The sequence below is a fragment of the Ananas comosus genome, linkage group 9 (genome assembly GCF_001540865.1).
Source record: "Ananas comosus cultivar F153 linkage group 9, ASM154086v1, whole genome shotgun sequence".
In the NCBI taxonomy this organism is placed as follows: domain Eukaryota; kingdom Viridiplantae; phylum Streptophyta; class Magnoliopsida; order Poales; family Bromeliaceae; genus Ananas; species Ananas comosus.
The window spans coordinates 1751081-1862149 of record NC_033629.1 but is presented as its reverse complement, the minus strand read 5'-3'; the positions used below and the strand labels follow the sequence as shown (position 1 = coordinate 1862149).

General features: G+C 36.5%; 15 protein-coding genes across 23 annotated transcripts; 8 read left to right on the top strand and 7 right to left on the bottom strand.

The window, feature by feature from the left end:
* LOC109715383 (piriformospora indica-insensitive protein 2-like) lies at window positions 3543-5078 on the bottom strand. The gene has a single exon (XM_020240360.1). It carries the CDS (start codon window positions 5022-5024, stop codon window positions 3543-3545), a length of 1482 nt encoding a protein of 493 aa, XP_020095949.1. The 5' UTR covers window positions 5025-5078.
* Window positions 10825-12794, top strand: LOC109715505 (glutathione S-transferase U19-like). The gene is made up of 2 exons (XM_020240543.1): window positions 10825-11219; window positions 12219-12794. Exons 1-2 carry the CDS (start codon window positions 10890-10892, stop codon window positions 12564-12566), a joined length of 678 nt encoding a protein of 225 aa, XP_020096132.1. The 5' UTR covers window positions 10825-10889; the 3' UTR covers window positions 12567-12794.
* Window positions 12872-13722, bottom strand: LOC109715382 (probable glutathione S-transferase parC). Its single transcript, XM_020240359.1, has 2 exons — window positions 13399-13722; window positions 12872-13243 (listed from the first exon to the last, which is right to left on the bottom strand). Exons 1-2 carry the CDS (start codon window positions 13720-13722, stop codon window positions 12908-12910), a joined length of 660 nt encoding a protein of 219 aa, XP_020095948.1. The 3' UTR covers window positions 12872-12907.
* LOC109715502 (leucine-rich repeat receptor-like serine/threonine-protein kinase At1g17230) lies at window positions 20323-24875 on the top strand. 2 transcript variants are annotated; one of them, XM_020240538.1, is made up of 3 exons: window positions 20323-23329; window positions 23464-23853; window positions 24517-24875. In XM_020240538.1, exons 1-3 carry the CDS (start codon window positions 21202-21204, stop codon window positions 24531-24533), a joined length of 2535 nt encoding a protein of 844 aa, XP_020096127.1. In that variant the 5' UTR covers window positions 20323-21201; the 3' UTR covers window positions 24534-24875. The 2 variants fall into 2 exon arrangements, with proteins under 2 accessions (XP_020096127.1, XP_020096126.1); XM_020240537.1 differs by lacking the exon at window positions 24517-24875 and having other exon boundaries at window positions 20581-23329; window positions 23464-24140.
* Window positions 25304-28274, top strand: LOC109715504 (F-box protein At5g46170-like). Of its 2 annotated transcripts, XR_002217620.1 has the most exons (3): window positions 25304-26656; window positions 26754-26988; window positions 28104-28274. XR_002217620.1 is itself a non-coding variant. In XM_020240542.1 (2 exons), the coding sequence occupies exon 1, from the start codon at window positions 25519-25521 to the stop codon at window positions 26617-26619; it is 1101 nt and encodes a 366-aa protein (XP_020096131.1). In that variant the 5' UTR covers window positions 25305-25518; the 3' UTR covers window positions 26620-26656; window positions 28104-28274. The 2 variants fall into 2 exon arrangements, 1 of the variants encoding a protein (XP_020096131.1); XM_020240542.1 differs by lacking the exon at window positions 26754-26988 and having other exon boundaries at window positions 25305-26656.
* On the bottom strand, window positions 28824-34208 carry LOC109715503 (transcription factor PCF6-like). 5 transcript variants are annotated; one of them, XR_002217618.1, is made up of 3 exons: window positions 31988-34208; window positions 31510-31593; window positions 28824-29199 (listed from the first exon to the last, which is right to left on the bottom strand). XR_002217618.1 is itself a non-coding variant. In XM_020240540.1 (3 exons), exon 2 carries the CDS (start codon window positions 33223-33225, stop codon window positions 31999-32001), a length of 1227 nt encoding a protein of 408 aa, XP_020096129.1. In that variant the 5' UTR covers window positions 33226-33712; window positions 33941-34208; the 3' UTR covers window positions 28824-29194; window positions 31988-31998. The 5 variants fall into 5 exon arrangements, 3 of the variants coding, with proteins under 3 accessions (XP_020096129.1, XP_020096130.1, XP_020096128.1); XR_002217617.1 differs by having other exon boundaries at window positions 28824-29194; XM_020240540.1 differs by lacking the exon at window positions 31510-31593 and having other exon boundaries at window positions 28824-29194; window positions 31988-33712; window positions 33941-34208.
* On the top strand, window positions 43186-45987 carry LOC109715465 (50S ribosomal protein HLP, mitochondrial). Of its 2 annotated transcripts, none has more exons than XM_020240476.1 (4): window positions 43186-43323; window positions 43834-43916; window positions 44807-44907; window positions 45417-45987. In XM_020240476.1, the coding sequence occupies exons 2-4, from the start codon at window positions 43883-43885 to the stop codon at window positions 45789-45791; spliced, it is 510 nt and encodes a 169-aa protein (XP_020096065.1). In that variant the 5' UTR covers window positions 43186-43323; window positions 43834-43882; the 3' UTR covers window positions 45792-45987. The 2 variants fall into 2 exon arrangements, with proteins under 2 accessions (XP_020096065.1, XP_020096064.1); XM_020240475.1 differs by having other exon boundaries at window positions 44804-44907.
* LOC109715464 (transcription termination factor MTEF1, chloroplastic-like) lies at window positions 46240-47205 on the top strand. The gene has a single exon (XM_020240474.1). The coding sequence runs from the start codon at window positions 46278-46280 to the stop codon at window positions 47118-47120; it is 843 nt and encodes a 280-aa protein (XP_020096063.1). The 5' UTR covers window positions 46240-46277; the 3' UTR covers window positions 47121-47205.
* Window positions 48129-49844, top strand: LOC109715463. The gene is made up of 3 exons (XM_020240473.1): window positions 48129-48411; window positions 48651-49213; window positions 49310-49844. The coding sequence occupies exons 1-3, from the start codon at window positions 48330-48332 to the stop codon at window positions 49667-49669; spliced, it is 1005 nt and encodes a 334-aa protein (XP_020096062.1). The 5' UTR covers window positions 48129-48329; the 3' UTR covers window positions 49670-49844.
* Window positions 51091-51921, top strand: LOC109715904 (non-specific lipid-transfer protein A-like). Its single transcript, XM_020241133.1, has 2 exons — window positions 51091-51459; window positions 51899-51921. Exons 1-2 carry the CDS (start codon window positions 51113-51115, stop codon window positions 51906-51908), a joined length of 357 nt encoding a protein of 118 aa, XP_020096722.1. The 5' UTR covers window positions 51091-51112; the 3' UTR covers window positions 51909-51921.
* Window positions 58335-64190, top strand: LOC109715185 (CSC1-like protein ERD4). The gene is made up of 7 exons (XM_020240076.1): window positions 58335-58836; window positions 60806-60957; window positions 61154-61429; window positions 61799-62643; window positions 62901-63156; window positions 63353-63731; window positions 63827-64190. Coding segments are annotated over exons 1-7 (2184 nt in total). The 5' UTR covers window positions 58335-58562; the 3' UTR covers window positions 63829-64190.
* LOC109715381 (phospholipase A1-Igamma1, chloroplastic-like) lies at window positions 64405-65952 on the bottom strand. Its single transcript, XM_020240358.1, has one exon. It carries the CDS (start codon window positions 65950-65952, stop codon window positions 64447-64449), a length of 1506 nt encoding a protein of 501 aa, XP_020095947.1. The 3' UTR covers window positions 64405-64446.
* On the bottom strand, window positions 71250-73160 carry LOC109715745 (ferredoxin-3, chloroplastic-like). 2 transcript variants are annotated; one of them, XM_020240888.1, is made up of 2 exons: window positions 73096-73160; window positions 71250-71932 (listed from the first exon to the last, which is right to left on the bottom strand). In XM_020240888.1, the coding sequence occupies exon 2, from the start codon at window positions 71929-71931 to the stop codon at window positions 71473-71475; it is 459 nt and encodes a 152-aa protein (XP_020096477.1). In that variant the 5' UTR covers window position 71932; window positions 73096-73160; the 3' UTR covers window positions 71250-71472. The 2 variants fall into 2 exon arrangements, with proteins under 2 accessions (XP_020096477.1, XP_020096478.1); XM_020240889.1 differs by having other exon boundaries at window positions 71250-71779.
* On the bottom strand, window positions 77143-78971 carry LOC109715707 (tyrosine/DOPA decarboxylase 2-like). The gene has a single exon (XM_020240839.1). The coding sequence runs from the start codon at window positions 78912-78914 to the stop codon at window positions 77382-77384; it is 1533 nt and encodes a 510-aa protein (XP_020096428.1). The 5' UTR covers window positions 78915-78971; the 3' UTR covers window positions 77143-77381.
* LOC109715717 lies at window positions 104345-107822 on the bottom strand. Its single transcript, XM_020240849.1, has 6 exons — window positions 107751-107822; window positions 106777-106939; window positions 105718-106404; window positions 105197-105575; window positions 105017-105098; window positions 104345-104689 (listed from the first exon to the last, which is right to left on the bottom strand). Exons 1-6 carry the CDS (start codon window positions 107778-107780, stop codon window positions 104480-104482), a joined length of 1551 nt encoding a protein of 516 aa, XP_020096438.1. The 5' UTR covers window positions 107781-107822; the 3' UTR covers window positions 104345-104479.

Sequence of the window (111069 nt, the reverse complement as noted above, 5' to 3'; positions counted from 1 at the left end):
CGTTACAAAGTTATACTGTTAGGGCGCATCAGAGTAGTCTATTGTTGTTCCGGTTTTGGTTCTTGTGAAGGTTGACATCGATTCGTTCCAAATTTACACTCTCAGGGCAGAATGGAACAATATAATTAGCTTTTATTTTTTGTTCGATTGAATGAGAAAAAGTACTCGTGGAAAATTTATACTGTTAGGACGCAACAGAGTAGTCTAATATTGTTCCGGTTTTGGTTCTTGTGAACGTTGACATCGATTCGTTCCAAATTTACACTCTCGGGGCAGAATTGAACAGTATAATTAGATTTTACTATTAAGGTTCTGAAAATTGCGATGGCGATGAGGAGGAAGAAGCGGTGGGTGTGGAGGCGATGGGAAGAATGGGAATCGCCTCTCGGATCTCGGCAGCGTAATCAAAATGCGTATAAAGTAATAACTCTATACTGCTTCTTGCTACATTTGTACATATCTATTTTACATTTTCTATTTGTATTTAATAATATCCCCTGACAAATTTAAAATAATTAAAATTTTAATTTTGTCGATATTTTATTTTCTACAGCATTAGCTCGCCGCAATGCGCGACTAACTTCACTAGTTAGATATATAATTTAAGAGTTGGGTCACTTCAAAAGTCATGGGAATGATAGGTGTCCTACTCTCTTTACCTTCTCCACTTCAACAATATATATCGCATGCATCCGGTCTACTAAAATATCATATACACTAAATCTATTTTTTAACTATTAATATTTTAAAATCTATAAGATATATAATTTGATAATTTAGCTATTCTATCATATTACAAAAATCGTTAATACTGGTTATTAGATATTTCATTAATTATCTAATATACTTTTGCGGGTGTATAAAATATTAGTATACATCAGATGCAAGCAAAAAAATTTTCTCTTTTTTAGAAATTATTAGTGTACTCTCTTAAACATTCTCTACACTTAGGGCTTGTTTGGTTTAAGGGTGGAATTGAAATGGATAATGGAATGGGAATGAATTGGAATGGTAATTGGATTGGTTCACTCCCCCAAGACGTTTGGTTCATTTGTGGATTGAAAATTGGAATGAATTATTCACATTCCATTGTTTGATTCGTATAAACTAAAAAATTATAGAATGCCATAATACTAATTTTACTCTCAAATATAATTTTATATTATTTAAAATATAAGAAAAATATAATACTATTCTCTAATAATTTTTTCAAAAAAATATCAAATTTATTTTTAAAAACTTTTATTGACGTGGATTAGGGATAGGGTTTTGAGAGAGGATAGGTTTTTTTTTTTTTATGAGGGAGGCGTGCGTGAAGAGATCGTATGTATACAGGAGAGGAGAGTGAGATGGTTGCATGGGTCTCGGGAACTTAGTGGGCTTCGGGAATAAAATCTCAATCCGGGCTAGGAGACCGGATTCAAGTTGAAGGCTTATGAGCCATTCCCATTCCAGTCTGGAATATGAATCCCAAACCGATTCCTGCGAACCAAACAAAATTAACTGGATTTGATCAAACCGATTCTCATTCCATATCCAAAATGGATGAACCAAACAAGCCCTTAGTGTATATAAAAATATGCACAACATATTTTAAAGCTTGAATAGAGATTTTGAAATTTCATTGAGTGAATATATTTAATTTATTAAACTTTGTAACTAAGATATATTTAATTAAATGTTAAATATTAACTCTTTAATATAAGTTATGGTTGACAGTTTGTTAATATACATCGGGTATATATAATAATATTTTTCACCAGGTGTTAATATACACCAGATATATATAATAGTTTAGAATAAGTCCTTCAATTTGAACTTTTTAATTAAAAACTTTATATATAAAATAACTACTAAAGCTACTAAGTTTGATCAAAATTTTAAGTAAAATTTTTAGAATACTTTAACTAAATAAATATTGAAAGTTAAAAAATATTAATGAAAAAATACTTTTTATAATGCATAAAATACTATATGAATTTTTTTAATATTTTTTATTATAATTTTTAAATTTTAATAATTATATATCTTGATTGACTAGAATACTATTGATCTGTCGTGAAACGTCGGACCTCCACCACTATGCATTATTTTGGATACATTATTTATTATTTTAAAATTTTAATTTACATCAAAATTTAATTTATTTGGTTCGAATCGATTGATACTACTATGACTTTTTCAACTATAAATTTATTAAAACAATTAATTAACTTTAATTTTGAAGTCATAATATTAATTAGTGACTAATTTGAATCAAATAAATTAAAATATTAAATAACAAAATTAAAATTTTATTAAGTTGTATTGTCAAATTAAAATAATTTATAATTCAGATGCGTTCTATATTTTTTATTATTATGCTAAATTTTCATACTACTCTATGAAAAAAAAATAAAATTCCAGCAGTTAAGTTTTTATTACTTTTTATTTTTTCTCTTGTAATTTATTTAGTCACGGACCATCGAGTATAAAGTCAATTTTTAATGTATGAAAAATTACATAATAAAAATAGATATTTATGGTTTGACTATAATTTCAGTCTCCTCCACATTCCGTGAAAAAACCTTTAACCGTAAATAATTAATTATTATGATGTAAAAATATATAATAATTAATTAACGCGTAAGCATCGATCATGTTGTGTTCCATTATATAATGTAATTGTTTTGGAGTTCTAATTAAATGTTTTAATAAAGATTTTTTTAACCGCATTGCTTAAATATATTTTTTTTGTTAAAATGTGTAAAACTTACCTCAACTATCACCCTTTGGATCCAATTACCTAATCTTTCAAAAAAAATTTATTTTACTACCTGATCTTTTGATTTATTTGATTTGAGCCAATTAGTGACTTTTAATTTTTAAATTTGAATGTTTTGTCGATTTTTACGAATTTAGTTAGTATATTTTATATAATATTTATAGCTAATCGTTAAAATAAGTAATTATCTTAAATTTAATATTCAAGGAGTCATCAAATCTTAATCAACCATATTGAAAGGTTGGTTATACTAAAATCAAAATTTTAATAGTCAAATCAAAATATAACCCAGGTAAATTTTATATATCTTTATTTTTTATTTTCTTTTACTATAGTATCATGTTTTTTGTCTTATTTTGAGAATAGATGGATTTTTACATAAGGATTTTTTAAAAAATTATATTTTGTTTGGATTTTGTCTTATATATACGGATTTCTATTGGCGTGGGAAAGTAACTAAAGAGCCACACAAAAAAAAAAAAGAAAAAAAAAAGATTATTCTAAACAAGCCCTAATTTGTTATTTAAATGTAAATTTTACTCTACCTTAAACATTATATCACGTGAATCTTATTGAACCATGCAAAAGTACACATGTGGAGGATTTTTCTACATAAAAAATATTCGTATTATGTCCTACTTGTTCATGTGCACCTTGTATGAAATAAAAGGCACTTCATTGAGACAGGAACTAGAAGCAAAATGCTCAAAATAATACAACATAATTGCTCCATATACAGTAAATTTAACAGTTCCATATATATATATATATATAATCACTAAAACCCCCTCAAACTAAATAATACAAAAATACAAAAACCCAAAGTTAGAGAACTTAACATCCCAAACCCTAACAAGCAAAACTCTCCTCCCTTACTGCTACTAGAAAATGGCTTGGACTCCAAAACAGCAGGGCTCACTCCACCCTCTTCATCAACCCATGACCTGTTACTACTACTAGGCTTGTTATTAGAAGAAGAGTCCAATGCACAAGGTGGAGCTTCAAAATAGAAAGAAATGTTCTTCTTATACTTGTTCAAATCTATGCACAGATCCTTGTTATCCCTAACATCCAATCTTCTCCCAAGCTTGTTCACAAACTCACTAGAGAAGCTTATCTCCCCAGTAAGCTGGTTTTGGCTCAAGTTAAGTTGACCCAACTGTGGAAGTGCACCCAAACTTGTGGGGATTGACCCATTGAGTTTGTTTCTATCCAAAGATAGAGCAGTGAGGTTACACAAAGAGCCCAAGTTTGTGGGTATTGGCCCTAACAGGCCACACCCTGATAGACCCAACACAATCAACTTGTTTAAATCCCCAATAAACAAAGGCATGGTTGTGTTTATAGGGTTGTCCACCATTAGTAGGTACTCCAACTCCTTTAAACTCGACAAAGTCTCTGGGATTGGCCCTGTGAGCATGTTATGGCTCAAATCCAACAAAACCAACCTCTCCAACTTACCCAAATCAATGGGCATTGTCCCAGAGAGCTTGTTGAAGCTGAGATCAACTTTTTGAAGGGATTGGAGTTGACCCAAAGACCAAGGGATTTGACCTTCCAACTCATTCCAACTGAGGTCAAAGATGGTCAAACTTGTCAACCCACCAAACTCTAGAGGGATTTGACCTGTTAGGTGGTTGTAACTCAGCTCCAATTGCTCCAACCTCTTCAGTGCACCAAGCTCCTTTGGAATGGCCCCATGGAGGTTGTTTTGTGAGAGGCTAAGCACTCTCAAGTTTCTCACCATGGCTAAGCTTGGTGGGATGCTTCCACTCAAACCTGGGTTGGACTTGATAACCAACTGCTCCAAAATTGAAGTGTTGGTGAAGAGAAAGGGAGGGAGGGAAACCTCAGTGGGGGAGAGGAAGCAACTGAACAAAGAGAAGGTTTTGAGATAAGGGAGTTTGAGGAGTGAGGTGGAGAGCTTAGCAAAGGGTTTGCAAGGAGGGGAGGCAACATCAGGGCCAATGTGGAGCTTGGTCACATGGAGGAAATTACCATTTTGCACTTCTTCTTCTTCTCCTTCTTCTTCTTCTTCTTCTTCTTCTTGCTTTGGTTGGGTTAGTGGGGTTTGGCTCAACTCACACTGGATCCCAGGCCATGGAGTATCTGTGCAAGGGTGTGGGTGGAGCTCAGCCCATGTGGGGTCTTCTAAGAGGTCCCCCATAACTTCAAAAAGACCCATTAGCTCCTCACTCTCCATTGTAGCTCCTCCACCATCTCCTCCTCCTCCTTCTTCTTCTTTTTCTTCTTCTTTCATGGATGGGGACCCATGAACCAAAAGGAGGAGAAGGGAGAAGAGGACGAAGATAACTATGAGCTTTGAAGTAGGAGCCATGGAGAGAGAGAGAGAGAGAGAGAGAGAGAGAGAGAGAGAGAGAGAGAGAGAAAGGGGGAATGGAGAGATGAGTGTAGAGAGGAAGTGATGGGTCATCTTATACAACAATTAATCAATGAAGCTTTTCTAGATTTTTGCTTTACATACTAAATCTTTGCAGTTTGTACTAATTTATGTTACAGACACCTAAGAATGCACCCCATAAAATTTTTATTTTTTATAATTCATTCTTCAATACGTGATTGTTTGTAAATGATTTAGCTTGGTGGTATCTGAAATCGAATAAAACTAGTTTACTCAACTAATTATTACACGCAAATATTGGAATTCAAAAGATCGATCCAATAAAAAAAAAAAAGACTCTGAAATAGTTACTATCACTACTTAACAATGCATTATTGGACGGTATTCTCTATCTCCCACATTAGGTTTTGAGTTGGAGCTACTAAGAATTTAGGACTAATTCTAATAAAATATTAAATGGGATAATTAAAAATATGCAAACTTTAATTATATGAACTATAGATTATTTTAAGTTGGCTGTCCAACTTTTTAAAATTTTGATTTTACCATCCAACATTGTTCTTTATTTGATACCTTAATAAGACATTTTTTTTATAAATTTAGTTTGTATACTTCATAATAAAGTAAATAATTAGCTTAAATTTTAATATCAAAATATCGTCGACCGACTCTAATCAAATAAATTAATTAAGAGATTTAAAGTAAAATTTAAAATTTTAAAAAATTAGATAGTCAATTCAGACTAGTTGATAGTTCACATAAGTTTTGTATATTTTTATTTGATTAAATTGTTTAACTATATCTAACTTATAGAAAACAAGAAATTAATTAAGCTATATATGTGTTAGGTATGGATATATATATATATATATATATATATATAAAATTGCTCCTTTGTTTACTGGAGAGTTAGTGGGCATGCACTGGAAAGCTGATGAGGCACTGTTGTGAAGAAGTGTCGTGTTTCTCTCATGAGGGAGGAATTCTACACTGTCACACTTGCACCACGTCATCAATAACAAGCCAATCACATTCCTTCTTTTTAAACAAAAGTACAATAAAAATACTTTTTTACAATCATGATGGGACATATATTCTTAAAAGGATTAATTTGATTGGTTTGTTACGCCACGTCACTAATATACCCGTTGCATTCTAGAATTTTTCCTCATGAGGAGGCATTGACATGAAATGTCCTGAGTTGACGCAGTACAAATCTCTCTCTCACACACACAAACACACACACACACACATATATATATATATATATATATATATATATATATATATATATAGAGAGAGAGAGAGAGAGAGAGAGAGAGAGAGAGAGAGAGGTGGGCTATTGATAGCAAAAAATTTTTTTTGCTATCAAATTTTTAACTTTTGAATTAATTTTTTTCATCATTTTTAATTATTGGATTAAATATTATAACTCAGCGAGAACCACTCAACCCTAGGGAGACTACTCAACCCTAAGGGACAAATATCATTCTGACCCTATAATTTATTATCCAAAGGTTAAAAACTTGATAGCTAAAAGAGCATTTTGCTATCAATAGTATTCCAGCCTATCTCTCTCTCTCTATACATATATAGGTTAATTTTATACAGATCTCTACAAATATAGTGAATTATAAATATATTTTTATAAAACATGTCCTACTTTTAGGACTTTTTTTTCCCTCTTTAATTAATAGTTGATTTTTTTTAAGGACATATTTGTGATAACAAAAAAAATCATTTCACTGATAAAATAAACAACAGTTTAGCAGTAACAAATCAGATGAATATATTTGAAAATATTAAGACTTTTAAAGGGACAACATATGAAAATTAAGTTTTATAGAAATATATTTGTAATTCACTACATTTTTAATAAACTGTATGAAATTAACCCATATATATATATATATAGAGAGAGAGAGAGAGAGAGTTGAGCAGCTGGAAAGTTATCGGTAGCAAACGCGCTCCGTTACCACCCATTTGTTTTCGACGATGGAGCCTCCAAATCGACGATCGGTACCGTTGAACATGATCTATACCACTTGAAGCATTTAGAAATCAAATTTTATGCTTTTCCGATATTGTTCTCTTGTCCATCAAGTGGACACAAAATGAATGGCTGAAAATGAATATTCTTTAAAAAGTGATGATAGGAATTTTCTAATCAAGATCAAGAGTATAGATCTTGTTCTAAATAGTTTAAAAAATTTTCTAACCAAAATTCAATCGATTTTGATATCTTTACACCGTTAAACGAGAAAATGGTTCATATCGATCATTAAAATTGTAAATTTTAAAACTATTTGATCATTAGGTCAATGATGTCAAAAAGATTTAAAATTTGATTTCTAAATATTTCAAGTGGTATAGATCATGTTTAACCTGATCGTCGATTTGGAGGCTCCATCATCAAAAACAAATGGATAGCAGTCCGTTTGCTACCGATAGTATTCTAGCTCAACTCTCTCTCTCTCTCTCTCTCTCTCTCTCTCTATATATATATATATATGAGTAGAGCTAGAATACTTGTAAAAGTATCATCCAAGTGATACTTGTGTGTTTTTAGCCCTTGGATGGAGAGATGTGAGGTTGAGATGATGGTGGTAGGTGGTGGTAGGTGGTGGTAGGTGGAATAGTGTTTGATCCAAGGACTATTAGTAATCAAAAAGTAGATCCAATGGCTAAAACACACAAGTATCACTTGAGTGATACTTGTAAAAATATTCTAGCCCTACTCTATATATATATATATATAGAGAGTTGATCTAGGATACTTTTACAAGTATCATCCCCAAGTTGCTATCACCTTTTTAGCCATTGGATCTACTTTTTGATTACAAATAGCCCTTGGATCAAACACTATTCCACCTACCACCACCTACCACCATCTATCCCCATCATCTCAACCTCCCATCTCTCCATCCAAGGGCTAGAAACACACAAGTATCACTTAGGTGATACTTGTAAAAGTATTCTAGCCCTACTCTATATATATATATATATATATATATATATCCATCTTCTTGGGCACCGGGGCACTGTTTAAAAGCAATCACCATCACCTCTCTCAACCAATGTTGTGTAGCTTCGATACATATAGTTACCCCATTTAAACAATATATATTTCAAGGTTCCTAATTATATTGGACTATATATATATAGATATATATATATATATATATATATATATATATATATATTATTTTGTGTGTATTTATTTCATGGTTTGAGAATCAGAATAAGCCAAGTCGAAAGCTGCAACTGGAAACGTACCAACCCTCTTTATGGATCTCGACCGAATCTTTTCACTTTTGAGGTGGTCAAAGTGGCGTTCAAAAGCTGTGTGTAGGGGACTGGGCACGTAGTAGCGAAGGACAGAGCATTAATGTAATGTAATAGAGAGATAGACAATGCTATCGGTGCCTCAAAATGTAACTAAATTTACATAGGAGATATAGATTATTATTATTATTATTATTATTAATTCTAAAATATTTCTAATTCCTAATTAAATTCATATTTTGGATAAATAATTGAGTTCAATTTTCACATCCGGCCGTCATTTTACATGTATTTAACATTTTTTTCTAGAAAGATAGGTAGTACGCTACCAGCTTCGTTTATTTTATTTTAGAAATAAATTTAGCTGAAAATATAAATCAACTAAGATTCGAACTTGAGACCTCAAATATCAACTACCAAACTTTTTACAAGTTGAGATGGTCGGTACATGTATTTAACATTCATATTTATCATTCTGTTGCCTCTTTCCTTAATGCGATCTTAGCACATATCATGCATGCACATGAACGCGGATATTTAAGATCATTATAAAAAATAATAATATTTAAGGATGATTTTTCTCGTATTTACTGATGCTGAAAAGTGTTTCAAAATAGTATACTATCATATATGAAAGCGTCGATAAATAAAGTGTCAACACACGCACATATATACATAGAGAGAGAGAGAGAGAGAGCCCGACTATAATACTATTAATAGCACCAAGAACTTTGTACTATCAAATCTTTTGCCGTTAGATCTACTCTTTTAATTATTTTTACCCGTTAGATTATACTGTTCAACTAACTACCCATTCAAGCCTAAAAGATCACTCTCATCCTAATCGTACATCGCTTCATCTAAGGACTGAAAAACTTAATAGCATTAATGACTTTGTGCTATTAATAATATTCCACTGATGTTTATATCAAGCATTAGCAAAATAAATTTTGATTCTGAGGCTTTAAAGCATCGAAATATTAAAAATAATAATAAAATTTATAATTCAATAAATTTATTTGATACAATAGGCAGTTTATATGACAATCTAAGCGGAAAAAAAATTTCACCAAAACAAAATAAAATTTTATTTACAGATTCGAATTTAAAATACATGTTTTTAAAGTCCGGCTACTATGCTATCGGTAGCACGGGGCGCTCCGTGCTACCAAGTTGTTTTCAATGATGCGGCTTCCAAATCAATGATCGGCTGCGTTAGACTTGATCTACACTATTGAAAGTATTTGAAAACTAAATTTCAGATTTTTTCGATATCATTCAACTAGTGATCAAAAGATCTCAAAATTGACAGTTTTAACGGCCGATGTGGTGTGTTTGTGAGTTTAACGGTGTAAAACAATCCAAATGCGATGAAAATTTTATAGAAAATTTTTTTCACTATTTAGAGTAAGATCAGTATATCTGATCTTGAATTTAAATCTTTTATCATCATTTTTCATGAGTTTTTTATTTTCAGCCGTTCAATTTTAGACTACTTGTTTGATAGATAAATGATATCGAAAAATTATGAAATTTAGTTTCTAAATACTTTCAATAATGTAGATCAAGTCTAACGGAGCCGATCGTCGATTTGAAAACCGCATCATAAAAAACAACTTGGTAGCACGGAGCGCTCCGTGCTACCGATAGTATAGTAGCCTAGTTCCATGTTTTTATATATATATATATATAGTATAAATATAAGCTGATAATATGAATAGTGTGGTTCTAGTTACTTTGAATTAATGCTGACGACAAAGAAACGTAATTACACCAAATTAAACCAAATTATAGCATTTTAGTAACGTGAAGCTTAATTATATATATAATTAGGACTAAATTAAGCTGGGATTAATCGACTTACGCCTGTTCACACGTGCCGAGGTTTCATCCTGAACATTCCATTCTATTCCATTCTATTCTCCTCTGTTCCCTTCTACTCTGTTCGATTAATTTAGATATACTATAATATTATTGTTATCATTATTATTAATTTAATACGTAATCCACCACTCGTCTCATTTATCGACTCTCGACACCGATCCGACGGCCAGGGATGCGCCAATCGTCACCATCGATCAGATCTCGCCGTCCATCGTAAAATGAACGGTGGATAATGCGACCTTAAGCTTAGCGCCATGTGACGCAAAGATCCACGTGGTCCTGGAAATCTCCAGAATAAGTCAATTACACTACAATTTTATTATTATTTTTTTGTAACCAATATTATTTTACCCCTCCTAAAATATCATTAAAAAAAATATTATATCAAATTTTTTTTACTTCAACTTAATATTTAACGTGTACAACTATTAATTTATTTATACATTTTTATCAAATAAAAAGCCACATATATCCACTATACAAAGCCACCAACACTAATACTCTTAACAAAGCGCGAGAGAGAGAGAGAGCTGTAGAGAGAGAAACACCGGAGGGAGAGAGAGAGAGATAGAGAGAGAGAGAGAGCGTCGACCAATGGCGTGCGAGAAGGGGGAGGGTGACGTGGTGCTCCTGGACTTCTGGGCGAGCCCGTTCGGGCAACGTGTCAGGATCGCGTTGGCGGAGAAGGGGGTGGCGTACGAGTACCGGGAGGAGGACCTGGCGAACAAGAGCCGGATGCTGTTGGAGATGAACCCGGTGCACAAGAAGATCCCGGTGCTGGTCCACGGGGGCAAGCCCGTGTGCGAGTCCCTCATCATCGTGCAGTACATCGACGAGGTTTGGGCGCACCCCAACCCGCTGCTTCCGACCGAGCCATACCCTCGGGCTCGAGCCAGGTTCTGGGCCGACTTTATCGACAAGAAGGTCAATTTTGCATCTATGCCCTCTTATTCTCCGTTAATTGCATCCTTCCCAGTGTACGGTTCGGGTTTGAGACTCCTCAATTATATATAGACGTCCATTCCGAGTTGAGTTTTAAAAAAAAAAATTTATTGAATTTTAAGATTCATAATTTATTGACTAAAAGTGTTTAAATAAGCGAATTCTTAAGTTTAATTTGAGCGCATGGGATTTAAAAAAAATAAAAAAATTGAGTGAGGTCGTTTCAAATTAAATTCCTTGTAGTTGGGGAGTGTTCAGATATTTATCTAATTTGAGATTTGTTTACCAAATTTTTGCTTTTAAATTTTAAAGTTTAGATGTAAGGAGTTTTGTGGGGTTTAAACTCACAATTTTTAGTAAATAGTGTTTTTAATATGTATATTCAAAATAAGGCACCCGATAAGTGTACAACTATTTAAAAATTAGTGAGCGAACAAGTAAGTTATCTAAACAATATCTTTTTTAAAAAATAGTAAAATCAGACGGAAGTTATATAAACTATAAAATATTTTGAATTGGCTACTGAAATTTTCAAATTTTAGATTTTGCTATCTAATTTTTATTTGTTTGATTTGAGAGTGACTAATATTTTAACTTTAAAATTTAAACTAATTACTTATTTTAATACATTAATTGTTATAAAAAATTATATAAAATATGTTAATTAAAATTGTAAAGAGAAAGATTAATGCGTTCAAATTTTAAAGTGAAAGTACTATTCGCTAACTCAAATCAATCAAATTAAAAAAATAGATTTTAAAATTAAAATTTTACATAATTAGTAATCAATTCAAAATGATTAATATTTTAGATAAATTTTGTACGCTTAGTTTTTTGAAAATTTATAAAATTTAGGCAGCTATTTATAGAGTGCAAGAATTAATGTGAGAGGACATGAGCTTTTTTCTTTTTCTTTTTCTTTTTCTTTTGTTTGGTTTCGGGGAGTTTGACAATTTTTATTGCTTGGACCACGTGCACCAGATTTATGATTGTGGGACCCGACTGTGGAAGCTGAAGGGAGAAGCCCTACAAGAAGCAAAGAAGGAGATGATCTGCATACTGAAGCTTCTAGAAGGCGAGCTCGGCGACAAGAAGTACTTCGGCGGGGACGCCTTCGGGTTCGTCGACGTAGCTCTCGTGCCATTCACGTCGTGGTTTTATACGTACGAGACAAGCGCCGGCTTCAGCGTCGAGGAGGAGTGCCCTAAGCTGGCGGCCTGGGCCAAGCGATGCGCGGAGGAGCGAGAGAGCGTGCGTAAGACACTCTACGATCCCCAGAAGATCTACGAATTCGTCGGCCTCCTTAAGAAGAAGTTTGGTGTCGAGTAAGAACAACAGAGAAGAAAGAAGAAGAAGAAGAAGCAGAAGTGTCGTAATCTTGCGTTAGGGTTTCGGGTTTCTTGTCCGGTTGTTGTTTGCGTCCGATAATAAAAATTGCGTATCAATAAATAGAGTGTCTGTGTTTCGATAATAGATCTAGACTGAAATATTATCAATAGCATCAAATTATTGGTGTTATTAGATTTTCGGTTTCTGAATTAAAAAAATGTACGATTAGAATGATGTGGGCTCTCTAGAGTTGAGTGATTAGTTTAATAATATAATCTAACGGGTGAAGTAAACTTTATTCTTCACTTTTAACTCCTACTTACATCACTTTTAACTCCTAGTTACTCTATACCATACCACTTCTTGTGCAACTCATACATCTCTTTATGATTAGGGAGAGTTTTAGATACACTCTCTCTCTCCATGCACCTCTCCACCCATTTTACCAAGTTAGGGCAATGATCTTCAATTTTGAACCCCCCATGCTCTTCATATCCATTGAACATGCTAGAAACCGGAATAAGCGCAATGTCGAGGAAATTGAACTTGTCGCCGCCGAAGTACTTCCTCTCCCCTAACACTTCCTCAAGTCGCTTGAGATCTTCGATGAGATCGGCTTTCGCCGCTTCCTTATCCTCGCCTTTGCTCTTTAAGAATTTTGTTTGTGTACTAAATAACTGATCAAGCACGCAAGAAGGAAATGATTGTTGCTTAATTTACTTTTGTATGTTAAAAAACATAGAGATCTAAGTCATAATATTACAATAGTAGGAGAACGTAACTATCTATGCATTTTTACGTCAAATCAAGTGATAGAAAGAGATAATCATACCTTCTTATCGATGAAATCGGCCCAAAACCTAGCCTGAGCGCGACCGTAAGGATCCTGGGGAAGCAAAGAAGACCTGTCGACCCTCCACACCTCATCAATGTACTCGATGATGTTCACCGAGCCACATACGGGCCGACCGTGATGGATCAAAATCGGAACCGACCGGTAGATCGGGTTCATTTCTAACACCAATTGGCTCCTTTGCGTCACCCAAAGATCCTCCTCTTTGAACTCGAACTCGACCAGTTTCTCCCGCAATGCGATCCTCACCCGCATCCCGAATCCATTAGCCCAATAATCCACACACACTAGCTCCCCCAACATTTTTTTTTTTTGGTGTTTGTTGTTATTGTATGTTTTGGGTGTATTATAAGGTTGTGGGTGAATAATGGTTGAATATCATTGCTTACGTAATGTTTTGCTAATTTGAGTATTATATAAGGTTAGTAAGATAAAGGATAATTTGACTTAGATAAAGAGGTCAAAATTGGTGGGCTAATTAAAGAGTTGGACTTTTCAATTGGGTAGGGTTGTGATGAAATATAATAACTTACTTTTTATTTAATTACAAATAGGGGCGTTAAATCATTAACTAATTTTTCAATTTAAAATTAAATAAAATCCAGATTGATAGTAAAAAGTAAGAATTTTATCCTTAGCATATGTTTCTAGCACACATTTTTGATAATTCAATGACCTTCCTTTAAATTCATTCTCGAAAAATAAATTCACAACATTTTTTATTTTTATTTTTTTGGAGTCCTCTTATGGATTATGTCAAGTGGGAGCAATTAATTTACATTGTTTCCATTTCCGTTTCTCAAGAAGCAAAGTTCAAAAAAAATGATGGCCATTAATTATAAGACAATACTTGAAAAGAAATGTATTGAATCCTTGTTTTTGTTTTCTTAAAAAAACAAAATAATAGAAAGAAAAATGAAAAAAAAAGGTTTTCTCACGTTTGATTGTAAATTTAGTTTTGTATGTGATTGTCATGTTAGTTTAAAATTCAAGTAAAATTAAATATGAGTCTCTTTAGGTTCAAAAAATTCTTCCTTCTAGGAGCTATATTAATTAATTAAGATATATCCCAAAACAATTTTAGTATTTCATTTACTTGGATTTCATGTAACATAGTATAGGAATTAGTTAGAGGTAATATAACAATTTGATATTGTTTGGATGTTGTTATTCTAATACGAAATAATTATGATAGAGAAAGCTTTCTCCTTTCGCTCCACAAGTCACGATCTTTTGCAGAATTCGAATTTGAATAAAAAATTGTTATCTTGGGCCAATTTAACTCCTATTTTTTTAGCCCATAATTAATCCACATCCATATAAATTTGCAAGTACTAGGTTGAGTATTTCATATCTAAGAGTGTTTGGGAGGCCACTTTTTCTCACTATAATTCTCTTTTTCTTTTTGAGGAAATATTATAACTCTTTTTGTTCTTTTCGTTTTCATGTGAAAAATAGAATGTTATATGTAGATATAATAAATATTCTTACAAACTGCACTATAAGTGGAAGTTGAACATAACCAGCACTGAAGAAGTGAAGCAGCTTACTTTTGTGCCGAATTATGAGACATTATTGAAGCGCTTTACGCTGCACGATGATCACAAGCTAGTGGCTTCACTCTTGTCATGCGCACGAACTCACGAACCCTATTTTGTTCCGAGAACAAAGTCGAATCGATTGTATCCTTTGAACATCACCAAAGTGTAGAGATCAATGTTGGAGAAACGAGCATGACATGTGGTTTTCTCATACACTGTTTTCGCGTACGCAAAGAAAAGTTAAAGTAGTGGTGCATAAATGAACTAACATTCACTCCACACTACCAAAACCACTTAGGGCTTGACCAAAAGTAGGTCCACAACATTGCATGCAAGCTGTTGGGAGGGAGATGGTATTCAACTTGAAATGCATTTGAGGACCCCCCACATACATGTTTTTGAGAGATAAAGAGAGAGAGAGAGTGTGTGTGTGGCATTGATGCTTAAGCATTTTGGTGATGTAGATTTGAAAAGAGAATTCAACGGAGTCGCGCCATGAAGGATATCGATCGGGGAACTTTATGTCGCGAAATACGTGATGCGATTGGGGTAAGGATAGCACGCGAGACTTCAAAATTTTTCTTTTACTATTTTGCTTTGTGTTAAGCTTACAACCATGCTCTGAGGTTACGAGCGCGATTAGTTCGACTATCAGAATTGTAGATGAAAAAGTAATCATCATTATTATATAAACATTCGTAAAAATTATTGAGAAGCATCATTTAAGAATAGAAAAAGTGGGTCAATCAAATAATAATCATGTAAAAAGTGAATAGATAGAGATGGGTGTAAAAGATCCTGATATTAAGTTCAATCCCCATCAATCATGCAAGAAAACAACCTCTACTTATATGGGCTTCACTTTTTGAACAATAGAAACATATACATATGCAAATTCCATAGTTTTTTATATGAATTCTTGGAAAAGAAAAGGAAAGCTCAGAATTATCATACTAGGGGTGTAAATTCTCAAATTTTATGTGTAGTTATCATTAACCATATTGCATAATTTCTTGCAAAGTAATTCCTAAGTTGTTATTTTCTCAAAAAAAAAAAAATTTCCTAAGATGTTTCTTTTTTCTTTTTTGGAACATCGCATAATTTTTAATATCGTTTATACACAGAGTAAACTCATGCCTTCACACAATTTGTCAATTTGTAACGACTTAACCCGATGCAATAATAACTCAGCGGATCCAAACCACTTAAGCCAGTTATTATTATTAGGGTCTATGATCTTATATTTTCAATCACAATTTCGATATGGGACTATTGGGTGTCATAGACTCATCCTGTTTGTGCCCTGACGTCTTCGTCAGCCTAATCACACAGATAGTTCGAAATCACCAGGCGATGTTAGGCCTACTTCAACTTCCAATTTAAGACGTTAGTCCAATCACACACGGAGCTCAAGATCACCAGAAGATATAAGATCTATCTCACACTTCTGGCCAGTGAATCAACTCTTATACCAAATGTATCAATCCGACCCGCTAACAATAATAACTCGTTCGGTTCAAACCAACGGTCCAAAATACGTAAGCCCAATTATAATTTCTAAGAGTCTGTTGTCTTTTATATTTTCTATCACAATTTTATTTCCATCCGATATAAGGACTATTAGGGTGTTACACAATTAATATTCAGAAGGTCCGCAGCTAATTCAAATCAATGATAAGAATTAGATTGTGTGTTGTGCGGGGAAGAAGAGGAAACTGTTGATCACTTGTTCACTAAATGCGTTTTCGTTAGATTCATTTTAGTAATGGCCGTTGACGGTGTAATGTCAGGGGATTTGGGAGTCGATGTGCATTCAGTATGGGATAGGTGGATGGGTAGGAGGGGCCCGCAAGCTACGACGATTAGGCCTTCAGACCTAGCGGCCTGCTGGTGGATCATCTGGGAGAGCAGAAATGATATGATCTTTAGAACGATCTAGCTGAACCCTCTGAGGGTAGTTCGCAAGGTTAAACAGCTATCGAATTCCTAGGAACTTCTTATGTCGGCTAATCGATAACTGTTCTTTTTTGTTTTTGTTTTTTTCACCTTTGCCTATTGGCACCTTTGTCAAGGCCTGGTTGCCTCACTCATGTAGTCTAATTCATTTGTTCAACGAATGAAGCGGGTAACATGCTACCTTATTCTCAAAAAAAAAAGAAAAAGAATTAGATTATCAAAGATGAGATATTTTTTGGATAATTCTTTTTACTGCAAATCAAAAATCTTCTATGTGTGGTACTGTGCTTTAGTCAATATTGGACCAAGTTACATGGCCCAACATTATTCTACTCCATGATTTGGCAAAGCCAAATTTTGCGAGGGCTTGCCCTCACATGGGGCCCACTTGTCAAAAGTTAGGACTAGTACCAGCTTGATTGGATCTAAAATTAAAATTAGCTAATGCTAATGGCATAATAATACTTTATCAGATAACACTATATCGAAATATCGATCAAGCTATACGTATTTCTCCGTCAATAATGATTTATATCACTGTCCAATAATGAATAAAAAATAATAAGCACATAAATTTACTGAGTCGATCAGGTAAATAACACTGAGTTTCGAGTCCCAACAGGCTATATATATATATATATATATATATATATATATATATATATATATAGAGAGAGAGAGAGAGAGAGAGAGAGAGAGAGAGAGAGAGAGAGAGAGAGAGTTTTGCTAGAATACTATCAGTAGTAAACAAGCCGTTTTACTACCTATTTGTTTTCGATGATAGAGCTTCCAAATTGACGATCGGAGTCTGTTGAAGAACATGATGCTATACCACCTTGAATGTAGAACTCAAAATTCCCAAATTTTTCAGACATCATTTGCCTAATGATCAAAAGGGTTTCAACTTGTCAATTTTAATGGTCGATAAGACGGCATTTTCCCTCGTTTTAATCGGCGTAAAGATATCCAAATCAATTAAATTTTTGTTAGAAAATTCTTTAAACTATTTAAAACAAGATCTATACTCTTGATCTTGATTACCAGACTCCTATCATCATTTTTTAAAGAATATTTATTTTCAGCCATTCATTTTCTGTTCACTTGATAGATAAAAGAACAATATCTAAAGTGCGTGAAATTTGATTTCTAGGTAGTTTAAATAGTTTAGATCATATTTAACGGAGCCGATCGTCAATTTGGAAGCTCTCTCATCGAAAACAAATCTATAGTAAAACGGCTCGTTTACTATCGATAGTATTCTAGCTCAACTCTCTATATATATATATATATATATATATATATATATTGTTAGAACAAAAATTCCTATTATGCTCAATCCTGCTTTAAAATTCGCACCAAGTGTGATCCAGCAACTTCACTTTATGAATATTTTTCTTTAACTGGGGGAGATTTTTGCTGAATCTTTTGTTTGGGCAAGATGCACGAATGAAGGGAGAGGAGGTCAATGGAGTTGTGATGGCCTTTCTGAGTGGCCATCACATTTGAGACAATTCAAGTTTTGCATGTACAAGGCACATTCATCTTGTCCAATATTCCGTATGCAACTTGCTAACACTATTCTTACATTATTTAAATCGTACCAAGCTCAATCTTAAACAAAACATAAACTTAAATTTCAGACTGAATAGTCAAACATAAAAATACCTACCGACTGAACCATAGGTTGACAATGCGAAGGTCTTTCTTACTGAATTTTCTCGCGGTTGATAAAAACCTCTTAATTATAGCAACCCAAAGCAACTTAACTTATTGCAGTGATTGTAATGGGTGACGCATATTTTTGAGAGAAAGATACACACTATCGACTTTATTTATATTCATTTTTTTTATATAAATTAACCTAGCTGAAATGTGAAGTAATCAAGTTTTGAACTTAAGATCTCAGTTACCAACTAAATAATGACAAATCAACTACTTTGTATAGTATCGTCTGAGCTTAGGACGGCCGGCAGACATCTTTCTAAGTCGTGTATCGTGACTCAATAGCACTTGAAACAGTCCTTATGCTAATTATCGATCATCAAATTTTTTGCTATTTGTGATAGAAATGGTCGGTAAAAATAATCTAATATAAAATGTGCTGAATATTTCCACAAGTAAAGTTAGTTCAAAGGACACTTGTGGGGCCCCACATGTCATTCTCACAACCTGTGATATTATTATACAAGTGAAAACAAAGTCAAACATTCCACATGAAAATCATTAGATTCTTCCTCAAGTTTGAAACCTCTCTCTCTCTCTCTCTCTCTCTCTCTTTCCAGTGTTACTACTGTTTCTCTTTCTATGCCCACATGCAACCGAGGAGAAAGAAAGAAAGAAAGAAAGAAAGAAAGAAGAAGACCACTCTTATGGATCCATTACTCTCCTCCATACATCGTTGACTATACTCTCTCTCTCTCTCTCTCTCTCTCTCTCTGTGTACAGTGGTAATGGTGGTGGAGGTGGGTTGTGGGTTGTGCATGGTGTCCTCTGACACCCCACATCTCGTGACCCTCTTTAACCCACAGGTGCACTCACCACCCATATATTCCATCTCTCCTAATCTCTACTCCTCCCCCTTCATTATTGCTCTTCATGGTTATTTTCTTATCGTTTGTTTGTTTCTTATTGGATCCATCTTTTATAGATATTAATAAAATATTATTCTTTTCCATTTTGTTCAATCTTTTTTTTTTTTTAATATAGGTGGCATAAATTTCTGTATATTACCTAATTGTCTCTCTCATAATTTTTTAATTTTACAATTTATTCGATATCAATCATATCATGCACGCGACTGAGTACTAGTCCTAGTACCATACCAGCTCTTGTATTGTTGGTACCAAATAATCAACTTTTTTTCGGGTAATAGGTGCTGTCAAACAGTTCTTTGAAGACTAAATTTTTAATTATTAATTTAAAAAGATTAAATTATAAAAAAATCTCTATAAATACTCGTGTTTTTTTTTAACTCTTAAAAAACTATATTTTGTCTTCTTAAAATTTTAAAAATATTTTTAGAAAATACAATATAAACAAAGAATATAAAATGGACCAAATTATTTTTATTTCTTCTATAAAAAAAAATAAAATTTTAATATATTTTAATTATTTTAAAGAATATTTTTAATTAGTGATAAAACGCCGCAGGAGGAAGGCAAAATACAATAACGTAAAATATTAAAAAATAAAATATAAATTATTAAAAATTAAAAAATATTTATTGAAAATTTTTCTGTAATTTAGCCACTAAAGACAAATCCTCCTCTTCTTCTTCTTGGGAATCCAAATTTTCCTTGGGAGCTTCTCAAACAGAGAGATATAAAAGCTTCTTTCCTCATCTTTATTCCCCCCCTCTCTCTCTCTCTCTCTCTCTCTCTCACTGTCTCTTTCTGCATGTTCTTTGCACCCTCATTTATATACACCTCTTCTCTTCTTCCTCTTCTTCCTCTTCTTCATCAACCCATGAACCAAAACCCATGTTGAGATGTAGCATTTTGTCCCCTGTTAAGCTCACTACAATGAGACAACCCAAATGGCATCTGCTGCTGCTGCTTCATCTTCTTCTTCTTCTTCTTCGGTTCCCAGAGAGCAACTCCCAGGTTCATGTTCTCATGGAGCTGAAAAGGAGCCTCCTTGACCCCGAAAACCACCTCCGGAGCTGGAACTCCTCCGACCCAACCCCCTGCAACTGGAGCGGCATCACCTGCAACCCCGCCTCCGAGGTCGTCATCTCCATCAACCTCCACGGCCTCAATCTCCCCGCCTCCCCCGCCTCACCATCTTCAACCTCTCCAACAATGTCATCTCCGGGCCCATCCCTCCCGATCTCGCGAACTGCGCCCGCTTAGAGGTCCTTGATCTCGGCACCAATAGCTTCCATGGCGAGATCCCGATCGGGCTCTTCGGGTTGTCCTCGCTGAGGAAGCTCTTTCTCAGCGAGAACTACCTGTTCGGCGAATTGCCGCAGAGTATTGGTAACGCGACTGCTCTAGAAGAGCTCGTCATTTACAGCAACAACCTCACCGGCACGATTCCGCCGTCGATTCGGACGCTGCGGCGCCTCAGAATCATCCGCGCCGGGCTCAACGAGCTCTCGGGCCCGATACCGGTCGAGATCAGCGAATGCCGCAGCTTGGAGGTTCTCGGGCTCGCCCAGAACCGGCTCCAGGGGCCCCTCCCGAGAGAGCTCGCGAGGCTTCGGAGCTTGACCACTTTGATTCTGTGGCAAAACCGGTTGTCCGGGGAAATTCCCGCGGAGATCGGTGATTGTACTAGTTTGGAGATGATTGCTCTGAATGACAATGGATTCGTCGGCGGGGTTCCGAAGGAGCTCGGGAGGTTGTCGATGCTGAAGCGGCTTTACATCTATCGGAATCAGCTCGACGGAACGATACCCAAGGAGCTGGGCGATTGCCGGAGCGCAATCGAGATTGATTTCTCGGAGAATCGGTTGGCGGGAACCATTCCCGGCGAGCTCGGTCGGATTCAAACCCTGCGGTTGCTTCACCTGTTCGAGAACCGTTTGCAAGGTCGAATTCCTCCCGAGCTCGGCCGGTTGAGTCTCCTACGGAGAATTGATTTGTCCATCAATAACTTAACCGGCACCATCCCTTTAGAATTCGACAACCTCACCTCCTTAGAGTACCTTCAACTCTTCAACAACAATCTCTACGGCGCCATTCCTCCTATGCTAGGCGCCAATAGCAATCTCTCCGTTCTCGATCTGTCCGACAATAGGCTTAGCGGTAGCATACCTTCTCATCTCTGTGAGGACCAAAAGCTCATCTTTTTGAGCCTCGGATCGAACGAATTGGTCGGGAATATCCCTCGCGGAGTGAAAACTTGTAAGTCCCTTGTGCAGCTACGGTTGGGCGGCAATTTGCTAACGGGGAGCCTGCCGATTGAATTATCCGCGCTCCAGAATCTCTCTGCTTTGGAAATGGATCAAAACCGCTTTTCCGGGCCGATTCCTCCTGAAATAGGCAAGTTCAAGAGCATAGAAAGGCTCCTGTTGTCGAACAATTACTTTCTGGGCCAACTTCCCCCTGAAATTGGGGAACTAACTGAGCTTGTGAGCTTCAATATATCGTCTAACCAGCTTTCGGGACCTATTCCTCGTGAACTGGCTAATTGCACGAAGCTTCAAAGGCTTGATCTTAGTAGAAACCGGTTTTCCGGGTTCGTTCCTGTAGAGATCGGCAATCTAGTGAACCTTGAACTGCTTAAGCTGTCGGGTAATAACCTAAACGGGTCTATCCCGAGCAGTCTAAGAAGCCTTTTCCGGCTTACCGAACTTCAAATGGGAGGGAATAGATTTTCCGGTCATATTCCGGTCGAGCTCGGCCAGCTTACCGCCCTTCAGATTGCGCTCAACCTTAGCTACAATTCTTTGGATGGTGAAATACCGACTCAACTTGGGAATTTACACCTGTTGGAATTCTTGTATTTGAATGATAACCAACTCGAAGGAGAAGTCCCCGCTTCATTCAGCGAGCTCTCGAGCCTTTTGGTGTGCAATCTTTCTTACAACAACCTCGTGGGCTCGCTACCTAATATACCACTATTCCAAAAATTGGATAATAGCAATTTTCTTGGAAATATCGGCTTATGCGGGATGAGAACAAAACCTTGCGAGCCAATTTCGCTGCCGTCGTCTAATTCACCAGCCATTTGGGCTAAGAAGGATGCCTCGAGGGAGAAGATAGTTAGTATTGCTTCTTTTGTTGTCGGCATAGTTTCCTTATTCTTAACTGCCGCAGTTTGCTGGTCTTTAAAGCGCCGAACACCTAATCTCCCATCCAATGAAGATCGTAAACAAAATGTTTCGGGTCCTTATTACTTACTCAAGGAGCAGATAACTTACCAAGAGCTTCTCGAGGCCACGGGTAATTTCTCCGAAAGCGCTGTTATAGGAAGAGGAGCTTGCGGGACGGTATACAAGGCTGTTATGTATGATGGAAGTTTAATTGCTGTCAAGAAGATCAAGGCTCAAGGAGAGGGTTCGAACATTGATAGTAGCTTCCGAGCAGAGATATCGACTCTTGGAAATGTTAGGCACCGAAATATCGTTAAGCTGTATGGTTTCTGCTCCTACCAGGATTCGAATCTTATCCTTTACGAGTATATGGCGAATGGTAGTCTCGGGAAGCTTCTTCACGGGGATAAGGAGGTTTGCATGCTCGATTGGGATGCGCGTTATCGAATTGCTCTTGGAGCAGCTGAAGGGTTGAGATATCTTCACTGCGATTGCAAGCCGCAGATTGTACACCGCGATATCAAGTCGAATAACATACTGCTAGATGAGGCAATGGAGGCTCATGTCGGGGACTTTGGCTTGGCGAAACTGATTGATATCTCGCACTCAAAGACCATGTCCGCCGTTGCCGGCTCATACGGGTATATTGCCCCAGGTAAGATTCTTCCACTTGAATAAGTGATAGATGATTTCATGTTATGTAGCAGAATTTGGTGGTGGATGTAGATACTCTAATATGCTGCTAGCAGCTTATAGCTCTCTAAAACCCGGCATCTTATTATGTTTCAGAGTACGCTTTCACCATGAAGGTTACTGAGAAGTGCGACATATATAGCCTTGGCGTCATTCTCCTGGAGCTAGTCACTGGGCAACCACCCATTCAGCCTCTCGAGAAAGGAGGGGATCTCGTCAACTGGGTGCGGAGATTAATGCAGAACGCGGCTCCGCAATCCGAGATCTTTGACAGCCGACTCGACTTGAGCTCGAAAAGCACGATCGAGGAGATGTCGCTGGTTCTAAAAATCGCACTTTTCTGCACCAGCGAATCACCACTCGACAGGCCGACCATGAGGGAAGTTATAAGTATGTTGGTCGATGCTCGGGTTTCCTCTTCTTCTGATATTCCCTCCTCCCCGACATCAGAGACAGCTTTCGACGAAGAGACCACCTCTTTCAAAGGTTAGAAGAGAACCTTATGATACGTATCTCTAGCATTGTTGATTTGTTGCAAGGCATTGAAGTTGCTCTTAATGTTCATGTATGGCCTCTCCATTCTTCCAGCTTGTTGTTTGCTGAATTTACGGCACATCAGTTCATCGATTTGTCAATCTTTTCTCACCGCAGTTTCTTTTCAAACAACGTCCTCTTTTTCTTACGACTGTTCCATTTGTAGAATCCATTTAACATATATATATCCGTAGTCATTTCGTCGGCTGTTGAAGTAACAATTGATCTACTTTTCAAACTACTGTTATCGAGTGCGTCTTACCATGGTGTTTCCAATTTGCCGCACTGAAATTTCTTCGATTATAATTTGTACAGCAGGTAAAATAGCTCAAATATCATTACCCAGTTTGCAAGATTAGTCCACCTTGTTTGTCATTTGTTATATTAGTCCAATCTTTGTCTTTTTCAACACAGTGGGCCGAAATATCTTCTCGAGCTGAAACCTTATGCTGAAGATTACTTTAGAACATAAAAGTCATCAAACTGTCGAAAAGTTGCAAAACGAAAAAAAAAAAAGGAAAACAAAAATGCAGCATCTGAAGAAAGGTGGACTAATTTCGCAAAAAACCCGAAACCATGTAATCTTACTAATGGAATCATCACATTATGTTGCAGGAAAAATACAGAGGTGAACTGATGCTGCAGAAAACAAAGTTCCTTTCTATTTATTTATGAACATGTCCTAGTGCATGACTTTCATGTTCAATCTGAAAAATTGCATAGAATAGCAATTGCATAATTAAAATTGCAAGGAATAAGCAAGCATTCGGAACACCGCCGACGCTGACGCCGCGGATTCAGCTGCAGCAGCTGCAGTAGTTCATTATCAGAATGTAAAGATATTCGCGGTGAAATAATGCTGTAATTTTTCTGGAGTGCTCAGAAGCCTTGTTGTTTCGCTGGATCTGTAAACAGTGAACGCACTGATGATCTCTTTTGCATACAAATTTACCATGTCGTTGTGATGAAGTGAATCAAATGTCTTCGATTTTGTGAGCCTTCTATTTTGAAATTTGAAGTAATGATCATGAAGGAGAAAAATCAACAAATTTTAAAAAATAAATAAAAAAGACATGCTGTTTTAATGAAATGATTTTCTTGGTATTAATAATAAATTAACAGTAATAGTATTTAGATTTAAAAAAATACGATATAAAAATTAACTATAAAAAATAGTAAGTAAAACCAAAATAAAGAGCGGTATCGGTGTAAGTAAGTACCTGGACTTTGTCCACAAAGTCATCTGTGGACCGATATTTTGACCGTTGGAGATTGGATGTCGAGGAAATTTTCCTCACGGTTTACAGATGACGTGGTGAAGATGGTTCAGCGAGATAACTACTCGTCTCGTTGTTGTCCTATCTCGTCATCGTCGTCACCATCCCCACAGAGAGAGAGAGAGAGAGAGAAAGAGAGAGAGAGAGAGAGACTACTACCCATTCCGCTTTAAAAATCGTGTTGCAGTAGCAGCTCTTCGCGATTCGCTCCCCCTCTCCTTTCTTCTTCCTCTTCTCGTTAGGGTTAGGTTTAGGGTTTCGACCGCTCGCGCTTTCCTCCTATCCCCACCTCCTCCATGGCCGCGCTCTAGTGCTGCTTCCTACCCCCCACTCGACCCCGATGTCGTCCTCCTCCTGCGGCAGCGGCGGCGGCGGCGGCGGAGGTGAGCCGAGCGATCACGCGGCGGCGGAGGGGGTCGACCACTTCGATCGCCTCCCCGACGCGATCATCCTCGTCGTCCTCAACTGGATCGGCGACGTCAAGGCCCTCGGCCGCTGCTCCCTCGTCTCCCGCCGCTTCCGCTTCCTCGTCCCCTTCGTCGACCGCGTCGTCGACAGGCCCCGCGGCGTCCTCTCCCACCTCTCCCGCTTCTTCTTCGCTGGCCTCGTCAAGCCCTTCCAAGCCCTGGGCCAGATCTTCTCCCCCGCCTCCGGGCACCGGAGGTCCTCCTCCTCCTCCTCTTCCTCCGCCGCCGCCGCTGCCGAGTCCGGGGTCTCCCACCGGTCCCCCACGGAGGTGTTGAAGAGCTTCAAGGTGATCCGCCACCTCGGGATCGAGCTCCCCGCGGGGGAGCTCACCGTCGACGACGGCCTCCTCATCAAGTGGAAGGCCGGGTTCGGCTCCACCCTCGACAGCTGCGTCATCCTCTGCGCCTCCTCCGTCTCCCCCAACTCCTCAAACCCTAACCCTAGGCCCAATTCCCACGACCCCTCCCTCCCCGACGACGACAGCAGCGTCAGCATCCCGGATTCCTTCTACTCCAGCGGAAAACTGAAGCTCCGCGTCGTCTGGACCATCAGCGCTCTCATCGCCGCATCGGCGCGGCATTACCTCCTCCACCCGATCATCGCCGAGCACGCGACGCTGCAGAGCCTGAACCTGACGGATTCCGACGGGCAGGGGGAGCTGACCATGGACGCGCGGCAGCTGCAGGAGCTCCGGGTGACGCCGGCGTGCGCGCCCGGGAACTCGCAGCGCACCCTCGTGCCGGCCCTCAGCATGCTGCTGTGGTACGCCCCTCTGCTGGAGCTGCCGGCAGGGCTCGTGCTCAAAGGGGCGACATTGGTGGCCGTCCGACCGAACGAGGAGAAGGGCAACGCCGGTTTGGGCTCTGCCGACGTGCACGGCTGGGTGTCAAATGCATTCGAGGAGCCGTATGGGATGGCCGCGAGGATGCTGGTGAACAGGCGGACTTACTGTCTCGAAATGAACTCCTTCTGATTCTCCAAAAGACGCGCCTGGATCGATCCCTACCGCTGTATGTCCCGCATTTTACTTGGATTAATTGAGTACTTCCAACTTAACAGATAACAAATTGACATAATGATTACTGTTTATTGCCAATTTTGGGTTAGGAATGCCATTATAACTGGAATGTAGCGGGCATAGGATGTGAAGCATTTGATTAATATGGGATCTAGCGGCACTAGGTGTTGGCTTAAAGGGGCCAGCATTCTGCCCTATGACGGGAGGCTAGATTGGACCGAGTCTCATTCGAAATGACGTGAGGCTAGGTGGGCCGAGTCATGTTTGAAATGGCGTGAGGCTAGTAGGGTCAAATCACAATCGAGATCCGTGGGTGCTGTATCTGTACGTTTTAAGTGAATTGGTTGCGTATTTCTAACTGCTCATGTTTGTGGGATTAATGGTTAGCGCCAACGATTCGGCACTAGATGGAGCTAGATGGTGATTTGAAAATGAATTGCGTTGCGACCTTAAACAATTACAGCTAGATGGTGTTCTTTGAATGCTTCTGTTCTCTGTAGTTGTAGGATGTTATTTAATTGGGAAATGAACTTTGCTGGGCTTTGGCTATTTGTTGCTTGATGTCAAAAGGGGAAGTCTAAGTCACTTCATATTGATTTTCATAAACATGTAAGAAGTAGATTATTTAATTGGGAAATGAACTTTGCTGGGCTTTGGCTATTTGTTGCTTGATGTCAAAAGGGAAAGTCTAAGTTACTTCATCTAGATTTTCCTAAACATGTAAGAGGTAGATTATTTATTTATCGTCCGCGGCGATCCTTTCTTGCATGATGCTGCATCTAGTAGGAAGATGGGTTGGCATTTTGTTTTCCATCTATTGTAAGAATTTATCAATTACCCTATTGTTTAGTGTGCTGAACTTTGGGTTTTGCTCTAACCATGTTGGTACTTTTTGGGGAAGGGCTTGAACGGTGAGATCGCTGATGTTTCAGTTTGTAATACGGCAAACAAAGTTCTAACTAATCAATTTTGAAATGGTTTGGTTTATTGATCACCCTTCCTGATGCTCTCGACCAGTTGTGCGTTGATGATCTCACCCTTAGTGATATGAGGTTTCTTTTTTTATCGTTTCAAACTATGTTTCCCGAGTAATATACTAGCATAGTAGTAGCTTGTGTTTTAGTTGGACTATGCTTCGCTTCTGATGGAGCGAATGAGCTCTTGATGATAATATCAGGGACTCTTACTCTTTTTCCTCGTCACATATACAGAGTTCACTGAAAATGATGATGATAAAGATGATAATGAATAATAGAGTCTATAACTTACACTGCCTTCCTACGAAATTGGGACCTTTGGCAAACGTTCCTGCTGTGTTGGTCCTCACTGTTCACTCTTTTGTTTTACTTTTTTTCGCCTTTCTGATAAATTAGCATAATTGAGTGATGACATTGTGGTTTACCCTCCTTTTAACATCAGGGTAATTGGATATTTTGCAGGTGCACTGGAAAAATGCATCCGGCAATAAACCTCATAAGCGCAGGCAAGACGGTTCATTATTGTAGCAGAAAGTGCCGCGACATGTCAATATCGAACTACGGTGGCCTCGTGTGATTTACGGAGCAAGGAAGCCATCCCGTATGTAGCACCAGTTCTCATTTACGGAGATTGCTACTTCCGTAAATGCTTTTACATTGCAAGCACCTTTTTGTACATCGATTCTGGAGTTTCAGAGCATGTAATCTAGTAAACCTGCTGGCAGGTTTTCCAAATTTCATTATTTCCTTGCTTTGTTGTATGATATTGAACATTATGTAGATTGTTAATTTGTCTGAAACTTAATAGGTGCACTCGAAATGCTATTTTTTTTTTTATTTTTTACTGGCCGCTAGAACCTCAATGCTATTGTTTGGGTATGTTTCTTCGCACGTAAATTGAATCACCCAACATTAGGTGGGGGTAGGAACAGCACTGGGAAAGGGCAGGAGAGTGATCAGACATTGTGAATAAATCTGAGACTAAACAGTTTTCAATTCGCAAAATCATAACTTATCTGTCAGAAAAATGAAAAACTAACATAAATCTGAAATTAGCTCTATAATACAAAACAGTGTGGTAAAATCACTTTTCACAATGATAATAATAATAATTAATTAATTAATTAATTAATTAATTAATTAATGATGATAAGATTTGCTAATTTAAGTGTAGCATTATTCTCTGAAAAATCCAACTTACGCACGTAAAAGCTCCAGGAGACTGTCACCAGTCTTATAATTTATGTACACCCCCAAAAAAAAAGACGTAATTTTTACCTCCTAAAAATTATCACAAGCAAAGGTTCAGCAGATACAAATGCCATCTCTACCGTTATACAAACACCTTCCGCATTCCGATCTGCTTCTCGCTGGAAACACACCGACGATACAGCAGTTAAAACTCATGAATGATAAATACAATTCATGAGGAGAAAAAAGATAAATTTCGCATTAAAGATAGCAATGACAACTCCAGTGAAAATTGAAGTACAGGGAGGTAATCCGCCAATGCTGGACGGACCTGCATTCACCTTCACTTTGAGCTCCACTCCCTGCACTAATCGAGTGCGTATTTAGTACAGCAGCAGGGGGAAATGACTTGAAAGATTACAGTAGAGAGAGGTGATCAGCTAAAGGTGAGATGTAACAAAACACAAATCCCCCTCATCCATAGCAATTGAAAACAGCACACTACATTCAATTCCAAGAGGAAATGGTTATCGAAGAAACAGCAGAAAAATGAGCTCCAGACGAGATTAGCAGAAAGGATAAAGTTCATGTTCTCAGAATGAGTAATGCTATACTTAAAAAATATATATATACTTTTACTAGGAAACTCGCTCGCATATGTGGCTGCATTGCATTGAGAGGTATTTGAAAGCAGAATGAGGAAGAAATTCAGTCATTCAACTCCAACAACTTCTGCGCATTTGTAAAAGTTGCTTATAAGCATAGTAGCATTGCTCTTCACAATTTGGTCGAACTGCTGAGATGAAAGAGTACCGATAGTTATGTTTTAAACGAATTCTGGAGTAGTTCGTAAGTAGGTTTCCAATATCTGAGAATTTTCAAAATCAACAAAAACTTACGGATGGAATAGCATGCCCAAGGAACTGAAGCATCTAAAAGAAACATCAAACATATGAAGGCATTTGGCTACTTATATATACGTGGCAAAATCCAGATAAATGCAAAAATATCGCATAAGGTTAAGACTAGAATCTAGATTAGAATCTTTAGAGTGAACTAGAACCAGGGTGGGTTTGAGGTTAGTTTAGGTTCAGGGTTGATTTGCATTCCTCTTAACAGTTACTAAACTTGAGGTCACACATATATGGAGAGCTATTAACCAACCTCCTAGCTCAATTACAACAATTTCGAACAGATCCGTCTAACAATTTTTTAGTCTGAGTTGAATTTGGGCCCCAATCTTCCAACAGTAAACGGCGATAAAACGATCAAGGAGAAAGAATTCTATCAAATTACACAATAAGTTTTCATCCAAATCTAACTTGATTGGTGCTTTGACATGCCTGCAGATCTTCTCCACTTTACTCAACACATCTTAGTAAGCAAGATAATTCAAGTACAAAAGATCATTTGAGTTCATAAGATATACAGTCAGTTCAGTCGGTTTATTTATTGTGCATATTGTTTGTATTCTAGAAAACTGAAGCAATAAGGACTTTGCCCTCCAAAATACATACTTTGTGTCCCAATATTAAAGCAAGATATGCATCAACGAGTCATTAAACTTTCCATTTGTTGCTAAGGATTGTGATCTCAGCAAATCTTCTATTCGGCAGTAACTACGGAAAAAGCACTCAATAAAATGGATGTAGTTGGTTAATTTCCAACAGTCTATGCCTTTTTATTATTAGGGCAAACTTCAAATACCCCCCTTGTGGTTTCACTTTTTCTCACTTTAGTATCCTGTGGTTTAAAGTGTATCAAGTTAGTACCATGTGATTTTGCACTTTTTTACTTTAGTACCCTGTGGTTTAAAGTGTATCAAGTTAGTACCCTGTGGTTTCGCACTTTATCACTTTAGTACCCTGTGGTTTAAAAACCACAAGGTACTAACTTAATACAAAAATAAAATCACAGGGTACTAACTTGAAATAAAAATAAAACCACAGAATACTAACTTGATACACTTTAAACCACAAGGTACTAAAGTGATAAAGTGAGAAACCACAGGGTACTAACTTGATACACTTTAAACCACAGGGTACTAAAATGAAAAAGTGCGAAACCACAGGGGAGGTTTTTGAAGTTTTCCCTTATTATTATTTACTTAATTCATCACAAAGAAAGTCTTCCTATAGAAGCTCTAACAAAATATAGCAGTTACTCAGAAGTATTACAATTGAAGCATCTGTAAGGTGCACAGAATCTACTCCTTTTTGCAACATTTCCTCTAATGTGGCGAAAATCTTGGAATAAAATGTTTGCCTAACTCATTAATAACTAGATGTTTGCTAATGTTGAGCTGACTCGCAATCTATTCATGATACAAGAAATCAAAAAATGGGTAAAAGACCTGTACACTACTAGTAGAATTGAGTATTTATACATTTTTGTGTTTGGGCGAACTGATTTTATCATGAATAAATTGCTTAGCCCAATATCTATTTATTCATGAAACAGAAAAAAAAAAAAAAAAAAAAAAAAACACAGAAACTAAGTATTAGTTTAGCTACCTGAAAAATGCTTTAGATATGACAGTTGAGAACATGCATAATGAATCTATGAACTCTATAAATAAAGAGGGTTTGAACACATATCTCTCTATTTCTTCCTATTCTTCCTCCTTTCTAACATATCTTCGCAAAAATTATTATTTACTCTTCTCCAATAATCATACCTTATTGCAGCTATTCCAGTTCTCCATTCTACAGATAGATAATTTCTGTTTATAGCCTTCTCTCTCACAAAATTTTAGCAGGTCCTGAAACAATTCAAACTTAAGATAATGCTAGCAAAATAGAGATAGGGCTACAGTAATCACCACCTAATGGGTAGTAGTAATGTTAGTGAACAGTAGTAATAACTAATAGCAACTTTTTTGCCCCCTACTCTATAATAATTTAATAATAAAGTGAACAAGCTAGTAGTAGTAATAGAGTCCAAGATGCAATCAAAGACAAAAGGCAACCTCAGGACAAACAAGCACACAACTTATTTAAACATCTCATTAAAAGAGAGAGAGAAAGAGAGACAAGTGCTTAAAGTTAAACAAATTGGTAATGAAGGAGACTAACTAAACTAACACAAGTACTCAAGCATTGTACATATGAAGGTGGCAAAGCTGAACGAAAATGAGAGAAAAGGTTCTTAATTACCAGCAAGGATTTCAGTTCTTCCCTTTGCCCTTCAAGTCGGAATGCCGGTACCCGTCCCAGAGGTGCAGGCGGCTGTCGAACCCGGCCGAGAACTGGCCCTCGGCCGAGCCGGCCTGCGTGGTGGCGCCGAAGAAGAAGGACAGGCTGGAGCCGTCGACCGGAGACGAGAACCTCTGCAGGTTCTGGTGGTGGTGAGGAAGCTGATGGGACGGTGCTGAATTGGACTGAAGGGTCCCCCTGCTGAAACCCGCGAGGCCTGACGTGATCGAGAAGCCGAGGCTCTCCCCAGCTGCCGCCACCGCCACGGCCTGATCCTGCAAGAACGAGAATTGCTGCATCTCCTGGTGGTCCGACACCGCCGCGGCGGCCGTAATTGCGAAGGGCAACGTGGGGTGGTTGTTTACATAGTGGGGGGATTGGGATTGGGATTGGGATTGGGATTGGGAAGCGATGGCGGGGAGAATTTGGTGGGTCTTTACAGCTTCTTGGGCGAAGTAATCGGCCTTCGTCGCAGCGGGCAAGTGCCATAGATGCGTCGGTGCGCCGCCGCTGCCACTGGTGAGAAGCTCAGTGAAGGAGGTCTCGTTGTGCTGATGATCGGGATCGGGATCGGGATCGTCTTCCTTATCTTTGGCGGTGCGCTTGCGAGCTCGCTCCCGCGCCTTGACCCGGCTCTCGGAGCGCGACAGCGAAAGCACGGAGCCTTTGCTGGTCTCGGAAGTGCTGCTGCAGCCGGATTTCGAGAACTGCGGGTGCGGCGGCGGGGGGGCCTCCTCGGACTCCGGCGCTGGTGCGGGGACGGCGACGGAATTGTGGAGAATTGAGCGGCGGGGGGGAGGCGGAGGGGGATCCGGAAAGGAGCCGTCGAGAGAAGGGAGCTCGTCGATGGCGGCGGAGGCGGCCTTGATGAGCCACTCGATGGCCTTGCTGGGCTGGTCGAAGCCGAGGCGATCTTGGAGGTCGTAGAATTGGATGGCGGTGGGGACCGAGAGCCGGACGCGGCGGTCGCGGAGGCCCTTCGCGGTGTACACCTTGCTGTGCCGGTCCTTACCGCCGGTGGAACGGGAGACGCGGTAGATCCGCGACGACGGGTGCGCCCACGCCGCCGCCGCCGCCGCAGCAGCGCCGCCGCCTCCGCCGCGCCGGCGAACTCCGTGGTCCTCGTCCTCCTCCTTGCCGCCGCCATTGGCGATCCGAGAGCGCTTGGTGGCGTTGGTGGGGGTCCCCTCCGCCTCCATGCGCCCAATCTCATACCTCGCCGGAGCCAGATTTAGCTTCTGCTTCTGCTCGTGCTTACCTCCTTTATAATGATCTCTCTCTCTCTCTCTCTCTCTCTGTCCCTCTCTCGACACTTAGCTGTAGCTTTCTTTATCTCGGCTGCTTTTTACAGCTAGGGTTTTTGGGAGTCGGTGGAGATGTCCTTTTGCATTGATGACGATACACACAGGTCTCAGTACTGTTTACAGAGAGAGAAAGAGAGACCAAAGGAGGCGCCTTTGGACGCTCGAGATGGCTTTTGTGGCCGGAAATGTCAGATCCCAGCCGCAGCTTTTTTCTACAGCTATATCATCATACGCTGCTGCACCCGGTAAAGATGAGCCGTTCCCTTCCCTCCCCCTCTCTTTTCTCTCTCTACAGCAACACTGTCACCTGTACACCACCTGCCGCAGAAGCAGAAGCAGAAGCAGGAGCAGAAGCTGCAGCTGCAGCTGCAGCTGCAAAAGGCTAACACATGTAGAGGGAGCTTAATTAAGTGCACGGATCAATAAGAGCGTTTATTAGATTCAAAGCTATATGCAACAAAGCTGTGGACGTAGTCTCAAAGCAGCTTTTCGAAACAGCTGAAACGTAGAAGCACGGAGAAAGTGAAAAACCTACATCCCGAGCTCCCCATCACCCAAAAACAAAAAGAAAGAAAAAATCTCAACTTTGTTAAACAAATCAACATCTCACCTCAATCGCAGCCCCCTCCGATCCAAAGCTTCCTCCTCTCCCGATCTAAAAAAACCTAGATCTACAGCTCCCTTCCGATAACCAAGAGATCATCCACCTACATTACCACTCTCGATCGGTTCCCTCGCCTCGAGCCCTCCCAACTCACCTCCAATCCCCTCACGCGCGAATCCGCCATTACCGGTTCCCCACCTCGCGCGGCCGATCGGAGCGAGAAGCAGCTAGGGTTTCGGGAGCGGTTTGCAGGGGCTTACGGGGGGCGGGAAAGGGTGCCCTAGACGTTCGTTCCCATTCGAGCAATCGCCGAGCTTATCGGGAACGACCGAACCCTACGCCGTACCCCCTCGGCGCCCGATCCCCGTCCTTTTTTATACGGCGGAATCCCCCGCCGCACTTGCCCCTACTATTCCAACGATTTTCAGAATTGCCACTGTGAAGTGTGACCAACAAGAACAAGTCCCACGTGGACGTTTCCTATTGGGTGGAGAGGCTGTTTGTGTTCGACCGTAGTGGACGGGAGCAAGCTCGGTTAACTTAATTGCGGTGCTTAGATTTTCTTTTTTCCCTTTTTTTTAATTTTATTTTTGCTTTAAGCTTTTATTTATTTATTTATTTATTATGTGAACTCAACTTTGTTGTGCATGTGGGGCCCGGGTACCTTATTAAATTTTAGTAGGGTTTCTCTACAACCAGGGTGTGGGATATTCGTACATCCTCAACTCACGCACTATTTCCTTTTTTTGGATTAATTACGTACGGCTTGGATTAATTTTTTTTTGAATAGTATATATATTCTTACAAAGTTTAATTTTTTATATTTATTCCTACAAAATTTCTAACGTTTTCAAATATATACCTGCTGTTAGAATCCGTTGGAAAAAAATATAGTTAACCATAAATAAAATATTTAATCATGATTAGTGAATGAAGTAAATCGACCTTTTTATCTCTTATATTATTTGTGATGGCAGAAAAAAAAAAAAGAAAGTAATTCTTCATGATTCTATCTATTTGGACTTTTGGAGGGATATATTTGTGATGACAAAAATATTATTTCACTTATTCTCTATTAAAAAATAAATAGTATTCTAATAGTAACAAATCAGATAAATAAATATGAATATTACTGAATTTGTACATGAATAAATAAAAAAAGTTGAACTTTGTAGAAATATATCTGCTATTTGATATATTTATAGAAATTATATAAAATTAAACCTTCTTCTTTTATTTTTATTTACAATAAATTTTTAATTAAAATTATATATATATTTTTGAGTAGTCTTATCGAAAAGAAATATACCTTAGTAATCATTTTGAGAGCCTTTATGCATAGTTCTTATTAATTGCTCGTTATTTCTAAGATGCAAACATACTAGTTTTCGCCCGATAAACCTTTAAAAAGTTTCTAACTCCACAACATATCTATCACTCACGATTCTTACTCGAATATATTAGAAATATTAATAGTATATTAGCAGATCATATTACTCAAATATATTAGTTATTATTATCTCTCTCGCACATTCTCATAATCTCATATGTCTAATTCAATACTTATATACGCAAAGTCAAAAAGATTAAAAAGTGTCTCTTTAAATACGAAACAAATCTTTTTATTCAAAAATATATAACTAATCTTAACATGAAAGAAAGTGTCCTCTCCTAAATTATTTAAAATCTCAAATTAATTAATCAAATATTCAAACAGTTTCATCCCAACTTCTTTTGACTCCCTAGTACTAAACAAGTCCTTAATACCCACAATTGTATCCAGTTAAAAAAAAATAATTAATTTTTTTTTCTGAACCAATCAAAATTAGCTACGTCTACGGTTGTACCAAATTGTACAGCACGAGTTGTATAGGATGCGTTCCAAATGTTGCTGTTAAAGATGTACGGAGCCTGTGGACGGTGGGATGGGTGCAGTGGATAAGAATTAGCAACAAGTAATGCGATGGGTGGTCGCGGTTTTACAAAATAATCCTCCATCTTAATGTAAACATCATTAAGGTACATTTTACAAAACTATATACTTTATTAGTAATATTATTATTATTATGTACATTACTACAACTTTCGCCGACTAATCTCATTTAATTAACTTGTAAATACTTTATATATCTTGAAAATATATATAATAAAATATTATTAATAATTCAATACTGTATATATTATAGCTAGTGTGCTTAATTAGTTTAGTTTTTTTTTTCAACTTATGTCAATTGACTCTACTAAAATTGAGATTCTACTGTCTTTTTTGGTTTTCCTATAGTTAAAAAGTAACATAAATAACTTTAAAGTGGATGAGGCAATGGAGATATCACAAGATATTTTTATATAGAATATTAGGGATCTAAGGGATTGTTTAGTTACATGTAGTTGTAACTGTACGGCAGTTGTAACTATATACAAATACAAATTCGGTGTTTGATTTGATATATTTAACTCCAACTACTACAGTAGAAACTGCAGGAGGAAGTCCAACTGTAGCAGTTGGAGAGTATAACTTTAAACAAAATGTAACCTTACCTCTTTAAATATTTTTTAAACAAAAAATAACCGTTTGGTTCGAGTTATCCTGGCAGGATTACAGGCAATCCAGCTAGGATAACTGTGTTTGGTTAATCTATGTAATCTAGTCGTTAATGTAGCATTACAAATCGAACATGATTACATGGAAAATATTAACGGGGGGTCATGTATCTTGCATTACTGAAATCCATTAATACTACATATTACGTAAAATGACAATTTTACTCTCTAGGAATCCCAAATCTAATTAACAGTATTATTTTCATCTCTCTCTCTCCTTCCCCCCTCTCTCTCGCACGCCGCTTTCTCTCACTCTCTCTCTCTCTCGCACGTCTCTCTCTCTCTCTATCTCTATCCCTTTCTCTCTCTCGCACATTATATTTTTGTAAATTAATTTACTACTGCAAATTATATTTTACTACTGCAAATTGTATTTTTGTAAAAAAATAATATTCAAATGACCACAACAAGAGCAATTTTGAAAAAAACTATATTTTTATGTCAAGATTACTAAATTTTATAAATTGAACCAAACGTATTAATGCTATAAACACTGTAATCTAGTATTACATTACTGCATTAAACCAAACGCGCTAGTGCAGCATCAGTAGTAATCTCACACCAAAGTCCAAGATACCTGGATATGTCGAGATACTTTGTAATATTACATAACTCGAACCAAACGGGCCCTGAAAGTAATCTCACCATCATATATATATATATATATAAAATGATAAATTTTAAAAATTATTTATCAACTGCATGCAATCAAACAAATTATTTATAGTTACAGCGTTTTCTATTATATCCAACCCGCAAACATAATGCATGCAGAGTAGTTGTAACTGCTGTATTTTCAACTATATACATCTCCAATTACACTGTATTTATAATTACATCTAACCAAACAGCTCCTAAGAGGAGGCAAATATAATTAATTAATGTGCTGCTGCGACTGTTTCATAATTTAATCAAAATCATTCACTACATTTGGGTTCGGCTACATGTATTGGACCAACACGCGATTAAGATGTAACAGGGCATTCTAGGTTAGTTGGCACTTTTATTTCATACTGTTCATAATGTCACCAGGAGTGTCTGTGGGGTTAAGGGCACTATCTGCACCAGCTTTTTGGTACCATCTTGTTCTGCTTCCGCTTCCGCTTCCGCTTCTGCTTTCGCTTTCGCTTTTGCTTTCGCTTTCGACCATAAATTATGTTTAACGCAAGTCGATGATTTTGTTGTTACGGATTATTTTGATGTTACGGAAAGGTGATTTGTTTTGAGCTCCAAAAAATGAATGTCAGGGTAGTCATCTTTACGTGAATTCAGATATAGTAGTACTCTTGTTTGCATGTTTGCGTCCAGACAATTGTAATCAATTAAGCCTTTATTTATAATTCCACCAATAATTAAATAGTTTTCTCTTGAGTACTGCTACACAAACGTTTCTTTTTAGGGTGTATGATATGCACCCACTCATTCTAGGATATAATGTCTTCACTCATAACCCCTATAAATATATAAAATTGTGAAAATTCTCACATGGATGACTCTTAAAATCTTATTTTCTTGCACCTGCGCTTATCTCATGAACATATATAGATACATATATATATATATAAGTTCAGCTACTATCCTTTTAGGAGAACGGGGGCTTTCGCCCTCCTAAGTCGTTTTAAATGATAGGGATCACGAATCGATGGTCTAAACAGTTAAAATTAATGTAGAGTATTTATAACATACATCTAAAAACTAAATTTTATATACTTTAAAATTCGTTATCAAGTTTATTGAAAAGTTCGAATCCTAGTTGATTCACATTTTCAGCTAAGTTTATTTCTAAATGAAATAAACGAAACGGATAGCGTGCTACCTATCTCTATAAAAAAAAAAAAAGTTTATTGAAAAGTTGAAAAATAAACGGTTAAAAATAAATAATTTTGTGAAAATAGATGTTAATCATTTTCAATTCATAATCGGAGTTATCATGCGTTATCTAAATAGTATAAAAATTTTCTATCAAAAATTTAAGCTGTTTGGATTGTTCTACACAGTTAAACAAGTAAACAGCTTATATTGGCCTAAAAAACTATCGATTTTGTGATCCTTTAATTACTACATAATAATTTTTAAATTTTATAAAATTTAATTTCTAAACACTTTAAATATTTCAGATTAACTTTAACGATTTTGATAATCAATTCAAAATTTCTATCATTTAAAACGACTTAGGAGGATGAAGACTTCCATCATCTTAAAAGAATAGTAGTTGGACTATATATATATATATATAGAGAGAGAGAGAGAGAGAGAGAGAGAGAGAGCAAGGCTGCTATGCTCTTTAGAGTTGTTTTTTGTGATTAAACTTTCGAATCAACGATCGGCTCCGTTAGACTTGATATATCTTTGAAGTATGTAAAGAATAAATTTTGCAGTTTTTCGATATCATTTATTTAACGATCGAAAAGGTTCAAAATTAATGGCTCAAATAAAAATCTCACGAAAAATGGAGATATATTACTAAAATTTTCAATTAGATATATTGATCCTGCTGTAATAAAAAATTTTATCAAAATTTCATCTCGTTAGAATATTTCTACACCGTTAAATTTGAAAATGGCAGGCATCAACCATTAAAAAATTATTGATTTTGAACCCTTTTAATCGTTAGGTAAATAATATCAAAAAATGGCAAAATTTATTTTCTAAGTACTTCAAATACGTTGAATCAAGTCTAACGGAGCCAATCGTCGATGCGAAAGTTTAATCATCGAAAATGGCTTACAAACACCGAGACCTCCATGCTACGTACTAAGAGCACAACAGCCCTATTGTGTGTATACATATATATATATATATATATATATATATACACACACACACACACATCTCTTGTGCTTTCGAAAGTATGGAGGTTTTCGTGCTTGTAGGTTGTTTTCGATGATAGGACATCTAATTTGACGATAAGTTCCGTTAGGCATAATCTACACTACTAAAATTATGTATAAATCAAATTTTATAATTTTTCAATATAATTTACCACGTAATCAAAAGTCTAAAAAAAGACTATTTTAATATTCGATGCGGCACGTTTTTTAAGTTCAACGGTGTACAATAATTCAAATTACATGAAATTTTAATTGAAATTTTTACTTAACATAAGTAGCAAGATCAATGCTTCTGATTTAAAATTTGAATCTTTCATTACTGTTTTTTATGATATTTTTATGTGAAATTTAGTTTCTAAATAGTTTCAATAGCGTAAATCATATATAACGGAACCGATCACGGAATAGAATGTCCCATCATCGAAAATAACTTACAAGTACTGAGACCTCATACTTTCGAAAACATAGGAGCCTAGAGAGAGAGAGAGAGAGAGAGAAAACGAGAGGAAAAACTTCAAATATCATCCTTATAGTTCAATGCGTTATTATTTTAGTACCTTGCAGTTTAAACTGTATTACTTTAGTATCATGTGGTTTTCTTCTTTTTTTTTTTTTTCTGTTATCCTCCCCATTAACTTTTTCGTTAAATTAATGAGAAAATTAAACCACATAATACTAAAGTAAAAAATTCGTATACTATATGCTACTAAAGTGAATACTCGATAAATCATAGAGAGATATCTAAAGTTTTTTTTTATATATTTTAAGAGAGAGTTAACTGAGATACTAAAAAAATGAGAAAAATAAAACCGTATAGTACTAAACTTATACACTTTAAATTATAAGGTATTAAAATGAGAAAATAAGTTTTTCCTATATATTATTGTTTAAGGCATGTACGCAAATGCTCGCTTTGAACTATACAATGCATAATTATGCGTTAAAAATATAGTTAAAAATAAATTAATAAATAGTACGCGCAATCCATTTGTCGTAATCTTGTTCCCTTGAAACGCTCCAGGTAAGTACCTTCTTAATCACTATTATTAAATTCCCTAACCAAACAAACCCTATATATATATATATATATATATATATATATATATATATATATATATATATGTCAACTACATTAACTATAATCTTAATTATCAACTTAATATAAAACTAAAAAGGCTCTTAGCATGCAATCTTGTACCAGCCTCAGCAATAAACAATAATTTATTACTCCCAGATCTTCTTTTAGCAAGATTCAGCTTTGCTCCCGATACAAATCCGCGTCCCTTCGCTGTCTCTTTGAGCGCGGCCGCAGACGAGGGCAGCAGCAGGGCTGTCTTCCTTCGCATCGGTGACTGGCCCGACGCGTGCCGGGCAGACGCCGCTTGCCGGAGAAAAAGAGGCCAGAGTGTTCGAAGAAAGTGAAAAAAAAAAAAAAGAAGAGAGAGAACTTATTATTAATAATGAGTAGAGCTAGATCGTCAAACGGGCGGGTTGGGTAACCCGCGGACGGACTATTGTACCGCGGATTACTTGGGTATGAATAAAATTTACCCGTAAATTTTTTAGTAGCCAACATCTTTATCCATACTATCCGTAGGTGGTGGGTGGGTATGCGGCCTTATCCCTAACTTCTTTTTTTTTCTCTTATATTTTAAATGCAAAACATATATATATATATATATATATATATAAGTTTTAAAAGCGTAATATAACTCATTACTTAAAATATTATAATATACAATAAAAATATTTAAATTCTTAAATCTTTCATATTTTATAATATGAAAGATATGCAATGAAAAATTAGGATTATAATTTTTAGAATAGATTAATAAGAAATATATATTAATTGAGAAAATATATTTTGTAATTAAAAAATATATGTGCGGGTACCCGTGGGTACCCGCGGGTTACCCAAAATGTCCACTGCTTAATGGGTACTCACCCGTTTTACCCGTAATTTTTTGGGTTGAAAAAGTTGGTATCCATACCCGCAAATTTGCGGGTAACTCGCGGGTACCCCCGGTTTTGGGTCAGAATTGCCAGGTCTAAGTAGAGTTACAGTACAATCAAAAGTATAGAGAATCTGGTGCTTTCGACTTTTTGGTTTTTAGATCAATCTCTTTGATTATTTTTAATCCTTGGATTAATACTATTACTCTGTTGGAACCACTCGATCCTAGGGGTACTACTCAATTCTAAGGGGATCGTAATTATTCCAACTGTACAATTCTTGATCCAAGGGTTAAAAAGTCGGAAGCATCAAAGTTTTTATTATAATTGTGATAATTATTTGGTAAAACTTCAAACACCATCCTATAGTCTCGCACTTTTCTCATTTTAGTATTTTATGATTTAAAATGTATCGTTTTCGTAGCCTGCGGTTTCATTTTTCTCTTTTCGTTATTCACTACGTTAATTTTTTCGTTAAATCAGCAATAAAATTAAAACAATATGGTACTAAAGTAAATATTCGATAAACCATAGGTAGGGTATCTGAATTTTTTTTATATGATTTAACGAAAAGTTAATGAAGACGCTTAGACGCTGACAAAAAGAAAAAAAATAAAACAACATAATATTAAAATAATATATTTTAAATAATACGATACTAAAATAAAGAATTACAAAACCACACGGGTGATATTTAAAATTTAGCTTAATTATTAACGTGAGTGTTAGCTCGAAATGTGCAAAGCGTGACAAAAGGGGGGTATATTTATATGTTGGGTTAGCTCGTGGATGGATGAATTAAAAAAGAGTGGATTGATTCTTTTTGCACTTTTATCTACTGTGCCAAGTGGGCTAGTTAATTAAGCAATTTGTTGACCGCTTGTGAGATGGCCACTTGTCGAATTGCCGTTGGAGATTCGAGGACACGTTTCGGAACGTGAGTGGGCAATTTCAGGCCAAAAGAAATGCTCGCATGGGTAAAAATAAATGTATATATTTCTCTAAAATTTATTTGTATTTTTATTAAAAACGGTAAATTTCAAATACCATTTTTATGGATTTGTACTTTCTCACTTTAGTATCTGGTGGTTTAAAGTATATCAATTTAGTACCATATGATTTTACTTTTCTGTTTTCATCAACTCACCGTTAATATTTCATTAAATTATATACAAAAAAAACTTCAGATACCCCACATAATTTTATCGAATATTTGCTATAGTATTTTTTAGTTTTAATTTTGTTACTGATTTAATAAAAAAAAAATTAGTGAAGAAGATAATAATAAAAAAAATTTATAATGTACTAAATTGATACACTTTAAACCAGGTGATACTAAAATAAAAAAATACGAAACTACAAAGCTGGTATATTGGATGTAAAATATAATATCGTCCTAAATATGTAAATCAAACTCTATACATCCAACCACATAATAAAATTTTTATACCAAATAAGATATTTATAATAATTTACTATAAATATACATATGCGCTAGGTCCAGGCAATAGTTTACACCCGGTGGATAAGGAAACTTTTCAAGAGGGAGCCAAAATGAAACGTAACTGAAGTTTGAGGGCCTGTGGTGCAATTTACCCTTTGTCTTCTTTGACCCAAAATTTTCTTACTGTACTAGGCACGGGCTCCTTTCTTTTATGGGCTGAGTTGAGTCCAATAACGGCCTATATTTATCATATTTCACTAATGTTTAAGTGGGCCCGGCCCATGTTCGCTCGTTCGAACTTTAGTTAGGGATCTGGTTGGGCTCGGTTCCGATCAAAACCGTAACCCTCCAAAACCTCTCTCTCTCTCTCTCTCGCTCGCTCGCTCGCTCGCTCCACCGAACCCTCGTCTCCTCCTCCTCCGCCGCCCCTTTCCCACGCTCGGGTGAAACCTCTCTCTCTCTCTCTCTCTCTCGCTCGCTCGCTCGCTCCACCGAACCATCGTCTCCTCCTCCTCTGCCGCCCCTTTCCCACGCTCGGAGCTCACCCCTACTTCTCCAAGGTGCCCTCTCTATCTCTCTAAATTGTTCTATAACCGTACACGATGGAGTGCTCACCATGTGTTTGTTGATTTGACTCTGTATACTCCGTAGCTTCACGACTATAGATTCGTGTCATCAGTGAGCGATTCTCAGTTAGAAGTCATAATTATCGGCTTGTTTTGTTGCATTTGAGAGATTTACTGTGTTTCCTCATAATTTTTTGATTACTTGGCTGTATGCAGATGGTTACCGATCGCTCCTGCTATAAAAATTTCAATTTTTTTATGCACAAAGGATCTTGAGTTCCAGTTTATTCGAAGTATTGTTAATTCTTTTTCTTTATGTGTAAAAATTGGACAAAAAGACGCATTATTTAACTAGTCAACAACCATGGTGGAGAATTATCCTGTATTATCTTGCTCCACTTGTTATTTAGACCTTAAAAAAAAATAGAAAAGGAAAAAAAAAACATTGTATATTCCATGGTAGAATCACATGTTTGTGTGTGATTTGTTTAATTTTCTGAACAGGGGGAATTCGAAAAAACTACAACTGCACATAAAAAATTTGTTAGGGGAAATGGCTTCGCGTGTTACATCGAAATTATCTTCAGGTGTGTGCTGATAACCTGTGCTTGCTCTCATTTTAGTGAAGTTTCTAGATTATTGTGTGGTGATTTGTTTGTATTTTGTTATCTCTTGAACATCAAAATTAGTTGCAGCACTTAATACATATGCTCACAAAGTGTCAGTATAGAGGAGAAAAATCTGGATAACCAAAAAAAAGGGGAAAAAAAATGCTACTTTAACTTATCAGTAGGTAAAAAAAAAGGGATTATTACAGGTTGTATTGACAGTGTGCTAAGGAGGCGTCTTTGTCCTAAGAAGGAGAAATGCAAATGAAAATTCTCCAGCTGATACTTTGTTTTTTTCTTTTAATTTTTTTTTATCTAAGCTGATTAGGGAAACTATTTTACACCTTTTATGTAGTGTTTTCTCCCATCTTGCCATTAACTACTAGTGTATAGGTCTTTATGCTGTTAAATTGGTATTATACTCTACTTTTCGTCATTTGCAAGGTGCATAAGAAGGTGAACTTTATCATTTAGAGAACCATGCTTTTGGAGCCTGTGTTTCTCAAGTTGTAAAGTTATTTGAATCTTAAGGGGTTAGTTTGGAAAATCTCACAGCATATTCGGTTGTACAGCATATTAAGTTGTAAAGTCTAACGACAACTAGGCTGATCCTGTGAGAAGCTTGGGCGCAAGAAGCAACCTTCTTCACATGACGGTTGTTAGTGTTAGATGGGACCCTAGCAAGTCTAACGACTAAGGTGGTAATTGATGAAGATGGATTTCATTGGATAGTCGTAGTTTTTTCTCTTTTGTCTTTTGTTCCAATCTTAGTCACTTCATGTCTTATCAGAAAGAATGTTAAATATTATGCAAATGCTCTTTTTGATTGATATATAAAACATCATTGACATGTTTTGTCTTCATAGCAGGCCGTTTGCTGTTGGGGAGTCTCGGCAACAATCTATTGGGAGTAGCGAAAAGTTCTCAAGAGACAATAGCAGGGCAAAACTATGGCAATATATTGTCTCAGGTACTGTTTTTCCTTGTTTCATTTTACCAATTCCTTTCCCATTATTCTCTTGGTTGACTTTATAATGAATTAGTGGCATCTGGTTTAATTATGACCAGTGCCTTTTACCTTATTACTGACCAAGAGGACTGGATGAAACTTTGATGGATTGATAACTTATATTGGACAATATGGATAAACCACCATTTATCAGCACCGCCATTTATCAGCCAATTTACTGGAAAGATCATTCTAGATTTTCTGTTACTTGGAATACTTTTCACCATGTAACAAACGGTAGGAGAAAACAAGGAAATCATCCTCGAATATCCGCGAACTTTTCAAGAATTTAAAACAGCAAGAGGCGAGGTTTAGCTGTAAGAAGAGAACTCATTTAACAAATGGTTCATGAGCCAAAACAGACTGAAGCTAAAAAGCATTGAAAGAAATTTAATCAAGAAAACCATTATCTGTGCATGTTGTTAGCTACATTCAGATAGAATAAGAATTTTCTTATTGTTACATTTCAGCAACAAAGAACCTTCATTCAGATGAGGACCAACCTCAAAGTGGTGGACAACTCTGGCGCTAAGAGAGTCATGTGCATACAAGCATTGAAGGGTAAAAAAGGAGCAAGATTGGGGGACACCATAATTGCGTCTGTAAAAGAAGCACAACCTCGTGGTAAAGTGAAGAAAGGAGAGGTGGTGTACGGCGTGGTCGTGCGTGCTGCGATGCAGCGAGGTCGGTGCGATGGCAGCGAAATCAAGTTCGACGACAACGCAGTCGTTCTTGTTAACAAGCAAGGGGAGCCGATAGGTACTCGGGTTTTCGGGCCGGTCCCGCACGAACTCAGGAAAAAGAAGCATGTCAAGATCTTAGCTTTGGCCGAACACATAGCTTGAGATAAACCCAGTTTTAACAGCTATTGCAGTGCTTTCCCTTTGCAGTTCTTGTAACTGGATAATTTGTTGGCCAGTAGAGAGAACTAAATCATTGTTCCTATATATTGTTCCTTACCGAGAATCTAAGAACTTCTTTTGCTGTTTGTTGTTTCACTGATCTCAATAATAAGGTGTTGTTACATGGAATTGCACCTTCCATTGCTCCCTTTACATTTCAGAAATATTTTGAGAAGATTATGGTGTTAACGGAGAGACCGAAATTATTAGATTATTAGATTGCTCTTACTTATTTGACAACAATGATTGTACATATCATTGGTGCCACGTGTCGGTCTCGATTCCCAATAAAATCCTATCCACCAATGAGATCTCCCATATCTGCCACATCAGCAGCTCCAACAGATAAGCCATGATCCTACCCCAATTTGCATGCAATGCAAAGTGCAAACACTCCACCACCCATAACCCCCTCCCCCAACCGCCGCCATGTCCGCACTCAGCTCTCTATGCGCCGCCGCTGCCATGCCGAAACCGTCGGCCGTGACCCTCCGCGGGGCCGAATTCCCCCTCCCCTTCCCCGACATCCCGACACCGCTGAAAGAAAAGATCATCAGCCTGGAAGTGATGGGCGTGGACTCCGGCCGCGCCCTCTCCCTCAACCCGGCGCTCCGCACCGCCTCCCCCGCCTCCGTCCACGCCGTCGTCTCCTACCTCCAATCCAAGGGCCTCCTCTTCAAGGACCTCGCCCGCGTCCTCGGCATGTGCCCCTCCATCCTCACCGCCGACGTCCGCGCGCACCTCTCCCCCGTCTTCGCCTTCCTCTCCCGCGACCTCCGCATCCCCGGCCCCGACATCCGCCGTGTCGTCAACAAATGCCCGCGCCTCCTGACAGCCAGCGTGCGCGACCGCCTCCGGCCCAACCTCCTCTTCCTGCACCGCCTCGGCTTCACCGACCAAACCGCACTCGCCTACCGCGATCCCATACTCCTCGTCGCCAGCGTCGAGAACACGCTGATGCCGAAGCTCGACTACTTGGCGTCTCTCGGGCTCTCGCGCGACGAGGCGGCGGCGATGGTGCGGCGGTGCCCGGGCCTGTTCACGTTCAGCATAGAGAAGAACTTCAAGCCCAAGTACGAGTACTTTGCGCAGGCCATGGGGGGTAGTGCGGGGGAGCTTAAGGAGTTCCCGCAGTACTTTGCGTTTAGTTTGGAGAAGAGGATCAAGCCCAGGCATGTAAAGGTGGTGGCGAAGGGGGTGAAGATGCCCCTCGCGGTTTTGCTCAAGAGCACGGATGCGGAGTTTGAGGAGTTGCTAAGCAAAGGGTGTTAATTAATTACTCTTTTAATGTAACATGTAATAATAGTATAATTAGACCTGTACATTAATTTAATTTAATTTAATTTAATTTATGTTAGCAGTGAGCACCGCAAATTAAGAATTGTCGACGAATTGCGTACTCCTCCGACGTTAGAGCTGCTTCACTGTTATGAGTATAGAATTTCTTATATTCATAAATTATTTTCGATGATAAAGCTTTCGAATCGACGGTTTATTATGTTAAATATGATCCAAAGCATTTGAAACTTTTAAAAAATAATTTTTATAATTTTTTAAAATTATAATAAAATGTATTAAGTCGTCATTAAATAAACTGTTAAAATCGAACGACCATATTTAGAGAATCAGATGCTTCAATGTAAGATCGGAATTATTGATCTTTATCTAAATAATGAATTAAAAAAAATTTCTATCAAAAATTCAACCGATTTCGATTTTTTTTATACAGTTAAACTGGCAAGTATCTGGTGCCATCCGTTAAAAATTATCAATTTCGATATCTTTTGATGGTAAGGTAATGAATGATGTTGAAAAATTATGAAATTTAGTTTTCAGAAATTTGAAATGTTCTAAATCATTCTTAACAGTATGATTATGAATCGTTGAATCGGAAGCTCTATCATTAAAAACGATTTATAAGTACGAAAATGATTGTACTTATAAAAGTATAGTAGTGAAACTCATAAAAATATATGTAACACTATCTTTTATTTTCTGCGGTTTCATCTAAGAGGTCAGAGGTTCGAATTTCTGTTCGTGTGCTTCAAAAGTAACAGGATATCTTTTCATTACATCCCCTATTCAGACTCCACCCGGCTCGGCCCGGCCCGACCCGGCCCAAAACAGGTCCAGCACCTCCTCTTCGTGCACCAAAATTACTTAAATTAGCACCCTCTATTCCTCAAATTGTACACTAGCTATTCTTAGCATGACCGAAAAAGGATCTGGACCAAAAACATAAATAACTAAAAAAAAAAACCATTTTAATTCAATAGAGGGTGTAAAGAGAGATAGACAGAGGGAGAGGGAGAGGGGCTCTCTCTTATTCCTCTTTGATTTCTCTTTGCAATTGCAGAGAAATCCAAAATTTCCCTGTTTATTTGATATTCTTTTTATGATCATTCAAAATATTTCTCACAATTTCCTCTCTTTTGCATCAAAATTTGGATTCAGTTTAATATAGGAGATCATTGGGATAACATGAATAGAGTTCGTGCAAATTCGTCCCCCGAATTGACTCCCTCTAATAGGTTGGAGCAACATAATGATTCTCCTTTGGAAGGTAAATTTTAATTTTGTCTTTTATTGTTATATGTTTTGTTTAATTCAATATAATATTTAATGGTTGATTTTTTTATGATTATTATTGATTAGTTTAAAATTTGATATAACGAAGAACAATCAGAATATACAAATTTTTCATCGTTCAATATTTTTAATTTTTTGTTTTGATATTCCGTGCAAACTAGATCTTTTTTGCTTTTTATCGTAGTACTAGTACTACTGTTTTAATTCCTATAGGTGTCGCGGCAAATGTGAAACTACTTTACAAACTAGTCCAAGATCACTCCTACCCTTCCAAAGGTGCCGCCGCCGCCGACGATAGCCGGCGGCAGCACCGTGTCGCCGGAATCCTCACCCTCCTCGACGACATCAAATCCCGCGTCCACCAATCCAACCTCGCCGCACCCCACCACCACCACCACCGCGCCGCCGCCGAGCTCCGCCGGTGCAACACTGACCTACGCCGCAACGGCGGCAGTGGCGGCAGCGACAAGAAGCCGCAGCCGATGCCTTCAATGCCGCCGATGCCGCCGCAGGACCCGGCGGAGGAGGCGCAGCGGCTCCGGCGCGAGCTCTCGGCGACGATGGCGGCGAGGAAGAGCCTCGAGAGGATGTTCACGAGCCTCGGGAAGGAGAAGGAGATGATCGCTGCGGAGCTCGCGAGGAAGGTGCAAGAGCTCGACGACGCGGAGGAGGCGGTGGGCGACCTCCGGTCGCAGAATGAGAGGTTACTTGATAAGGTGAAGGTGTGCGTGGCAGAGCACAAGGCCGTGGCGAAAAGTGTCGGCGGTGATGCTCAGGTACGGTTAGTACATTTGCAGTTTACTACTCTTTTAGGAGGGCAGTAGCTCTTGTGTTTCTAAGTTTAAAATTTTGAACTTCAAATGATGTTTTAGAGGCACGAGACTCTGCTGGAGCGGAACACAGCGCTATCGGAGCAACTGCTAAGAACTCTAGATAGCTACCGGGCGATGAAGAGCAAACTGAAGGAGGCTCAGGAGGAGAACACAAGAATGGTATATAGAGCTGCGGAGATCGGCGGCGGTGTAAAGGCGGGAGTTGAGGGGATTCGCCGCTTGCGAGAAAAGATCGACTGCAATGGGGAGAGCGAGGAGATAGTCGGGATCACAGAAGAGCTCGACAAATTGGAGAGTTTGCTTCTCGGGCTACGGAAGAAGATCGCGATCGGTATCGGCGACGGAAAGAGAGCCGACGGGGCGACGAAGGGTTGTGGTTTAGTTGCAGAAAATGAGTAAAGCAAGAGAAAGAGAAGTCGAGTGTTATTTTCTCTATGTATTCAAAATTTTCTTTTTTTCTTTTTGGTGAGGGAATTAGTTCCCAATTTTCTCGCTTTGGAACTAATAACTAAAATAAGGTATCTTTTGTAAGAGAGAGAGAGATCAAAAGAAATTAGTATCAATTACGACATATTCGTTGCATTTAAACCGAGCTCGAATCCAATTCAAAAGTTTAAATTAACACGTGAATTTATGCTTACACATTGTCAAAACACTAGAATGGAAACGAGCCAAGCTTAAGCGAGCTTATCTTAGCTCAAGTTTAACTTAAAATTAATTTCGACCTTAAATATAACTTAAAATTAATTTCGACCTTAATAAGATTCATGCAACCTACAAATTTAAAACTATATTAAGTCTAAGACCTATTAGTATATATATGTATGTTAAATCAGAAAAAGAGAATTGATATTTTCAAAGCTAATTTTAATATTGTTAGAATAAAAAAATCTAATTTATACAATATATCTGTTCTGACAGTATTAAATTCTTTATCTTTTTTATAAGTATTTAATACAAGTTATACAACGAAAGAGAGAATTGATATATTCGAAGATACTTTTATTATTATCATAATAATAAAAAAAAAACTTATATTATGTCTAGATATAATTTATCTGTTCCGATAGTGTTAAATTTGGTTGCGAAAAATATTAAGTTCTGATTGAAAATTTTAAGCTAAATTATATAAAATTTCTCTGTCAAAATCCGATTTTTTATTTTTTTTTTCTGTCATTTAAAAACCTACACTTTACCCCCTTGTAAAATAAAAAATATTCACTTCGCCTCCTGCCGTTAGTAATCCGTTAGGGTTCCATTTATAAAATATTATTATATTTTTTTTATACCAAAAATGCCCTCAGCTTCCTCTCCTGTGATGAAGGGCAAAATGGTCATTTTATCATCAAAGTTTACACCGTACCCTCTGTGAACATTTTTCATTTATAAGGAAGTAAAATATAGGTTTTTAAATGACAGGGAGAAAAGTAAAAAATCGGATTTTGACAGAAAGATTTTCTGCAATTTAACTAAAAATTTATATAAAAAATTTGCCAAATGTTTCCCACTTCGCCGAAAAATTAATAAAAGCCTCAATGCGTGTCCTCGGCCCACATTGAGGCTCACCACGCATTGCACTCTCGCGGTGCCAACAAATAAAGCTAACACGTGAACCCCTCGTCATCTACGTAACTACGTTGCACCCTACGTATTATTTGTAAAAAAAAAAAAAAAAACTTTTACAATTTGTTTTTTTTTAAAAAATTCAAATTTTGTTTATAAATTTAATTCTGAATTTCCACTTTCATACCAAAGCCCCATATAAATGGGCCCTCGAACTTAGCCCGAGTCACCACATTCAGAAAACTAACCAAATTGCAGATAATAAAGATCACACAGATCATGAAAAGCACGTCGATCGCGGGAATACTCCTCTTGATGATGCTGTGGAATGTGTACATGGCAACGGAGGGTGTTCGAGCCATGTCGTGCGGGAACGTGAGCTTGAACTTGGGCACGTGCATGTACTACCTGGCGGGAATTGAACCCCGCCCGCCGTTCTCGTGCTGCGACGGCGTCCGCCACCTCAAGTCCCTGGCTGTGAGCACCGCCGACCGCCGCCTGGCGTGCCACTGCATGCGAGTCGCCGTCGACCGCTACACGGGCCTCCGGAACGATCTCTTCAAAACCCTCCCCGACGTGTGCTGCGCCTCGCTCTCCTTCTCCGTCGACCTCGAAAAATGTGATGAGTGAGTTACTTTCAACTTTGGCGTCCGTTTGGCTTTCTCCTACCTTTTACTTTTTATTGCAATGATCATAGTTGCTTAATATTAAATATAATGTTAAATATAATAATATTTAAATACCGTTCTCTATCAATTTAAATTTTTAAATAATACAACAGTTGTTTCGTATAATTTACATGATATCATATATTATTAATTTTCTTTCATTTAATTCAAATTCACATCATGAATTTAGCAGAAACTCTCGAGCCCAATCATGTAGGAGAGCGTTAAATATAAAAATATTTAAATACTGTTCTCTATCGGGTTAAATTTTTCTAATACAACGATTGTTTCGTACAATTTGCACCTAACAAATTATATGTTTTTTTAAGGAAGAAAATATTATTGTTGTGCATAGAATTGATTATTTATTTCTTTTTTGTTTCATGCTTTCATGCAGGATACCATAACTTGAAGAAGGGGTTTAATTACACATATAAAGGAAGAATATCTATGTATTAGATCTTCTCTTTATGTTTAATAAAAATGAAATACTATATATGTAAGTGAGTGAAAATGTTGAGGGGCTTTTTATAGGGAAATATATATATATATATAGAGCAGGGCTGCTGTGCTCTCAGGAGCACGGAGGCCTCCGTGCTCCTGAGCCGTTTTCAATGATGGAATTTTCGAATCGACGATCGGCTCCGTTAGACTTGATCTTGCGCATTTGAAGTTTCTAGAAAATAATTTTTGCGATTTTTCGATATCATTTACCTAGTGATCGAATGAATTCGAAATCTGTAATTTTAAATGGTTGATATCTGCCGTTTTCAATGTTTAACGGTGTAGAATTCTAAATAAGATGAAATTTTGATAGAAAATTCTTTATAACTATCTATAACAAGATCTATATTTCTGATCGAAAATTTTAGTGCTATATCACCGTACTTTTTATAAGATTTATTTTCAGGCTTAAAATTATTGATTTTGAATCCTTTCGATTGCTAGGTAAATGATATCGAAAATCGCAAAAAATTATTTTCTAGAAACTTTAAATACGCTAGATCAAGTTTAACGGAGCCGATCGTCGATTCGAAATCTCCATTCATCGAAAAACGGCTCAGAGAGTAGCGGAGGCCTCCGTGCTCCTGAGGAGCACAGCAGCCCTGCTCTAATATATATATATATATATAATATATACTATATAATATTATATATATATATAGTAGGAAATTATAACTTGGTGTTTCTTTATGGCTTAAGATATATTAAAAAATTAGACCTTCAAATTTTCAGATTTTGAATTTTTAGTTATCTTGAGGAGTATTCCAGCTACAAAATAACCAAATTTTATAATTTTTCTAAAAAAAATATTACATGGTGGTTGAAATACTTCAAAATTGGCAATTTTGAAATACATGAATGGAGTATGAGTTTGCTCATGTAACAGTGTCCAACAATTCAAAGCATGTGGGTTTTTGTTAAAACATTCTCAATTCTAAATTTTATTTTCACACAATATTATTTGATTTTGATCATTCATTTTATACCTACTCAGCATATTGTATGATAATTTTTAAAAAAATTGTGAAATTCAATTCTTAGGTAATTGAACAATTCTAGTATATAATAATTCATGTTAATATAAGATTCAAGAACAGTATATAATTTATGTTAATATAAATTTCAATCATCGATTGTTTCTAACGCTGCAGGTGGTACGTGACACTCCACTTCTTAGGGTTTATCTATCCTATTATTACTCTAGTTCTAATACGCTTAACTCTCTTAACCTTTTGAATCTAACTGCCGTTCATAATATTATAAATAGGTTAGCTCTATTATATCTTTATATATAAGATTATCTGGAGACTCACATAATAAAAAAATTTATAGTTGATGTTCGAGATCGCAAATTCAAAGTTTAGTTGTTTCTCATTTCTAATTAACTTTATTTTTAAAATAAAAATGAAATAGGTGGTATACCACCTTTCTCTTGAAAGAAAATATAAAATTCGATTGAACACAAATTTCGATGTGGATTAGATCAGCACATATCTTACATGCAATTATATTTTATGCTATTCATCAATTGCATCTTAGGCATTGGTTGTCATAAAATTCACTCATTTTTTATGATTAAAAACATAAGTCAAATATCATTATTAAAAGCAGTTTTTAATTTACACTAAGGCTTAGTTTGATATTGAAATCCATCTAACGTTATTGGATAAAATCAAGTTGAGGAAAAATAAAGCATATAGGGATATGCTTCTGCGTTCTCCGATGAGACTGTAGAAAATATATTATAATCGACTCATCGCAATATGCGGAACGCAATATTACGTACGAAAATAAATAAAATATTTTTTCAACGTATTTTTTTTACCACACTTAATGCAATCTCCTCGCAATCCCAAATCTCACTGTATCTGAATTATGTGTTAAATTGTCCACTTTTTTTTCCAATATTAAAGTATTATTACCAAAAGTGACATAAATGTACATGGAAGGAATGATAATCAATCGCATACAACTCATACAGGGTTGGGAGTACCCACACGTGTAAAAAGTCACCATCTATAAAGAAATATCTAGTAATAAAAAATATATAAATATAAAATATCTTTGATGCTTTACTCAATGGTCAATGGGCATTATAAACCACAAAAAGAAAAAAGAAAAAAGAAAAATAGTGAAAGAGCGTTTACATATTTTTTAAGATTAATTTTATATAGGTCCCTATAAATATAGTAAAATATAAATATATTTTTATAAAATTTAACTTCATATATTGTCCATACAAAAGTTCTATTATTTTCAAATATGTTCCATCCATTAGAAAAAATTAATTAACCATAAGTAAAATGATTAATTCTAATTAGTTAATGAGGCGAATTGACTTTTTATGATTTTTTAAAAAATATATTTATGATAACAAAAAGATCATTTTATTTATAAAATAAATAATATTTTAACGATAACAAAAAAGATAAATTTTAAAATTTTAAAATTTTTATAGTAACAAAAATATGAAAATTAAATTTTATAGAAATATATTTATAATTTATCATATTTGCAAAAGTAACCACTATGAAATTAATTCTATTTTTTAATACGTTCTTATCCGTCTAGTCCTTTCCTTTTCAGGCTAAGCATCAGCTTCCTTGACATTTTAATGACTAGCCAATTCCCTCTTTTGGATGTGGAATTTCGCTGGACCAAGTGCACCACGTCATCCAAAACACAACCATTTTTAAAAAATATAAATATAAATATAAATACACAGCATGTACACAATCTTATTAAAAAAAAAAAAATTAAAGATCGATGATTTAAGTTGTGCTACAATGTATTATTACAATTAACCATACCACAATTCACAATCTAATTTTTTAAGTTCATAAAATTTTTGCTCACAAAATGTTCTACCTAAAATAGAAATAATTGTAGGGTTAGACAAATATTAAGGTGTTATTTATTACATCTGTTATTTTAATTTTTGAAATTTAAGATTTTTTCGGTGGACCACGGTCTACGCAATAAGCTTTTCTCGGCGCCTCTACCGACACTACGCATGCTACGTGGCGCTTTTACCCGCACGCTACGTGTCGTAACCGTAGCTCTTAGTTAGATTTTTTTTTTTCTTTTTGTTTTTTAGTAGCAAAATTTTGAGGTGTCCCTTTCGTTGAAAGTGTAACTCAGAAACATTTAAAAAATAAAATTTAGATAAATATTAATTTTTTATTTTGTATTTATATAGGTTGAATTGAAGTTCTTCAAATTCTACTTATGGGTCATTATTTTATTTTTTTTGAAAATATTTTTTCACTATTTTTCATCTTGTCGAAGTCATTAAAATTATTTTGAAAAAAATTAAACTTCAATTGAAATTATGATGAATAAACAATAAAAATAGTAAACATTTATAACAACAAAAATTTCATCTCTCCACTTTTAGGAAAACAAATTTTAAACTCAAAAACGTTCCCACAACTAAGATATCACATTAAAAAAAAAAAAAATCTCATATCCAAAACCATCTCCACCAAATTATTATTCCAGAAATAAAAAAATCATGCTAAATGTAAAAAGTCGCTGCTTGTTCTGAATGTATAATCATATTTGATAATTAATACTTAACATTAAAATCCTAACAAATAAAAAAAGGTTAATTGCATACAGCTCTATGTAAATATATAGCGAGTTACAAATATTTTAGTACATAGTTTATTTTTTTATGTTATCTCTATAAAAATTTTTAATGTTTTCAAATATGTCTCTACCATTAGGATCTGTTAAAAAATTCAGTTAATCATAAATAAAATACTTAACCCTGATTAGTCATTTAGGTACATTGATATTTTTATCCCTCTTATATTATATCTCCTTCTTTCAATCAAAACTCTAGTAATGAGAACTTTTTTTCTTTTTTCTCTTCCTCTCTCTTCTTCATGCTAGTTTCGAACTCGTAACTAAAATTTCTCCATCTCCATTCATCAACGATGCGTATTACATCACCCATGTCAAACGCGCAGTGCTTTCCCATTCGGTTTATTTTGTGATTTTTTTTCTTATTTTGCTCAAAAAAAAAGGTTTAGAAAAAAAAAAGTGAGAGAAGATGTTGCAACAATAGTGGAGTAAGTTGGGTTTTAAAGAGAAATAAGATGATTATTGAAAATTTTTTGGGAGAATATTTCTGCATGATTATAGCAGTTGGGGCATTTAGAGGGATATATTTATGATAGCAAAATTGATATTTCACTTATCTACTGTTAAAAGATAAACAATCTTTTAACGACAACAAATCAGGGGAATAAATATAAATATCACTAAACATTTTTAGGAATAAGAGTTAAAAGTTGAACTTTGTGGAGATATATTTACAAATATTTACAGGAGCTGTATGCAATTAATCTAATAAAAATTTATGTATTTGTACACCCGGTGCAGGGGAATAATATACTGTAGTATACGTTTTTTTAGGAAAGTGAGTGTTTTTAAAAGGTAGAATTGAACAGCGTAGAAACCGTTGTGGGCTCGGCGCGGGGATCAATAACGATAGAAACGGCTCTGTCGGCAGCGAATAAAGACACGCCACGTGTCGGAGTAGGGGATTGTGACGTTACGGATCACGGTGGGCCCAGTGACAGCTTCGAATCACTGTACCTGATGGGGAGGACGTGAAATGACGCTTTTACCCCCCCCCCCCGCCCCCCAACCCCGGGGCCCCTGATGTCGACGAGTCTAATGACAAATGCCCTGCTAAGAACGTGGGCGGGTACGTGGTGATCCGCGTCCACGCCGCGTATCGCTCGACGAAAAAAAAATCTTTTTTTTTTTTTTTTTTTGTTGTTGTTGTCCAAAAAGGAGCAAAAATGCATACACATATTCTTTTCTATATATATATATATTATATATATCTTTATTATTGAGTCCCTACTTGTGGAATTACTTTTTGATCCAAAAGTCTAATTTTGGCATGATAAATTCCTCGAAATCGTGCTAGACTTTGCAATATTATTATTATTATTTTTATTTTCATATTATTATTACATGCATAAATTATTAATTATTATCCAATTTCACATATTATTTGAATATATTAATGCTTTTCATTGTATTCTAGTTTATAGTTTATATATTTTTTTAATTAATGGTAATATGCAGAGTAAATCACATGCTAACGAAATTAAAGTATATTTCTCAATTCAAATATCAAATTAGTAGATCTTAAATGTTAAGAAAATTAAGATTTACCTAATGAGTCTTCAGTTTATCTATATTAGAAAATTATTCGAATTGTTAAATTACCACTATAAGCTCTTCAAAAATTTCCTTTTTTTTATTGAGTTGTTAATACAAATATATTATTTATATAATATAAAAATTAATTTAAATATACATATATTTTAAACTGTCATATATATATTTATGGATTTATTAACCTTTTTTTAGCCCACCAATTGCATTTTTTTCTTCCCACTAAAGGGGTTTCTAGTTTCTCAGAAAATTGTGAATTTTGTTTCATTTTTTATAAAAACATTCTTTCCACAACTTTATATTTTAGATGAAAAATCTAAAAATAAAAGTACACTTTTTTTTATAAAATATGAAAATATAAATAGACGAAAATTACTTTTTCCTCCTGACAACCGTTATTTTTAGATAAATTGCACGGTTGGTCCTCAAACTATGAGGCGAATAATAATTTGAACATTTAGAAACATTATAATTAAATTTTATACTCCATTTTTACTAACTATATATTGATAAATCATTGGTGTAAAAGTATTATGATAATATTATGATTAATAATGCATCAATAATTAAAGAAAAAACTTCAAATACCACCCCTTTCTCACTTTGGTACCCTATGGTTTAAAGTATATCGATTTAGTATCTCGTGGTTTTATTTTTCTCTTTTTATTATCTTTTCATTAATTTTTTTCGTTAAATCAGTGACAAAATTAAAACTAAAAGGTACTAAAGTGAATATTTGATAAAGTCAGGTAAGATATCTAAAGTTTTTTATATATAATTTAACGAAAAGTTAACAGAGGAGCTGATGTAAAAAGAAAAATAAAACCACAGATACTAAATTGATACACTTTAAGTTACAAAGTATTAAAGTGAGAAAGTGCAAAATCATAGAAATAGTAATTGAAGTTTGCCCATAATTAAAACATTAATAATTTATTAAAATTTATTTAATCAAATTAAATTGAAGTACTTAATCATAATAATTTTTAAAAATTTGAACTAAAATATTGATGAGGCGAAAAAAGTGGTCTTAACGTATGTAAAGTCCCCAAGAAGGGAGCATAAAAGCCAGGGGCAATCCGGTAATTTCACCCCCACACTCTCCTTCCGAAGCGAAAGCATCGTGTTCTCACATCCCCACACAGATAAAGCGGTAGCGACATTACTGCGAACACCTCTCGTGCTCTCTCCCTTTTTATAGTAGTCACATGAAACCGATCTTAAGCATCGCCTCCTCTTCATCCTCCTCCTCCTCCTCTGCTCAAACGGCTACAATTTTCGAATTGGATCGAACGAGGTGGTGGTAGTGGTGGTGGTGGTGGTGGTGGTAGTAGGAGAAGAGGAGGAGGAGGAGGACGATGGATTTGAGCTCGTTTTTGACGTCGCTCGCCACCTCCTTCGTCATCTTCGTGGTGCTGATGCTCGTGTTCGTGTGGCTCTCGCGGAAACCGGAGAACGCGGTGGTGTACTACCCGAACCCTATTTTGAGGGGATCGGATCCGTGGGATGGGGCGCGGAGGAGGACGAGGAGCCCCGTCGGGTGGATCGCCGAGGCGTTCTCCGCCTCCGAAGCCGACGTCGTCGCCGCGGGGGGCGTCGACGCCGTCGTCTACTTGATCTTCCTCGCCACAGGTGTCTTTCGCTTTTCCCCCGTTTAATTTTTTGTTTATTTTTGATCGATTTGAATCATTTTAGGTCGTATAATTAGGGATCTTGTTGAATCGACTAGCTATTTTTTTGTTCTAAAAAAAAAAGAAGTGTGAATTGTGTAATGAAATTTCAAATTTAGGTGCTTGGTGTAGCTCCAATCAAAAGAAATGGAATTTGAGAGGGTATTAAAAACATAAAAGTATCAATTTCGAAATGTTTTGCAATTTTGAGGGGCTTTCCATAACCTCATTTAATTGGGTATATCTGATTTATGAAGAATTTTTCAAAATTGAATGTGAAATTTTAATTTTTCTGATAATTTCTGGGATACTTTGATGTGTGAAGTGGACACTATGTCCACACAGTTTTTGCCCAAGTGTTTGTGGATTTTTTTTTTAATTATATTATATTTTCCGTATTAAATACTCCTCTTTGATTACCTGCAATTATTGATATTATTTGTTTGTTACTTCTTTTTCTTGCCAAATGAGTCGCCATCATGTAAGCTGTTTTACAGGTAAAATGAATAAATTTGTCCCCGTACTATCGTGTGATACTGCAACTTGGTCCCTGTACTCTTAAATTAGTCCCTGAACTAATACTTCTCATTTAACATAACCATTTGTCGCATTCCCATATAAATCCGGCTTTAGTACTTCAAATTTTTTAAGTGGTAAGGATCAAATTGCAATATATGATGAAGCTCAGTGACCTGTATGAGAAAGTGGGTGCAACTTGTCTTTATCTGAAGAAAAAAAATCATACTAGTCCAAGTTGGGCACAAACTGGACCATTAGTCAGAGATGATTTTTTTCTCTCTCTTCTTAATTGTGTACATGTAAGGTTTCTGTTATTCTTTTTTTTTATTAGGCTAAATTACACTTTTGCTCTTCAAACTATGAGGCTCTGCGTTTGGTGCTCATAGTTCGAACTTTCTAAATTGTCACAATCAAGTCTCATAATCCAATTTAGTTGACTGAATATTGATACGTTGCTAATTTGAAAGTAATATGACAATGTTGTGATTGATGACAAGACGATGATTAGGATTGCACATCATGTCCATATTAGCAATAAGTGAATATTTAGTCAAGTAAATTAGATCACAAGACTTAATTGCAATAATTTAGAAAGTTTAAGCTATAATTTGAGGACTAAAAGTGTAATTTAGCCTTTTATTTGTTGGTCTTTTTTCTCCTTTAAGTAAGATTTACTGTTTTCTTGCTATGGTCTCTATTTATATAGATTTATTTAATTTTTACTGGGCATTTTGGGTTATTTAATTTGCTTTGATGGTCCTTTTATTGTTTCTTAGAAAATTTTTGGTATGTTTGTTGAGTTGTTATTAATGTTCACCAATTTCTGTTTTGTGGTATTAAAGTTAGCATTAATTCTCAGCTGTTTTGGTTTACAGATTATCTTTTCCTTAAAAGCAACTATATTGATAAATAGTAGTATATTGATAAATAATTAAGTATGAGTCAAGAACATATAAAACACCAATCTAATTATAGTTAATTTGGAGATAGGTTCCTGAGCTTTTTTTTTTTTTTTTTCTGCTGCCTTTTCTTTTCTCCATTTGAACCCCTTGGTTAAAGTTTTATCTGATTTAAAAGTATCTTGTGTACTTTGTTTAGACTCCAAAAATGTCTTGAGGGAATCCATTAAGCTTAACTTGACAGGAATTTCTTTAAATGAAACAACATGTTTGCTAAGGGGGTTGTAATGAAGTTACGACATTTATCAAATTGACTTGTTGTTCATGGACATGATATTATTTTGTTATCACCTGTTGCAAAACAATGTTTAGTTTCCGACATTTTTCCTATCTTTATCTCCATTCACTATTTTAGGAACATCGATAAAATTTTCCAGTTCCTCTTCATTTTTGTTACAGAATTTTCTGACACCGCAGTCTGATTTTTTTTTTCTGTGTGTGTGGCAACTTTAGTTATGGGGATATTGGTCTTCTCCGGCATTGTGTTGCTTCCTGCTCTTCTTCCAGTTGCTGGAACTGATCACGCTCTGGTCGATGCTTCTAAAAACAACAAGACTGCCGGAAACTTCACCAGCATCGACAAGCTTGCAATGGGCAATGTCAAAGTGAGCTTTCTTGTTATTATGAATTACTTGCTGTTCTGCTTTTATAGAATGCATATTCTTCTTCTATAGAAACTACCGCCAATTCTTCTGTTGGAATCTGTTGCTGTTTTTCATGCATTATTCTTCGGTCACTGATTTCCTCTACTCTAAATCATTCTACTAATCCTGTTTAATTGTTTCTCTTCTTGTATTTCAGAATGGTAGTCAGAGGCTGTGGGCATTTCTGTTAGGAGTGTATTGGGTTTCCTTTGTCACCTATTACATCTTATGGAGAACCTACAAGCATGTCTCCAATCTGAGGGCTGCTGCAAAATCAAGTCCGGATGCGAAGCCTGAAGAGTTTGCCATATTGGTTAGGGATGTGCCTAAACCTTCACCTGGTCAAAGCATAAAAGACCACGTTGACTCGTATTTTAAAGCGCTACATCCTGAGACGTTCTATCGATCGATGGTTGTCACTGATAACAAAGAGGTAAATCCGGTTTCAATCTTCCACTGTTTGTTTTGTGTAAAAAATCCAGTATTTTGGGACTTACAAAAACATAAAACTTAATTGTTTTTTTTTTTTAACTGGTTTAGCCACTTTTCATCATTTTGGACTGTTAATGCACAATTTCAATCATTCAAAACTGTATACACATGGATTTTAGTTCTAGAAGTTGAAAAAGTGGGACAAAATTGCAAATATGTTTTTTTTTTTTTTTTAAAAAAATTGTTTGTTTCTTTCTTGCAAAGAGGCCTCTTTTGTTTAATGGGATTGCCTTTTCTTGTCCTGTTTGCTGGGAGGAGGATTCATGAAATTTGAACCATCGTTGCCTCATTTTGTTTCTTTTTTATTCAGGCCAACAAAATATGGAAAGAGATAGAAGCCAATAAGAAGAAACTTGCTCGTGCTGAAGCCGTGTATGCAGAATCGAAATCCACAAGCAGACCAGATGGAACTAGACCAACCCACCGAACCGGCTGTCTTGGTCTTGTGGGTGAAAAAGTCGACACCATCAATTACTGCAATGAGAAAATCAACGAATTACTTCCCAAATTAGAGGCGGAACAGAAGATCACTCTTCGTGAGAAACAACAATCCGCAGCCATCATATTCTTCAACAGCAGGCCTGCTGCAGCTTCTGCATCACAGACGATCCATGCTCAGAATACCAACACGTGGGCGGTGTTGGAAGCTCCTGAGCCACGCCAAGTTCTATGGACTAATCTCCCGAAGAAACTATACGAGAGGCAATTACGACAGGCTGTAGTGTACGTCATCGTTTTTCTAACGGTGGTGTTCTACATGGTTCCTATCACATTCATCTCCGCATTTACTACTTTGGATAATCTTAAGAAACTGCTACCCTTTTTGAAGATAGTAGCGGACCAAATAGAAATAAAGACGGTTTTGGAGGCTTATTTGCCTCAGATCGTGCTTATTGTTTTTCTGGCATTGCTGCCTATGTTCCTCATGATTCTGTCTAAGGCGGAGGGACTCGCTTCTGAGAGCCATGCTGTACGAGCTGCGGCTGGAAAGTACTTCTACTTCGTTGTTTTCAACGTCTTCATTGGCGTTACTCTCGCGGGAACATTGTTCAGTTCGTTGAAGAGCATTTTGAATCATCCTACTCAGATTGTTCCACTGCTTGGCAGAAGCCTGCCAGGAAATGCTACTTTCTTCCTCACTTTCGTTGCTCTCAAGTAAGTTCTCTTATCTTACGCATGTCAAAATTTGTGTAAATCCGACAGTAGTTAATTGTTTGCTTCTCTACAATGTGTGACAAAGACCGCATGCAATTCATCATGCAGGGTGTGCATATCATCCTGATAATATTACTTGTTTTAGAAGAAAAGTAAAATTTACTACGTTTCACATTATTCAGAGATGATGTATCACCGTTTGTTGTTGCCTTGCAACATGAGTAGGAGCTGATATGGTGCTTAATTGTTTATCGCAGATTCTTCGTCGGCTATGGGCTCGAGCTCTCTCGTTTGGTTCCTCTAATCATATTTAACCTTAAGAAGAAGTTCCTTTGTAAGACCGAAGCAGAGGTGAAAGAAGCATGGGCTCCTGGCGACCTGGGATACGCTACTAGAGTTCCAAATGACATGCTCATCATGACAATCGTTCTCTGCTACTCTGTGATTGCTCCTTTAATCATACCCTTCGGCGTTGTGTATTTTGGCCTTGGATGGCTTGTAGCAAGAAATCAGGTTAGCAAGATTTTTTTTTTCTTTTTTCTTTTTATTTTTTTTACTTGATTATGAACATTTAACATGAAAGATGTGATTACAGTTCCAAGTCTTGTTAAGACAAAACTACTCATGTATCATCTTCAACAACACCTGTGATGTATGCATGAGTCCGCAACGTAGAAATAAATTTAATGTTTTGTCATTCTGAACTCAGGTTCTAAGAGTTTATGTGCCAAGTTACGAGAGCAACGGCCGAATGTGGCCCCACATGCACACGCGAATTATTGCAGCTTTACTAGTCTATCAGATCACCATGTTGGGCTTCATCATCCTGAAGGAATTCTGTTACGCTCCTTTCTTGATCCCTTTGATCCCGATCACCTTCATTTACGCCTTTATCTGCAAAAACCGATTCTACCTCGCTTTTGCCCACACCCCTCTGGAGGTCGCGAGCCGTGAGATAAAGGAAACCCCGAATATGGAATCGATATATACAGCATTCATTCCCCCTTGCTTGAAGCCGGAGAAACCCGATGATATCGATCACTTCGAAGACGCCCAATCGCATACATCTAGATCTACATCCTTAACTTGTTAGTTCCTGTCCTAACCTAATGTGTGTTAACTATATATTTCTACCATTTCTCCTCTGTGAAGATGCTAATGCTATATTTGGTGATGTTTCCAGGATTCTCAAAACAGCATTCGCAATGGTTTTTGTGGTCAACTCCGAAGGTGCTTTTCCTTTACCAAGCTAAGAAAATTGTTGTATATATGTGATTGTTTGCTGCAAAATGTGTTATCAGGGTGTAGACACGTTTCGTTCCCCTAGATAGCGTTAGTAAAGGGGTTTTCTTTTTTTCGTTTTGTTTCCGTTATTTTCCATTGCGAGGAACTAAGAAGTATCAGTTGTGATCTCTCTCCTCTTATCTAGGACTAGCAATCTGGTTTGTTGCTGTGGATATTGTTAGAAACTGCCCCAGCTTGTTCCAGTGGTTTGTTTTGCTTGTGCGAGAATTTAATAAACTCGGTTCTGTTTGATTCATTTATAACTTATGTGGTTCATATGATTCACTTATATCTACTACGATTGCTTTTGTGCACGATCGGGAAATTGATAATTTTGCCGACATTTAAACTCATGACTTGGTAAAATTGAGGAAATTTAGAATTAGAATTAGCTCCGATACCATATTATCGAATATTATCGAAGGATCAATCATCAATCTTTGCTCTTAACCCTGAATGCCAATCTTTTAATTACAATTGAATGATAGTTACAGAATGTACAAAACCAATTTGGGCTAATCATCTATCAACTCTTCTTGGATTATTAACAATCTCATCTTCTCCACACAAAGCCTCTACATCTTTCACTACCCCTTTCTCATAGCTGTTGATTGCCACGGAAACTGCGGCTGCAGCCGCCGCCGGCCGATACCAGCATGCTGGGACCCCGAGCTCCCTCCGCAGCATCGCCCCTGCTTTGTTCACCAGCGCCAGGTTCCTCCTCGCCCCCCGTCTGAACCCTGAATTCGACCCGACGTATCCGTCCACCAGGTGCAGGTAGGTCTCGAGGCCGTGGTACCCGGCGAAGTCGACGTCACGCTTCAGGTACGGCGACGCCGCCACGTCGAGCTTGAGCTCGTGCCCGACGTGCGCGTACGCCCACTCCAGCGCCCCCGCCGCCGCCTCCCACCGTCTCATCCTCTCGTTCATGATGATCCCGGGGAGCTTCGGGACCAAGTCCTGCTTGATCACGACGCGGAGAATTTTCACGTTCAGCTTTCGGAGCTCCGTGCCGAAGGCCTCGTTGCCGACGCGCGGGGAGCCGAAGGATATGACGCGCACGGGGACGTCGGGGATCGCCGATGCCGCCTCGTGCGCGTTCAGCAGCGCCAGGGCGCCGCCGAGGCTGTGGCCGGTGACGGTCAGCATGACCTCCTCTCCCTTCGACTTGAAGTAGTTCACCGCACGTCGGATCTCTCGCATGACCTGCTCCGACGCGCTCAGCTGATTGTGCGGCGTGGCATGGCTCCTGGACGTGTACATGCTTTGGAATCCGCGCTCCACCCTGGCGGCGGCACCGGCGTGCGCCGCCGACGCCACCGATGCTGGGTGCAGCGGCTCAAGGTTGCGGTGCAAGTCCTCAAACCACTCGGCGGGAACGATGGTGCCGCGCCACGCAACGACTATGTCGCGGTGGCGGCGGGGGCGGCAGGGGCCCACGGCGACGAAGCCCATCCAGTTGGAGTCGCGGCTCCATGCGTCGGCGTGGAGCGAGCGCCGGAGCCAGCGGGGCAGCCACGGGGGCAGGTCGGCATGGGACGTGGCATAGAGGTAGCGCGTGACAGCGTAGCTGTGGTGGCCAAGGCCGAGCTCGTCGAAGAAGCGGCTGCCGTCGAACATGCAGTTGCCGCAGTTCTCCGACTCGGGGTCGCAGTCGAACGCGTCGTACGTCGCCTGCGCGAGCTCGCCGTATTTGATGATCTCGCCACGGAGGGACGGGTCGAGGGGGTCGAGGAGCCGCGACCAATTGTCGTCGTCATCGGGGAAGTCACAGCAGTTGCCAGTGAGGTCGAACTGCTTGATGTTCAGATTGAGAATGTCAGATAAGTAGTTCTGAGTGTTAGCAGTTGAGATTGGTTGATAGTCTCCGGCCCGCGACAGCCCGACTTTGGCGGCTGCGGTGGCTGCGACGACTGCAGTAAGGGGTCGAAACGAGGCGCAGGGCCGCCGGAGATGCGAGCGACGGTCGCCCGAGGGGAAGTAGAGGTGGTGGTGGATGGCTTCTGAGCTATAACTCACAGCCATCAATTGTTGGAGGTGATTAAATTGTGTACAGCTTATTTTGCCAAGGGATTAAGGATGTGGTTGGTTATATTTTTATGTACATGGAAATGGAAATGGGAGTATAGCCGTATAGGTGAGTGGTGGTGGAGAGAGAGAGAGAACAAGTCAAAGTCAAAGTCACAGCCCATGACTTGGCTTCAATCTATACGAGTTGACTTGTATTTTTTTGGCGAGAGAATTGGTAAGCCCGTGTGGAATTTATTGAGTGTTATGTGTGGTATATATTATTTTGAGTAGAGATACAAAGGGCTTTAATTGTTACCGCGTTTTAAGATTTATATGAATCTGGTTAGATACATACAAAACTTATACCCAAAATCAAATTCTTCGGATTTTCATTTATAATAGTATATATGTTCAACATTGAATAAACTCTCTTATTCAGATTCACACTCTGATATAATTTTATTTTTCATCAGATTAATTTGATAGGTAACAAAATGAACTATCTTTAAGCTCCATTTGTTTTTAAATTATCACCGCGTCACTTTTTTTTTTTTTTTTTTTTTTTTNTTTTTTTTTTTTTTGTTCTTGCTCCTATTTAGTTATTACATAAAAAAAAATCAATTCATGGCCAGTACATTTTCAATTTCTCCATTTTTTTTTTTTTTTATTAGGAGAAATCCAGAGTCTCTCGCACCTGCAACTCGAACCGCACCACTTCTAACCTCTTCCCAAGGAATCAACTGGACCCAGGAACGAAGCCAGAAATTAAAATTCGGGGGGCCAAAATTTAAATTTGATAGAAAAAAAAATTCAACCTCGGATAATAAGAAAAAAAATTTGTTAGATGCTCAAAAAGAAACAAGACTGTAAGAGTTGAAAGGAAAGCACCAAAAAATTCGAAAAAAAACTAAGACACAAATTTTATTAAAAAATTTAATTTGGCCCCTTAAAATTAAAATTTATAATATTTTAATTTTTATTATAAAGAACTTTTATATAATTTTAAAAAATTTAGAAAGGGCCGTGACCACTGTGGGCCCCTCAATAGCTCCGTCGACTGGACCAGTTAAGCACTTGTGCGCCTAGTACAATTAATTAATGCACCAAATTGAAGATACAATCAAAACAAACAAGATGACTCGAGTGTCTTAATTGGATTTGGGGGAGGTGGTTTAATATAAGTGGCTCGAAATTAACCTGCTCCATTTGGACTCGGGCGAGTTCCCTACTGACCCGTTAAACTTAGAGGGCACAATCGTAATTTTAAGAGGAAATGACTCTGTCTACATAGTTTACTATTTAGATAATTTTTCAAGTATTAATTTCGTGCAGCTGCCCGTAAACATATATATCGAATGACAAAGATATCTTATAAATTCAATATTTCATATTTATTTCTATAAAAATCTAGTAATATTCATATTTGTTTTCTTGATTTGTTACTGTTAGAGTATTATTTATTTTTTAATAAAAGATAAGTAAAATGACAATTTTGTCATTACAAATATATCTCTTCAGAAGTTTCAATTGTTAGAATTATGAAGAAATATCCTCCAAAAATTTTCGACGGCCATGTTCTTTCTTTCTACCCCATCACAAATAATATAAGAGGGATAAAAAAGTCAATTTACATCATTTACTAATCGAGATTATATGGTTAATTATAGTTTTATAACGAATCCTAACAGCAGTTATATATTTTAAAATGTTAGAACTTTTATATGGATAAATATAAAAAATATGAACTTTGTAGGAATATATCTACTATTCGATATGTTTACAGAGAGCTGCGTGCAATTAACCCATTTTTCAAACACCTGTTGGGCAAGAACAGCTTGGTCAATTTGACTTTTTGAAAAAAAAAAAATCGAATGTGAAATGGTCATTTGCTTTTCTTTTTTCTTTTTTTACTTCCAAGTGGTGTTTTTTAAACTGAGGAATGTGTGGTTTGACTAAGTGAGGGTTCACACGAGTTATAAGAATTAATCTCACTCGTGCATGCAATTTTAATTTATTGCAATTATTTAAGTTTTATAAGGTGTAGAGAGAAATGATATTGGTACACTGTACGCTTAGTCAAAAAAATTTAAGAATCTCATCAAATTTAATAACTAACTTAATCACTTTTGAAAAAATAAAACTAAATCAATTAATAATTCAATTAATAATTTAATATATTAATTAATAAATAGTGAAATTAGTAATTAAATTTAGTCAAAATTTTAACTTACTTAAGTATAAAAATACAAATCATAAAAATTAGACGATGAAAGGATTTCAATCGAAAATGAATAATTGAAGAGGAAAAATCCATAGATTTTTATCCCCCTCAAAAATTTAATAAAATAAAATAAAATAAAAAAGTGGTGGATGCTTTCCATGTGAGCCTAACACCAGACCAAGAGACAATCCCTCAGTATAGAATATATTCTTGTCGAGGTCTTTGTGTAGGTTTTGAAACACAAGATAAAGAAAAAAAATAAAATAAAAAAAGGGAAAAACATAATAGTAGTCACTAATTAAGGCATTAGTGTCATAGTTATTAGATGTCTCAGTACCTCCCACACTACAACAAAAACGGTCTATAGCGACACTTTTAAATATAGGTACATGTCAAAAAAGTGCTGCTAGCTAAAATTACCGACACTTTTAAAAAGTGTTGCTATATGTGGGGTCGCTAGGTATATAGTGACAGTTAAAGAGTGTCGCTATAACCTAAAAGTGTGCTGCTAATTTACCAACACTTATTTAAGCATTTAGCAACCGCCGAAACTCTATCTCGTTGGCTGCGGTGGCGGAGGAGGACGACAGTAAAGGCTCTTCGTCTAGAATTTCAGTGGATTGAGTGAAGAGAGAAGAAAAGATGGTAATTGATTTTTCTTTTTTTTTTTTCTTTTCTGTTTGTAATCGGGCTAAATGGACTGGATGTGGTGGGTTGAGTAGAGTAATCTTTTATTTTTGGTTGGATTGGGCTTTATATTTAGGCATTAGTATATGTGTTTTTAAGTTTTAGCATAAATGAGACACTTACTCAAAAGTGTCCCAAACATGTGTCCCTATAATCTAATTCTGTTGTAGTGCCATAAGGTCACAGATTTGAATCTATGTATGATTTTAAAATTTTGAAGATCAAACCCAATTTTGAAGTGTGTTATTCAGATCAGTTTGAAATTATATAACAATTTTGCTTTAACTCGGACAATAAGTATGTTACACCAAAGACTTATATTTTGCCCTAACTCTGATATATATTGTACAAGATAATATCAAGAATTAAGGCCCTATCTATACACATGAATACTTCTTATCTACCAAAGACTTATATTTTGCCCTAACTCTGATATATATTGTACAAGATAATATCAAGAATTAAGGCCCTATCTATACACATGAATATTTTATTCCGCATATCGGTTTTGTGTAGTAAAACAAATCATAGTCTTTGATAGATAAGAAGTATGATTAAATGCTAAAAAAGACGACCCCATTCAATCATCAAGTTAATTTTTTGGAATAAAATAGATCGCTCTATAGATGACACATACTAAATTATGATTATCAAAACCTTCTGAAAAGCTGAAATCAAACTTTTAGTTTGCAGTTACAAAAAATAAAAAAATAAAAGATGGAAAAAAATCTCATATAATGCATAAGCTATCACTCAGAAACTTGTTCTTTTTGGTTTGTGAAGGACAAAACAATTAGCAAACAGATTCCAAGCATGTCAATTAATCTCAGAGTTGCTTTTCAGTTGTGCTACTTGTAACCCTAGTTAGTTAATTCGCGAATTATTCGTAAATTATTCGTGAATTATTGAAAATTTGAATTAAACGGTCCGTTTACGAATTTTTTTCAAAGAAGGAGAATTATTCGCGAATTTTTAATCTAGCCGAATAATTCACGAATAATTCGCAAATTATTACTGAATAATTGAAAATATGAATAAAAAAATTATAATTTTATTTTTAAATATATATTATCTTATATTTTATATTTTATATTTTATATTTTACACCAAATCTGTTTTTTAAGCCGAATTTTTCAACGAATTTAAAAATTAGAAAATAAATTTTATACGTATTATACCCGTACCGAATTTTTGCCGAATCCGAATTAACTAACTATGCTTGTACCAGAAAGATCATAACACTACAACAAAAACGGTCTATAGCGACACTTTTAAATGTCGGTACATGTCAAAAAAGTGCTGCTAGCTAAAATTACCGACACTTTTTAAAAGTGTTGCTATATGTGGGGTCGCTAGGTATATAGTGACAGTTAAAGAGTGTCGCTATAATCTAAAAGAGTGCTGCTAATTTACCAACACTTATTTAAGCATTTAGCAACCGCCAAAACTCTATCTCGTTGGCTGCGGTGGCGGAGGAGGACGACAGGAAAGGCTCTTCGTCTAAAATTTTAGTGGATTGAGTGAAAAGAGAAGAAAAGATGATAATTGATTTTTCTTTTCTTTTTTTTTCTGTTTGTAATCGGGCCAAATGGACTGGGTGTGGTGGGTTGAGTAGAGTAATCTTTTATTTTTGGTTGGATTGGGCCTTATATTAAGGCATTAGTAGATGATTTTTTAAGTTTTAGGATAAATGGGACACTTACTCAAAAGTGTCCCAAACATGTGTCCCTGTAACCTAATTCTGTTGTAGTGTAATTTCACTACATTCGTCACCGTAATAATAAATAAATAAATCATAACAAACATACTTTATATATGCAACATGTTCACCAGATGCATCAATTTATGTGTTTCTATCACTATAATTCTTTTTTATGGCTTTTAAATTCTTATTTGTAATTTGTGTTAAAAAACAATGGCACCTATTTATATTCTATGAGCTATACATCTGAAAAAAAATAAAAAGTTGTCTATACTATATGTATATATAACGAGACTACTATACTATTAATAGTTTGGTATAACATAATTTTTCACTTTCCATTTATATTTCATGAGCAAATCAAAATTTTTCACTATATAACATAATGTTATAATTATTGTCTAACTTTCCTCTTTTTAACATAAAAATTAACTTGAGGTAACATATGAAGTTTAATAAAAGAAGCCATGTTAACATTAATGTTAAGCAAAATATATAGCTTGACAAATTACTTAATTGTTATACAGAACAAATTTCAGAGATTGAAATTGTTATACTACTTTGAAACACTGTAAAATACAAATATTTCTCAACAACTCCACCATGACCAAGTAGTACCTAAAATTTCCCTAAGAAAAAGTAGTATCTAACAACAAGGGAAAAATAAACCAGCAAAAAATAAACATTATATAACAGTTGAAATGGATCAGCAAAGTTAAATGGCTTATTAGAAAAGAGTAGGGTTTAATTCAACCTACATGCATGTATGTGCACTTGGAACTGCACATACTATTATTCATCCAATTGCCATAACCATTTCCAGGAGAAAAATCACTACACAATCAACAAAAAATGCTGCAGGAAACTTCAAAATAAGAGACTAAGTTAGCTCCGAATGAATTCAAAGCAACAGTAGCAGTAGAACTTAGAAGAGCTCACTCTCCTTGTGAGTGCGAATCACGCAATCCGATCTCGGGTAGGAGATGCAGGTGAGAACATATCCTTTCTCCTTGTGCGAGTCGTCGAGGAACGACCCTTCCGACTGGTCCACCTTGCCCGAATCGATCCGCCCCGCGCAGGTAGAGCACGTGCCAGCGCGACACGAGAACGGCATGTCGGCGCCGGCCATTTCAGCCGAGTCGAGAATGTAGGCATCGTCTGGGGCGTCGAACACCTGCTCCTGCCCTTTCGGATCGATCAGCTTCACTTTGTAGGTGGCCATCATAGTTGTCCTGAAGCATTTAGATGATTTTAAGAGAAGTGCTTCTGGAAAAGCACTTTTGAAGCCAATGGAGGTAGAAATGCTTGGCAGAATAGAGAGGCTTTGCGATTTGATGCCGCCTTTCGGAGTGAAAATAGCCGTCGAGAGAGTAATGCTCGACATCCTGGAAGAAACATAAATTACAATTGTTGGTATAAAATGAGTTCATGTTATATCTATTCTTCGATGAATTGGTGTGCTATGATTCATTCATATCTCTACAATGCAAAAATTGATGTAGCACAATGTTGTTTGAGAGTATACTTCCTTAATATTTACAACAAAGATCTTTTAAAAGAACTAAAACTCATCAGGGAGTGAAAAACTTAGCAAACATTGTTGTAAACTGACAGAAAAAGTCAGCGGAAACAAACTCAGATTCATTGTCGGAGCCTCGCAAGATTGTATGGCAATACTTCGTCTTACTGTCGAAATGAGGCTTACGAAATTTAACTTGTCTTAGAAGTAATCTATATATGAAAGAGGCGATTCGTAAAAGTTAGAATGATTCAGAATCCGTAAATGAGCATTTAGGCTTTACCTATCACTCTCATTTGCTAAAAATGATTTGATTTACGATGTGGATTACGAATTCGTCGAATAACATAAGTTCGAACTGTTATTTGAATCCAAATCCTAATACATGCTACAATAGAATCATGAGACAAATGTTTCCTCTTTTATCGACAAATAGCGCAAACACTAATTTGAATTTAAATCGTAAATAGAAACATATTAAAAATGCAGAAAATCATGCGATAGAACATTTGTACGTGAAAAGATCCTTCAGGGAATAGAATCCTTACTTTGACTTGATCTAAATACTATCTTTGTTTACAGTGAAATCGTAATTTCGACTAATAATCTATCAGTTTAAGCATTTGGAAAATATAAAAGAGATGGTATGCCAAGTGTCTACATCATTCAATTTTTAAAAATTTAATTACCTACTACACGACTGATCTTGACGTCATGTGTATGATGAAGATCAAATAAATCATACCACGTGCACTTGTAGGAGAGAAAAAGAAACAATCAACAAAATAATAGATATAAATATACGCCAGACATGAAAGACGTGAGAAAAAGAAATCTAGATTGAAAAGATCAAACCGATAGGAAATGATCCATTGAAAAAAAAAGAAAAACAAAAAAACAAAAGAGCTAAGATCCTAGAATTCAAAGCTAGGTTTTTACAATTATATATGCAAAAAACATCTCTACATCAAATAAAGGAAACCACAAAATATGCATAGAGTTTTTATTATTATTATTATTATTATTTACCTTTGTTGATGATCCTCACAATTGAACTAATTAAGAACGCCGACGACGCAAAGCGTGGCTTTAAGGGTTAAATGCAAAGAATGCATACAGATATAAATAAGTGTATATATAGATAGAGAATTAAAAATATAACCCTGCAAAATTAGAATATTGCATATTAGTTCTTCTAATCTCTAAACTATTATAAATATTCCAACAAACTTTTGCAGAGATATATATGTGTAAAGAAAAATTTCATTTGTACATTCCAGAGGAAGGTGTATATCTTACACTCCCACCCTAAGGGGCCGTTTGGTTGGATGTAGTTACAGAAACAGTGTAGTTGAAAATACATGCAATTGCAAATGCTGCAGTTGTAACTATACCTAGTCTGTTTGGTTTTACGCAATTGCAACTGCTGCAGTTACATTTCTTCTGTTTGGTAATATGAAGCTGATAGTTGTATTTATGAATTTTGTCACTTCTTCAGATAGAGTGGTGACTAAACATAAAATAATTGTATAAATTTATTAATTATTTAAATTTACTATTTATAAATAAATAAGTAGATATATATAATATTTTTATATTTTTCAATAATTCTTCAACTTATTAATCGACACATTTAAAATTTTTAATTTATTTAATTTTAATATGTAAATCAAACTTTAAAAATTTAAACGATTCTCTCATTTTTTTTATCAAATTTAATAATTATAATTAATTAAAACTTATTAAATTAACATACACGATCACATTCTATAAAATTTTTTTAAAAAAACTATATTTATATTTTAAATAAAATAAATTTAAAAAAATTAATTTTTTGCACAAAGCTTGTATTGTCTAAAAAATTTTATTAGTATGAGTTTATTTATAAGTATTTTTATTTACCTATATACATATATTATTTATTTATTTAGCTATTTATTTATTTATTTATTATTGTTAATTTGTGGGTGATCCTATCCCTCACCAACTGCTGCAGTTGGAACTACGACCAATTTGGATGTAGTTCCAACTGCAGCATTTGGACCTTCTTGTGCAGTTGGAACTGCAGCAATTGAACTCAACTACACTAAACCAAACAAAGGAATTGTGGCTGCACGCATTTGCAACTGCACTGCAGTTGCAAATGCGTACAACCAAACAGCCCCTAAGATTAAAAAAAAACTAAAATATATTTTAGTAAAAAAAAATTTGATGTGATAAATAGAAAATGACGGCCCTTGGATAAAAAGGGTGCAAAATGTATTCTCACTTTAGGTTGTACTAGTAGTATTGCTCATATATAAATTTAGTCCTCCGATTGCGCGGTGTATGCGAGATTTAATCGTTAATTTGGATTTTTGTTTTGTTATAATTAAGATTAATTAATCTTTGGGTACAGGTACAAATGGGCCATTATGGCCCATTATCCAGAAGCCGGCCCATAAAATAGTCAAATTCATTTTGGATTGGGCCCGCATACCATATTTGATTATTGAATTTTTATATTGAAACCTATTTTACTGATTTATTGCGACATGCAAAAAGTGATATCACGTACGAAAACAAACAGAATATATTTTTTTTTATTACGCTTTCGCACATCACGTAACGCAATCTCTTCACAATCCAAAACATAGACTTATACGTAAAACTTAGGATTTGAAACCGAGAACCAATTCTGCCTTAACCAACTTTAGAACCCAACTCAGGAAGTAGCAGGCCTAATCACAAATTAAGATAGGTTAGTAAAAGGGATCCGAGTATATTAACGTGGTAAGGCAAAATTTGGCGTTGTAACCTGAATCCGAAACCGGAAATCGAAATCAAAATTTTGCACTCTAATAATTTAACTATGGATTCTTTTCAGTAGGGTCGCAAATGGATTCTGGCTGGCGGAGCTCTCGCCCGATCCGTTCCAAATGAGAATGTAAATGGGCACCAATAAATTAAATAATATTTTATAAATATTATTTAATTTATAAAATAATTTTAACTTTATAAATATTATTTAAGTTTTAAATGTTAATTCATTTTAAAATATATTTGATTTAAGAGAGAGTTGTTTCCATGATAATTTAATTTGTTATCTTTAAATTTTATTTTAATTTATTTTATTTATATTTAAAAAATAAATAAAATTTTTGGTTGGCTGAGTGATTTCGAGGAGCTGGCTAGAAGTCGAACTTTAGTCGGGATGGATTATGAGACAAATATTTCAGAACCCAGCTGTCATCCTTTTAGGAGGATAGGGACATCTGTCCTATCAAAACGTTCTTTATGACAAAATTCTAAATCGATGATGGGACCGTTGAAGTTGATCTAGTATTTTTGAATTATCTAAGAACTAAATTTTATAAATTTTAAAATTTATTTATATATGTGATCAATGGATTGAAAAATTGATAGTTCTTGACGACCTATATGAGTCGTTTGTTTGTTTAACGATGTTGAGTAATCTAAACCAATAAAATTTTTGATAGAAAGTCTTTATACTATTTAGATAATGTTTAATAACTCCGATCTTAAATTAAGAAAGGCTAACCTCTATTTTCAGAAGATGATCTATTTTTGACCGTTTATTTTTTGATTATTCGATGGACTTGATAATAATTTTTAAAAATTATAAAATTCAGTTTCTAAATATTTCTAATAGTATAGATCAATTTAAATGATGCCGATTATCAATTTGAAGTCTCGATCATCCAAAATGGTCTGATAGGATAAAAATTTCTATCTTCTTAAAAGGATAGTACGTAGTCGAACTCTATATTTCACGCCGTTATAGAGGCGGAGCGGGATGCGGGCAGATTCGAGCAGATTCAATATTGGTAGGAGCAGATTCAATATTGGTAGGGCAGGAGGTGGGCTCACTCTCAGATCTACCATATTTGCATCGATCCCTACTCTTTTCGGTTTCTAGTTAAGTATCACATTGTAAGATGACTACTACTTCGCAGTGGTTCAACCTATATATAGCTAACACATCTTAGTTTAGGGTAATTTGGAAATATTAATGTGACACCCCAATTTAGATCCACATTGGATGAATAATCCATTTACACAGCACAAGTATGTAAGGCTAGTTAATTATTACTAGAAGTAATTCTAGTAATAAACGTAATATAATATTTGGGGCCAATGGAACAGATCCAACGAATGTATTATTATTATTATTATTTTGAGAGAAAGATAGCATGCTACTCGCTTCGTTTATTTTATTTAAAAATAAATTTAATTGAAAATGTGAATCAACTAGAATTCGAACTTGGATCTCGAGTACAAACCACCAAGACTTTTTGCTACTTGCGCTAGAAACGGTCGATAACGAATGTATTATTGGTGCTAAGTGATGGGTGCTTGCGAGGGGACTCATTATATATTTTTGGTGACAGGGCTTCAATATCAATAAAAAATTAAATTCTATAACTTTTTAATATTATTTATCTAATGATCGAGAGAATTCAAAATTAATATACACATCTTTCCAGAAAAGGCATATCATATGAATTAATTAATAATTAATGTTGAATACGCTTCTCAATTAGGCCAACGGCCCCAAATTAGCATTGTTTTAGAGTGGTTAGTATTTCAGATGAAAGGTTAAACCAGCAGGTGTCCGGAACACAAAAATCTTCCACATTACAACACATAAGATAGAAGAAAATGTAATCAGCAATAATAGTATAATAATTTTATATCAAAATAATTTATTTTAAAAACAAGTTGTTTGTGTTTTTATGTAGCGCGTGTGAGAAATATTGTGATTGAAAAGACTTTCTCGTGCAAAGCAACGTCTATAAAATTCCGAACAACTATTTAAATGGCTTAGTTATAATAAAATTTGTAGCAAACATCTAAAAGGCTTGAAATGATTTTCTTATCTGATCATATTTAATTAGTAAAGAAAATTACAGAATAAAGTCTAAGGGCACTACATTTTAAATGTTATAAATTATTGTAGAAATTGCTTGTAAAAATAGCAATTATTTTTACCTTACTAAATGATCCAGAATATTTGATTGATAACTTAATTCATTACATAAATGAATCATGTATTAACTGTAGACATCAACTAGCTTGGCACACACAATCGAAAAAAAAAAAGAAAAAATCTCAAAACCTGGAACTCTCATGCACCCTCTCCCAAACGAACCACCAACATGTGATCACAACCCCAAAATTACCTGCGCAAATAATAACTAATTAATAATAAGAAAAACAACAAATTATTTACCAAGCTCATTCATAAGTGTGCGAAATGCGTGCATGCATGCACGTGGCTTAATTGTTGGATGGATCGCATCATATATATTCATTCATACGCAGAGCTCCTTGAGCAGCTCCTCCGCGTGCTCCACCACAACCTTCCACGCCGCCCGCACGTGCCACTCCTCCGTCAGCGTGGCGCCGACGGCGAAGCGTATGAGGTAGACCCCTCCGACGACGGCGTGCGTCATGTACACCCTCCCCGACGCGTTCGCCGCCTCCAGCAGCCTCCGGTTGAGCTCGTTCGCCGCCGTCTCATCGCCGGCGGCGTTGGGCGAGGGGAGGAGGAGGCGGAAGCAGACCATCGCGAAGTACCTGGGCACGACGACTTCGAAGCGGGCGTCGGCGGCGACCATGGCCTCGAAGTCCTTGGCCATCCGGACGTGGCCGCGCAGGAAGTTGCGGAGGTTGGCGACGCCGTAGCTGCGCAGCACCATCCACAGCTTCAGCGCGCGGAAGCGGCGGCTCAGCGCGATCTGCCAGTCCTTGTAGTCGACGACGCTCCTGGACTCCGTGGCCTTGTTGCGCAGGTACTCGGGGTTGGTCGACAGCGCTCGGACCAGCGCGTCGGGGCGCTTCACCCAGAGGCAGCAGCAGTCGAGGGTCGTGAAGAACCACTTGTGCGCGTTGAGGCTGAACGAGTCGGCGCCCTCCACGCCGTCGATGAACCCCCGGAACTCGGGGCAGATGCACGCGCTCCCCGCGTAGGCCGCGTCGACGTGCACCCACATCCCCTTCTCCGCCGCCGCCGCGCAGAGCCCCGGGAGCGGGTCCACCGCCGTCGACGACGTCGTCCCGACCGTCGCGCACAGGAACAGCGGGATCAGCCCCGCGGCCTCGTCGGCGTCCGCGGCCCTGCGCAGCTCCGCGGGCGACAGCCCGAAGTGGTCCTCCCGGCGCGTCTTCACCGCGCGGAAGTTCGCCGGGTGGATGCCGGCGATCTGGGCCGCCTTCTGCAGCGCGCAGTGGGTCTGGTCGGAGCCGTAGACGACGAGCCTCCCGATGTGCTCCCGTCCGACCCTGCCCAGCATCCGGTCCCGGGCGGCGGTGAGCGTGCAGAGGATGGCCTCGCAGGTGGTGCCCTGCAGGACCCCGCCGCCGCCGCCGGAGAAGAGGAAGGGCCTGGGGAGGGCGAGCATGCCGCCGAGCCAGTCCATGACGATGCTCTCGAGCTCGGTGGCGGCGGGCGACGACATCCAGTTGAAGCCGACGACGTTGAAGCCCGTGCTGAGCATCTCGCCGAGGAACCCGGCGGTGCTGCCGCTGGAGGGGAAGTAGGCGAAGTAGCTGGGGCTCTGCCAGTGCGTGAGCCCCGGGACGATGTGCTCGCGGACGTCCCGCAGGATGGCGTCCAGCGACTCCGGCTGGTTGGGGGCCGACCCGGGCAGGACCTTGCTCAGGTACCCGGGCTCCACCTGGCTGCGCACCGGGTACGACCCCACGTCGCGGTAGTAGTCGGCCAGGAAGTCCACCATCACGTGCGCCTGTCGCCGGAACTCCTCCGGCTCCAGAGGGTTGTTTGCGCCGAACGCACCGTTGTTGTTGTTCGCTTCGAGCACGACGTCGGTGTGGAGGCTACCCATATTTTAATTCAATGTGCGTGTGTATTAGTGTACGTTGATTATAATGTTACAAATGCAGATGTTGTATGTATATGAATATGTATATAATATATAGGAAGGGTTAGAACGTTATATATATATAGGTTTTTGAGTGTGGGAGGGAAGGGTGGTGAGGAGGAGGAGTATATATAGTGAGGGAAGAGGTGGTGGTTGTTGGAGTTGGGGGGGAGGAGAGGTCGATCCCACGCGGGTCGTGTGGAGAGGACAGGGGGGGACTGGGGAAGAGTTCACACGATAATAATTGTACGTACCGATAATAATTGTACGTACGTAAGGCATGTGGTGAACAGTGGCATGTGACGAGAGAAATTATTACATGCACCATGTTTATTCGTACGTATGTATAACAATATCCATTTTATTCCGCTTAATATATATATATTATATATATATATAATATATTATATGGCGTGTTTGTGTTCGTTTTTTTTTCACCCTGGAATCGAAATCGGAATGATGGTGAATCCTTTTGTGGGTGTTTGTTGTCGCGGGAAAGGGGTTCCCCCATTTCCGGATTCGATTTCCGAGTGAAATTGGATCCCACAATCACTCATTTTTCAATTCCGGCCTGAGGAGGCCGGATTGAAGTTGATCGAAACGGAAATGAATATTTATTCGGTATTAAATTTTATTTTTTTTAATTTTTTAATAAAATATGAGTTAAATTTAAATAATTAAATATATAATTTTGAAATTTTATTTAAACCTAATTTAAAAATTAAAATTTAATAAGTATTCGAATCTAACTTATGAATTTGAATTTAAATAAATTTAATTTATATTTAAGTTTTTATTCAATTATATAAATTAAATTAAATTTTGGATTAAATTAAATTTTAAATTGTATTTTAAGTTTGATGTGAAAGATAATTAAAATATTAGTTTCATATTTTGATTATCACTCAATCAAGTTATATTTTTTTTAAAAAAAAATTAGAGGTGTAAATTTTGAACATTAATTTCAAAATTTTAGTATAATTTTTAATATTAATTTTTAATTGTGATTTAAATTAACTAATTATAAAGTAATGCTAGTATATTAATTGATTAGTTTTTTATATAAACTGCACAAATACTGAATGGGAATGATTTATTTCGATATTCGATTCAGTGTGTTGAACAAACATTAATTAGAGTAGATGAGTATTCGATTCCCGATTCCAGCTTATCTTGATTTATGATTACGATCGATTCGACTCGGATTCTAACGAAAACGCCCATAGAGTTGAGCTAAATTAACTTCGATGTAAGGTAGATTTTACTATCGAGTTGTTTTGGATGGATTAGAGTTCTAAATTACATCTTGCTCGTTAAATATAATTCTAAACCATTTAAACTATCTAGAATAAATTGTCATGCAACTTCCGTATTGTCTGTTACATCTTAGTGAAAGAAAATTGAATGGTTGAAAATGGAATATCTTTAAATAATGATGATAGGATTTAATCAAGATCAAGGTTATAGATCTTGTTTTAAATAGTTTAAAGAATTTTCTAAAAGAAATTCAATTGATTTTGGATATCTTTCACGGTTAAACGAAGAAAACGTCTCTTATCTGCCTATTAAAATATAAATTTTGAACCCTTTGATCTTAGGAATGATGTGAAATGATTTGAAAATTTGTATTCTAAACAATTTAAGTGGTATAGATCGTATAGTTCAACGGAGACGCTAATCGGTCATTTGGTAAGTCTTCATGAAAACAACTCGATGTTAGTAAATGCCATTTACTATTGAGAAGTTATTTCTAGTCAAATTATATATATATATATATATATATATATTAGGATGCACTGGGTGCACCGGATAATATTGCAGGAAATGAGCGAAGTCGCATCGCGACGAGCAACTATGCGACCGCTCGGAACCGGCTGAATGCATCACGTCTCGTAGCTGTCGCCGTATTTCCCGTACAATCAAAATACGGGGGGGGCCTAATTAAGTAGCAAATCAATAATATCGTTTAAATGATTATTAATTAGGATAATAAAACTAGGATTTAGGAGTGTGAAAAAGTAAAATGACTTGATGCTGTAGGTAGTAGCTTGTCACTATTCCCAATAAGTTGGATTAATATATAAGTGCAAGGGAAATGCTGCTGTACTTATTGTCAAATTTAGAAAATCACAGAAGAATATAATTTTCATCCTACATCATTACAAAAATATATTTTTAAAATTTTAAAAATCATCCGATTAGCTAGTCACATTTTATTCACGAGCAATACTACTCATATACTTCCATAAGAAATTTATATTGTATTCCTCTCTAATCTAATGAGTGAGCTTTTTTCACCTGTCACATAAAATCTTCAAATATGTAGTCTCATCCATTAAATAAGTGGGTATATATCCTAGTTAGTTAATTCGCGATTAATACGCGAATAATTTGCGTACTTTTAAAAATACGAATTAAACGGGGCGTACCGTATTTTTTCAAAAAATTAGAAAAAAAACGCGATTTTTTCCTCAAAAATAATTATTCGCGAATTATTCGCGATTCGCGAATAATTCGCCCAAAAAATCGGCGATCGGCTGAGGGTCGCGTCGTCGCCGCTCGCGTCGTCGTCGTCCTCCGCCGCCCTCGCCGGCGCCGGGAGCAAGGGCCACGGCTGCGGATCCTGTCTCGTCGCCGCTCACGTCGTCGTCGTCCTCCGCCGCCCTCGCCGGTGCCGAGAGCAACGCTGCGGATCCCGTCTCGCCTCGGCAGAAAAAAAGAAGATGAACAGGAAAAAAATCGGGGCTCATAAGACATGGATGGTGCACGCGGTCCACGAGGCCATTTCCACCTCGTGGACCGCATGAGGGGAGGTCCACAGTGNTATATAAATCTTATATATTATTAATATATATTTATTATTAATATATGAATATATTTAATTTATATTATAAAATTATAATAATAATATATATAGTATATTAATTATTATATATTTAAAATATAGCCGAATTTTTGATCCCGAATTTTTAATTGATGAACGTATAATACCCGTATAAATCACGTATCCGAATAATTACCGAATCCGTTTTTTAGCCGTATTTTTTAACGAATTTAAAAATTAAAAGACGAATTTTATCCGAATTATACCCGTACCGAATTTTTGCCGAATCCGAATTAACTAACTATGGTATATATTATACACCTCATTTTGAGATGTATAACTATCACATCTCTATCGTACGCGTAAATGAAAATATTGACATTATTTTCTTTAGATTAGTGAAAGTTGGATTGGCAGGTAGTGGCTTGTCACTATGCCCACTAAGTTGGATTAATATATAGTACAAGGATAATGCTTAATTTGTTCTTATTCCACCCGCACAGTTTGGATTGGGGATAAGGGGCGGAATAACCTCTCCTTTATACCCAAACGCTAATTTTTTATCTGAAAATAGTAGTTCTCGATTACCTATAATAACCGGATATAACTATCCCCACCAACACCTCCATTTTCTATATATAACTATCGACTATTTTTCTTATTCCATATTATCTATCCACACGTTATTTTTCTTATCCCCGAAAATAACTCAATTTTCATCCAAACACTATTTTTTTTATCCCCATACTTGTACCCATCCCTGTAATAGCTAGTTCTTACTTATACTCGAACCAAACGCTACCAATGCATGCATATGTTTTGAAATTTTAAAAACCATCATCATCTTTGAGAAAGACAATTTTTTTAAGTACAATAATTATCGTTACACCAGGTGTATTTATTTATTTTATTCACCATATTTTTAAAATTTCTATTAGTTAGATCTTAAAATTAAAATTAATTTAGTAAATATATTTGTTCATATGAAATTATAAATTTTGAACACATATTTCTTGTGAACCAAATTATATTAATTGTATATGGTGGGGATTTTTCAAAATATCTATTGTCAAGGCAATGGACTTTCAAAATTTGTAGGTTTTATATATAAATTCCTTTTGTATTATATATGTATATTGATAAGTTTTATTTTAATTTGGAAATAACGAAAAGAAAATATTACAGAATAAATTTTATAAATTAGATTTTATTTTTTAAGCCCTCATGATAGTTATATTAAGATGTGGTACACCTAGTTCCTGAAATAATCTTTTCTGATTTGAAACGAATGTTCTAAAAAATGTGTTTAAAAATTAGCTTTTTAATTTGGTATCGGCATGTAACACCTTAATTTGGTTGGAGAATGAGGGATCAATGTGTTAATTACGTCTTAGGATGAGATCTAGTAGATGTAGGTGAAATAACATAAAAAGAAATATAGAAAGACCCATAACATGTGAGTTTTTCTTAGGTTAAAGATGAAAAGAGTAGCAAATTATGACACGAATGACCAAAAGCAATCTCAAATTATAGTATAAATTAAATCAAGGACACCAAGGCCTCCTCTTTCTTGCTCCTGCAGACGCTCTTCCAGGAAATAAGACATCCCTTACCGGGTGAAGTGGATCCTCCCCTCCAGAAGAAATCTCTATGCAGAGCCTCAATGCGTTTGATAACCCATTTGGGTGTCTTGAACACAGCAAGAAAATAAAGAGGTAGATTAGTGAGAACGGTGTTTATTAGGATAAGTCTACCCCTTCGTGATAGAAGTTTTGCTTGCCAATCGTCAATTCTACGTTGAACCTTGTGGATGATTTCCCTCCAAGTCTCCTTGGACGGGGGTCTTGTTGCCAACGGCAGGCCTAAATATCTGGTGGGTAAGTTACCGAGTTTACAACCTAGTATGTGTGCCAGCCTACTCGCTTTTCCTTCCACCAGACCAGTATAGTATAGTTCCGATTTCTCCTTGTTGACCTTCATTCCGGATGCCCACTCGAAAAGTTGCCATAGAAATTTCAGATTTCGCATGCATCTCTTCTTGGCCACACAGAAGAAAAAAGTGTCATCGGCGAATTGGATAATGGAAACCCTGGATGCCTCAGAATGGCCAATGTCGTTAATAAGATTGTTGGAGATTGCCTCTTTTGTCAGTCAGGCCAGACACTCTGCTACGAGTAAAAAGATGAAGGGAGAGAGTGGGTCGCCTTGCCGAACCCCCCTCTTTGTCTTTATCCACTTGGTTGGTACGCCATTAACTAAAACAGCGACCTTAGCGTTGGACACACAAAGTTTGATCCAGTTGCACCATTTATCATCGAAGCCCTACCAGTCTAAAATGCGAAGAAGAAACGGCCAGTAAATTCTGTCGTATGCCTTCTCAAAATCTACTTTTACCCCGACTCCCTCAGCTTCCTGCTTACTCCCCCAGCCGATCAGCTCACGAACCGTTGCGAAAGCATCAGTGATATTTCTTCCCTTCAAGAAAGCCGATTGGGTGGGGGATATCAGATCTCCCATAACCATCTCCAATCGATTGGCTAAAACCTTGGATAGGATCTTCTGAATTCCGTTCAGCAGGCTTATAGGTTGATAATCATCTGCCCGTTTAGCTCCGTCCTTCTTCGGAATTAAACAAATGTAAGTATAATCAATAGGGTTGGTGTCTAGCGTCCCCTCGAACAATTCTTGAAAAATGTTCAAGATATCACCCTTTAGGGTGTAATGTTTGGTAGAAGCACAACGGGAATCCATCCGGTCCCGGCGCCTTATCACTCCCAAGCTGAAAAACTGCTTGTTTAACTTCATCAAGAGTGAAAGGCCTCGTTAAATGCACACGATCGGTAGGGCTAACCCGCGCCGTCCTGAAAAGCTCACTCCAGTTCCCGAATGATGATGGAGCCAACTCATCCGGTGAGTAAAGCTTTTTAAAATTTTGAAATAAGACATTCTGTTTATCCTCTTCAGAATGATACACCGTCCCACTCTCTTCGATCACGTCAATTCTGTTTGTTCTCCTCCGGCCATTGGCTACAGCATGAAAGAATTTGGTGTTATTGTCGCCCTCCCGTAGCCAATGCTGTTTTGCTCAGGTTCCCCACAATGCTTCCTCATCTTTAAATACCCTGAGTAGTTGGTCCTTAAGTTCCTCCTTCTTATTGGCTATTCCCTGTGAAATATGGCACATTTTTTCCTGTATGTCGATTTCCTGGATTTCCTCCATAAGTTTCTTCTAAACTCCTGTAATACAATAGAATTCAGTAGCACACCACTCTTTAATTATTCTACGGCAGTGTCTGAATTTTGCCGTGAACGTAAGAATGGCCGAGTTCTGCGTACACCCCTCTTGCCACCAACTAGGCAGTTTGGAAACCAAGTCTTCGTGATTTAACCAAGCTGCCTCAAACCAAAAGCCTGTCTTAGACCTCGGTACCTTTTTCTCAACTGAGAGGAGTATGGGGCAGTGGTCCAAGACAAATCTGGGAAGACAGACCACCTTAGAAAGGGGAAATTCCAACTCCCATTCAGTCGATACAAGGAACCGATCGAGTCTAGCAAGGGTAGGGTTGCTCTGTAAGTTAGACCAAGTAAAAGATTGGTTGGCCATAGAAAGATCAATTAACTCGAGCTCCTTAATGAGGGTGTTGAACAAATCAGTCGCTCTGGAGCTCCAAGTCTTTCCCTTTCGCTCCTTCTGACTCCTAGTGCTGTTAAAGTCTCCACACGAAATCCATTTTCCTTTACAGTAGTCCTTCAACAGCCGTAACTCCGTGTAGAAATCCTCCTTGCCATCCCAAGAAGCTGGTCCATTGACATTCGTAACAAAGAAACGTGTTCCATAGTTGATTAGGGTCAGGTGGACTGTGATGGAATCGCGCCTCACTAACACTTCACTGCAGGAAAAGATGCGAGAGCTCCAACAAGTGATCAGTCCTCCGGATGCGCCATTTGATTCAACAAAAACACATTTGTCAAGAAAGGACCCAACAAAACTACGTAGGAAAGACCCCGAGATGTCCCAACTCTAGATTCTTGAATGCACACGACAGCATTTCGAATTGTAGAGATTACATCTCGTACCACAAAACGTTTAGAAGGGTCGTTAAGCCCTCTAACATTCCAACTACAGACCCTAATCAACAAAACATAATAGACACCACATCCCAAAAAAAGCCAAAAAGTGTCTACTATCCTGTGTACATGTCCGCGACGTGCTCATTTCTTCGCGAACCCAACGAGTCCCATCGCCTCAGCATCGTTCAGGATCACCGCACAGCAACGACCCTTGTGGACGATTTTCTTTAGTGTAGAATCAGAAACAGCACCGCCCCCCTTTCTCGCTGTCGCATCTTTTTGTTTAGCGCCTTGGTAACAATTGAGATCTTGTCGGTACTCGCAAGACGCGCACTGGCTCGAATCAGGGTAATTGTCTTCATTTAAGGGACCCGAGCCTCGTCCCAAACCTCCGACCTCGCTCCCTCCACCAAATCTAACTCAGTGGAGAATTCGCCATACTGTCACGCCCGGGTACCCGCGGAAGCATATCCGGTACGTGCACAGACCCGCCATACACCTGCAGTATATAAGGCGTCTACAAGAAGCAAGTCGATAGGAAGAAGCATAGTATAATCCTATCCTGATATCAGAGCAAAGTACAAGTTAATATACTATCAGCAAAAGAACAAAGAGTGTACAATTCAAAATCTCGACTAAAAGAGAAAGTATCATAACCATAGTGAAACCATAGTGACTGTCCATAAAGTACATATACATCACGGGGTATACAAAAGAATAGGTACAATGGTGGTCGCTCTATACATAGGGACATCACCCTCGGCCGTAGCCCGAGTAGCAAGGTGATCGACTAGCATGCTCCTAGCAATGTCTAGCTAGACGCGACTCCCTTGCCACGATCCCTAGCCTCTCCTGTAGATGGCTCTGTAAAAACAACCACAAAAAGGGGCGTGAGAACTATTAACAATAGTTCCCAGTGGGTAAGCCGCCAGTCTCGGCGAATTACACCACTAGGCTCATGATGTACTAAATGAAAGCGAAATCAGTAATTGCATGATATATAATTATGCAATGCTAACAGGTAATGAGCATGTAAGCAACATGTAATCATGGTTTCAACAGTAATGAATCAACTGAATAATAGAAGCATAGCAACTATGATAAGCATGAACATAAGCATAAATGTGTAAGTAACTACTATACACTGTAACTGGTAATCATTCATTACTGTCCAATTTCCTTTAGCACTTTCCTTTCATTCACAGGGATCTACTCAAGGTAGTCCAGCTTGCGCCGCGCCTAATGGCCCCGTGGTAGTATACACTCCCCACGGCAATCCACTTCGGCACCCAATCCCACACGGGCGAGCAACTGTCGCGTAGGCCAACTCCGGAGTGCCGGCTTGTAGGGAGCTACCCTCACAAGCGTGTGCGAATGAGCACGATGGCAAGCAAGCATATTCCACTGTCCACATGTCTCAATTATCATATTTTCATTTGCAATGTTCTCAGTCTCGATCCTCGATCGGAATTTCAATATAACAAATATTAACAACAACTAAAATCCACTAGTTTAGTAAGCATGCAAGGGTAATGCTAATTTACACCTGGCATTAGAATCTTTTCACTATCATGGCACTACCAATATAGTCCCAAAGCATGTCATGGTTCTCTACTTTAGAGTCCAAAAGAATGTCATTGTTCTCTACTTTGTACTCAAGCAAGTAAAAAGAGAATGTCATGGTTCTCTACTTTTCATGAGCATAATAACTTGTCTCATAGTTATTCAACTAAACTAAACAGGAGTATGAATACTTTTGTGCATGAGGATTCTCTACTTCATAGAGATTCTATTTCAATTATATCAACATTATGGCAACATGATGCGCGTACTTTACTAATCACATTACTCACAATCACGCATAACTATACCAACTCTATGGTACATGTAAAACATAGGGGAGCTTCACTTGCTCTGGTTAGGTCAAACCCACCTAGTACTAGGCTCCAAATCAGTCCCCAAAAGTCCGTAATTCAGTTCCACTAGGCCTCAGCCCTGCTGCAAACGAAGCACGAAATGCGCATCGAAGCGATTACATAAGAATCCAATTTCGACAAATTCTCAATTAATACAAAGTGGAAGCTTAATTTCCTGTTTTGGCTCAGTTCATTACCTCACGTTTAGCTTCCGGAAGGCCCTCCACTGCCAAACGAAGGTGGCCCAAAGGTCAAATATCCTCTCGCTGTGAACAATACCGAAACGGCGTCAAAATGCTTGTATATGAGCTTATATAGTTCAATTCTTGCGAAATTGAATTTCTAACGGAAGTTCCTGCTTACCCTGGGTTAGAGCAGCTTCCAAACCAGCTTCTAAGAGTACAAATTCAGCTCAACGAAGCTCGAAGACCTGCTGCGCAGAAATAATCCCCAATTTGCATCAATTCGCTCAAACAATTGCATTTTGTTCCAATTTAGCTTCATAAATGGCTAATTATTCTAATTAAACTTCAAAGTAGCTTATCCCTGGTCTAAGATGGTTAATTCACAGCTAACTAACTCATATTTAACAGCTGAAATCTCAGTTTAAGTCAGTTGGAAGCAAAAACGCAAAAGCAACACTTAAATCGACTAATAGAACGTTGATAATGGAGAAAATCGAGTCGATTACTTTCTCAAGCTTCTAACCAGCACTTCACTGGTTCAGAGCTGCGAAAAGCTCTCCAAAATACTCTCTCACACGTCCACGTGAACTCTGTGACACCCACAACCAGCGAAGATCGAGCGAGGCGACGAAAACGACGCAAACGGCGACTTTTATCTAGAGAGACAGAATTCCTAGAGAGAGAGAGAGAAGAAGGTAAAAGAAGTCTTCTCAGAACTCTAGCAACCTCCTCTGAGCATCCCAGGTCGTGCTGGGTTCAAAAGGATAGGAACAAGATGTGAAATGACCAAAAGACCCTTGCTGCCACGTTTTCCCATTGTGTACCGGTACACCATAATGGCTGTACCGGTACACCAAGCAGAAAACTGCTAATTTCGCCAGATCAATACACTTTCTTGCATTTAGCTTTCCAATCACTCTCTAACTTGTCCAAAAACTTGTCCAAGCCTTGTAGAACATGTAGGATAGTTCCACAACTCATTCCACACACTCGAACTCCGTAATTTTGTAAAAGTTCAGTGTATTACACATACCCATCTGAAATAGGCTCGCACCCATCTGAAATAGGCTTGCAAGACACATGGCCCCAATTAGTTACCCCATACCAGCTTTAGAAGAGCTCATTTCGCTACAGGTAACGTCTTCGTGCTCCCCTCCCGCCATCACGGTCCAAAACTGGAGTCCGGTGCTTGGATCAGGAGATGAATGGCCTGCACCCGGCCCACCTCGTATCGACACAACACCACCCGAACCCATTACAAGCCTCCAATCCCAAGGAAAACCAAGCGGTCCCACGTGTACCCGAAGCAAGATATTGGAAACACACCCCCCCACATCCAACAGTACATGGCTACCCATAAATGCTATTAAATGGATGGTCAACATGGCATCTTGCACCATTTGTGAAGGTGGTCCCAAAAGTTGACCCACCCTATTCAAGTCCTCGGGTCCCGCCCCCACTAGCCAATCATTCCTCCTATGGATCTCCTCCCGAGACACCGAACCTGGCAGCAAATTAATGCACCCTCCCATCCTCTTAAATGAGGCAATAGTAGATAGGAAAGTGGAGTGGTAGCCTTCCTTCATTTTCATCTTAGCCCCTCCCCTTCTCGTGTAACCCTCCAAATCCGATGCAGCATCCTCGATCACTGTCCCGCACCGACGCACCCCACGAAATCCTTTCTCGAATGTCACGCTATTTCTGCCCATTGGAATCCATCGCCGACTGTCGTACGCTGACTTCGCCATCGCCGCCGTCACGAGCCACGTCGTCGTCGCGGGGAGCGCCGCTGACGCAAGCCGCCCTGTCCCTCCTCGCCAAATGGTGGTGGAAATTTCTTACGGCGCCTCAGTTGCAATGGAACAAGATAATTCGTGAGCTGTTCTATCTTAGAAGAAGACCACTAAAAGAGGGCGGGTGCTTTCGACCATCCTCCTTTTGGTGGAAGGGCGTTCTAAGTCAAAAAGATATATTCAACTGGGGAGTCTGCTACAAGTTGGGCAATGGGCGTATTATCAACTTTTGGTCAAATCGATGGTGTGGGGAAACCACTCTCTCTTCGACTTTTCCTGAGGTGTTCCGGTCATCGACTCGTAAAAGTTTGAAAATCAGTGAATACTCAAATAGTAACGGCTAGTGCTGAGACAAGATTCTAAGTAGCACCAGCACTAGTGACCACAGGATGACTGCATGCATCTCGGCCCTCAAGGCACGGTTTTCCTCCTTCAAACCTGGACTGGGACCGAACAGTGTGCATTGGCAGTGGAGCCCTGACGAGCGTTTTACTGTGAAGTCAACGTATTCGGCAATGTGTGACGGGGGGACGAGGGATGGATGGACCTGCAAAATTTGGAAGCTCTGCATACCATTAAAAGTTAAAGTGTTCTGCTGGCTCGTCCTCAAGAAGAGACCTCTTACTGTAGATAATTTATTAAAAAAAGGATAGATAGGCAACACGAATTGTGTGCTGTGTGGGTCTGATATGGAAACAGTAGACCACCTTTTTTCTCAATGTGTATTCTTCAAATTTCTTATGATGATGTCATTGGAGGATGTCCAAGCAGGAGATTTGGCCGAAGATGTGCATATGGTTTGGGACAGACGGAGTGGAAGGATGGGGTCTCAGTCCATGAGTGATGGTTTACCTGGACTAATTGCCTGTTGGTAGGTTATTTGGGAGACCAGGAATGGTGTGATCTTTAGGAGGAATCAGACTGATCCAATCCGTGGTTGCTATAAGGTTAAACAGCTGACGTCCTTGTGGGGGAAACTTCGCCCTATGGAGAAACACTGATTTTTTCTTTTATATTATTATTATTATTATTATTATTATTATTATTTTCGTCTTTGTTCGGCTTGTCATCTCTTTAGAGGCCTTGTTGCCTCACCCATGTAGCTAAGTTCATATCCTGAGTGAATGAAGCGGGTAGCGTGCTACCTTTTTCTCAAAAAAAAAATAAAAAATTATAGTATAAATTAATAAATTGATCAGCAGTTGAGATTAAGCTTTTTCAGGTTTCTCATTAATTTTAATAACAGTAGCTCTAGAATTAGTTGTTCGCCACTAACTAACATAACCTGTCCTTGTGTAGTAATTAATAATGTAATATTATTTATTCAATGCTATAAAGTTATTGCGTGTGAATCATGATGTATGTATATGTTAACATAATTTGTACGTGCATAATTTAATTTTGGTCGGATCGACCTTTAACATTAGAGTTTCCTAGATTAGTGATTAATATTTAGGTTAATGTCTTCAAAAGATGAACAATATTGTAACCTTTTAATGTACACATTTGAATCGACTTTTCCATCATATTCATGAAGAGGATCATCTTCTTCCATCACACGTACTGTACATATAATGGGATTATTTTTAGGCATTTTCATATCAACAGATCGATCTTTCAGATAACATAATAATAAAGTAATTTCTAAAACCCGAGCTTTCCTTAATTCCAAGTGATTAATCTGGGTCGAATTTCTCACACATTATGTTTATGGGCTAAATTTGATTATGCACCTTTTCTATTATTTTTCGATTCAGTACGTCATAGCCTTTTTGGGTTACATTGTGATCAAAATCTTATTAAGAACAATTCCCATTTACTCGGTTAATTAGATATATACTTGGTGCATGCACGACACATAATTAGATGGCAGCTTAATTCATAGGTACGTACATAAATAGCATCTTTTTATTTTCTTTTTCCCTGAATGATATATAAGCGTCCAAATTGCTAGCCTAACAACTTCTTAATTATTAGTTATTATAACAAATATTTAATTGTGATGAGTATTTATTAGCATGTCCAACTTTTCTATTCTTAGGTGTAAATAGTCCAATGCATTTATGGTTTAGGTGCAAATTATTCGTGTATACAAAACCCATGTAGGCCACAAATCACATTTATTTAATTAAGAATTCTCATAAACTATTTATATATATAATATGAAACAATATATATATATTTTAATGTCTCAGCTAAGTCCTCTCCTCGTGTCACATGTGCTCTCAATGTGAAATCATAAAGCCTCCAATGTTATATGCTAATATAGTCACATTATAAGTCATTATTGTGTTGGGATTAATCATAAGTAATTAACTATATACTAATTAAGCTTTAATTACATATTTTATATATGTTTACAGAGTGAGCATTTGGCCGTCTCGATTTTTGATTCCTCTTTAAAAAAGATAATTAAAACAAACTGAACTATGAAGGTGAACCGAATCAAAACGGACCTAAACAATTCGACCTGCTTAATTTGTTTGGTATATTAGGATTAGATCACAAATTTTATCTGAGTTAATTCATTACCCACAAAGGTATCATGTTATTTAAGTTGATCATAAGCTTAGATATTCTTTCTTTGCTTAATCACTCCACATTTTACACCATGTGGATGTCTCTCTCCTTCTTGATGTATATAGTCAAAATTTGAACTTCATTAATCATTGCATAAATTTTTACAAAACGCATAGTTCCAAGTTCAAATTAAGCTTAATTTTCTTGCGCTTACACGGTCGCGAGATGCCTTTAGAAAATCTTCTACGTACGGACGAGGGTTCTTCACGTTAACATGCATGCATGTGTTTGTTTTAATTAATTAATAACAATAATTAATGAGGCATAATGGGTCTTAGCTAGGCCATTATTAGCTAGATTTGATTTGACTAGATACGGAATGATAATAGTTTATGCTCAATTATTATATATCCTAAATTATTTGTTATATATTTTTTTTTTTTATTATGACCCACGAGATGCAGAAATATTAGCTGCGACAGCTTGTGCCAATGGGAATTGAGGTGCACCACTTTTTTGGACGTGCACACTAATGCCAAATTTAGTTGTAGGTAAATATGTACGTAGGCCCTCTAAATTTTGGCACTTTTGTAACTAGGCATTTAAATTTTAAATTTTAGCATATAGGCTTTCGAAACTTAATCACATATATAATTTAATAGGTCCCCTACTTTTGATTGCTTGTATTACATGTAATCTAGTAAAGCACGAAAATAGAGGGAAAAAAAAAGTATTTCTTTTTACTCTATGGCATGAAAATAATAATAATGATAACTAAAGATAAATTTACTTTATTCATCAATCCCCATACCGGATTATTATTACTGAAGAGAAAAAATAGATTTTTTTTGTGTTTTAGAGTTGTACAAGGTATAACAAAATTATATAAAAGTGCAATCAAAACCTATCACTACAACAAAAATGTTCTATAGCGACACTTTTAAATATCGGTACCGGTCAAAAAAAGTGTTGCTGGCTAAATTACCGATACTTTTAAAAAGTGTTGCTATATGTAGGGTCGCTAAGTATATAGTGACAGTTAAAGAGTGTCGCTATAACCTAAAACAGTGCTGCTAATTTACCAATATTTATTTAAGCATTTAGCAGCCGCCGGAACTCTACCTCGTTGGCTGCGGTGGCTGAGGAGGATGAGAGGAAGGGATCTCGTCTAGAATTTCAGTCGATTGAGTAAGGGGAGAAGGGGAAATGGTAATCGATTTTTCTTTTTTTTTTCTTTTCTGTTTGTAATCGGGCCGAATGGACTGGGTGGGGTGGGTTGAGTAGAGTAACCTTTTATTTTTTGTTGAATTGGACTTTATATTTAGACATTAGTAAATTTTTTTTTAAAGTTTTGGCATAAATTGGACACTTACACAAAAGTGTCCCAAACATAGGTCCCTATAATCTAATTCTGTTGTAGTGTATGTTATTTTGTACTTTTGCTCATGGAAAGTGGCCTCTTAAATTACTTAATAAAATTTAAGAAATCTAATTGTAAATTTTAAAATTTAGGCGTGTGTTTGTAAAAGTTCTAAAGTTTTGGAGTCCTTTGTAATTTTTTTAACTCACGAGATAGGTGGTCAAAGATCACAAAATCCTGTATGTTTTGGGTAATCTTTTTTTTTATTTTTTTTTTAATAAAGGGACAGCTAAAATGGCTTTAGTTCATATATGCTGGACAAAAAATAATAATTAATAATTAATTAACTAGGAGTCTTCAAACATTGTTGATTAGTTTCTCCCAAAAACAAATTAGAGCGCTTTTTAATGTTATTCTTAATTCCTTAATTTTTTTTTGCTGAGAGAGAAGTAGCTTTACATGTACAATAATTAAAATATACTGTTTCTTAAGAACTACTGAAGATGCGTGTATTAATTATTCAGCAATGCTTTCAATAGAAATTCTACAGTGCAAATCGCTTAAGATGTTACAGATTCACTTTTTATTTGTTAACAATAGTCTTAGAGGATAATTATCAAAGAGATAATGACTTGTATTAATAATATTTTGCTAAACTATTTTTTTTTCCTTTCAACTTCATGTTAATGTCTTGCCCGCTTTTAAAATAACTTTTCCATTTGAAGTTTAAGAGATTTGCTGCAACGAATTTATATGTATAGTCACCGACCGTCCCTAAAATAAGTGACAAAGGGTTTGATGGTTGGTACCCGAGACCAAAGTTCGAATCTCAGTTAATTCACATTTTTAGCTAAGTTTATTTTTAAATGAAATAAACGAAACAGGTAGTGTGCTATCTATCTCTCAAAAAAAAATTTATATGTATAGTTTCCTCATATATAAATAGAGCTAGCCAGGCATGCACCTTTTATATAAATAAAAATTTTAAAAACTAAAGGATAATATCCTATTTAATAATAACTTATTATAGTAAAATAAAAATAAAATTTTAGAATTATTAAGTAAATTTTTTAAATCACTAAACGATAAAATAAAATTATATTATATTAAAAAAAATTAAAGAATATTTTGAACCACTAATTTTCAAAAAAAAAATTTAGGGACGGTCGTATAATTTAACCCACGTGTCGTATTCCACGTGTCGTATAATTTAACCCAGTCCATGTGCACGCCGTACGTGATCTCAGGCTTCTACGACGTGGCCCCGCAATAACCATGCATAATATAAACCATTACTATTAATATATACAATATTATTATTATTATTATTATGTTCTTTTACACCAAAAAAATATACTAATGTTATACGCATAATAATATAATAATACTACATCTCAGTATGTACTTGGCAAAAGACAAAAGTTGCTTATGACAGCGTATACTATAATAAATAAATAAAACGTGCTAAAGTCAACAAGCTTAATTATGGAATTATTTACAATTGTATCGTACAATTTGATGCTGCTAAGATATAAAATAATAAACGCATACATGTGTATCTCATGAAAGGCTAGGATCCTCTCTCGTGATTTTTAACATGTGCCCAAAATGTAATTCCACAGCGCGTTGACCAACAATTTTAAATAATTAGAAAAATTAACAACGCATGGCGAAATATTCGAGTGCGTGGAAGTTATATATATATATATATATATATATATATATATATATATATATATATATATATATAGGCCGCTAGCTACATATACTATTCATGGTATTGAGCCCTCGTACTCATAAGTTTTTCGATGATGATCAGCTTCCGAATCGACGATCATCGTTAAATATTTATTAGAGTATTGAAACTTCTAGAAAAATAAATTTCGTAAATTTTCGAATCATTAAATAAAGTCCATCAAACCGGCCATAAAATGAACGGTCAAATCAAACGACGTCCTAAAAAAGGATAATCGGATTCTTCAATCAAGATCGGAGTTATTGATCTTTATCTATGTAGTGAATAGAATTTTCTATCAAAAATTCAACAAATTCCGATTCTTTTACACCGTTAAACTAGCAATTAAGTATCCTATACCGGCCGTTAAAAATTGTCAAATTTGTGACCTTTTGATCATAAGGTAAATGATGTCGAAAAATTATAAAATTTGATTTCTAGAAGTTTTAAATGCTGTAAATAACGTTTAACGGTATGGATTGTCGATTCGGAAGCTCTATCATCGAAAACGATTTATGAGTACGAAAACGATCATACTCATAATAGTATAGTAGCCGGACCCTATATATATATATATATATATATAGAGAGAGAGAGAGAGAGAGAGAGAGAGAGAGAGAGAGAGAGAGTCCGGCTGCTATGCTATCGATAGCACCAAACACTTTGTGCTATCAAGTTTTCTACCGTTAGATTAACCCCTTTGATTATTTTTATCCGTTCGATTATACTATTCAATCAACTACCCACTCAACCCTAGAGGGCCCACATCATCCTAACCGCACATTTTTTAATCGAAGGGCTAAAAAACTAATAGCACCAACAATTTGGTGCTAGCGGCGCATTTTTAGGGTGTGTGATGTGTTTTAAGGATTTAGAAGTTACAGTGTATGTTGGGAGTGAGAGTTTCTGTTTAACTGATATTACACATAAAATATATATTTGACAAATTTCGTTAAATCATGTGAGATGATACAATTTAATGAATACTAAAATGATAATTTAAGGTGACATAATGTTGGAAAAAGAAAATTCGTTCTCATATATACTTTAATACATTCAAGATGTACAGCTTAAAATATTTGATGCTATTACTTTATATAAAATAACTTTATAGGGATACATGCATGAAGCATGAAGTTAATTAAAAATGCTTGTTTTGAATGAGAAACAGTGTTAATGCTTAATCAATCAATACATCAAATATGGATACGAATCCTTTTTCCAAACCCGATCGATCGTGAGCCACGAGAGCGTTTAATTAACCCACACAATAATAATGATAATCATTCAATATATAAAATCCCTTTAGTTGCAAGCATACCTTGGCCACTTTTTCTCATGTTATTTTTATATACAGAGATAATTGTCTATATGCTACTCTCAAAACTTCAGAAATATCTAATTATCTTTTTTTTTTTGTGTTTCGAATATACCCCTCATATTTTCCTCCGTTATTCAAATATGAATTAAAAAAGACCAAATTTAGAAGGTAAGCATAAATTTCTCATTTTTAAATTTATATTCTTTTTTTGGAAAACACAATAGGCCGTTTGGTTCAAGGTTTGTAATTTTTCGAAAATGTTGTATATTTTATATTTGAAATGCAAGTTTCTTACTAACTAATCAAGCTATTTGAGTTGGTAGGTTATTAAAAACTAGTATATTCTCCTTAGGACAACTAATTAATAATTTCTATCAAAAATAAAAATAAGAATACCAGCTAACACATAATAATCTAGTAATTAATATTTATGCCAGCTAGAAATCTATAATAATTTTATCACCTCACTAAAATCTTTTACAACTACACTATATCGACTTGAGTTGAACGGTAATGATATGAATTATTTTCAATAAAATTAATTATTAAAATATTATAAACCGTAAACCAAACGATTCCGAAAGGTGATGTTATTAAGTTGAGATTAATATTAATAAATAAATTTATTAAACTCTCAAGTAGCTAAATTTGACCAAATCTACTGAATCCGAGAGCCCTCGATATCATTTTGTTTTTTGTTTTTTTTGTTTTTTTTTTTAAATCATGCAACACGAGGACAAACTGTTCAACTCTTTATTCATGAGTTCCTTGTACAACTTCAATCCTCTATTAATGAGTATCCATGGAGTAGTACTCCCTCAAAGAGGCATTAAAGAAAAAGGGCGATTGCTTATATACCCCTGAAAATTTTTTAATTTTTTAATTTACCCCTCTTAGAAGATTAATATTAAAAATACTCTTTTTACGTTACAATATATTTCAAATATATATACCTCTAGCCTCCGTTTGGTTCGGGATTAAGAAAAAGTAGCTATTCCAGGGATAGGGTTAAGTTCAGGGTTAAAATGGTGTTAAAATTTTTTGTGTTTGGTTAGAGGTTGGAGTTAGTCTAGGATAGTGAAAAAAAGTGTTTGGTTGGAATAGGTGGGATAAAAAGATAATGATTGATAAAGAAGAAAAAGGTGAGAGCTCGGGATGCGTGCGGGGTTAAAGTTGGGAGGGGGAGTGGGGTTAATGATTGATAAAGAAGAAAAAGATGAGGGCTCGGAATACGTGCGGGATTAAAGTTGGGAGGGGGAGTGGGGTTAGTAAACCCCACTAACCCGGTTTGGGGTGGGGTTTACTAACCCCATCCCAAAAGAGTGGTGTTTGGGTATAAATTGGGGGTTAAGGAGTTATTCCACCCCTTAACCCCCAACCAAACGGTGGCCTAGAGTTAAAATTAGTTAATAAATTATGTTATCTGTATAAAATTACTATTTTGCCCTTTCAAATATACATTCTCACCATCACCGACTTTTCTTATTTGCCCTTAAATCACGGGTACAAAAAGTATTTTGACTCTTGATCTTTTCAAATATATCCCTCTACCGTCACCAATATTTCTTATTTGCCCTTAAGTTAAAGGTAAAATTGGTATTTTAATTTTTTTTAACTGTGGTAGATATTTAACTCACGTTTAACCCAGGTTAACTTAACCGGTGGTAACTGTAGGGGTATTTTGAAATAACGGAGGAACATATGAGGCATTGAGAGGTATATTGGAAAGAAAAAATAAATAGAGGTAAATGAGGTATTTCTAAAATTTTGATGGGAATATAGGCAATTATCCCTTAAAAGGAAAAAAGATAAAGAAATTCATGTACAGCATTACTTAAATACTCGGGTAATAGTCAAGCTAGCTACGTACCTGTGCAATAAATTAGAATAGCATTTTACAACTGGAAGAGAAATGTTATATATGCAATAGGTGTTATATATGGTATACGCGTATCCGATCCAAGTGAATCCAAAAATATATATATATATTTATTATTCTCACTCATATACATGATGAATTTAAAAGAAATATGAGATTGCTATTTTTTTTTCATAAATGTATATATTAACATATATAATCACCCATGGCCACATGCATGCACCATAGGTTTGAAAGGTGTGTATATATATATATATATATATATATATATGGAAAGATGGAAAGATAGAAATTTAGCTCGCTAAATATCAAAGATGGGACTTCATTAAATCTACTGCGTTACGGATCGAATAAAGGAGCTTAGAACTAGAGTTGTGATCTCATAAATGTTACCGGAAAAATTGATCTATATATATGCATGTGATCCGCGAGTACAATAGTAGTACTGCTGAGCAGATCTCCGAGTTCAGTTTATTATTTCAAATTTTCAAAATCATGAAAAACGTACGCACTATTCAAAACAGATTTATCAAAATGTATTACTCGGATACTATATAAAAAATTTATTTACTATAATTTATGTTGAACAACTGTTGATATGTTGACAATCATATATGATAAATGCTCAGACACGTACTCTGCCGCTATATGAGGATCGCTTAATTTGAAAGCCACTTAGAAGGTATGAGAGCAAGCTTTTCTCTTTGGGGTCTTTAGTTTCTCTCTTTAAAGACTTAAAAGAGAGATCTACTCTCTTTGTTAATTAAACGAATAATGCTTTGATTATCCTAGAACATCCCTCTCAAATGTTGTCGCCTAGCTGATCATGTAATATTTACTAAGAAGTTGAGCTATTAATCCGCTAATACATCTCAATCATTAGCAGTATTTAAGATATCTCACAAGTAACAGAATCCAAAAGCAAATGACCTAATTTACAATTCAGTGTCCTCTCAAACAACTTTGACAATAAAGCCTATGTACACGCGCATATTATATATATATATATATATATATAGAATTGAGTTAGAATACTCTCAAAAGCACCAACCCTTTGGTGCTTTTAAGTTTCTAGTTCTTGGATCTACTTCTTGATTGCTAATAACCTTTGGATCAAATACTATTCCACCTACCACTATCATCTCAACCCTACATTTCTCCATCTAATGGATAAAAACTCAAAAGTACCAACCCCTGGTGCTTTTGAGAGTATTCTAAACTCAACTATCTATATCTATATATATATATATAGAGTAGGGCTAGAATACTTGTAAAAGTATCATGGGGGTGATACTTGTATGTTTTTAGCCCTTGGATGGAGAGATGTGAGGTTGAGATGATGGTGGTAGGTGGTGGTAGGTGGTGGTAGNCTAAAATGGATAACCCCCTAGAAAGTCACACAAACAGGCTCTAAGTGCTATTTATTTACATATGCACCCTTGCAAATTCTGAATTTTTATATGTGCCTTTCATATATATATATATATATATATATATATATATATATGAAAAAATTAAAGGAAAAAAAAAACAAAAAAACTGTCACATCAAAGATGCAATGAATTGAACCACACATGTGAGTGATGGGGCCAGGAGAGGAAGCAGATGGTGCCCACTTCCTAACAACTACTACACTTTAGGAGTCAATGTTGGGTCCAGAGATCACATTGAGGGGCTTTCATAGATCTAGAGAGAGGAAACAAAGAGTTATTATATATGTACGTGTGAACCAGCATGCAAGCATGTCACTGTTGATTCACACAGGGATGGGTCATACAAAAGATATCATTAGGCACTAAGAAATTAAAATTTAAAATTTAAAATTTAAAATTTAAATTTATTGACTCTTCAACCTTTTATTCTTTGTTGGCGCACTCTTCACCTAAGTCGTTTTTGCTCGATAAGATGCAGCCCGAGCATTATTAATTTATGTCAAATGTATATCTTTTTTGAATAACATGCATGATACCGATGTTCAAGCTTATTTTAAGTTCTCACACAGCACTCTGTGTGATCGAACATAAGCATATCTATTTTCAGAGAGAATAACTTGGACAAAAATTTAACACCTCCAATCTCATTCGCTGGATTATTTTTTTGTTTTTAACAAAAAAAAAAAAGAAACAAATTTTAAACAAACACAAAGATACTAAATAAAAAAATAGGATTCCAAATTCTAGTTAAATTAACAGCATCAAAATGTCCCAACAAAATCTTGTGTGTAAGGAGCTTGTCATAAAATTAGTGTCCTTTTTCAACCATCTATTCAACTTTTGGCTCGTACAAATAATTAATGCCTTGAACGAGTGACGTGGCCCAACGCCTCGATCTACCTATCTCCCTCGCTGAATTATTAGTGGGGCCTCCAAATTTTCATTTTTTCTTTTTTTTTTTTTAGCTTGCCTAGCTACAACTTACACTGTTTCATAATTAACATTTGGATTAATTAGCCTCACTTAATATTGTTCTTAATTTCGATATAATTTGGCTATGAGTGTACCATGTTGTTCTCTAATTTGATTAACTATTCTAATAAAATGACGAAGGGCTAGTTAAACTAAAATTATGATATATTTTGAGAGTACGTACTTTTGGGAATATATATCAAGGACTTTAATAAGAAACCATATATGTAACTTGTTGAATGTAAAATATTATCTTGATATGTGATCTCCAACAACGTTTTTCTCACACACACACACACACATATATATATAACAAAACTTTTTAAATTTGGTTGCTGAATTTGGACTCCCATGCATGAAACCCACATGCAAATTTGAAAATTGATATCGAACCTACCTCACTGGTGTGAGAATGGAAAAGCATGTGATTCCAAATTCGAATCCGAGGTATCATGGGTTCCAAGCCGGAAAACAAAAAATACAGCAGTTCAGATTTTAATAAAAGCATAGCAAAGACGTGTCGAATTTACTGAATATAATAGTATTGGGAACGCAATTGTTATTACATTTTAAAAGCGCGTGAATGTAATTTATAATGCGTTTTGAATCTCACCGACTGTATCTAGCGAAGTAAACTCTAAATTGTGAGATCTCTAAGATATGATTTGGTAAATACCGGTGCACGGTGCACCGGGCGCACGCGATAATTTGTTCAACCACAACCAACGCGCTCTATTGCCGTACGGACACGTGAGCGCGTTGTGGTGACATATATATCCACGGTCCACGGAAGTAATTGCGACCTACCCACGGTTTCTTTGTTTTATATGCGGGTTGCCACGTTGGCAGGTGGGACCACCAATCTAGCTCCCTATTGGCGAGCCCATTCGAGTTCTGCTGGAGATGAGTTCAATATTAATCACTAATTTAGTAAACAAAGATGAATATAAATTAAATTTTTAAGCTCGAAATTTTAACGAGCCGAATACGAGTTGGAATTAATTTACTCATGTACAATTCGATATAGCTCACATATTTATTTTTAATGTTTGAAACTATTTAGTATATGTGTTGTTCCGTGCGAAACTATTTTGTTTCTGATTGATGTTTAAGTACATCTTATGTGCCGTATTTCTAAAACTGTTTATTTCATGCATGATTGTACGAACTGCATCTTATATGTCACGTTTTTTTCAAAAAGAAATGAGCCTAAATGTTATGGTAGAAAAAAGTTTTTTTTTTTTTTTTTCTTTTGTAATAGATATACGGTATGAGATATACACTAAATTGATTTTATGATGATAAATGTATGTTGAAATAATAATATTTTGAAAAAGGTTTATTCTTGTACTTAATTTTGAGCATGCGAACTAGCTTTGTCTGGTTGTTGCTAAAGTTTACATAAAATAAGGTGTGATAGAGATAGAGATGACTCTCTTCTGTGATAGATATTTCAAAATTAAAATCTAACTTAATTGAATGTGTTCTACGACATTTAAATAAATTTTAAAATTTTATTTGTTATAAATTAAACAATAATGCTTCCTCCACTGTTAATTACGAAGATTACTCAATAATTTGGTACTCTGTTTTCAGACTCTGTGACATTAATTAATCCTTTTCAATAAAGCTCTTTTGGATGGTCTAAATCTTATCAACTAAATTATTTATATTTAAATTTTATATTATTAATTATTAAAGATTAGGTATGGTACAAGAGCCATATACAGAAACACTGGGCAAAATTTTCTTTTGGTCCGCCTCTGCCCCAGCTGTTTCTCTGTCACATCTTTCATGATTTAGTTCACCTTCAAAATTTTGATTTTGATGTACGTGTACAACAACTATAGTATAAAATTGTCAAATTAGGGTGTATGGTTAGCATTACACTTTGATTTGAATTCGTGTTTTGCATTACAAAAAAGAAATGTAGCTTTTGCTATGGCCAGAAGCAGAAATGAATTTCGGAGCTTAGTAGTACAAGTACTAATTTGAAACTTCTACTTCTACTTCTACTTCTGCTACAATAAAAAACTATCAGGAATTGGGGTTTCTGGCTAAAAAGCTACTGGTTCCTTTTCAAATAGCGCAACTTAAAAGCAACACTTTTAAAGAAGTTCCGTCAACGCTCAAGTGGAAGAAATTTTCGAATGAATTAGTGTTTAAATAAATTACTTTTGTTTCACCGTTTGTTTGTATAGTCTTAGAATTAAAGTTTTCTTAGTTATGCTGTTTGTTTACTAAAAAATGATTGAATAGTGTAAAGCTAAAGATATGCGAGATGGATTAATTTTTTATTATTTATTTTTTTTTCTCTGTAATTGACTTCAGCATAGGGTCGACCAAAGTCAATTATGTTATTTTGGGAGTTTTAAGTTTCGATTGAAGATAAAGTTATAGCCAAACAACGAAAGTGAATACTTACGGTCGAAAATTATTTTTATTTCACCCCTCTACACTTTTTATAAACAAAATAAAAAATAGCATTTTTAAACTAAGTCCTGTTGGACCAGCAAATGTGTGCAGGTGTTGAGGGAAAAATTGTTGGCTTAAATGGGCCAGCATTTTTTCTTGTTTCGAGAGGTCAGATTGGGTCAAGTCACATTTAAAGTGGCGTGAAGCTGGATTGGGCTGAGTCGTGTTCGAAGTGGCGTGAGGTTAGTTGGGCCGAGTCACAATCGAGATCCGTGAGCGCTGTGGCTATACACTTTAAGTGTTGATTTTTTATTTCTAATTGCTCGAGCTTTTGGAATTAATGGTTAGGTTAGCGCCAACTACTAGATTTGAAATTATATTTTTATCAGTAATTGTATAGATATTGGAATGTGTACGCATATCTATATATTGATTAATATGGAATATAGATAGGAGTTAAAGAACAAAATTCATGCTGTGGACTCTATATATCTTAGTATTTTAACTTCGCAGATATATTTTAAGAATAGAAGAAAAAAAATTAATTAAAAAAAAAGAGAAAACCCTCTGATCGCATTTTACTATTCTTAAACTCAAAATTAGATACAGAAAGTTTTAGAAAATTACAAATTAGATTGGTTTAACATGGAAGCTAATTAACTACAAAGCCCACCCCACCAATATTAAGCCCATTGAGCCCAGGTGAGATTAGTATATTACATCTTTACAAAACAAATTAAATATTTTTTCCAATATACTTTCTCATTATTCTTGCAATCTCAAACAAAGAGAGTGAGCCACAATGATAAACATGATAATTAGAGCTAAAAATATGTAGCATCAATGCATTCAATGTTTAAAGACTTGTAATTAGAATATCAAGTCATGCACAAACATTTACTGAACTCAAATTACCACAGATCATAAAGAGTAACTTCATAAGAAAAACTTCTTCAATGGATACATATATAATGAAAGCTAATGTACAATTCAAGTTCTTTAATCTCATTGCCATGTTCTAAACAGGGGGTGCCTCACACTAAAAACACCACTCCTTTTACCCACAGGATCCCTTACAAAAGCACAAGTTAAATTTGTTGTTGCATCAGAGAAACCAACTACAGCAGCCGAGGAAATGCGGCGAGGGCACGCGACCGGTCTGCCGAATCCACGCCACCTGCGTTGCTGTTCTCGCTGCGCGACGGCTTCTCCTGGCCTCGGCTATGGCTTGTTTCCTTTCCGCTTTACGACGCGTAACTGCAAGCTTTTCTGCCATCTTCTGCTGCGCACGGGCTTTCATTTGTTCGGCCTGAGCCTGAAGATAGACAGTTCACAACATGTCATTTTACACGTGGAATTAACCGTGTTTGATCAAGCCTTAACATCACATAAACTTAGAATTCAATGAGCATTGTCTTCCTAAAAAGAATAAAAGAATAAATACTAGTCGAATATATGATTGTTTTATGATAAAAATCGATGTGTTCTCGCCATCTAGTAGACCCAATATTGAGTTTTTCTCTTCATTCCTTGATTTACTGTATGGTATACACATTATGATTCAAACAAACAAGTACTACAAATTATCTTTTTACAGTAAATTGAGAACACTTCTAAATGGAAAGTTGTAAATGAAAGTTACCTCAACCCTCATCATTTCGGCCTCAAATTTCGCTTTTTGCCGACTCTCCCATTCTTGTATTTTGAACTCCTCGTGCTTATATCTGCATGATGCAAAAGCCCGCGGTTAGAGCCACAGCAAGAACATGACAACATTTGTATTTTTTATTTTATACGTATGACTCTGATTATTCGACATTACCTCGCGACACATTTAGATCGTTGAGACTCCTCCCATTCCGCGGCACGGGCTTCATTTTCCCTCCTTGCATTTTGTTCTGCATCAGCAGTCTCATTAGGCTGAAAGGAAATTTCCGGATTGTCTTTACTGGCCCAAGAGGCAATGTTCATTTTGCCTAGCTGCAGGCCGAGAGCAGCGATTTCTCTTCTCGTTCTCAGCTGAAGTTCATTGTCAGACAACTCCGATATCCCGCATTTGGGAGTCGAAGGCATCGAACAGAGTGGGCTTAGAACGGGCGTTATAGCCCCAATCGGAGTACCAATTCTCGATGTTTCTTGGCTTCCAATGGGAGTCATCTCGGTTCCGGCGTCCTTCATTAAGACCGACTCGACAGAAGTAACTGCAGGACGAAAAAAGAATTGCAATCTCACATTTCTTTCAAACTTGTTATGTTCATATGGTCTATAGGCTATAGATAACTAAAAACAATTTGTACCACCTAAGATTACAAAAATTGTGGATTTATGAGCAAATGAGAGAACCTTTTGGTGCGCTAGCAGAAACTCCAGGCATAGAAATCTTCTTGTTCTTGTGATTAAGCCCATTCTGAGGTCTAGTTACACTTCCCGAATCTCCAGTTACAGGAGATAAATCAGTCAACACACTTCTCGCATTCGCCGATTCTGAGCTGGCGCGCACACAATTAGGATCAAAGGAAAACTTCGCACCGGAACTACTTTTTGTATCTGCAACTTGAAGAAGCTGATGCTTTTGCTCTGCATTATTGAGAGCCTCCGGAGCGACCCTAACACAGTTGGAAATGATCGCTTGTCGAGATTTCGGGCCTTGTGGAATGGTCTTCTTCAAGGCATCTGGATTCGAATGCATAAGATTCCGATTTACTATCCATTTTTCTGCGTCGTTCCACTTCGAAGGCGCATTCCTAATAAACGGACCAATTACCGGATGTTGCACTGTTCTCTCTCCTCTTTGGAACTCAAAACTATTAGTTGAAACATTGTCTTGCCCACTTTCATTGCCATTACAATCTTCTTCCGAAGGCATAATAGATTCTGCTGTGTTTAAGCTGTCAGTCAGCTTAAAATGACCGGAAACACCTGCTCGATTGTTCTGAACTCCACTGCTATCCATTTTAGACTCCAATTCAGAAGTTTCTGAATTTGTATTCGTGCCGAGGGTGAGACCATCTTTAGGCTCTTTCATGACATCTGTGAACAACAAAAGATAATAACTAAGGTAGATTAGACGGCGAATTTTACATACATATACCCTCTGACATATGACACCCTCAAAGATCCTCAAAAAAGCTACTGATGTGTTAGCATCCATGTTGGCACAACACATGCAAATTGGCTTGTACAGTACAATCCGACACATAAACAGATACAGGTACGAATTTTCAAATATACCTACTCAGATTTTCAACAACTTACAGCTAAAATTACTTCAAAAAGTAGGATTATTTTTGCACAGGTATGACTTTGTGGCTATCTAAGTATCTTTTAGAGATATTAAACATGGTTCACTTTAGATTTTAGAAATCGACAGTAACATAATCAATATATCAGCATATTTTGTACCTTCTTCAACAAGATCTCCGGCCAATAAGCTTCTTCTCGAGTGCTCCATGTCGTCGAGCTTAGAAGGGGATGCTCTGGATGAGTTGTTCCCCACTTCCCCTTTTCTGCTACTTTGAGAACCCAATAGTTTCATCTTCAGTTTAGTAGGGGAAATCACTCCCAACTGCACCCATAATTCATAAATCAAATTCAAAGTACTTAATTTACTAATTACCTCACTCTATGTAGAGAGCACTTAAAATCTTAAATTCTAATCCACATGCATTGTCCCACAAGTTAGAAAAATTGCTTTTAGCATGTGTACTGTGTTTGAGATTTAAAACTCCACCCACCAATATTAATTCAACGAAAGCAACAGTGCACGATTGATCGATTAAATGCTAAACTGGAAAATTGATCAATAATTAAGTTGCATGAACATTCTATTAATGTGGTTCTGCATATATCTTAAGGACTAGTTCAACTCCCATAAAAATCCCATACCAAACACACTTAAAGTAATAAAACTACTAAAAAAATTAAAAATAAGAAGCATTTTTTATCACCTTTAATCTACCAGTAAAAAAAAAAAGATTGGAAGAGTTCAGATGCATTCATTACATTTTCAGAAAATACAGTAAGGGATTGTTTTTTTTTTTTTATCAACTTTAATCTACTAGTTCAACTAACATGAAAAAACTAAACAAACAAATAACTTGTTACAACTCTAATATGGAAAGACCCAGTTTACTAAACATTATTATCCTGTTACCAACAAAAATGAGATATCTTAAAACTAAAAACAAACCAAAGAAATGGAAAGTATTTTCCTCACATCATTAAAACATAATAATAAGTTTAAAAGATAACATACATAACATGCCAAAAAGAAAAGGGTCATTAGATTTTATAGTAGTAACAAATGGAGATATTTCATGAGAAATGCATGAAAAAAGATAAAGTTGGTATTTTACTTTGGCTCAATAAGCTTATACCTGAATTTTGCGGATCCTCCCATAATCCATGGAGAGAGAGAGAGAGAGAGAGAGAGAGAGAGAGAGAGAGAGGGTTTTGGGGTGGGAGCTAAAACTCAGGAGTAAACTCAGGACTTGTTGCAGGGACTATGATGGTTTTTGTAGACTCTTTGTCAGAGACAGTGGTGGGGAGGAGATAAATAATAAATTTATTTCCTGAACCTGCTGTACCTGCGTATCTCATACATTAGTACATTACACAGAATACATTACATTTTTTTTTTGGTTTTTTGCGCCTTTTCGAGACCCTGGCTGTCTCACTTTATATAGCTACTTTTATTTGCTTAATGAATGAAACAGATAGCGTGTTACATTCATCCAAAAAAAAAAATGTTAAAATTAAAAATTACATAAATTAGTTATAGATATGGTCTAAAATCTAATGTTGAATATGTAAATATTGAAATAAGTTTCCTACAAGAACTTAGGTTGTTGAAGAATAACTGTGATTAATTTTGCATTCTTTCACAAATATTAGAAATCTCATGATATTTCTAGTCTTAATAAATTTCTTATGTTAAACATATTTTAAAAAAAAGAATTTGGAAGCACGAATCTCACAGCACGGGCTAACCATTTCAGTCGAAATTTTGGTATAAATGCGGAGTAATTATAAAAACATGTAATTGAATATATAATAACTACATATTATTGAGAATGTTGCAACCATCAAATTTTTGTTTATAGCTAGAACCAGTAATTTTAGATTTTATAGTTAGAACCAGTAATTAAGAGGTAAATTATTCCTCATATTAATCGGTGTTTATCTTTATTATTTTATACATAAAAATTAATAGTTTATTATTTATGATATTATTCTGATGTCATTAGTTTGACCTCTCAAAAACTACTCCAGTTAAAACGTAATCCCACATTTAAAAAAAAAAAAGAAAAAAAAAAGAAAATTTAAAACATTGATATTAAAGTACAAATTTAGAGGGGCATGGTCGTAATTTTAACCAACAAATTATTAGCCCCGCTAATCAAGCCGAGGAATCCAAAACCTCGCCGATTTTTCACCGCCTCAACGCTCGGCGCGGGCTTTTTCAAATCCTTTTATTTTGGCGCCTCGGCCGGTCAAACGTTCCCTTCCAAAGCAAAGACTCCTCGGCGGGTCACCGACACGTGTCCGCTCAACGTGTGGTGGGCCCCACAGATCAGCTTCGCGACCGGTGATATGTAACGGTTGCTCTGAATACGAGTTAGACCACATGTCCACATCTCACTCGCACGAAACCTAACGTATGACGTGGCACTGATGTTACACTGACATCTATGGCCCACATCACCTGGGCCCCACGTGTCAGCCTCGCGGATTTTTTAAATATGTAAAAGAGTACATCGAAGAATTTTTGGGAAATATAAATAATTCCCGCTGTATCCTGTGTTTCATACGGGAAAAATTATTGCTGCACCCGGTGTATCCTTGCGTTCGACACCGTACCGATTAAGTGATTTACGGATGGTCCGATATGATATGAGATACGATATGACATGATCTCCGGCATCTAAAAAATTTACGTAATAAAAATCTCCCACAACTAAACTTCAGATACTAACAATCAAGCTTTTTATCATTTACGCCAGAGACTATCAGTCAAATCATTAAATTCTTTGATTAGAACAATATAGATTTACAGAAGTTTTGAATTTTAGAACATTGTGTATAATATTTCATAAAATTTATTATATAAAAAATGTAATATTCATAAAAGTTGGTGTCAAAAAATTATAATCTTCAATGGATAGGCCTTTTAGACGTAATGGAATGCATTAGATGAGTAATATTCTAAATTTAAGCTTTCGTGTCAGAATTTTAGAAATACAGAGTATGAGATACAGATGTACCAATACACCCGGTGCAGACAATAATTTCTCCTGCACAAAACCGTAAAAATAGATAAATATGAAAAGGAGGGAGAGAGGAGATGCTCTCAAAACCCCAAAACTGGAACAAACAAAACCCTAGCCACCAAATTTTGCTAGGGGGAGAGCTCATAAATCATAATAAAACCCTACCCAAGTTTCCTCAAAAGATAACAAACCCTAATAAAAGTCATTCACACTGTTAATAGGGTTTAACAAAACCCACCATCTTTTGTCTTGTTCCCTTCACCCACACTAGAATATTGGATGTGTTGTGCATAGTTAGATATATATCATCTATTGCATTAAAAAATAAACCCCTTCAAATTTGGAAAATGTTGCAACTTAAGTACATATATATTAATCATAAACTACAATGTCCCAGGGGATTGAGCATCCATGTTGTGTAATTTGTCACAACTTTTACACAAATGTTGTACACGCATTGTTCCTTTTGAATTTTCGGTTTCGATTATTATTTATCTTAGTTTCTAATTCATATACGCTTTAAAATAGCACCGATACGTGGGTTTCGATCACATCTTTTTCAAACAAATTTTTTTAAAAAATTAGAACTTTGATATAGTAAAGGGTGCTTTAATTTATGTGGTAGTGTGGTACTCCACATTATCAAAATGTTAGTTATATTTAGGTTTGACTAAAATGAACGGTGAGGGCCCTCAAGGGCATTAGGTTGTTGTCATAGTACTTTTAAGAAAAAGCATAATTTTTAATTTGGTTATACGGAATTTGTTAATAAATTCAAATTTTGAATACAAATTCGTCCTAGCGCATCAATTAGATGGCTCTATGCTTTGTACTTATCTATGATTTAAAAACTGTACCACTACATTTAGTTTATCATATACAGATGTCTTTGTTCAGACGACCCTTAACGAACTCGCACTACATTTTTTTTACTTTTTTATTTGAAGGGAAAAAAAAAAGCTAGTTTTAGATACTTTTATTAATAATGCATCACAAATTTAGATTTGTACAAGAATTTTAATAATGTAAACCCCTCTAATTTCAACTCTTTGAAGTAAATAGCAACCGACCGCCTCTAGAGCAAGTGGCAAAGGGTTTGGTGGTTGGTATCCGAGATCCCAAGTTCAAATCCTAGTTGATTCACATTTCCAGCTAACGAAATAAATGAAGGGGATAGCGTGCTATCATATTTCTCAAAAAAAAAAAAGAAGTAAATAGCAAAAAAAAGAAAAAACAATATAATTTTTTCAAAAAACTAATGGTTAAATTGTATAGATTTAAAATGACTCCTTAATCTTTTTAAAAAAAAAAAATTAATTTGCGCATCCTCTACTCACTAATTGTTTGTTCTAGTTTCTTCAGTTAGCTATTTTAAAAATTTTGTTAAAATCAAACACTTACGAGAGATGGCACGTGGCCTCCCTTT

Excerpts from the sequence above, each read along its gene's own strand:
- LOC109715383 (XM_020240360.1), bottom strand. The coding sequence starts at position 5,024 with ATGAAAGAAGAAGAAAAAGAAGAAGAAGGAGGAGGAGGAGATGGTGGA.
- LOC109715505 (XM_020240543.1), top strand. The coding sequence starts at position 10,890 with ATGGCGTGCGAGAAGGGGGAGGGTGACGTGGTGCTCCTGGACTTCTGG. Across the intron at positions 11,220-12,218 it reads CCGACTTTATCGACAAGAAG|ATTTATGATTGTGGGACCCG; the intron begins GTCAATTTTGCA and ends CACGTGCACCAG.
- LOC109715382 (XM_020240359.1), bottom strand. The coding sequence starts at position 13,722 with ATGTTGGGGGAGCTAGTGTGTGTGGATTATTGGGCTAATGGATTCGGG. Across the intron at positions 13,244-13,398 it reads CCGATTTCATCGATAAGAAG|TTATTTAGTACACAAACAAA; the intron begins GTATGATTATCT and ends GTGCTTGATCAG.
- LOC109715502 (XM_020240538.1), top strand. The coding sequence starts at position 21,202 with ATGATTGCTCTGAATGACAATGGATTCGTCGGCGGGGTTCCGAAGGAG. Across the intron at positions 23,330-23,463 it reads ATACGGGTATATTGCCCCAG|AGTACGCTTTCACCATGAAG; the intron begins GTAAGATTCTTC and ends ATTATGTTTCAG.
- LOC109715504 (XM_020240542.1), top strand. The coding sequence starts at position 25,519 with ATGTCGTCCTCCTCCTGCGGCAGCGGCGGCGGCGGCGGCGGAGGTGAG.
- LOC109715503 (XM_020240541.1), bottom strand. The coding sequence starts at position 33,225 with ATGGAGGCGGAGGGGACCCCCACCAACGCCACCAAGCGCTCTCGGATC.
- LOC109715465 (XM_020240475.1), top strand. The coding sequence starts at position 43,883 with ATGGCTTCGCGTGTTACATCGAAATTATCTTCAG. Across the intron at positions 43,917-44,803 it reads TACATCGAAATTATCTTCAG|CAGGCCGTTTGCTGTTGGGG; the intron begins GTGTGTGCTGAT and ends TTGTCTTCATAG. Across the intron at positions 44,908-45,416 it reads ATGGCAATATATTGTCTCAG|CAACAAAGAACCTTCATTCA; the intron begins GTACTGTTTTTC and ends GTTACATTTCAG.
- LOC109715464 (XM_020240474.1), top strand. The coding sequence starts at position 46,278 with ATGTCCGCACTCAGCTCTCTATGCGCCGCCGCTGCCATGCCGAAACCG.
- LOC109715463 (XM_020240473.1), top strand. The coding sequence starts at position 48,330 with ATGAATAGAGTTCGTGCAAATTCGTCCCCCGAATTGACTCCCTCTAAT. Across the intron at positions 48,412-48,650 it reads TAATGATTCTCCTTTGGAAG|GTGTCGCGGCAAATGTGAAA; the intron begins GTAAATTTTAAT and ends TAATTCCTATAG. Across the intron at positions 49,214-49,309 it reads GTGTCGGCGGTGATGCTCAG|AGGCACGAGACTCTGCTGGA; the intron begins GTACGGTTAGTA and ends ATGATGTTTTAG.
- LOC109715904 (XM_020241133.1), top strand. The coding sequence starts at position 51,113 with ATGAAAAGCACGTCGATCGCGGGAATACTCCTCTTGATGATGCTGTGG.
- LOC109715185 (XM_020240076.1), top strand. The coding sequence starts at position 58,563 with ATGGATTTGAGCTCGTTTTTGACGTCGCTCGCCACCTCCTTCGTCATC. Across the intron at positions 60,958-61,153 it reads TTGCAATGGGCAATGTCAAA|AATGGTAGTCAGAGGCTGTG; the intron begins GTGAGCTTTCTT and ends CTTGTATTTCAG. Across the intron at positions 63,157-63,352 it reads GGCTTGTAGCAAGAAATCAG|GTTCTAAGAGTTTATGTGCC; the intron begins GTTAGCAAGATT and ends TTCTGAACTCAG.
- LOC109715381 (XM_020240358.1), bottom strand. The coding sequence starts at position 65,952 with ATGGCTGTGAGTTATAGCTCAGAAGCCATCCACCACCACCTCTACTTC.
- LOC109715745 (XM_020240888.1), bottom strand. The coding sequence starts at position 71,931 with ATGTCGAGCATTACTCTCTCGACGGCTATTTTCACTCCGAAAGGCGGC.
- LOC109715707 (XM_020240839.1), bottom strand. The coding sequence starts at position 78,914 with ATGGGTAGCCTCCACACCGACGTCGTGCTCGAAGCGAACAACAACAAC.
- LOC109715717 (XM_020240849.1), bottom strand. The coding sequence starts at position 107,780 with ATGGATTATGGGAGGATCCGCAAAATTCAG. Across the intron at positions 106,405-106,776 it reads CGGAGATCTTGTTGAAGAAG|ATGTCATGAAAGAGCCTAAA; the intron begins GTACAAAATATG and ends TGTTGTTCACAG. Across the intron at positions 105,576-105,717 it reads TTCTGCTAGCGCACCAAAAG|TTACTTCTGTCGAGTCGGTC; the intron begins GTTCTCTCATTT and ends TTCGTCCTGCAG.